Source organism: Canis lupus, chromosome 37 (genome assembly GCF_011100685.1).
Source record: "Canis lupus familiaris isolate Mischka breed German Shepherd chromosome 37, alternate assembly UU_Cfam_GSD_1.0, whole genome shotgun sequence".
NCBI classification, from domain to species: Eukaryota; Metazoa; Chordata; class Mammalia; order Carnivora; family Canidae; genus Canis; species Canis lupus.
Genome location: NC_049258.1, coordinates 22,298,779 through 22,440,418, shown reverse-complemented (window position 1 = coordinate 22,440,418; position 141,640 = coordinate 22,298,779). Strand labels below are relative to the sequence as shown.

Below are 141,640 nucleotides of genomic sequence, written 5' to 3'. Positions count from 1 at the left end.
TTTCTTTAATCTTCTTTCAGTAATGGGAGAATTCCTGAGTTGTCTTCCAATTCACTGGTTTTTATGTCCGCCATTTAAATCTGCCATTTACTGCTTCCTTCACCATCACATCTCACCTCCAGGACATGATTCCTGACCTCATGTCTTGCTATATAAATCAAACGTCCTCACAATTTCTAGTAAGAAAATTATTCACATATTTTCTAAAATTATCTTTTGTTTCTCGCAGTGTCTATTTTATAGGGGATTTTGTCAGAGGCTCTGGAAATCCCTGCATGAGTCTTTCAGAGTCAGGAGAAGGTACCAGGGTAAAACTTAGATTTTTACAGTTATTGTTGCTTTATTTAGTTGTTTTAGGGGACTAATCTGAGGGAAATAGAAAGTATGCACAACATTTGAAGGCATCACCCTTGAGCTGGAGTCTCTTCTCATTGGTAGCGGTGGCAGCTGACCATTGCCCCATTGTCTGATTGGCAACACAATCCCTATTTGGGATTAGCTAAGACAGAGTCCTCCTCCCCCTCCTTTGAATGTATGTGGTATAACACAAAATAAATATTTGGTCTTTGTCCCAGTGATAAAAGTATCTTTTATATGCTAATGAGATGACTGGTGGCTGGGGAACCATAGATGCCCTCATACTACCACAAAGGCCAAGGTGTGATTAAAGGGTTGGAACTTTCAGCCCCATCCTCTAACTTCCAGGAAGGGAAGTGGGTCTCTAGGTTGCATTAAATACCCAATGGCCAATGACTTAATCAATCATACCTATGTAATGAAACCTCCATGAGAACCCCTTAAACAATGGGTTTCTGGGAGCTTCCAGGTTGTCAAACACACTCACATACCTGTAAGGAGTTACATCCCACTGCAGTTCAGTGTTCAGGATTCTTCCAAATTTCATCCTGTGTACCTCTTCATCTAGCATTTATATCTCTTGTCTCTTTATATCCCTGTCCCTGTATAGCACCCCCCGCCACACACACACACCATTAAACTGGTAAACCTAAGTTAAACATTTCCCCATGTTTTATGAACTATTCTAGTAAATTATCAAACCTAAACAGGGCAGGAGGGGGACCTCCAATTTGTAACCACATCAGTCAGAAGTGGGAGCAGCTCTAGACCCAATACTTTTGACTGACATCTAAATTGAGGGCAATCTTGTGAGAGTGAGTCCTTAAGCCCATGGAATCTGATGCTAACTCAGGGTATTTAGTGTCAGAATTGAATCGAATTATAGGCCCCCCAGTGGGTGTCAGAGCTTGTTGATGCCAGAAGGAAAAAAAAAAAAAAAAACCTAACAACATATCATGCCAGAAAAGTGCACAATTGGGACAAAAGCCATTTTCTACTCTATGTGTCACAAGATCATTCTTCTTCAGGGTCTTAGCTTAAACTTCCGCATGCATTTCTTTAAGCACATCAACACTTACCTTGGCTTCCAACTCCTGCCACTGCAGACTTGGGAAGGCCAATTACCTCAGTGTGATTTAGAAACCGAATAGGAAAAAAAGAAAAAGAAAAAGAAAAAGAAACCGAGTAGGAAGAAAGTTACTTGTCTAAGAGGAGTAACAAACAAACAATCATAAAGACTTAAGTATTGAAAATGTGTAAGTGGAGTCAAGTTTCTCTATTCATTCAGGTCCAACCTACTATTCTATCCAATCTTATAGTTTCTTTCTATATATTCTACTTTCTTACCAGCCAACTGCCTAAACCTTACTCGTGTAAATTTTTCAGTTCATATCTTTTGGCTTTTATATATTATCTCTACAAATAATGATAATTTATCTTAACAGGAATGTCTTTGCTATTTCATTGTTTTAAGGAATGTTGGGTATTTATAAGATAGTCTCTATCATGTTTAATAACTGTCCTTCTAGTCCAAGCTAAGAGTTTAGTATTTTTGGTTTTGTTTTTATTTGTCTTTAACGAATTGGACATTAAATGTCATCAGATGCATTTCAAACTCCACTGATACCTCAATGTCAAATAACTTATTTGTTCATTCAAAAATTTTATTAACAAACTTGCTGATATTAAAACATGTTTGCATCTTTAGAATAAACCCCACTTGGCTATGGCATATTATTCTTCTAGCATACTACTGAAAACAAATTGCAATGATTATTTTAAATTTTTTAGCATTTTTGAAAGTTTGCTTCATATTCATAAGTTAAATTGGCCCACGGTTGATATTTTTCAGCAGTTTGTTCCATTTTGATATACAGGTATATGATAATTGCATAAAATGAATCATACACTTTTTATCTTTTCCTGCATTTGTATCTTTTCCTGTGTTGTAGAGTATTTTAAATAAAATGAATATTATTAATTTCTGTTAAGTGTTAAGAATTCATCTATAAAATTGTCCCAGTCCAACAATTTTTTTGGAAGTATGCTTTCCAAGGAACAGTATTTACTTTTTATAATTACACAGGAAAAATGTGACCATTTATGATTTTATCAAAAATTTAAAACTATCAATCATCAAAAAGAAGATTATAAAATCATCTTAATCACATTATAGCATATGTATTAATTTTTTGCCCATTAATTATTTTGGTTCATAATTTTCCAATATTTATCTGCTTATCATTGATAATGCCCACTCTTGCCTCCCAGCCTCGCACAAGGCTTTGACTGTACTGCCCTCATTAGGAGTCTGCTAAGGGAGCCCTGGCTTTTTGCCTAGAAATGGCCATCTACAGCAAGTGTGAATTCAAACTATTTAAAAATTGTGGAAGGTGGGTGCCTAGGTGGCTCGGTCTGTTAAGCATCTCCCTTTGGCTCAGGTCATGATTCTAGGATTCTGGGATCAAGCCCTACATCAGGCTCCCTGCTCAGTGGGGTGTCTGCTTCTCCCTCTCCCTGTGCTCCTCCCCCAGCACATGCTCTCTCTTTCTCTCTCTCAAATAAATATATAAAATCCTAAAAAAAAAAAAAAAAAAAAAAAAAAAAGCAGTCATGGTAGGTATCATGCTCTGTGTGGTCTATGATCACTGTCACAGATATTTGTACTTCAAAGACCCCTCAAAGCACACACACCCTCACCTTACTGCCTTTCCTTTAGATCCTATTCCTCTGAGGTGGGAGATACTTCCACCTACTTGTACATCTGCCTTCTTATGCAGTAAACCAACCATTGGTTGTTTGGCCCATCACTCAACCCAATTCAACTGCATAATATCTCTCATAAATTCCATTCAATTTGAACAAGCAATGGTGTCCTTTCCTGGCCTCAGCAACGCTCCAGATTTTCCTCTGCACTTTCATGGGAATTGGGGGGAAAGGAGGATCCAAACATACGTGCTGATTGCCATCTTGAAGCAGATGCATTGTATACTGTTCTGTGAAACAGACCTAAATAATATGCTCAAAAATTATTACCTGAAAAATAAAGATTCCCTAGTAAGCAGTTGTTCTCTTTAGTTTTCTCCTACATTTCTCTCCTTGCCTGTTGGAATTCATTACACACCAACAAGCTCTGACACTTTGGTTCCCTGAAAACAGAGTGGAAGATATTCACTAGACCGAGAATTCAAGATGATCAGAGACTATGGTTTTTGTACTGCTAGCATCTCCCCTAAGAAAGGTGCTTAATAAATATTTTTAAATTGATGGAAGAAATAGCCATGCAGATAACTGCTTCTTTAACACAGGGTGGGTGGCATGCAGAGTCACTGAAAACTCAAGAAACATTGGAGCAGAATGATCACACACAGTGCTACTTGTGTCCTTTCCAAAGGTAGAGGAAAAAGTAATTTTCTTCAATCGCAGAGGCAGGAAGTGCAATACCATTGACCCAACCTGAGACTCAGAGTCATAATGATAAAATACATGATGACAGATTTCATAAAAATCAGAACATAACACACTTTGTCATTTTCCTCTACCTGGAATGTATAAAAGCCTATGTAATAGTAAGGAGGGAGGGTGGGTGGGAAGTATTTCTTCTAAGATGACTTGCTTCCCCTAAATCCATGAGAAACATATTTTGGAATTCTCACTAGAAGACTGAGATCCTTAGATTTAAAGCTGTATGAGTTCAGGAAATTGATACTTGGCCAGGAATTTAAAGACTGCTTTCTTTATTAGGTAAGAACATAATTTCTGAATTTACTAATGCTTTTGGAACATGAGTTCCTTTTTAAAAGTCTAAGATGTAGGAAAAAAATTCTATTTCAAAACATTTAAAATGTAGGGGTAAACTTTATAAATGAAACTATTTTTTTTAAGATTTTTAAAAAATTTATTTATGAGAGAGAGCAAGAGAGAGAGAGAGAGAGAGAGAGCGCATAACCCAGGGGGAGGGGCAGAGGGAGTGGGAAAAGCAGACTCCCCACTGAGTGGGGGCCCGATATGGGGCTGGATCCCAGGATCCCAGTATCATGACCTGAGTTGAAGGCAGATGCTTAACCAACTGAGCCACCTAGGAGCCCTTGTAAATGAAACTAATAATATTCACCTAAAGTAACTGTAAAAATTAGTAGCAGAGTATTGCCAATTGTCTTACATTTGAAAGAGCTGAACATGTGAAAAGGAATTCTTTACTATAAGAAGAAAATACAATTCTTACAAAAAACTTAAAAAAGTCAGAAAGCTGTTTTGAAAAAAAAAATAACCTAAGAATGATAAGATGTGATAAGATTTTTGAAGACAACTAATCCTTCCCTTTGGCAAATCATTAATGAGGATCTAGTATATGTCAGGTACTGTTCTAGATGTTGGGAATTAATAACAAATTCCCTACCCTCATGGAATAATATTCCAGTGGATAGAGACAGAAAATAAATAAAATAAGTTAGTATTTCCTGTTATACGGTGATAAGTACAGGTGAGGGAAAGAGTACAGAGGTGGGGGATTGTATAAGCTTCCTGTTGCTGCCATAACAAATTCACAAAGGTGGCTGAAAATAACACAAATGTATTATCTTACAATTCTGGAGGTCAGAAGTCCAAAAAGAGTTTCACCAGGCTAAAGTCAAGTTGTTGGCTGGATTGTGCTCCTTCTGAAGGCTCAAGGGGAGAATCTGTTTCCTGGCTTTTTCCAGCATCTGGAGGCCGCCCACATTCCTTAGCTCCTGGCCGTCTTCCAGCAACTGCATCGCTCCCACCTCTGCTTCTATCACTTAACCTTCTCAGACTCTCACCCGCCTGCCTCCCTCTTAGGAGAACCTTCGTGCCTACTTTGGGCTCACCCAGATAATCTAGGATCATCTATCTCTTCAATATAAAATTCTTCTCAGGCTGTGGACTCCAGGTACCCAGTATTGACTGCCTTGCATTTGGCAGAGCTAAAATCAAGATTTTCATCTACTCGGTTTTCTTCAGACATCTCTAAGTCTCTGTAATGCTCTCTGGCAACACTAAATAGTTCTGGGTACATCATTTTGCTGGGGATGACTGCTTTAGGGGGTTGTGTATTATCTTGTTTCCTACAAGTGATAAATGTGAAGCCAGTGCTATGGAAATCTTGTGCATTCTATTAACTCTTCGGGTTCCTCAGAAAATTAGAGATTTGACCATAAACTAATACAACTTCTGAGGGACCTAAAGAATCATACCCCTGCCTGAAAAAATAGCCCAGGCCTGTACATACATGCACATGTTCAGGGAACCTCACCTCTCCCAGGATACCCAGAGCTCCCCCCTCCCCTCCAGAGTAATAAACTGAATAGTAATTTGGAGAGAATAGCTTTTGAGCTTTAATTTTAATGTTAAGAATTTTGAACTTCCTTTTAACTCACAAGGAAAAGGACATTTATTTATAGAATTTAATTTTGCTAGATCTTAGTATCTATGGATTTTAATTCATTTCTTTAAAGATTTATTTATTTATTTTCGAGAGAGAGAGAGAGAGAATCATGTAGCGAGAAAGGGGCAGAGGGAGAGGGAGAGAGAATCTCAAGCAGACTCCCCACTGAGCGGGAAGCATGTTGAGAAGCTCTATTTCAAGACCCTGAGATCAGGACCTGAGCCAAAATCAAGAGTCAGACACTTAACTGACTGAATCACACAGGCACCCTCTGCTGATTTTAATTTAAAAGGGAGATTGGGCAGCCCGGGTGGCTCAGCAGTTCAGCGTCTGCCTTTAGCTCAGGGCATGATCCTGGGCCCCTGGGATCGAGTCCCACATCAGGCTCCAGTGAGGGAGCCTGCTTCTCCCTCTGCCTGTGTCTCTGCCTCTCTCTGTATGTCTCTCATGAATAAATACATAAAATCTCAAAAAAAAAAAAAAAGAAGGGAAACTTTGTTTATGGATTTCATAATTTCTTCCTAGGACTGTGAACTTTGAAAGAATGTTATATTTGTGAAATCTCTAAATTGTTGAAACTGTATTAATGCAATTTCTATACATTTCATTATTGGAATGTCTTTATGATAGCATTTGATCTCTGAAGTGACCTGGGACATCATGTGGGCTGGAAAATAGAATAGGAAGTGAACACTAAGCCTTGGATACAAACCGGCTCTGGAGGTAGTTGAATTAATCTATTTCTCTGACCCACTACAAAGCTTTCTGGCATCAAAACTACCCTTGCCCACTGGAGGTCTCTGAGGAATCCTCAACAGAGGGGTGCTTAGTATTAGGAGTGGCCACATAAAGGAGGAAGCAGGACTGTCCCTGGAGGGGGACAGCCATCCTCTGGGCTGCCCGTGGGTTCGATGGTGAATTTACCTGTGCGTTGAGAGAACCAAGAACCAGGAAAGACCAGGAAGGAACATTCTCCATGTCCATGACATTTCCTTCCTGCTAGTGGAGCAGTGCTGGCCTTTCTTCCCCCCTCCCCAAGCCCTATCCAAGTTTTCAGAGAAAAGTTACTTACCTAATTGGTAAGCTTGAGAAGAATAAATTGTGTACCTTCATCAGATGAGCCTGTTTACCAAGGCCCCTTTGGGAGGCGCAGCCCAGTGCAGCACTGTTTGGACCCAGGACTGTGTAGGAACGTGTACCCAAATTTATGGTTCATTATTAAGAAGTCCATGGGGCTTTAATGCCACCCGATAGCCTTTGCCAGTAATAAAGGGATATTTGGGTCACTTAGTGTTTGTCTTATTTCTCCATTAAGTCAGAACCTAGGCATGAAAGAACGATGCTATTTACTGAGCCCTCAAAAGATCCCATCAATGGGAAAGAGGCGTTCTTTCTGCTGGAGTTACTAAATTAGCAGATGAGAAAATTGGAGCTGCTAAAAGACAGCTCATCACTGTATTTGGAGATGAGGGAAGTCCTTCCCAAAAATAAGCCTCTTAGAAGAAGGCAGAATCAGGAATATTGGAGAGGGATCCTGATGCCACATATTAACTATCTGTATCCAGCTGGGTCTGATGTCTGTGCACTTTCCCAATACAGGAGCCAACACATTGTCTCTTTTGCTCAGGCTCTTTGGATTTTGGACCATTGCATCGCAAGAGACATGACCAATACTGTTTAAGGATGAGCTGTTTTTCTTGAATCGCAGTCATGAAAACATCTGCTTTTCAATTTGTCTCTGAATTAGATAAAATGTAAATTAAAAAGTTGCAAACCATTAGCACGAGCCTAAGAGGTTAATGGGAACCGGAAGAAATGTGATAGAAAAATTAAATATGCTTCATTCAAGAAGGTGTCAGAAGAAAAGGCACATTAATTAGAAATTAACAGCGCTAAGAGTGTAAAACTGATTTCGTGTTTGTCTCATTAACGTTTTAGGAGCACCACTATGCCTCTCATCAGAGAAAAGGTTCCTAATGACTGCCTTATCAAGACTCCATTGTAAAACTGAGACAGAATTTTGCTCTGAGCAAAAGAAAACCACGTGGAACCGCAGAGGATGGGGATTCTACTAGAAACGTTCTCCGCCAGCATCAGAGCCACTGGGTCATATCTCTGAAATGGCACACCCACCGCGGTACAGAACTGGTGATCCCAAGGGAAGAAGACAATAGGGCTTAAGAGACCAAGAGGAAATCTAAACACAGACAACTCACTTAACTGTGAAATTGGTTACTTAATGGTTGGTGTGTCTAGACTGAATCCACACGTCACCATGCATAGGAACGTCAAGAATAAATAAAAGGTGGGGGTGAGAAATAGGCTACCCTGATGCCCGAAATTGTAAAAAGAAATCATGTGTAAATCAGATAACCCCTAGAGTTCATAAATTTTTATGTGCTTTTGTGGGTTCTCTTGCTTTCCTTTTAAATGCAATGGATTCTTAAGGCTATTTACACATTGTTGATCTTACGTCTGAAAGTCACTGTCAAAATTGAATGACTCCACTTCATTAATTTTAGTCAAATCTCTTCATGAATCTGTGTAGTAAGAGATTTTTCTTAAAGGGGCTGCCATTTCAGTCATGAAGTGGATAAAACAGAAAATTAATCTTCTGAAGTAACACAAGTTGATAAGAAATTGATTTTTTTTTATTCCTCATCACAGAAACTGGAAAAAATTTAGGTAAGACATAAAGAAGCACGATATTGTGCGCCTGAAACTAATATAACATTGTATGTCCACTCTACTCCAATAATAAAAAGGTTTTAGTTAAAAATTGTTAAAAATAAAATCGTGTGGGATGCCTGGGTGGCTCAATGGTTAAGCATCTGCCTTTGGCTCAGGGCTTGATCCTGGGGTCCTGGGATCGAGGCCCACATCGGGCTCCCTGCATGGAAACTGCTTTTCCCTCTGCCTGTGTCTCTGCCTCTCTCTCTCTCTCTCTCTCTGTGTGTGTGTCTCTCATGAATAAATAAATAAAATCTTTTATAAAAAAATAAAATAAAATCGTGTAAGCCATAAAAGAAAAGAAAAGAAGCACAATAAAATGACATTATTTACCCTGGGAGAAAAATCTAGCTAATTTGGGTTCTATCCATACTTGTCAAATGTTAACTGATGGAGAGCTTTCAGTATTAACTTTAAAAATTAGATTCCCAGATACTCAAGAAAAAAAAAAAAAAAACCTTAATGACTATAAAAATGAGATAGCTTTTTAACTGTATGTCCAATGTATGTGACTTGATATGTCATGATAAATACTTCTTTTTTTTTTTTTTTAGATTTTATTTATTTATTTGACAGAGGAAGAGAGAGAAGCAGACTCCCCTCAGAGCACGGAACCCAATGCAGGGCTCGATCCCAGGATCCCGGGATCATGACCTAAGCTGAAGGCAGACGTTGTAACCAACTGAGCCACCCAGGCTAGATAGTTCTTTAATCAAGTTCATGCACGGTGTTAACACTGTCATTTTTGTTTACATAATCTGTATTTTTTGCAGCTATTATTCTTAATAACAGTGAATATGAATATGATCCATTTTATTTTATTTTTTAAGATTTTATTTATTTATTCCTGAGAGACACAGAGAGAGAGGCAGAGACACAGGCAGAGGGAGAAGCAGGCTCCATGCAGGGAGCCCGATGTGGGACTCGATCCCAGGACTCCGGGATCACATCCTGAGCTGAGCCCTCTCAGGTGTCCCATGAATATGATGCACTTTAAAGAGAATCTTTTATACTTCATTTTCTCCTGAAGAATAGCACATATAATCTTTCAATTGGTCACAAAAGCCTCTCAGGCCCAGGCAGCTCAACACACTTTCAATTGTAAACTTTGACCATTTTGCTGCATTTCTTTATTCAGTAAATAAAGTTGAATAACTATCTTGTGTGACTTGATACCATCTTCATTGTTACTTGTATATGATCACATTAGCTCGGGTTTTTCAATTTCAAGTAACAGAAACCAACTTGGGCTATTGTAAGCAAAAAAGGAATGTATTCACAGAATATCAGGGTTTTCTGGAATCAGCATGAAACTGAAGAACTGGGTTTGGGGTCAGATTCTTCTTTGAGCTCCAAACCTGTACCTCCTACAAGTGGATTTCTTAAAAGACATCTCTGGATAACTTCCTCCCCTTTCCAGACAAATTTCTCTCCTGCTTACAACCCTTCCATGGTTCTCCATTGCCCCCAGTAGAGTTGGATATCCTCCACAAGGCAGGGCTCTCTGACCTTAGTTGACCTTGAATGTGTTGCCTGCACTAACTTCCCCTTCTCACCTCCCATTCGCCACCCAGCCCTCTCCTGCCCGGCCAGTCTCTACTTCATCAGCATCCTTTCATGCCAAGTCCTGTGTTGAATGCCCAGCTAAAACTTCCCATCTGATTTGCCAAAGCCCAAAGCACTTCTGCAAATGGATTGCAGATATGCCAAGATGTGAGCTTTTGGGCTGCCAGAGGCACGAACTTGGCCCATTTACACTTGCAATGGTGTAAAAAAATACCGGGGTAGCCCGGGTGGCTCAGCGGTTTAGCGCTGCCTTCAGCCCAGGGTGTGATCCTGGAGACCCAGGATCGAGTCCCACATCGGGCTCCCTGCATGGAGCCTGCTTCTCCCTCTGCCTGCCTCTCTCTCTCTCTCTCTCTCTCTCTCTCTCATGAATAAATAAATAAAATCTTAAAAAAAAAAAAAATACCGTCAACACGGCTGTACTCCAGCTATGCAGATCTCCTTTCAATTCCACAAATGCACCAGCCTCTCCTCCACCTCAGGGCTTTTCCTATTCCCCAACTCTTCACTCAGCTTTTGCATCAGTTCTTCTAGGAGGCCTCGCCTGACTGCCCACATTTGGTTAGCACACCCTATCATTCAGTCCCGCAGAGCCTTTCCTCTGCCTTTTGAAATATTTGTGGCACTGAAAACAAGAAATTTCTTTCCTCGGTGTCTGACTTCCCCCTCTCTACCCAGTACAGCAGAGAGGCAATCCAGTTCACTACTAAATCCCCAGCAGCAAGAACGATTTATTGAATGGACAGCCAATAAATTTTGTGGCTGAATGATTGTTGGCAATCTTGATTTCCCAGATTTAGGTAAATTAAAAGAACAGCAATTCCCATCTACTGTGTGTGTGTGTGTGTGTGTGTGTGTGTGTGTGTGTGCTCTTTTAAAATTGTTTTTAGGATCAAAGTCCTAGCTTATTTGAAAAAAAAAAAAAAAGACGAAGCATTGAAAACAAAAAAGGAGTGACTTGCCCAAGTGTAACCCACCAGGGGGTGATCAGGAGTGAGAATTTGGGTTTCCTGCCTTTCTTGGGCATTAATTAGAAGTTTGGGAACGTTTTGGGCACAGCTCTGACTTTTTAAGCCTGAAATCCTGAACAGCAACTAGAATTCCTTTTTCAGAAAACAAGCATGACTCCCACAGTCAAAGACAGACTTTTGGTAGCATGATATATTTATTGGCCTGCAAATTATACCAGTCACCACATGCTCATATCACTTCCTGCTGGTCTGTCTGAAATTTCAAGAGTTTAGGAGAGATTTGGTTATGAAAATTCTTGATTATCTGTCATCTATAAATCTTGGGTTTTGATTTAAAAATGCATCTAAAAAATGTGTTCCTTAACTAGATGGGGGAATCTTTTTGCCATGAATATGCATATCAAATTGCTATGATGTACACTTAAATATCTTATAATTTTATTTGTCACTTGTCCTTCAATAAAGCTGAAATTAAAAAATAAATGAATGTGATAGTCAAAATTCTTTTAAAATAATTAACTGATTGATTAAAAATGGGAAAAATATATTGAAAAAGATAAGAGTTTCAAAAATAAGCTGTGTGATAGTTAGAAAAAAAAAATTTTTTTTACACTTTTATGAAATTACTGGCTGTCCACCAGAGCCTTCCTCTAATGATTCCTCACAATTTATACAAGCAACCAGTACAGGAAAGCTTCCAGTAAGAAATATTGGGAGGTAAAGGTAGCAATCATGTGTAATTCTGATGTCTTTTCAATGGATCATGTGACATTTCTGATTATAAATATATGGCAGACGAGCACTGGTATGAAAAATGTGCTGTTATGTAATGCGTAACAATATGTCACATGGAAAATGTAAGCACTTTAACTGGAAAGTGAGTTATTTGGTCTTTCCATTTGTGTTTATCTTCAAAGGATAAATTAAAAGCAGAAGATGTACTGTATGGATTTAGGATCTAAGAGCCTCTACTGTACTCTGGAAATCATTCAGCAATTTGAAAGGACAGCTTACCCAGCTGGCCAGACAGATACTCTTATCTATTCTCTACTATTGTTGTTACATGTTGAGATGATGGGGTTAAAGAAAAATGTACCCTGAAATGAGAATTTCCAACTTCTAAATATTCAACACAAACCCTAGGGCCAGACAGTGTTTATTTTAGTTTCTGTTCACAATGACCTGTGAGGTGCTTCATGCTGAAAGTTTTCTCATTCAGAAAATATTTCAATCTTTCATGGTTTGGCAGTGTCTATATGAAAGAGGACTCAATACACAGAGAAATAATCTCTTATATGGCCATTTGAAATGTATTTATTTTATTTTCATATCACCTGAATAATTTATGTGATATATTTTGCTACTTATAGAGATGAGGAACTCAAAGGCAATTTTTTAGAGCTAAGAAAGCTTTTTTCTCCCATAAACATCAAGCCTGTACTCAGAATGTCCTTATGAGCAATATAATAAAATAAAAGATGAATATTTAATATATAAGTAGAAATAGAAAAATTCATCCTTACGTTATTGCTATACACCTCAATGAATAAAAGAATTACAAACCATGAAACTGAAATGTCAAGATGACAAAACCTCCAAAAGGGAAATAGCTCCATTGGCCAAGAATGTATAAATTATTTCTACTTTCAATACCAGCATAGAAAACCATACCGCATATTTTAAGTTTGGAAAATAGGAACTAATTTTAAAGTAGCATGTGAAGATAGCAACAGGGAATATGAAGTGCTTACCATGCCCTGCTCCTTCCTAGCCCGCCCAATACATAAATTGCCAGAAGAGCCTTTCTAAAAAGCACAGTTCTGAACATGTTGCTTCCCGGTTACAAATACTCAAGGGCTTCCTCCTACCTATAGAATAGCTAAAAACCTTTCTTTCGTTTGGAAATATATACTGAAATATTTATAGATAAATTGATGCTCTGGCTGAGATTTGCTTCAAAACAATCTGGGTTATTGGAAGAAGGGAGGAGGTGGAGACACAGATGGAGTAAAATTAGTTAAGAGTTGATCATTATGGAAGATGTGTCATAACTACACAGGGTCTATTATTGGATTTTATTCACTTTTGCATGTTTTATAAAGTTTTTTATAGGGTAGCCTGGGTGGTTCAGCAGTTTAGCACTGCCTTCAGCCCAGGGTGTGATCCTGGAGACCCGGAATCGAATCCCATGTTGGGCTCCCAGCATGGAGCTCGCTTCTCCCTCTGCCTGTATATCTGCCACACTCTCTCTCTCTCTCTGTGTCTCTCATGATTAAATAAAATCTTAAAAAAAAAAAAAAAGTTTTTTTTTTTTTTAAAAGAAAGAAAAGGGCATGCCTGGGTGGCTCCATCAGTTAAGTGTCTGCCTTTGGCTCAGATCATGATTCCAGGGTCCTGGGATTGAGCCCCACATTAGGCTCCCTGCACTGAAGGGAACCTGCTTCGCCCTCTTCCTCTGCTTGCTGCTCCCCCTGCTTGTACTCTCTTGGTCTCTCTCTCTCTCTCTGTCAAGTAAATAAAATCTTAAAAAGGAAAGAAGAGAACGAACAAATGAGAAAGAAGAAAGAAAGAAAGAAAGAAAGAAAGAAAGAAAGAAAGAAAGAAAGAAAGAAAGAAAGAAAGAAAGAAAGAAAGAAAGAAAGATTCTTTAGATTGACTTGCAAATTTCTCTGTGATTTGGACCTAATAATTTTACCTTTCCTCAGTTTACAGTCCACTTCTCACATCCAAATTCATTGTCAAAAGTGTTATCCCTGAGCATAAACTTTTCTCAGCGTGGTGCCTTTGTTCAAGTAGTTTTTCCTTCCTGGAATGCTCTTCTCTCTTAGCTTCACTTATTAGACTTCATTTTCTGAGCCTAGGTCCCCTCTTCTGTAAAATGATGGTGTTAGAACAGATTAACTTCAAACAGCTCTTCCACTCTGTGATGAATGAGCTCGGTTGACCATTCACTACTAAAGAAAAAGGATTGACTTAGAAGTAAAGGACTGAGGACACAACCAGCCACAGTCTGCATTGGGACTGATAAGCACTGATAAGGTGGTTGGGGATTTTTGATCAAATTATGTCCCCCCCCCTTCTTATATTTCATAATAAGTAACTTCTTAGAAACATAACCCAAATGAAAACTGTTTTAAATAGTCTCTAAAGTCTACTTAGCAGTAGGTCAGGTGATTTCATGGAATGAGTGTGCCTTAGAGAGATAAGTAGTTAGAGATAGAATGGATCCTAGGGACTGGCTATAGGAATTTGGCTCAAGAGCATGAGACTATATGAAGCACAGAAAGGAAGAATGCCTCACCTGACTTGAGCTCCCCACGTATCATCTCAGGACTATTCCCCTTGTTTCAAATGACCTAGAGGAAACATTTTTGCTGCATGAATTTCCATCATGCAGCAAAATGTTAACTACAATTATTTGGAGAATAAAAACTCTTACCAGGCACTGAATTTAGCAAAAGAACAAGATTTTTTTTCCCTTTTTTAAATAAATGTTCTTATTCCCTGATTATAAAAGTCACACACATTTTACTTGTTATAGTTTTACAATAATTAGGGGAAAATTCACTTTAATGATTGCTCTTTTTCAAAATGCTCTTAGAAAATGAACCAAAGGACTTTTGGTATATATCTCTGTCCCTCTTTGATGAAAAGTACCTTTCCTTACCCACCCACTGGGGTAAGTACTAACAAAAGGCATATTTGTGCTCTGTGAGCTCGTCTGATACTAAACGCAATTGATTGGACCAGGAGATAGAGATTCTGTCCACCAGGATTCTATAATTGGGACTGAAATTAATCAATCTGGATGGGTAATGTAGCAATATTAAATCTGAATTAGAACATGTTTGGATGATAGTAACAGAAATGAAAATTCAGATGTACTTAAACAACATATAAATAACTTATTGGTTCATAAACTTAGAAATCCAGGGAGATGGGATCCCTGGGTGGCTCAGTGGTTTAGCACCTGCCTTTGGCCCAGGGCGTGATCCTGGACTCCCCAGGATCAAGTCCCACATCGGGCTTTCCACATGGAGCCTGCTTCTCCCTCTGCTTGTATCTCTCTCTCTCTCTCATAAATAAATACATAAAATCTTAAAAAAAAAAAAAAAAAAAAAAAAGAAAGAAAGAAAGAAGTCCAGGGAGATGATGTATACTGCATGGCTGGATGTAGGTGTTCAAATGACATCTTCAGGACTGAGTCTCTCCAGTTCTGAGTTTGTTTTCTTTGGGTTCTCTTCATTCTCAGGCAACCTCTTCCCCTATAAAGAAGTTACCCATCGGTAGCTTTACACCTATACTCTACCATTTTAGCACCCTAAAATAAAGCACAATTGTTAATTCTACAAAGATCCTCAGGGAAGATTTTAATGGCCTAATTTGAATTGTGAATCCATGAACCAAGAGCAAAGGCTAAGGCATTTCAATAAACTGAGAGACAACTCAAAAGCCTACACTTGAGGTCAGCCTACACTTTTCCTTGAGAAAAGTCAAGGTGTTTTATCTCATCATAGGATTATATATTGGAAAAGAGGTGATTATTAATTGGTTGATTGGATATTGGTTAATTGGTCTGTGGACTGGCCATCTAGGGCCAGTCTTGGATTAGCCAGTTCTTGAATAGGAAATGTATAAACAAAAAGGTCTTAGCAGAAGGGACGGACTGGATGGCTGAGCTAAATGGCTGTGATGCTTTCTCAATCTTCTGACAGGAAGTTGAGCCTTACTCATTGGTCATTGTTAATCTTGGCTTGGATTTTGTTGGAAGAGAATGACTAAGGCATTTGGACCAATCAAATGATGAAAAATATACACAGCACTCCTTCCTAGTCTAGATAAATATCAAAACTTGGTTTTCCAATTTCCTGGGTTAAGTCTCACGTATTGGGAACAAGCTGGCTTATCCAATATGACATGGTGGCCTATTGATCCAGTGGGCCTTATTGGTTTGCGTGCTTGTTACTATGGTCTGAATGTTTGTGTCCTTCCAAAATTCATATCCTTACCCTAACACCCAATGTAATGGTAGTAGGAGATGGGACCTTTGGGAGGTGATTAGGCCCCACCCTCATGAATGAGACTAACTCCTTATAGGAGAACAGAGAGAGATCCTAGTCCTTTCCATCGTGTGAGGACACAGTAAGAAGTTGGCAGTCTGCAATGCAGCAGAGGATTTTCACCAAAATCCAACCACATTGGCACCCTGATCTTAGACTTCCAGCCTCCAAAACTGTGAGAAATAAATTCTTTTGTTTATGAGTCATCCAGTTGGTGGTATTTTATTATAGCCGCCTGAATGGAGTAGACACTTGTTTACTTATCTTTGAAGAAAATGAAGTTATACAGGCTTAGTATTTGCCAACAAGAAGAATGTGTGGGTTTCCTCTAGTATCATTCACTGTCCAAAGAAAAGGATATAATCAGTTTCTTATTTCTACAAAATAAAAACTCTTTTTGGTAAATTTTAAATTATTTAGAATTAATATAGACCCTTGAACAACATAGGAGTTAGGGGTAGCACCCACCACTAAGTTGAAAATCCACATACAATTTTGATTCCCCCAAAATTTTACTAATATCCTACTGTTGACCAGAAGGCTTACTGATAACATAGTCATTTACAAAATATGTTGTATGTCGGGCAGCCCCAGTGGCACAGCAGTTTGGCGCTGCCTGCAGCCCGGGGTATGATCCTGGAGCCCCAGGATCGAGTCCCACGTCGGGCTCCCTGCATGGAGCCTGTTTCTCCCTCTGCCTCTCTCTCTCTCTGTCTATGAATAAATAAATAAAATCTTTTAAAAAAATATGTTGTATGTTACATATATACTGTATTCTTACAATAAAGTAAGCTAGAGAAAAGAAAATCATAAGGAAGAGAAAAATATATATCTTATATCTTATATATTTTATAACATATTATATACTTATATATAATATTTTATATATATTTATATTACATATATTTATATATTAAGATAATCATAAGGCAGAGAAAATATATTTATAGTACTATATTGTACTATATATTTTGGAGAAACAAATCCAAAAAACCACATATAAGTGGACCCACACAGTTCAAACACATGTCGTTTGTGTTCAATGGTGAACTGTATAAAAATCCAGTTAAATTCCATTCAGGTCAAGCTTAATCTTGGTTATAAATCCTTTCCTGATCATTCTACCTGTATCAATTTCCTTCCACTTTTTTTCCCATCTTCTTTTCCTCCAATAATATTATTAAATATATGCTCATTGAGCTATTGTTATGTGCCAGGCACTGTGTTAAATATTTCTCATTGATAGATTATCTAATTAAATCCACTCAATGAGTAGGTTATTGGTTATTGAAGATGGTGTTTATGTCCCAGTAACATAGAGGCTAAAAAGCTTTGTCCACCATCATATAATTAGTGATCAAGCATAGCTTTGAACCAAGACAGCCTGATTCCTGAGGCCACACCTTCAGCCAGTTCCCCACACAACCTCTCAAAGCACTTTAGTCTGTGCCACTTAACTATATATTACAGTGCCTGGCACATAGTAAGCACTCAATAAATGTTTTCATTGTTTTTTTAAATTACATTACAACATTAGGCTCTCAAAAAAAATCCTGTATTTTCTTCTCCCCGTAACATAGCCTCCTACAACTTGTGAAGCATGCATAACAGTTAATGTCTTATTGAATTTAATCTATCAAATAGACCAGAAGTGGAAATCTGCTAAAAATATCATTATGTCTACTAGCAGGATTAATGCACACTTTTTTCAAATTTAAAAAGCAAAGATCTCTTGTAATTTCTTCCAGTTTCATAAATGTACTAATTACTTCAACTCTTGGCTATTTTTTTTTTACTGTAAGAATTGCTGTTATTAATTATTGCATACATATTACCTCCCATGCTCAACTCTTCCAGTTCTTTTTTTAAAGGTTTTACTTAAATTCCAGTTAGTTAACATAGTGTAATATTAGTTTCACGTGCACAACATAGTGATTCAGCACTTCCATACAATACCTGGTGCTCATCACAAGTGCACTCCTTCATTCCCATCACCTATTTAACCCACGTCCCCACCCACCACCCTTCTGGTAACCATCAGTTTGTTCTTTATAGTTAAGAGTCTGTTTTTCGGTTTGTCTCTCTCACCCTTTCTTTTTTTCCCCTTTGCTTATTTGTTTTGTTTCTTAAATTCCACATATGAATGAAATCATATGGTACTGGTCTTTCTCGGACTTATTTTGCTTAGCATAATACTTTCTAGCTCTGTCCATGTCATTGCAAGTGGTAAGATTTCATTCTTTATAGCTTGGTAATATTCTTGGCTATTGTTTTAAGGTGGTGCCAGTTAAAAAATACAGGATGGATTCTCTGGAACACATTCTCAGATTCCCATCAGATTTATTATTAATTTATTTTATTTTATTTCCAACTTTATTGAGGTATAATTGACATACAACAGTGTGTAAGTTTCAGGAGTACAATGTAATGACTTGATACATGTATATATTGCAAAATGAGATTTATTTTATTTTATTGAGCTTAATTTGATTTTTATCATAACATTTTCCAAATACATTTAATACTGATTCATGAAATAATGAGTATTATTTTATAATTTAGAATAGAGCTAAGATTAAAATTGAACTGTGTTAGGAAAATACTGATTACATTTAATGCACTAGAAAAATCCTTCAAAGTTTATCATTTTTGAAAATATACCCTATCCCCTTGTGGACATCTTATACATGGAGAAAGATCTCAGGTCACATATAACACAGTTATGGCAATTGAAGATTTTACCTCCAAGACATTTGGGGTCATGTTTAATATGCATGGTAGGCAAAATTCTAAAATGATCCCTGAAGATTTCCCATTCTATTATGATGAGCTATCAAGCCCCGATTAGTTATGTTACATGGCAAAAGGGATTTTGTGGGTATCGTCAAGATCACTAATCAATTGACTTTGGGTTAATCAAAATGATTATCTGGGTGGGTCTAATCAATCACATGAGTCCTTTAAAAAAGAGTGCTTTCTCAGGCTGGTGGCAGAAGTCAGAGATTCAAAGTACAAGGATTCAACACACCATTGCTGGCATGAAGATGGAGAGGTCCACATCTAGGACCAAACAGCAGCTTCTTGTTTCTGAGACCAGCACCTGGCAATAATCACAAGCACTGGATTCTACCAAAAATCTCACTGAGCTCGGGAGTAGAATCTTCTCTAGAGCCTCCAAAAAAGATCCCTGCCCCACCTTGATTTGGTGCTGGTAAAACCCTAATGGGAGAATCCAATCAAGTACACCCAAACTTCTGATCTACTCAGCTGTGAGATAATGAATGTAATTTTAAGTTGCTAAATTTGTGGCAGTTTGCATATAGCAATATAAAACTAAGGCAGGCTTTTTTATTATTATTATTATTGACTTAAAAATTGCCAATATTCACCTACATAAATAATTATATCATTTGGTTCTAACTAATATTATTTGGATGTGTTCAATCTGATATTATTTGGCTAATGGGTTCTTAGAGCCTTGACATCTTGGGAAGACAGCCCCCCACCCCATGCATATATATATCCATATATATGCACAGACTTTACCAACTCCCTATCCTCTACTCTCCAATATGCACACATCAAAACACATCTATGTTGATCATTTCATCATTCATACACCAGAGAAAATATCATCTACCTCTAATTATGTTGTTTGTAACTACTGCTATTACCAATTTTGAGCCATAGTATAGCTTTTGTCTGTTTTTAAATGTAATCTTCAAGTATTTGAGGTCAGAAACTGTGTTTATTTCCAATATATATATATTTTTTACATAATGCTCTCTTAATAAGTGAACATTGCAATATTTAGGCTTCCAATGATGACCCTTTGAAATTCAAAGGGTATATGACTCAGTTACGTAGAGTGATATGGGGGATTTTGTTTTGGCATAACCTTGAGGGGAGGAGACCTTTTACAGTTTATTTATTTTTAAAGATTTTATTTATTTATTCATGAGAGACACATAAAAAGAGAGAGAGAGAAGCAAAGACACAGGCAGCAGGGAGTTGATCTCAGGACTCCAGGATCACAATCTGGGCCCAAGGCAGGTGCTAAACTACTGAGCCACCTAGGGATCCCCTATTTTACAGTTTAGAACATAGATTGAAACTTAAAATTCTTTTCTACAAAGTAAAAGAGGAGTTGAGGAATGTAGTAATTTCCTATGCACAGAAACAGGACTCCAAGAACTGATAATTGAGCTGAGAATTCAACAAGCCATCCTTTCAAAATAGCTCATGAAAGCTTTTAAGAACAGAAAGGGACAGAAGAATCTTCATTGGCAGAAGGAATACCAGCAATTATGTTTTCTTCACAAAACATGTATTTTTCTTTACTCTTTACATATGCAAACCAAAAGACTCAAAAGGTGAACTCAGTGCAAGTAGATAGAATGTCTTGATGCCACAGTGAGGATTTTGAGAAGAGTAAAGACCAAACAGCTCCTCCTAGTTGTCATTGAGGGTGTGGCATTTATTATCAAATCAGGAAATGTGTTTCTGGTGAAGCTTAACTCTGAGATGCAAAAAAGAAATTAGTCATGTGTTCTGACCGTTGTTGCCTCCATGACTCTAAATCAATGTTAGCTCCATCCAACTAGATAAAAAGAAGCTGTGGCTAATTTTAAAACTTATGGCCAATACAGTAGAATCCATCTACTTAGCAAATCCTCAGGACCATACTTCCAAATTAATAGTGTCCATTCTTTGGGCAGCTTTTGTTCATGAGTTTCCTCTTATATATTTTAGAATTTGCCAGGTAATTTTAACAACAAAATTTTCATCATTTGCAATATTATTTAAGGATTATACATAGAAACTATTTTCAGAACAAAGGAAAACTAATAGAATAAGATACTTCATACTCGCAAGAATCTTTTTTAATATCCTTAGAAAATTGATACAGTTCTCAATACTTTAGTTTGTGAAAATTCATTTCCAGGGGTCCTCTTCTTCCCCTAGCTGATTTAAATGTTCCTGATTATTTTCTGTAAGCAGAGGCATGATGGGTAGTTTTTGTATATTCTATTAACTAATATAAAAGGGGGGGGAAAGCTTTGAGTTAACATCATTACATATTCAGTAGCTCTTACAGAATATTAGAAGAGAATTTGGAAGTCACCCAACACAATACAAGCATGAATGTTTCTCCTTCAAGTGCCATCAGTGACTGATTGTACAGCCTTTTTGTGACTACGACAGTCCATTTCAGTCCTGGATAGCTCTTACCATTGAGGGTCATCGTTATGTTGAAATAAAATTTCCACCTCCTTATAATTTCTATCCATTGTCACAGAAGTCAAACTGCACTTAAGATTGTAGCTATTTTGTTCTTAACTTGCTAATTATTATTTCATTATAGGTCTTTATCTAGTCACTGAAAATTCTGGCCAACGTACTCATTCTATCAAACCACATTCTACATTGTACCCTGACACATGTTTCCACAGAAGCAATTCCCACAAGTAGGATTTTAATTTCCAAGTGGCATAGTCTTAAACAGTATCTCCATAGCCATTTCATTCTTGAAATTCATGCAAAGCCATTTCTCACGTTCCTTCTGAGACACTCATGTGAACTGAGATTGTGAAAATGAGTTACAATGCCTTTAAAGTCAAGGGTGTTTTAATTCCTCCAAATAGAAATAGTAAAACTAAAATGTCAGAGTAAGCAATAGTAATGCTAACACAGTTAATATTGAAGATAAATGTTAAATATGTGCACACATTTCCTTGTAAAGAGCAATATTATTGGCAAATGTAGAACGAAGAGTAGTTTCATTATGGACAAATCTACCTGAAAAGTTCTATTAAATTGCTCTACATGCCATATCTTGAAATTCTCTAAGATTAAAAGAAAATCACAAAGGTTTATTTCTAGAGAAGGTAACTAGTAATGACTATGACTGTAGATTTAGAAAAGAAGCACCTTTACCCTATTCCTGATGATTTTCCATTAGCACAGTCCTGGTAGCTTTGGTTGACCTTTTTCTTGTTTTGTCTCTCCTCTGGAGAAGTGAAATGACTTACTGAAGTAAATTTGGAAAGAATAACCATGTGACACCTGGGTGGCTCAGCGGTTGAGCATCTGCCTTCAGCCCAGGGCCTGATCCTGGGCACCCAGGATCGAGTCCCGCATCAGGCTCCCTGTATGGGGCCTGCTTCTGCCTCTGCCTGTGTCTCTGTGTCTCTCTCTGTGTCTCTCATGAATAAATCAATAAAATCTTAAAAAAAAAAAAAAAAAAAGGAATAATTAGACAAGCCAGCTGAACTCTGCACTCCTTCTACCCCTAGGTATGGAGCCTGGTCATTGAGATCTTTATTGCTTCACTGTTCCTCCATGCATCTGGCCTTGCTGGGACAGTCACATACCCTCGGTGGGTCAGTCCAGTGGGGCCTTCAGTGGGCAGATGAGCCTTCCTAATTCCAGGCACAGTTAGCAGGCCCATGTCACTCCCATTATGAATCATTTCCTCCATCCTAGCCCTCACTGGCCATCTCTGTAGGATGCAGGCAGGGAAGAGATGGCTGTTTTATGAGCTACACTGCCCACCTCCAGGGACCCCAAGAAAAGGAAATCATGAAGTAGAGTGAGAAAGATTTTTCTGATGATTTAAACAGAGGGGAGAAACAAAGTTTTTACTCTAGTTAGAGAGAGAGCTTTATCTCTTCACCTTTTCTCTTAGAAACAAAGCAAGTTGGGAATATAAGCCCATATTCCTTGCTAAAATATAAATTTCAATTTTCTAGGTATATGTAAAGTGTTACCTGAATACTTAGTGACTATAAATGTGTCCTTATTTTATATTCAGCCATCATTGAAAGTGAAGTTAAAAAATTGTAATTGATAAGAGCTGTTTTATAATGATGTAATTGTTTAACCCAGGAGTAAGAAATAATCTAATTCAACAGACTCATTCTACATATAAGGAAACAGGCACAGAAAGATTTTTTTTTCTAAAGTGTAATCAAGGGGACACAGATATATGTACTGATAAATCAAGGACCAGAGTGCCAACTGTATAAAACTAACTGATAAATATGAAACCAAAAGCTACCTTAAATGCCACACCATAGACCACTCTTACAAATCTTTGCAATATACTAATGATGTAGACAGATATTATTTTATCCAGTTTTTACAAAAGAGGGTGATTAAGTAATAAAAATCAGCACTTCTGGGGCACGTGGGTGGCTCAGTGGTTGAGCATCTGCATTTGGCTCAGGTCGTGATCCCGGGGTCCTGGGATCGAGTCCCACATCAGGCTCCCCATGGGGAGCCTGCTTCTCCTTGTGCCAGTGTCTCTCTGCCTCTCTCTCTCTCTCTCTGCGTCTCTCATGAATAAATAAATAAAATCTTTTTTTAAATCTTAAAAAGATTTTTAAAATTTATTTATTCATGAGAGAGGCAGAGACACAGGCAGAGGGAGAAGCAGGCTCCATGCAGGGTGCCTGATGTAGGACTCGATCCCAGGGTCTCCGGGATCACAATCTGGGCCGAAGGCAGGCACTAAACCGCTGAGCCACCCGGACTGCCTGAATAAATAAAAAATCTTTTTTAAAAATCCGCACTTCTCCTGAACTCATAAGGCAAATGAAGAATAAAATGAATAACTTAATTTTTATCAGTGCTTCCGACGCGAGATTACACATACTTAACATTTGACAGTTAATTATACATTCAGTAATTATAGGTTGAGATATATACCTTGTATATATACAAAGTGTTGGGTTAATTTTCAATAGAAAAGCATTTTCCTCTTAGGGTAATGAGGAGTTTTAGATGAGGCCGCACAACTATAGATTCTTAATCATATTCCCAAGTAAATAAAAATGAAAATATTTAAGGCAAGAATTATGCAAATTTTATATGACAACGGGCCTTCAAGACAGTTTTTTGCTGTTGTTGTCAATATTAATGACATCTTGCAACTTGTGTCTTAGGTAGTGGGCAAGAAGCTTTCCCTTCTCACCAAAACTGAGCAAGCTTTCCATTGCATCCCCATCTTGGTCAGGAACAATAAGTAATGTGCCCATTTTCACTCACATTGTTTTATGCACTATGAAGTCATTTGAACCTTATGGTCTTCTTTCACATCAGCAGTTCTGACAGGAGACTTTTCTTTGAATTTTGCTGCTTAGGCAAGAGTCCAATATTGAAGCGGTAGACGAGAAAGCATAAAAATGAATCAGGAAAGCTGAAGTGTCATTTGGGAGAATGGCAAAAAAGAAATACAGCATCACAAATCAAAACAGATTGAGGGCTTAAAATCAGTGGTTGAGCAGACCTTTCCACGTGGCTGTGAGAACTGACTTACCCCAGGAATTGCCACCCTGCAGGAGCTTCACCTGTCACCTGCAGGCTTGCAGGAGCTTCATTAAATAACCTCCCATCAGGAGGCTCTGACTGTACCTTGGCCATGTGCTGTGTTCAGCTCTCCACGCTTGGGGAAAGGATACAAAGGAGTGTGAGAATAACCCTCTGCCCTTTGGGGGTTTATACTTTAAGTTGGGGTGAGGAAACTAAACAGCTGAAATAACCAGACCACAATTTCAATGTAAAATGTCTTAAACAACTCAAGCCATGCACCATGTTAACCTGCGCTCTGCTTTCTCTCCTTAGAACATAATGGCGATCCCAGGCATGCTCAAAGCCCATGGTCCTGTCCAACATGCCAATGCCCTTCTGCTCCAATCAGTTGGGTTGTATATTTACAGGGTCAGTTGTCAGGTACCAAACTGTTTATCCCATCTGTACTTGTCTTTACAATCATGCAATTTAATTATTTTTGAACCTTTGAAATAGAAGTGTGAAAAGCGCATTTTCCTTGAAAATTAATTTGAATTACTTTGGAAAGACGTGATCAAGTGGGGAATTTAAAATATTAGTTTTGACTTGGGTGTGGGCAAGACAATTGAGAAGATTAGAAGAAACAGGATAGTAATCTGGAAAGATACTTCACTCAGTTGGTCTACGTCAAGAGTCAGCAAACTTTTTTTCCTAAAGCGACAAATAGTAAATATTTTCAGTTTTGTGGTTCACATGGTCTCTCTTGCTGCATAACTCTGTCACTGTAGCTAGAAAGCAGCCATAGGCAATATGTCTAAAAAATGGGCATGGTGGTATTCCAGCAAAATTTTATTTATGAACACTGAAATTTGAATTTCATGTAATTGTCTTATACAATATTATTCTCTTGGTTTTCCCGACTGTTTGAAAATCTTTTTTTTTTTGACTGTTTGAAAATCTAAAACCTGTTCTTAGCTCACAGGCTGCACAGAAACAAAAGATGGGCTAGATTTGGCCCCTAGATCTGGTGATCTGTGCATTGTTAGGTATCCTAAAAAAAAAAAAGATATGAATTCGAGATTGCTACATTGAAAGGCATATGCATTTTTATTTTCAGTTATTTAATTTCACTTCATACAGTATAGCTATGGTATAATTTTGACTATTTTTAATAGCTATACATTAGATCATCAGTACACCCTAGAAATAATCACAAGTCCTCCCCTAGGATTTCTGATCTAGTGTCTACTATCCCCTTGTTCTTCAAATGTCCCCTTGGTCAGGACATGTTGAAGTATCTGAGCTCTGGAATAAGACTTTTGATTCATCCCCAAGGAGCTGAAATAAATAAATAAATCTTGTTTGCCAAAGATAGCTTGTGGCTTGGGTAGTGGAAATCTCTCATTTGTCCTGGCCTCTCACTGTCCTTCCAACTTGGAAAGCTATTGAATTAGAGAAAACTGCAATATCTATCTCCAGTGCTAGAACAACTAAGAACATTCAGTTTAAATCAAGTGTCTTGACAGTTCTTTTTCCCTATTATTTTGCTTTTTTTATATAATTTGATTCTATTTTTATCAAGTGATAATTAGTATAAAGTTTTGGGGTTCTTTTTTAAGATTTTATTTATTCAGGAGAGAAACAGAGAGAGAGGCAGAGACATAGGCAGAAGGAGAAGCAGGCTCCCCATGGGAAGCCAGATGTGGGACTCGATCCCAGGACCCCGGGATCACTACCTGAGCCGAAGGTAGACACTCAACCACTGAGCCACCCAGCTGTCCCTAGTACAAAGTTGATAATGAAAAACAGCTGTTTTACCCCATCCCTCCCCATCTTTCCTTCCTCTGCCACCTTACTCACTCCCTGTACACACGTCCCTTTCTTTTATCTTCCCGATTCCGTCATAATTCCTCGTAAAATCAATACTTAGAGTTTCTGCTACCCTAGTTTTTTAATTTGATGGTAATTTCTTCCCTCTGAATGCCCATACATCCATAACTACTTTTTTAAAATTCATACAATAAGTATTTTCTCTCTCTACAGTCATGGAGTTTTGGGTTTCATTTATTTTGTTTTTTGTTTTCTTCCATTTCTTGCATTGTCACTCATCCAAATCTTTTTGTTCTGTCCATTGTGATCTTTTTTTCACATAAGAGGTTTTCTTTAAATGTTTGGTGACCTTTGGCTGTCTATTTAGATTTAGAATTGAGGCACCAAAGATCTGTTTGGAAACTCTGGGCACATGATGGAGCTGGCATCACTGGAGGTGACTGGGTTGGCATCTGGCCATTTCATTGTATCTACCCATCACTCTTTCCAAAGAGACTCAGTCCAGAGAGAAATTCTCTCATCTGCCACATGAAGAGTAAACATGTAAACTCTTGGTCAACAATCCTCCCTCAGGACTGGGTTTTCAACTGGTGGGAAGAAATACAAGAATCTGAAGGAGGTAGGCTCATTGAATTAAGTCTCAGACTCCACAGTAGGGACACATCACTTCTCACATTCCACTGGTGAGAACTATTTCCATTGCAATTCCTAACTGCAGAGGAGGCTGTAAAATGGAGTCCAGTTGTGCACAAAGGGACTAACTGTGGAAGAAGAGAATATGGCCAGTCTCCATCATATTCCTTACAGAACCTCAACTAACAGAAATAAAAAGTCTTTTAGTAGGAGTGAATTCAATGCCTACCATCAAAGAGTTTACAGTGTTACTGGGGAGAAAAGAATCCATATAAAAAATTGTTCTAAGGAGCCATAACAATACACCAGTCTATGTGGAAAGGAATATAAGTATAATCAATGCAAGAAGAAAAATATCATATTGGGCCAGAATAACCAGAGAAGGCCTATACTTATTATTATTTTTGCCACTAATAATCATCATTTTCTTATTAGTTTTCTCACTTGCACACAGAGACAACAATCATCAGGAACAACTTCACACAGAGCATAATTTTTATCACCTTATTTATACACTAATTATATTAAATGATAATAGATGCCAGGATTATCTACCAATTAGCTTAATAACCATTTCATTCAGCATCTAGAGTAGCCATGGTTACAGCATTTGTTTCCTGTGTTGTCTTTTCCATGGATTTGAGCTTACACTTTCTTCCAATTTCAGTCTTTGACATCATGTTCCAAGAGAAATAAAATTTGTTTTCAAAAAGCAAACTGGAAGAAAAGGAAATAATGTGTTATAAGCTGAAAGGAAATATTAAGACAGCAGTTAAAGAATCTATGTAATAAAAAATTCCTAAAAGTAATACTTCTATTGGGCACAAAATAAAAGAGACACAAACATATCTAAAAATGTATAATAGAACTCCAAGTTATATTGGAAGGAAGGCATAGCATTTTTTTCAACTTATTAATATATTCAAGATCTCTGAAAACTCAAGAGGACTCCCACTTTCAGCTAAGATAGGATTATAGGAAACAAATTTACAATCTCATTTGAAACAACTTAAAAAATGTGGGTAGAGAGAGAGCTTGATCTCTCTCAAGAGAGAGGGAGAGAGAAAAAAAGTATATGAAACCATAGTCTTCAAGATGCAAGACATCAGGTAACAAGGGACAATAAACCATAAGAAACCCAAACAAATGAGGTAGGACAACAACTATGAACTGTACTTAATCAAATTAGGAAAATTTTGCAATTCAAAACATACCACTGTAGAAAAAAAGACAAGCTATATACCACGAGACAATATTTTCAAAGCATGTATCTGATAACTTGTATCTTAGAATACATAGAAAGTTCTCAAAACTCAACAACAAAAATACAGCTTAAAAATGAGAAAAAATTTGGAGCAGCCATTTTACAAGATATATAAATGGCAGATAAGCACATTGAAAGATGCTTAACATCACTAGTCATTAAGAAAATGCAAGTTAAAATCATAAAGTCACTATATATTTATTAGAATGGTTAAAATGTAAAAGATGACCATTGTTAAGTGTTGACAAGAATGTTAAGAAACTGCAGTCTGCATACATTGCTGGTGGGAATGCAAAATGGTACAACTAGTTTGGAAAACCATTTGGGATTTTCTTAAGATGTTAAAAAATATACCTATGATATGATCCAGCCATTCCACTCTTAAACATTTACCCAAAAGAAGAACATTCACATGCAAATGTTTTTTATGGTTTCTATTTCTAGTGATCAAAAACCACTCAAATGTCCATCAGCAGATGAATAGGCAAATACATCATAGTTTATTTAATTGAATACTATTTAGTAATAGAAAGAATGAATATATGTGTATATATTCATTTGTATGAATGTCCATACAGTGTGTGGATATATATCTCCACACAGTATGGCTCTGTTTATATAAGACTCTAGAATATGCAAACTCATCCATAGTGACAGAAAACAAATTAGTGGTCACCTGAGGATAGATGAGGCAGGAGGATGGGATTGCCCAAGGGAATAAGGGAACCTTTGAAGGTGATGGATATGTTCAATATCTTAATTGTGGTGATCATTTCTTGAGTGTACACACAGGCCAACATTTATCAAATTGTACTCTTAAGTATGTGCAGTTTATTATGTGTCAATTATACCATTAAACTGTTAAAAATCTTAAAGGAACATTTTAGAGAAAACAGTTTGTCCATGTTTTTTTAAATTTTTAAAAATTCTCTCATTATAGCTCTCTCTAAATAATGTTATTATTTGAGAATAACCAAAATCAGTTTGCTGGAATATTAGAATCAGTTGTCTAGGTCATAACTTCAGGTGATTTTAATTAGCCCACAATTAAAAAACAAATTTAATAACTAACAGAGAATGGGAGCGCCCGGGTGGCTCAGTCGGTTAAGCATCCAGACTCCTGGTTTTGCCCTGATCTCACGGGTTGTAGATGGAACACCACCGCCTGGGGCTCCATCCTCAGCGGCAGTCTGCTCAGATATTCTCTCTCCCTCTGCCCTGCCCCCCTCATTTGCACACTTGAGCTTCTTTCTCTCTCTTTCAAATAAATAAATCAGTCTTAAAAAAAAAAAAAAGAAACATATAATGAAAAAACAAAGATTTTCATAAGTCAAGGAGAATATCTTCTAATTTGATATATCATGTGCCTAAGTTGAAAAACTCACTTCCTCAGAGAGGAAGAGGTTAGAAAGTATCAGAACAAATGTGATGTTCTAACTAGAATTCATGGTTGGTATTGCTCCCTTCCAAACTGAAATGAATTTATAATTTGGGCCTGTATACATTTGGGTTATTCTGCTTCAGAATTGAATTGGACCAAGAAAATGGGAAAATCAATAGAATGTGTGAGTAAGCTATCAGGAATCCTTCAAGAATTTTGTACATATTGACAAAAATGTGACCACTGTGCTGTAAAAACTAGAGGATAAATGAGCAAGTATCTTTAAGATGAGCTGTAATGAATCACACAGAGCTGACAAAGATACTACAATTGCTTTTAGTTTCCAAATTAACCTAAACGTAAATGGGTTCTTCAGTTTTTAAAAGATGAGTAAACTGAAACATCAGAACACGATATGACGATATGGGATGTTTCAAAACGTTTTATGAAAAATTGTGTTCCTAAATGTTGTATTTTAAGATGAAAAGTATAACAGACTATTGCGTGTTTTTGATGGAGAGTCTCTGAAAGGCTATGATTACTGATCCATAAGATCTGTCCAAGAAAGTTTTGCTCCTGCGTAAGGAATTAATCTACACTGATTATTGATAAGGCCTTGGAGTTCACTGCTTTCAAAAGTAGAGCAATCGAATAAACTTTCCTTGACTTTACAAGCTCTCAGCTAAATTATTTCAGAATCTAAATGCATTCAAAAGCCAAACTCATCTTTACATATATGGAAAACGTGTAAAAACTCTTAGCTTTTACATATATGACATTTGTAGATTCATGAGGGACTTTTAAAGATCAGTTTCTGTTTCTGGGGTGGTAAAGCTCTTGATCCCAACTTCTTTGTATGAACAAATTACTTGGTAGATAAGTCAAATAATTTCCAAGGGAGTCAAGAAGTTAAAACATACATACCTAAAAATAAAATCTTGTTTTCTTTTCTTTGTAATTGTATAGCCATTAGATCATTTGTTCCAGTCATCAGAGCATTTTGCTCTGGGAAAGATATAGTATTTGAGGGGCACGTATTCACCAGAGAGAGAAACAGAGAAAAAAAAAAAAAAAAGCCAAGACATGGGAAATACAAGGAGAAAGCACTGAGTCATATTATTTGCTAAGTTTGAAAAAGAATTCATGTTCCCTACATCTGTTTGGCTATAATTTACAACTTATATTAAAAAAAAAAACCTTTTTTTAAAAAAAGATTTTATTAATTTATTCATGAAAGACACAGAGAGAGAGGCAGGGACACAGGCAGAGGAAGAAGCAGGCTCCCTGTGGGGAGCCCGATGCAGGACTCGATCCCAGGACCCCAGAATCACACCCTGAGCTGAAGGGAGACGCTCACCACTGAGCAACCCAGGTGCCCCTAAACCATAGCTTATGTGAACTATTCTTGTCATTGTTAGAAACTGTTGGCATCTGTATTGTCAGAGTTCATCAGGAAACAGAATTCAAATAATTTCCCGTGAAAGACGTTGGTGAAGGCTCTGGTAAAAAGGCAAGGGAATAGCCAAGGGATGAAGGGATGTTTGAGACCCCGAGGGACCAGCAAGGTGTGAAGTCTTGTCACTACGAGGGCTGCCATCATAGGAGGGAGCCAGTGAGGGCTGGAGCTTCAGAGATCAGTCTGGCAGACAATGTGGTTCCAGACCAGTGTTCTCCGCTATTTCTTTATAGTTCTTACATCTACCTCAACCTCCTCCCTCACTCCAAAAATTAAATCTAATCCAAATTCTACCTAATAAATTAGGTAGAAATTACCAATGAAGAAAAAAGATTTTATCAGGTAGGGTTGGGTTGTTTGGGTTTTTTGTTTTTTTTAACCCCTACCCACACCTCAAGAACCAGTTTTCACCCTCCGAGAATGCATGTTCTAGAGAGAGGCAGGGGCCATCAGAACCGTGGCCCTGGAGAGGGAGCACCGAAGGCCTCCAGGAAGCAGAGGAGTCTTTCGTCTAGTCCAAGGGTCAGCCCCCAGGGCAGAACAAGGTCGTGAAGGAGATGGAGGGGGACCAGCATGGAGATCTGGGGGGACCAGAAAAATAAGTAACCATCCAAGAACTTTTCCAGATTTCTTAAAACTTAAATGAGGTGAATGGTGAAGGGCATGGATTTTACATCAGGAAGCTCTTGACTGAAGTCCCGGCTTTGTCCCTCTCCTTACGGCACAAGCTCAAGGACCATCTTCAAAACTCTCTGAGCCTCAGAGAGAAAATTGGGGCTATTTATATCCATTTCTGGCAGTCACTTTGACAATAAATTAAAATAACACATGCAGAGCACTTAGTAATGGGATCAGCTGGATAAATAATCCCCAAATGTGAATAATTTGAGAGCGCTCATCATCTAGCCTGCCTTCCTTTCATTCATCATCCCAAGTGCTTACCCCATAGTGCCTTGTGCCCTGTGCTGGGCACACAGAGTAAACAGGACAGAGACTCTGCTCCAGCATGCTTGTAGGCTGGGGGGCCCGGGGTAATAGTCCTCCTTGTGCGATTCAGAACATCCATAGTTGGACGGTTTGAAGGAAACTGGTTCACAAAAAGAATGGCCCTGGATACCACAGGTGACAAACAGTAACGTATCAGGTTATAGAGTCCTGTGTGACATCTTCTGAATAAATTTGTCCCCTGCTGAAGCAATCAGCCTCTAAATTCTCCAGCCCATTGCTTTGCCCACACCTTCATTCCAGAGGAGGATCATTAGGTGGTATCATAATTCTAACAAGGCTGGTGATTCACAAAACATCATTCCAAGCTTCAGACCTTGTCGGTAAGAGCGACTGAGCAGAGGACAGTATTTATTTCAGATGGTTGTTGATGGTTGAATGAAAAAAAAAAAAAAAAAAAAAAAAGCACTTAGTATAGAGTCTGAGTCTGGCTCAGAGTAAGTACTTAATGAAATCTAAATGTATTTCTCTTCAGGTGCCCGGAATCTCCATGACCTGATGCTGGCACTTGAGCTTGCCTCGTTTTCCATGTTTGACCCAGGAATGATTTTTAAAATTTCTTTCCTTTTTTTTTTTTTTTTTTGAGATTTTATTTTTAAGGAATCTCTACACCCAGCATGAGTCTCGAACTCACAAGCCCGAGATCAAGAATCACCTACTCTTCTGACTGAGCCAGCCAGGCACCCCAATTTAGTAGTGATCTTAAGTATCTATCTGTTGCATCTCATGTTCAGAGTTAATAACAGAGTATTTTAAAATTATCTAGAAAATGGTCAGCATAGATTTAGAGATGTATTTACTTTCACTTTTATAATTCAGTTGAATCTCTTTATTATAACTAATTAATCAACTAAAAAGAGTCCATAGAATGATCACCTATTGACCATCTATTATCGCAATACTCTTGTTGGTTTGAAAGTTTATTTAAGAGATAATGGGTACAGTTATTTTTAAGCATCTGACACAACCTTCAGGATTAGCTGCATATGAGATACCAGAAGTACATGAATGTAAAAGGATGGAAAATAATTTAAGGAGTGGAAATCCTTGACGTGTTTTAAAAAATATTTTAAGTTTGTAAAAACAAAACAACAACAACAACAACAAAAATTCAGCCTTTCGAAACAAATCTTTAAAGCCACCAATATAAAATAAAAGTAAAACCGGAAAAAGGAGCAATGCACAAAAATAAAAATTCTCCCAGAAACTGTTACCTACCTTGGGAAGCTGAGCGTTCTCTGTCATAGTTTTGGTGAAGTGTTCCAGGATGAATTAGACTCCTTTGCAAAAAAAAAAAAAAAAAAAAGCCTTTTGGGAGTTACTTTAATGAGAAAAGAGTGCTCCTGGTAAAAAACAAAGGGCACAGATGAAGGCTTTTAAAAGTGCTGATTAAATAATAAAGTAACTTAAAATATAAACAAAATGCTTATTAAGTGGAAACTGGCTAGCTTTCAAGGTATAATTTAAAGCCCTTATCACATATTTTTCCCCCTGGTTGTAGGCGCCCTGACAAACTGCTCAGACAGGCTGCCCATGAGGGCTGCCCATGGGGCAGTTTATTTTTCCTTCTCACACCTGTGTTTAACCAGTAGCAGTTTTGCAAGCTTGGCTGCTTTCAAGGGAAGAAGATGGGAAGGATCTCCTGCGGACAAAAATACAATCAAGATAAAGAAACAAAACTGTTGCAATTTATCTCCATCCAGCCTTCCTTCCTGTAGAAAGCCATGAAATAGAAAAAGACACTATGGGCTCTGAAGGCAGAAAGTTCCAAAGGTCACTAGTCAATGGCCTCCCTTCTAACCAGACCCAGAAAGATGAAGAACAAGATAAAAGCCAAAGGTTTTCAGAAAAAAAACAGCCTACCTTCCTTTAAGGTAAACTTTGGGTCAGAAGTTATTTCTTATCAGGGATAGTTTTTTTTTTTTTTTTTAGTAGGCCAGGGTTTCAACTCGAAAGGGTATTGTCTGCAATGTGTGTATTACTCTTAAAGGAAACTCATTTTCACTTGGAAAAAAAAAAAACCTGCCTTTTAAAATGTAGCCCTTAAAAAAATTAAAAAAATAAATAAATAAAAATAAATAAAAAATAAATTTAGCCCTTAAATTGTTTTAATTTCAATCCTCTTGAAATGACTGGATCTGATAAATTCTTTTTGTGCATAACCATGATCTTCAACTAATGAAGTCAATTCAGTTCAGATTTCATAATTGCTCATAATCCCCAATCACCGCCTGCCTAAGGAAACATCCAAATAACAACTTCACCACCTCCCCACACACAGACATGTGCATCTTTTCGTTCTTGACATTTTGAGTTGTTCTAAATTCTGGGAGAGCCCCATCGCCACGGCATTTCCACGGAGAAACAGGGCACTGTTCTAAGTGAGGATTTGTTCTGTCTCGAAACATATATGCCATCCCACAAATCCTGGGTTTCCTAAGGGGTTTCTGGGGTAGAGGGAAGAACCCGCTCCTTATTAAAGGGAGGCTTCCTCTCAGAAAAAAAACGAAGAAAGGAGGCTGCCTTGTGTATGCTGCAGCCTCTTGGGAGTGTGTCCTTGAAACAAAATCAGAAGAGGTGCAAGTAAAAAGACTTTTTGATCAATTTTTTAAAACACAACTTTGTCAAGGTGTAATTTATGTACCATAAAACTTCACCCATGTGAAGTGTACAACTCTATGATTTTTAGTCACTTTACCAATTTGTGCAGTTACCATCACAATCTAGTTTTAGAACATTTCTTTTCATCCCCCCCCCACCCCCCAGTAAGGTTTCTGCCCATTTACAGTCAATTCCTGGGCCCCGCTCCAGCCCCCTATGAATTTACTTTCTATCTCTTGTCACACTTCCCTCTCCAAACCTAGAGGAGAAAAAGAAACCCAAGGATCTAACTACTAAACCCAAGCGTATGGTAGGATGCTACTTACTACTGTGGAACCCACCCTGTCAAGAGTCCCCAGGATTCTTAAGAAATGCAAGGGCGTCTGGGATCCCAGGCATTATCAGTTGAGTTAGAACAGAGTCAGTGAGGTCTTCAATATTTAATGATCTCTCCAGTTGGAGATAATAGACTTACAGAGTTACCAGGGATTTTGATAATAAAAGAATACCAAAGCAAGCCTTGTTATCTTAACTGAGGAAATGTCTCTGTGTGCAAAGTAAAGAAAAATAACCAAAAATTTCAAGTAAAAGGGTAAACTTCCAAACAGTCCCACAAAATTCAGTTAAATGTTTTCATATTTTTGCTTATAATTTATAAGAGATACACGATTTCCTCAAACAAATTATTTTTCAGTAAGATTGAAGTACAAAAGTTTCTTCTAAAATGTAGGGCGGTCCTTTTTCCCCCAAGCTCTCATATGCATGTTATTCTAATGTATTTTGAGTACAGTAAATATATCAAACTATCATGCTTTTTGTTGACAAAATATTTGTCTAACCACTTATTTCCTTCCCCCAGAATCTATGTATTTTAAGAAAGCTTTAGCTTTGGGTTTATCTTGCTTACAGCCTGATTTCCAGGTATCCTTACCTCTGGCTTCCCAGAACTTTACTAGGAATTTTACAAGGGGCCTTTTTATAGTTGAAAGAGAAAACTCCTTTGTCAAATGATGATGAGAAAAAAAAAAAAGAAACCTCTAGCCCAGACAGGACTCTAAATTTGGGGAAATCCATGGCACTCTCTCAACTTGAAATGTTGGTCACCAAGATTACTCATGAAGTTATTTTACACTGTTTGTAAGAACTGATATTTGCTGTGGTTTTTTTTTTTTTTTTTTTTTTTAATCTGTGCGTTAACAAAAACAAATGTTAGTTTTGTGTCTTTGATGTGTTGGGCATTTTATAGACCATAGAGTTCTTTACCCCGTGGCAGTTAGAGGAGGTGGAACTTTTGGAGAAAACAAGTACTTGCAGAAATAAACATTTTGCCAGTAGCTTTCATAGGTTCTCAAAGCAAACAAGAGGTCGGTACCACTAACACGACTGGAGGGCAGAGCTTTGAGTTGGGGTCTCTTGGGGCTTGGGGAAGAAAATTGTAGAGTCCTCTTTTTGAAGATCTTTTAAAGCAAGTGTGACTTGGTCTGAAAACAGTCTGACGTGATGAGTTGCTAAATGCTAGAGTCTTTCAGCTCTGCCTTTAGAGGGAAAGAGGGAGAAACCTTAAATGGGAACCTTCCACATTCTTGGAATACATAACAATTGAAATATAAGGTGGGGGGGGGGATTGGCAGCAGGGGCCAGGGGAAGGGCATTCATTCTGTGATGTAACTGATGTCTACCCCCCAAAATGCCAAATCAAAGCGAGGAAGGGACTCCGGGAAGGAAGGCTGTAAATGGCCTTAGCTTTGGGGGAGCCCAACGAGATCTGTCTCCAGGTGTGACGGGCCTGGTGAACCGGGGGCAGCGACTGGAAGCCCTTTCTCCCCCGCAGCCCGTCCAACTTGGCAGCGCTGAGCCCGTCCACGACTGACTGCACTTCGAGTGGAAACAGGCGCCCCAGCCGCAGCCAAGACGGGCTTCCCTGCACATTTTGAAAAGCAAAGTGCTCCTTTGTCTTTTTCCAAAAAAAAAAAAAAAAAAAAGAGCTTCTCCTGAATTTCTCCCAGACCGTCCCGGCCCCCCGGAGAACTTAGTAGAAACTCATGGAAGATGCTTAGTGGAAGCTCCTTGAACGCTGGCTTCTTCCCGCGCTCCCCAGCCGCGTGCAGGGGTGCAGGAGTCCAGGGGGTGCGGGGTGCAGGGGTGCAAGGGCGCAGGGGTGCAGGAGGTGCGGGGATGCAGGGGTGCAAGGGTGCAGGGGTGCAGGAGGTACGGGGATGCAGGGGTGCAGGGGTGCAGGAGGTGCGGGGATGCAGGGGTGCAGGGGTGCTGGGGGTCCTGGACCGGGCGCCGCGGCCGCGAGGAAAGGGAGTCCCAAGTCGCGCACTTTAGACCGAAGCGGGAACCGGAGGAGGGCCAGCCCCGTCCCTCCAGCTGCACGGCGGTGGCCCCTGGACGGCCTTGCGTCCCCGCGAAGTACGCTCCAGCGAGCACACCTTTTCCTTTCCAGAGGTGATGCGATTCCTCCTCATCCCCCCCCCACCCCGCTGCAGCCCCCAGGAAAAGAGGAGGGGAAAGCGGGGCCCCCGCGCGCCCCGGCCCCTCCCCTTCCTCGCCGTCTACCCGGTCCAGCCGCTTCCCATCCCTCCCCCTCCAGCCCCGAGAAAGTTTGACGACCGCAAAGGAAACCGAAAAAAAAAGTTGTCCGGCCCGGGTCCTGGCGGGCGATCAGCATCTCTTTTGTTCGCGGCGAACCCACAGCCCCCCTGACGTCACCCGGGGCCCGGGCCAATGGGCGCGCGGTCGGCGGCGGCGGCGGCGGCGGCCGGGGGCGGGGGGGGGGGGAGGGGGAAGGGGGGCGGGGGCCGGGCGTCCCTCCTCCGCGGCGCCCCGGGCCTCGCGGGGGGCGGGAGGGGACCGTCCCATATAAGCCCGGGCGCCCCGGGCTCGGCCGCCCGCGCCGACTGCGCTCCGCAGGGGAGGAGGGCAGCGCCGCCGCCTCCCGTCCCGCCCTCCGCTCGCCCTCGTCTCGCCCTCCGCCCGCCCGGCCCCCGCGCTCCCCGCGGCCCCGCAGGGAGCCCCCCGCCCCCGCCCCCGCCGCTTGCACGGGAGCCGGCCCGGCGGCCTGTCGCCCGCTGCTGAGCGCGTGTCCGCGCGGCGCTCGAGATGCTCGGGGCTCCGGGGGCCCGGCTGCGGCTGCTGCTGCTGCTCGCCGTGCCCGCCCTGGGGGCCGCGCTGCGCTCGGCGGGGGCCGCCCGGGGCCGGAGGCAGGCGCAGCAGATCGTGCAGCCCCAGGGCCCCGCGGCCGGCGGCCCGAGCAAGCGTGAGTACCGAGAGCTGCCCGCGCCGCCCGCCGACTCGCGCCGAAGTTTGCAGCGCGCGGGGCGAGCGAGCGCCTGGGGGCCAGGGGGCCGCGGGGAGGGCGCCCCTGCAGCCCCGCGCCCCCCGCCCCCCGCGGAGGGAGCCGAGGCCGGCCTAAGCGTGCTCGCTGGGGGACCCCTGGGGGACCCCTGTGGGACCCCTGTGGTCCTTGCGCTCCTGACTCCCTTGGCTACCAGATACCTGAGTATTTTTGAACTGGGAATTGCGGGGAGAGGGGGCTGCTAGATAGCTGCGGGGCTGCTAACCAACTTGAGAGCGCTTTGGGGGCCCTTGAGGCCCCTTCTCCAAGAACACAGATGGGAACTCCTTTCCCAGCTTTTCAGAGACACACCCTCCGCTAGCCCGGGCTAACGGAAACTGCTTAAAGTCCTTCTTGACGTGCTCTCCACCCCACCCCACCCCACCCCACCCCAAAAGCATTGAAGGTCCTTGCAGGTATCTGCTGTCCAAAATGTTTCCATTCCTTTGATGTAGACCCCTGGCCAGATGGAAATGACCTCACTGTAGAACATTTAGCTAAGTTAAAAGATGAGGGAGGGTGCGGTGGGGGGAAGGAATACCTAAATATCTACGTGTGCAGATTGTGTGGTTAACTCTTCCGGGAGCTAATTTCTTATATTTTTGTGGAATATTGTTATCAGAATACTAATTCTGATGTTCTGATGAGTGAGTTATTTTTCTATGTTTGTTGCTCAGTGTCATCCATTTAGCTGTGCAAGAAAATTCCATACTTTGGAAGAAAGGGGGCATGCAGATGGAATAACTTTTTTTCTTCAATCCTTTATAGCTGGCTGTTACGACAATGGGAAACACTATCAGATAAACCAACAATGGGAGCGCACCTACCTGGGAAATGCCTTGGTTTGTACCTGTTACGGAGGGAGCCGAGGCTTTAACTGCGAGAGTAAACCTGAACGTAAGTGGGGGGGCGGGGGGGAGAGCCTGGCAGTTGGAATCCTTTAGTGTATGGGGAACTGGTACCTGTTAATTAAACTTAGCATTGGTAATAAAAATACATACACCTTTTCCCCAGCACAATTTTCTGTCTTTTCCTCTTTATTTTTTTTTTTTAATTTTTATTTATTTATGATAGTCACAGAGAGAGAGAGAGAGAGGCAGAGACATAGGCAGAGGGAGAAGCAGGCTCCATGCACCGGGAGCCCGACATGGGATTCGATCCCGGGTCTCCAGGATCGCGCCCCGGGCCAAAGGCAGGCGCTAAACCGCTGTGCCACCCAGGGATCCCTGTCTTTTCCTCTTTAAAAAGTGTTAAGAACCGCTTCCATTTGCCTTTCACGTGTTACTTCTACCTTTAAAACAAAAGAACCGGTGTATCCCAAAGTAGTCCCTAGAGTCTTCTTTTTGTTTTATTCTCCCAAAGTTGTTGATGAGAAAATGGAAGGTTTTGTGTTCCCCGTCCAAGAAAAAAAAAAAATGCTTATAAATTTTTAATTTATTAGAAAGGAATTTCAGATTTTCAACTGTAAGGTTATGGGCCAGGAAACTCTCTGGGCACTATATTATAAAGTGATTTGCCAGCTACCAAAAACCACTAATCACTTGCTTCAAAGTTCTCGTTCTTTTATGACCATTGTCCTGTTTCTTGTTAATCATGGCAACTCCTACAGAGGAGCACTGGTGAGGCTGACATGGAAATAGTAGGATTAAGAAATGACAGTGCCTGGTGGGAGGTGGGGCTCTTCACATTGTTTGCTTTTCCGTGGACCTTGGGTTGGCTGGCTGAGTCAGAGATCGGAATCTGAAGCCTTCCTTCACAATCCAGCAGCTTTTTCCTAAGGGCCTGAGAAGCCTCTACAATAGAAGTTAATTTACGGAAAATTGGGAGAACTGGTCAAAATTCAAACGCTGAGGCTTCATTAAAGCCTGGGGCACAATCTAGATCTCCCATTTAAATGTTTTCACATTCTTCGGTTGTACCATGCTACTCAGAATGGAGGAGTGAGTGTTTCTCTGGATGGGATTAGTGGAATAGAAATGCTTTTACATACGTGAGGCCCACGTGGACTTTCCTTCTCTCCTCAGCTGAAGAGACTTGCTTTGACAAGTACACGGGGAACACCTACCGCGTGGGTGACACTTATGAGCGCCCTAAGGACTCCATGATCTGGGACTGTACGTGCATCGGAGCTGGGCGTGGAAGAATTAGCTGCACCATTGCAAGTAAGAAGGACATTCCGTGAAATGATGCTAAAATATCATTTATGTCAAGTAAGAAAGACATTCCATAAAGACGCTCAAATATCATATATGTGAATTTCTCCAGTACCATCATTGTCGCTTTCTGTTACGCATGACTGATTTACCACCCCCCCTCCCCGTGACCAGTTGCTCTGATGTGGTCACCCGGCTGGTTCCAGGGCTTCTGGAAGGTGGCTCTGTGCCCAGGTGGAAATGGTGTTGAGCCTGTGTGGAGTTACGAGTACCAACGGGATCTCTTGAGTTCCATTTCAGTTAAGACATACTTAGAGGAATTGTCCATTTTATATATTACCTGGGCATCTTCAAGCCAGCCTGATGAAGTGATCATCCTCAGTGATTGGGAGATGGTCACAAAGAGTGAATTAGCCACCGTGGGGTGTGCTCTTCTTGCTTGTGAGGCAGAGACCTCTTGCATCTCACAGATGCAGTCTGGCGTCTTTGTGACCTATAGTTTTTACCCAGGAAGCAAATATCTCTATTCCCAAAGGTAGGATGGAGTGATTAGCCTACTAGTGTTTCCAAAGACCTTTGGGGACTTTGTTGACTCTCATCAATTCTAGTTTAGCCAAGGCAGTCTTTCCACTATGATTCCCCGGGTTACCAACAGGCTCCATTAAAGTATTTTGTTTGTTTAATCCATCCTTTAAGTATAAGTTGCTTGAAAGGCTTCTCTCCAAAAGAACAAAGCAGTCCCTTGTGAACGGACCCAATCAGCTTTTCCCATATTTAACGTTAGGGTTTATTCAAGTTTCTTGGGAGTCTTAAGACTCAGTGGTCCACAGCATTTATAGTCGAGGGGACATTCAGCCTTTGGATGTGCCACTATGCCTAACAGCTTGGAAGAGTACCCAGATTGCCTTACTTGCGAGGTATATACGTCTATTTGATTTGTGCCAATATGACATATTTGTCTTCGGGTAAAATGGAGGTGATCCCACTCCTGAAAGCTGGAAAGCTATGCCCAATGTGATGTGGCTTTGTCATTCAGTCGGGCTCACCCTGCTGTGTGTGTGTGGAGGTCATGCCTGCCAGCCTTTCTTTTCTGCTCTAGGACCAATTTCCTGTGATCTCTCTGAGGAACCAGGATTTATGACCCCTTTTCTTGCCATTCAGTTTTCTGTGTGATTTCCCATCATGCTTAAATTAAGACATTTAATTGAATGACCCAAAGTGGCCAGATTTGTTAAGTTTTCCCCTACTTCTGATGGGCAAGGTGTTCTCTGTGTCCTTACTTTGGCCAACCTAAATACCTACCCAAATGGAACATGAGATCTCATCTCTTCTCTTCTCTTCTCTTCTCTTCTCTTCTCTTCTCTTCTCTTCTCTTCTCTTCTCTTCTCTTCTCTTCTCTTCTCTTCTCTTCTCTTCTCTCTTCCCCTCCCCTCCCCTCCCCTCCCCTCTCCTCTCCTCTCCTCTTTTTTCTCTCTTTCTTTTAATATTCTCTCTCTCTAACATCTGCCTTTTGTCTTGAACAGACCGGTGCCATGAAGGGGGTCAGTCCTACAAGATCGGTGACACCTGGAGGAGACCACATGAGACTGGTGGTTACATGTTAGAGTGTGTCTGTCTCGGTAATGGGAAAGGAGAATGGACCTGCAAGCCCATAGGTGTGTGACTCTGAGGGATGAATGAGAGGTGGGGAGGCAGAGTCAAAATGTTGGGTTAAATGAAAATCCACGGGGACCCGGGATCTGAATGTCAGTTCAAAAAAGAATGAAATGGAAATTTCATTTCAAATACTGAAATATTTTATAATCTGTAGTTCTGAAGGAGCCAGATCAGAAAGTGCAAATCATTGATAAAAGTCTTAATTTTGTTTCAAAAGCACAAGATAGAATTGAAAGATTTAGGAAAAAGTCATTTCTTTGGTTTAATATTTGGTCTCAGATTTCTCCTTAGCCAAGATGTAAATTAGTTAAAAGGAAAAGGATGGCACTTTTGACACATTCCTATGTTGGAACATGCTGGGCTGAAACAATATTGTGTGTGCTCTATCACACCTTGGTAGTTTGTTTGTTTGTTTGTTTTTCAAAATAAACATTTTTGAGCTTCTTTTGGCCTCAATCTTTAATTGAACTCTATAAATACAAATCTAAGTTTCTGCCTATAAATTTCACTGTTTACTTCTTATTTATTAATTCAATAGCTTTTATTTTGCTTTGTGTTATAGTTGTTTTTGCAGGAATCAAATTTTAAACAACTTTCTCATCTTTTTTTTTTTTAACCCATTCATAATTAAGATTGGAATTGTGCATAGTTTCCCACAGATGAACACATATCTAGATCGTTTTCACTGAAATACTGGTGTGAACAGTGGTGCTAGCTGAGTATATGCAGTCCATGTACTTATTAGGAGAACAGAATTTCTGTCTGCCAGCTGGGCTTGAGCTTTCTTTCGCTTTGGTTACTTACTATGTGCTTAGTTACAGGGCGTGCCCTTCTTTTTGAACAGAGTGCCACTTAAAAAAAATGTGGCTGGATTTTTGCTTACACAATATACTTTAAATTACAAGGAGACTGCACAATTCAAAATAACCCTTTTTTCCCCCTGTTTTTCATCCAAATTTCCCTACAGCGGAGAAATGTTTTGATCACGCTGCTGGGACTTCCTACGTTGTTGGAGAGACCTGGGAAAAGCCGTATCAAGGCTGGATGATGGTGGATTGTACTTGTCTGGGAGAAGGCAGTGGACGTATCACCTGTACTTCTAGAAGTATGTTTTAACTCTTTATGCTCAAGATGAGGCCAGGTATTGTTTTCTGGATTCCTAGAGAGAATTGTAATATGATGTCACTTGGAGCACACCCAGTTTACCAGGATGCTTTGGTAACATTTGGATGTCCCCAGTCAACTTATTCTGCTTCTTCAAAGAAAAGTAAAGAGTTTAATAAGGTCTTAGGCAATCAGCTACTAAGAAGGAAGGAACCCAAGTAGTCATTCAAATGCCAACTGTGCTATGGACTTGAAGATCAGTTGCAAGTGTTTAAATTATCACTGAGATATTTTCCAAGTATTAAGAGCAAAGAAATCGTTAAAATAACATGCAAACACCTCTTTGGGCATGTAGATACTATTGACCTAGACTGGAGGAAAATTCTAAAGTTTTAGGTTTCGTTCTATGTTTGAAGTTTATTTAAAGATTTTCTTTATTTATTCATGAGAGAAGAGAGGGAGAGAGGGAGGCAGAGACACGCCCTGGGCCAAAGGCAGGTGCTAAACCGCTGAGCCACCCAAGGATCCCCTCTTTCTATGTTTGAAGTTTAAATAGGGCATATTCATCAGCAAAATTGAGGAAAATAAAAAGTACTTATAGGTTAAAATTATGTGTCTACCTGGGGTTAAGGACAGTGTTTCTTTCCCAAAGCTCCTAAATGGGCATCTTAGTGCCATAAAAAAGCTGGCCTCTGGCACACACGACTCCTCCTTCCGAGATTGCCTTGGGGATTCAAGACTCCTTTTTTTTATACCTTTCAAACAAATAGCAACCATAGAATTGATTGAAGCAAAACTGCCATTAACAGTTGGTGTTATTAATAAATCTTAAATCTAAAATATATTGAACCTATTTTCTTTCTTTATCTAGCTTAAAGTATTTAACCGTCTTCACATGCTCATCACCCAAATTTGAATTCTTTGCTAATAAAAAATAAGTCTTTGACGGAAAGTGATAATAATTCTGACAGTCTTTCCCAGAAACTTGCTGGTTCATTAGATCTTTTGCATTTAAAATGGTATTATGATCATCAGACTTTCAAGACCTTGGTGGCGATGACTCAAACCCTCATCTATTATTTAAAGCTCTTCTAATAACAAGTTTGGGATAAGTTCCTCAAAGAAAAGCCATTTATTCCATGAAGTTTTATAAGTCCTCCACTTTGTACAGAATGGTATAGGAACACAAAACTGAATTGGACAGTAGCCCAGCCTCCGAAGAGCACTTAGTAAGTAGGTCAGGGAGATGAGAAAGGCTTATACATATTCATCTTCTACAGAGCACAAAATTAAGGACTTCAAGACAAATACTGAGAATAGTGCTATGGGGGTTTTAGGGAAGACAGTCCTTTTAGCTGGGATTTGGGGAAAGGCTGTATGTAACCAGCCCGTCTTCATCCAGACCTCCATTCTGGTGGTAGATCCACGTGTCTGGGTATTTGTATGGACTTATATCAACCGTCTGATTGTTTTCTCTCACCCAGTGAGATGACTTTCTGATTCTGATGCAAATCAGATCCTCTCTTCTCTCTGGATAGCATATGGGCAAAACTGGATTATTACTGAAACAATCCACTTACCAGATGATTGAACACACAGGCTGATGGCAATTCAGTCACAAATTACAAGATGCCATTTTTTCCATGGAGGGTTAATGCCAAGCAATTCAAAAGAAACCATTTGATTGGTGATTTTAAATCCATGTGTGCTGGGGGAGGAGGGAAAGAGAACATTTTAGTCAAAGTTGGTAGTCCCCTGAATTTTCTTACATAACAAATGAAGAGGCAGATGCTGCTGTCTTTTTAGCTTCTTTGGGGCAAGTGGGGGAGACCTTTTGAACCTTACTCTCCACTCTATTGTTTATTAATCTCTGAAGAAAGTCCCCTCTTGGAAGGCCGGTCGGTCATATACAGTAATTACAGGGAGAAAGCAGAGAGAGCCTGGGAAGGAAAGAGAGGGAAGAACAGAAAGCCAGAGAATGAACTTGATCAAAGGACCAATGTGAAAACAATTTTTTAAAAAAATTAATGAGTGAGAGATGACGAAAAAGTATTTTGGCAAACAGGGAAGCAGAACAAGACTAAATCATGCAAAATCACACATCTCTCTTTCTGCCGTAACAAACCAAATCCCATCTTTCAGGAGGTCGATGCCAGTGGTCGCCAGAGCTGGGTATGAACATTTCATCACCAAAGATTGGCTCACTGAACTTTCAGTGACTGCACTCTTTTTTGGGAGGTTGACTCTGGAGCTTTTTTTCAGGTTGACCTGATTTGCATATTTAAATACTTCCTTTCTGACACAGACAGATGCAATGATCAGGACACCAGGACATCCTACAGAATCGGAGATACCTGGAGCAAGAAGGATAACCGGGGGAACCTGCTTCAGTGCATTTGTACGGGCAATGGCAGAGGGGAGTGGAAGTGTGAAAGGCACGCGTCTCTGCAGACCACTTCCACCGGTGAGCATGGAACCAGCAGGGCCCGAATTGGGAAGGCATTCCAAAAAAATATTTCAGCAACTCTATCTTTCCTTTGACGTGCCATTTGAGGATGAGTTGCAGGGTTTCTGCTAATAATCTGAGTTCGTTTACAGATTGTTAGTCATTAAGACTTTGTCTAATGTCAGGTTTTATTTTTTTATTTTTTATTTTTTTTTATTTTTTTTCAGGTTTTAAATATAAATAAAAATGAAATAACAATCTTAGTGGGGGGAGAAAAGCAGTGTTAGCCCCAAGAGATTAAACTGACCTTTAAGGAAATGCTAATATTATAAAAGCTACACAACTGATGTATAGATATATATACACATATGCATCCCCACGCCTGTGCATTTTTAATACCTGAAGTGCATTTTAATGGAAACAGAAGAGTTATGATGAGTTACATGACTATTTGATTCTTCTGCTAGGACAAGGGGAAAAGAAGTACAGTTGTTCTTTTTCAAAATGGAATATATTTCCTTGTCCTGACATTCAGCTTTCTTTGTAACAGAAACAATCCTTTATGTGTGGTTTCCATGCTCCAGCAAAACTTTGTTGCATTCCATAAAATAATGCACAATCATTTTCTTCATGTATTGGCATTCACAATTCCAGAAATTCAAAAGAGGCCTAGAGATGAGAATAAATGACACAATGTCTAAGGATTTAAAAAGAGAGAGAAGTTTTCATTATTTCTAGTATGAGAATGAGATCTGTGCATTGTAGCTTGCTTTGGAAGAGTCTGAAAGACAGAAATATGACGATTGAGGGTGTGTGCTTGTTACATTCTTAATAATTTCTCAAGTTTTCACTGAATAACGTACTAGCCATTGTTGCTTAGCCTTTTATCAATGAGTCATTAGGCTAAAAATATTTATGCTTTGTTTAGATTTTCCTCCTTTTGATGAGTTTTCATCTTGTTCTGAGCACTTCTGAAGGTGAACAAGATTAGATTCGGTGGTATCTTTGAGTTTATTATCAGTGATTATTATCAGTGAAATTACTGTTAACCAAAAAAAGAAAAAAAAAAGAAAAACCAATTACAAAGATCAATCTCCTGAAATAGTTTAAATTAAGCCTGTAGTTGGGATTTAATGGGGGTAAAGATTCAATAAATGTCTATTTCTATTAATATTATGAATATTATAGAGAAAATGTTCTGTTCAAAAAAGTTTGAGAAACATTGGGTTGAACAAAATGGAACCTCTTTCTGTAGGATCTTTACGTCCTTTTGCATTGTGGCTCTTTAGTGGAGTATATAAATACAGATGACGTCTCCCTAGCGTGTGTGACCATGGGACCCACTGTCTGACATGTCTTTGGGTTCTAGTGTTGAGCAGCACTTAGGGAGACGCTGATTTCAGTCTGCAGTTATTCTGGCATCAGTTCTCCCTGACCTTTGGGAGAACAGATTTCTAAAAGTTTTTTTTTTAAAAAAGAACAACATATTCTGTTGTTGTCTTACTCTGAAAGGAAAGCTGTGTTAAGAGGATGGATTGGTTTTAGAAACACACACACACACACACACACAAATCCCCAAATGACCCGGAGGAGAAACAAAATGTGGAAGGAGGGGCAACTTCTAGAGAATCCCAAGGTGTTCTCTGATGAGCTCAGAGGCACACAGATGACCATGGGGGGGACTTCTCAAAAACAACATCAGGAAGAGGAATGCCCAATGGTATTGAACTTACGAAAGCTGCCAAGAGAGCAAGGGTGAGGCAGACCATCTCAGGAGAAGGGAGAGGCATGAAGACAGCACAGGGTACGTGAGGGAATGAGGAGATGAGGCCATGGCAAGGGAGGAAGGGGACCGTGAGCTTCCTGGTGTGAGTAGGAATTGTTGAGGGCATCTGCTCTGTTGAGTGGCGGGATAGTGCCTGCGATGTAGAAATGCAATCCCAGTAGCTGCAGATAAGCTGGAAGATGGAGACCATCTGGAGGACTCTTACAGAGTATTTCCTAGGCTGCATGTAGAAGCTTCTGCAGAAAGGAAGGGGCATTTCCTTCCAGGTTGCAGGTCAGTAACGCGGTGGATTTCAGAGCGATCTGTGTGGGACCCTGAAGATCCCTAGTCTGGAAGGTAGTTGTTGTCTCTTATCCAGCATTGTGACTGTCCCTTCTCATGCCCTCAGGATCAGGCCCCTTCACAGATGTCCGGACGGCCATTTACCAGCCCCAGCCTCACCCACAGCCGGCTCCCTACGGTCACTGCGTCACGGACAGTGGCGTGGTTTACTCTGTGGGGATGCAGTGGCTGAAGACACAAGGAAATAAGCAAATGCTTTGCACTTGCCTGGGCAATGGAGTCAGCTGCCAAGAGACAGGTCTGTATTATCTTTTCAAAAAACAGTGCTGATAACTTTTTATTATTTAATTTTTGGAAGGCAATACATCCATTTACAGGAAAAAAAAAAGTAAAACAATAAAACAAGCTTATAATCTATAGAAAAGCTTATAATCTTACCACCCTGTGATAACAACCAGGTTGGCATTTCATATATTTTCTTCCAATCTTTTTAATCTATGTATTTTCTTTCCCCTACTGGGGATTCAACTGCTGTGTATTATCTTTATTTGTCTAAAATGTTGTTACAAGAGAGTTGCTTTCTGAATAGCAAATCAGCCTTAGTTTAGACTCTAAATCTCACGTTTCTGGAGCTTCTCGATGGAAGCTTCTCTCAACAACCTGATGCGTTTTTCTCTGGGCTACCAAGTGGTAATAACGATAGCAGTAACAATCGATGCACTTAACTTTTCCCCTAGAATAACCTCGTGTATTAATGATGAAGGCACCCACAGAGTCGTATACACCCCTCCAGTATACTCTGAGCAGCATTCTTAGTCAACCTGTATTCATATACCTTTACAAATGGGGAAACTGAGGCATGGCAGCATAGATGGCGACAAAAGACATGGGCAGAACTCAAGCATCCCTCCATCTGCAAAAGACCGGTTTCCTGAGTAACACATATTTTTTAAAGATTTTATTTATTCATGAGAGACAGAGAGAGGCAGAGACATAGGCAGAGGGAGAAGCAGGCTCCATGCAGGGAGCCCAATGCGGGACTCGATCCCAGGACCGCGGGATCAACTCAACCACTGAGCCACTCAGGTGCCCCCCAAAGTGACACATTTTGACTGACATTAACTAGGTGATTATCTCTACTGGCAGCTTGAGGGCACAAGCTCAGTCTCAAGCTAGAAATAAGCAGCTACTGGTAGGAGATAAGTGCAGCCTTATTTACCGAGATCCTTTTGGTTTTGCTTGTAGCCGTCACCCAAACTTACGGTGGCAATTCAAACGGGGAACCCTGTGTCTTACCATTCACCTACAACGGCAGGACTTTCTACTCCTGCACCACAGAAGGGCGGCAGGATGGACATCTGTGGTGCAGCACAACTTCCAATTACGAGCAAGACCAGAAGTACTCCTTCTGTACAGACCATACTGGTGAGTCTCCCAAGGGCAACACACAGCAGAGAAAAAAAGTCATTTCTCATCCCTACTTTGATTTGCCAGCCTTCTAGCCATTAATCTTGAGGCTGCAGAAGAAGTAGCACTTTGGTTTGACCTGGACCCAAGAGGCACGAAGCCGACTTGGCCGCCCAAGATCCTTCCATGTTCCCCAGGACCCTTGGGAAGTGACACCAAGGGGGAAGCCCTCCAGTTCAATTATTTTAGACGTGTTGGGATCACGATGTGATTAAAGATACGGGTATATTAAAGTCCGTAGGCAATCCCGCAGGGCTAAAGAACACACAGGGTGGATGCCTGAGTGCTTTTGCTTCTCTTCTGGTTAAAACTATGTTTTATTCAAAGCAACCATTTGATCTTTTCTTTCCTGGCTGGGAAAATGAGAGTGAGATTGGATTTAAATCTCTTTTGAAGGTGAAGGTGAATACGCCAAGGAAGCTTGCAACTCTATTATCAGGTCTCCTTTATTCTGAGGTAGACTCCCTGTGAATTAGCTTCAGAAACCTGGCTCACTTGGAACCTTCCTGTAGATATGCCCCGCTGTACACTGAGAGGCTCAGTTGTGTAATATTTTCCTTCCTATTTGTGTACTACCCTGGGCAGTTTTGGTTCAGACTCGAGGTGGAAATTCCAATGGTGCCTTGTGCCACTTCCCCTTCCTGTACAACAACCACAACTACACGGACTGTACTTCTGAGGGCAGGAGAGACAACATGAAGTGGTGCGGAACCACGCCGAACTACGATGCTGACCAGAAGTTTGGATTTTGCCCCATGGCCGGTAAGATGAAACCCCGTGGGCCATCCAATTATGGAGTTAGACAAAAGAATAGTGTCTAATTTACTCCCATTTCACCCATTAAGTGTTTAATTTTCAGACAGCACAAAACTTCATAAGATATATGCATAGAATTATATGTTGCATACAATTAATATATACTATACAATTATTTATATGATTGTAAAATCCTTTTGGTATAATTTAACACCCAAAAATATGTAAATACATTAAGAATACTTTTTAAAACATCTGGAAAGGCACACTTTTTGCAGGTTTGTCATTTGTAAGGAGCACACAACTGAGTAGCTTAAAATATTCCATGTGCAACTGCTGCAGACACGGACCTGCAATATTCACACACAACTGTGGTTCACTCAGAATCAGCTCTATCACTTAAGGAAATACCAAAATGGCCAAAACTATGTTTTCTGACAAGTATGGGATCTTTTCTCATTTAGAGAGATCAAGTTGGTACAAATGGGGTAAGGGGAGTCCATACCTTTTGTTTTCAAGTTTCAAGAACCCCGTAGATTACATTTGATCTTCGACCTGTAGAACCAAGAACCACGAACTATGCATCATCAGGTGTACGTATAAGGCAGTGAAACCCAAGAATACTACTTACACTCACTTTCATTTCTTTCAACATTTCATTCTCAAGAGAGAAGGTTGGATTTAGAAGAAAACCATGCTTTAGCTATGTGTTCTGTACCCGAACACAGAATTTCCCTCTGGGGTAGAATAACCTGGAACTAGAAAAAGTTATGGGGCAGTAGTCAACATCGGTCTTCTAGAACAATGCAGACCCGTTGTGTGAACCTGTAGGTATTATCGTGCTTTGAACATCCCCCAACCTTTCCTGCAACAATTCCCTACCACGTACTTCCCCTTTGGATTGAGTTTGCTCTCTGGGACTCAAAGCTCTACACAGGCCCAGAATAGCACTGAGACTTCTTTGAGGCTCACCAGACTGCTTTCACAGTGAGAGTTCTTAGGATAATCCACGCTGGACCGATGATACCGCGTATGTTTTTAGACCCTGTATCATTTTCCCATCCATTTCTATCCAGCCCATGAGGAAATCTGCACAACCAATGAAGGGGTCATGTATCGCATTGGAGATCAGTGGGACAAACAGCACGATATGGGCCACATGATGAGGTGCACATGCGTTGGGAATGGTCGTGGAGAATGGACTTGTGTTGCCTACTCCCAGCTCCGAGGTATGCTTGCTTATTAATGAGAACATTTGATAGAAACAGGAGCACAGAGAGGACCAAGTTTGTATGTGGAAACTTGTAGTTTACCAAGAGCAGGAGAGGAACTATGCGGGGCCACACCATCGGCCTCCTGTGCAGGATAAGCCTCTCATGTTAGGCAGCCAGTGGAGAAAAGCTGGCAGAGCAATTCTAAAATTCTGAAGCATCCCAGTATGTGAGTACTTACACTGAGCTGAGAAGATGACTCCAAAGACACAAGGATCTGATCCTTTTAGCTTCTAGATATGCCATTGGAGTCACGTCGAGGAAAGATTGGATAGTTTCTGTAAAGAAAAGAGACTTTGCTGGGTTTTTAAAAATATTTTATTTGAGAAAGTGAGAGAAGACTAGTAGGGGGAAGGGCAGAGGGAGAGGAAGAAACAGGCTCCCCGCTGAGCTGGATCCCAGGACCCTGAGATCATGATCTGAGCTGAAGGCAGACACTTAACCCATTGAGCCACCCAGGTGCCCTGACACTTTGCTGTTCTAAAATCAGATCCTTGCAGATCCAAACTGAAGGTGACAGAGAGACCTATTTCTTTTGCTCAACTCAAATGTTTTCCTTTGGATCCTGGTATATGATAGAGGGATGGCGATTTATTAAAACCATTTTAGTACTTCTGTTTCTTTGATTTGAAAACTAAGATTTAGGCAGAACTCTGAGCCAATAAATATTTCGTGTAACTGGTATGTTGACATGGGCCTGAACTCGTTCTCCTTTTGTGGGTAACACACTCCAGGAGTAATCATAATTCCGCATGATCTTGCAGAAGTGAAAGGAACCCTAGAAAGACATACAGACCAACTCTTCACTTTCCAGATGAAGGAACTGAGACCCAAACGGGGAAAGTAATTTCTCAGGATCTCTCAGAGAGTTAGGAGCAGAGTTGGCCTATTTTTCTTTTTAATTTCACAAATGCCATAGATGTTAAATTATTTCCCAAATCCACCCCACCTGTTACAGAGATCAGACCATGACACCGTGCTGGGTGCTTCCTAAGTATATTTGATCTTTCTCCCTATTTCTCAGAGCAAGCAGAGATCTGAAGGACGTTATCATCTATGCAAGAACTTTTCCAAAAGTAAAATGCGCATTTATTAAAAAATTACCTTTCCACGGGAAGGTATATCTTACCACATTCTGGTAGTTGTATATACCTTGGCCTCTGATATTTAAGTTTGTAAGAAAGAGCTTTTGTGATAAAGAATTATTTTTTCCAAAAATTGTATTCCTGACCAAACTTTGAAAAAGTGTTCATTCTATGCTGGTAGAAAAGTTATTCTAGTGGGAAGTGTTGATAATTTGGTGAAAAAAACTGTACACTTTGAGAAACTTGGTATTTTGGGGGTGCCTGGGTGGCTCAGTTGGTTAAGTGTCCACTCGGGTCATAATCTCAGGGTCCTGAGATCGAGCCCAGTTCCGCACTCAGTGTGGAGTCCACTTGAGATTCTCTCTCTCCCTCTGTCCCTCCCCCAGCTTGCACAAGCTCTCGCCCTCTCTCTCTCTAATAAATAAATAAATCTTTATTTGAGAAAGAGAGTACACACACCAGGTGGAGGAAGGTACGGAGGGAGAGGGAAGAGCAGACTCCATGCTAGGCAGGGAGCCCAATGTGAGGCTCAATCCCAGGTCTCCAAGATCATAACCTGAGCCAAAGGCAGATGCTTAATGGACTGAGCCACTCAGGCACCCTAAATAAATCTTAAAAAAAAAAAAAAAAAAAAAAAAAAAAAAAGCATGGCATTTTTAAATTTCATTGCAAAACTTAAGAAAGTTCTCCACCATCCCACTGTTTCCTAAACAGATCAGTGCATTGTTGATGACATCACTTACAATGTGAACGACACATTCCACAAGCGTCATGAAGAGGGACACATGCTGAATTGTACCTGCTTTGGTCAGGGCCGGGGCAGATGGAAGTGCGATCCCATTGGTAATTAACTCTCGTGTCTAGATGGTTTTGGTTGCTGGGACTCGTTAACAAGTTTCAGATAAGGAGAGCGATTTCATATCACATCACTGAAGTTGGCTTTGATCAGTGGCTTGCAGAGAGCTTGGTAAAATCTTTTCCCTAATCATGACCCAGTATATCAACTTGATGTTGTCACTGAGTTTGGTAACCCACGCAGGTTTATTTTAATGGAATAGAATTAGTTCTTTGGTTCTGAATCATAAAGAGAATCCGTGTTATGAAAGAGAACTTTCCTTTGCTGACTGTGCAGATGCTCATGCCAGTAAATACCTCCTTCCAAATACTTTATTTTTCTTGGCTGCCCTTTATAATAGGTCTAAGCAAATAGCGAAGGTTGAGCCTTGACAGAGCTGCATGGCCAGCTTTAAGGTAACCCATTAATATTCCTTTACCAAAGGAGGCCTGTTGCTCACTAAGAAAACAAACCCATCAGATGAGTTTGTTTGACCTGAGATGATCAAAGCTGATACAGAAGCCAGAGAGCTCTTTTCAGAAACTGCTCAGCAAGTATTCATAGGTCAAAATCTAGTTCATCCATTTACATGTAAACTGGAGTCCTTCAAAATTTAAAGAGGTGTTTAAAGTGATATTTTGTTCTTACTATTCAAGCGGCGAGTTGCATTAATGTAGGCAAAATAATATCTAATTTAGTTTTCTCAAACTGCCATTCAGAATGTCAGTATGTACTGAAATCTAAATCATACAATTTTTATTTAGAAATAACTGTCTTTTTAGAAAACAGTATTTCTTCCACTGGGTGCTTTTTTTTTCTTTTGTATATTTTTTTATTGGAGTTCGATTTGCCAACGTATTTTTTTCTTCTTTACTAATTGTCTCGTAAGGTAAAAGATATGAACAAAATATTTAGTAACCACATATATTTGTAAGGACAAATAAGTCGTAAGTTTCCAATAAACTAAGAATATGCTAGCTCCGGCACACTGAAATTCAGTTTGTAGCTCTGAGTCTTCAATGCTGCTTCTTTTACTTTGTGTATATTTTAGACCAATGCCAGGATTCAGAAACTCGAACATTTTATCAAATTGGAGACTCATGGGAGAAGTATGTGCATGGTGTCCGGTACCAGTGCTACTGCTATGGCCGTGGCATTGGGGAGTGGCATTGCCAGCCTTTGCAGACCTATCCAGGTAAGTAGCTGTGTTGGTGCAAACTGAGAACTTCCAACTGAGTTGTGAAAACAGGGCAGCATCAGTGTTTTTAACACTCTGACACCTGTATCGGCTTCCTCTCTTTTTCCCATCTTTTGCTCTTATCACAATCTAAGAATCCGATATTTGACTAAAATGATTTTCCTTTCAAGTACAATATCTATAAGGCGGTGAAAATGTGCTGGTGTGTCAGTTTGTTTCTGAACACTGTAGAGCATTCCGTTAAGTTAAAACGCTCCAACTAATTTGATCTCCTGTCTGCACATGGAAATAGAAACCATGCTGGGAGCTACGCTGGGAGTGAAGGGTTGGGGTTTTATGTTATGACTCTCAATAGAAAGATTGCATAGGGGGATGATATGGAATACAGTATAGAGTATGTGGGTTCACTGTGTGTTCGCTCAACATTTCATCCAGGGCCTCTTTGTGTCAAAATTTTCATTTGTTTGATCAATTGGAGTCTAGAACAAAGTATTCTGGGTCAAGAGTTGAGTAATTTAGTCAATTTTCTGCCCACGCAGTTCAAATACGCCCAACTGTTTATTGCTGGGGATTTTTTAGGTCACAGGACATAATGAATGCCTAGCTGTAGGTGTGATTAACTCATTTTAGAAAAAGAAAACAAGTTTTTAAATTTAATTATAATAAGACATGGTGAATTGGGAAGCTCTCATCTTTAGTACCGGTTATTTGAGCAGCTACCGAGGTGCGGAGCCTCCTAGATTTCTGTTAACCTTAGGCTTGAAATAGGGCCCACATTCAGAAACCAAAAGAAGTTTTCAGAATATCAGAATCTGCCTATGACATAAATTAAGATTAAGTAAACTAAACCCCTCCATAGTGTAGTCAGAGATTCACTATCGTAGAGAATCAGATACGGAACAATTTAGCCAAAGGTAGAGTTTGCCAAGACGTGGGTCCGGGCTGTCCGTGTGCTGTGAAAGAGATCCACGTCAAGCTCCACTCATCGTGTTCCCATTTGTAAAATGAGGAGATGAAAGCCCATTGCCTTTAAAGGTCTTTCTAGCACTAACAATCTAACGATCTCTGATCCTAAATACTAACCACCCAGATATACCCTTTCAACAAACTTGGAAGAAACCTGGTTGTCCCCAACCCTCAGGTACTGTTAGGGCTGTCAGAGGTGACTTTGCCTTAACAGGCTCACAGCACAAATTCACCTGGCTCTTAAGTTGTATTTCATGGCAGATTTGGGTGGAGAAATCACTTAATATAATTTTTTTTGTTTAATAATTTTTTAAAAATCTGATTGCAGAAATACCTTCAGTTCAGAAATTACATCATTGTTATTTTTCTTTAGTGAGGCAACTACATGATAGAAACATCTAAAGAAATGCTCCCTAGTTTCTATGTTAATGATTGTTACTGGTGTGGCAACTTGTTGAAAATCATCCTCCATAACTTAGAGGGAAATTTTTTTTCTCACTCTTAACACGAGCCTGTTCACAAAGCGGCTCTCTGGAAGTGTTTAGGTGGACATGATGGGGTGAAATCTGGATGGGAAGGAAGCCTTCTGCTTTGGGGTTTTACAAGTCGACTTTGTTCCTACTATTTAAAAAGGGTAAGCGGAATGCCCAGTGAATCTAGAGGAGGAGATTTGGAGAGGGGGACGGTGTTTGCCCTCAGGACGCGGTTGGGTGCTTATCTCCATGCCTGGTTTGCTTAATGGTTCATGCCTAGCACATGGGGCTTTATGGGTGTGGAAAGAATGAAGGCGCCACAGATTACCGGTAGACTGCCTCTGAGCCTTGCCCTGTTTGCTCCTCCTGCAGAGGATTTGGTGGAGTTGTTCAAACTGAGAGTAGATAAGAGGCATTTGGTTTGTCAATAAACAGCTAGGAAAGCACAGATCTCAGCAAATAAAATAGAGAAAAAAAGGACTGAGTCGCAAACTCATAAATATTTAACTTCCCCAGGGTCATCGGTACTGGAAATGATTCATTTCAGCCTTATTTTAAACTGATTTTAAAAGTATACACATTGTGTCATGTTTCTACTTAGCTGTTTTATGGTTAGTCTGACCATACTGAATACGAGAGGGAGTCCGGTTTTTACAATGGTAATTGCTAGCGTAGACCAGTTGGGTTCATTTTTGTTTTATCACATCTAATTGATGTCAATGATGTCAGAATTTTCAGATTTCCTGTCTTCAGATCATATGTAGATGAAGGTAGAGTGGTAATCAGAATTTAGTTGACCTTACAAATGATGGACGCGGTCGCTTTACTTTCTGAACAAAAATATACTAAATGCATGAAATCCACACTACTGTTCTGTGCAGTTCCCTTAAGGAACTGGGCTATGGTTCAAGCGTGACTTTCAAAACCTACAATTTTGAACCAGTGCTTAACGTTTAAGAAAGAAAAGAAACTTCTGTAGTTTTGCTCCATCGTGGAGGTAAAAACCAATGAGTCGCCTTTTCCTGTTGCCACCCTCCTCTTCGTGGACCAAGGGAACATGATTATGGCTAAAGATGGGCAGTAGAGGACATTTGTATTGCCTTCCTGAAACTTGATAGATATTTTACCATCATAACCTTTTGCTTTTAATTACACGCTGGTTTTTTGTTTTGGGGGGGGGGGTTTAGAGCAGTTTTAGGTTCCCAGCAAAATTGAAAGGAAGGTACAGAGCTTTCCCATAGAGCTCCTGCTCCCACACATGCACAACCTCCCCGTTACCCACATTCCCCACCACACTGGTGCATGTGTCACCATTGATAAACCTGCATTGACACCGTCTTCACCCAATGTCTGTGGTTGACATTAAGGATCTCTCTCGTTGTTGTACATTCTATAGCATTGTAAACTTTTCCTTCCCTCAAAATTATGATTGCCAAACCAAGTAAAATACATATCAGGTGTCTCTTTCCTTAAGGAAAAAAAATGAATTGGATTTCAATTTGCCAACATATGTCATATCACCCAGTGCTCATCCAGTCAAGTGCCCCCCTCAGTGCCCATCCCCCAGTCACCCCAACCCCCAGTCCACCTCCCTTTCCACCACCCCTTGTTCATTTTCCCAGAGTTAGGAGTCTCTCGTGTTCTGTCTCCCTCACTGATATTTCCCACTCATCTTCTCTCCTTTCCCCTTTATTCCCTTTCACTATTTTTTGTATTCCCTGAATGAATGAAACCATATATTTGTCCTTCTCTGATTGACTTACTTCACTCAGCATAATACCCTCCAGTTCCATCCATGTTGAAGCAAATGGTGGATATTTGTCGTTTCTAATGGCTGAGGAATATTCCATTGTATACACAGACCACAGCTTCTTTATCCATTCATCTTTCGATGGACACCGAGACTCCTTCCTTAAGGAAATTATAGTAGGACTTCTTTGGAGGATCAATATTTAAACAACTTTATGCCAGTAATCATAAATAATTTATTGATGTTCACAGAAGTCACATCTCCAACATTTTACTCCATTATTTGTCTTATTTATTTAAATTTATTAAAAAACTTATTTATCTTTGTAAGGATCTTCATGAACAAGAAGACTAAGTTAAAAAGTCACATGCAATTAACTTATGCCAATTGATTAAAACAAACATCCGAACATGTCCTGTGAAATGTACACTGCTTTAGAATGGAAAACTGAGAATTTTATTTGTGGATTTTGGTATTCACGTGGCTTTGAAATATGTACATTAAATGGAATTAAGATCCAGAGAATATTTGTTAGTCTTCAACCACTTTGAATTATTCCCAGTGTGGAAGCGAGTTTATTATTTTAAAACTTCTGAGTCTACAGAGACATGCAAGTTATGTATTTGTTCTACTATAGAAAGCCTTGTTTTTAAAGAGAATTTAACAGCAAAGATAATAGTTTGAAAACCCCCCTTTTTTTTTCCTATGAGCTTTTAGAAAACTTAAATCTGTTAACAGTCTGGTGAAATGCCTTATGAAACTTGCAAAATGTGGCTTTTTTTGATAGAGTAGCAGTTAGAAATTCTTTGAAAGGTTATGACAGGGAACTTTATTTTATTTCTAATAAGTAGACCATTGATTGACATTGTAAAAAAGACAGTGTTTACGAAAAAGACGCTGTTCTATTCTGCAAGCTTAAATGCTATTTCATTATTATCTCTTTTTTCATTATTATCTTAAATGGCATCTACACTATTAAGAAATTAATTCTGCTTCCGTTATATGTTTTTTTTTAAAGAAGAACCGAAACCATATTTTAAATTTTGTTGGAAATAGTCATACGTATTGAGTTGTGGAAATACTGAATTTAGTATATACTTCAAAATGCCATTTCAGTTGGTAACTGCTTTTGAAAAGAAAAAAGTTGATCTCTTAATAATTTGAGCACTTGGTAGTAGGATTTTGGAATACAGTTATTTAGTAAAACTGGAACTAAAACTCTTCCTCTAATAGGATGCATAGGCTGATAAATAAAACTGAGTCTTGCGGCGTCTGGCTGGCTCAGTCAGAAGAGTGTGCAGCTCTTGATCTTGGCCAAGGTCATGAGTTCAAGCCCTATGTTGGGTGTAGAGAGCCCCACGTTGGTTAAATTTGAAAAAGGAAAGAAAGAAAAATGAGCCTATAATTATTCACCTAGGATTCCATCCCATTTAGAAATTGCGTTTTACATCATGTCGTATGGCCTTTGGAATGTTCCCTTTTTAGTGGGTAGATTTGTTCATGATGAAGACGTTCACAAATGAGAATTTGCTTTAAAGAAGCTTAGTATGCTAAATAAATAGAGTTTGGATTCTGTGTCCCTTTATTTGGGTTAGGGTAGTTTCACAATTTTCTCAAAATTCTTACTTTGAAAATGGAGAGTAAAAGCAAACTCAGAGGCATTTTTCAAATTTTATTTGCTATAAACAAGTTCTATTTGCATTTCTCATGTGAAGGACAACGATCTATTGACCAAGAAAGAATTTTGTTGCATTGATTTCCAAGGTCAGGATGTAGAAAAGTGATCCCAGAATTTTTTTTTTTTTTTTTTTTTTTTTACTCTACTCACATTTACTGATCAGCAAAACTGTCTTTTAATGATGGCCATCCATGTGCACTAACTTTTTAAGCCAAAGTAAGTGAATATCCAAGATCACCAAATCTCACATTTTCATTTTCAGGCACAACTGGCCCCGTCCAAGTAATCATCACTGAGACCCCCAGTCAACCCAATTCTCACCCCATCCAGTGGAATGCCCCAGAACCATCTCACATTTCCAAGTACATTCTCAGATGGAAGCCTGTGAGTATCCCACTCAGAAACTGGTCACACTGAGGCTGCCGAAATTAACACATTCTAAACATTTTTTTTTTTCCAGCTTTTGAGCCAGCAGGTCTGATTAACTGTCTGTGACTGGACATACAGATTTAGCTTTTTTGATATTTAGAAGGATTTAGAAAGATCTTCTTAACAAGGACTTAGAAATGATAATCCCTGAAACAATTCTTCCCCAATATGGGAAGAGAATCTAAAGGTGTTGTATGTCTTGCAACTCTATCAGAGGAAAACAATTACTGGCATCATTTCCATGATTTGAAAAATTAACATTTAGTGATTTGTGTTCACTTTTATAAGGGAGCACTTCTTAAAACATTACTTTTGATCCTCTGAAGTTATTTAGATTGAAGGGAAAAAGAGATGGTGCAAGGGAAGAACACATGAGGGATGATAGTTGGTTTAAAAAGTAAACCTTGTGATTTTTCTAATAAGGAGCATCTGGAAATTGAAAAAAAACATGCTGAGGAAGATACAGGTCCAGTAAGCTTTAGTTTTTCTTATCCTTTAAACTTGTCTGCTTTACCTCCGAAAGTTGTAATCACAACTTGAGAGACACTATTTTAAATACAGGCAGAAAATGCCCACTTTTAGTCACAGCTATTACATTCTAGCAATTAGCAACAAATCGAGGGGCACTTGGGTGGCTCAGTTGGTTGAGTGTCTGCCTTTGGTTGGGGTCCCGATCCCAGGTTCCTGTTCAGCGTCAGCTCCATGGTCATTGAGGAGCCTACTTTTCCCCTCTGTCCCTTCCTTTTTTTTTTTTTTTTTTTAAGATTTTATTTATTTATTCATGAGAGACATAGAGAGAGAGAGAGGCAGAGAGAGAAGTAGGCTCCATGCAGGGAGCCTGACATGGGACTTGATCCGGAGTCTCCAGGATCATGCCCTGGGCTGAAGGCAGTGCTAAACCGCTGAGCCACCCGGGCTGCCCTGTCCCTTCCTTTCTGCTCCTGCTCTCTCTCTCGCTCTCTCTCACTCTGTCTTAAATAAATAAATAAATAAATAAATAAATAAATAAATAAATAAATAAACAAATAAATAATTTGACTCATGCAGCTGTATTTAAACTCTCAAGGGAAAATTCAAGCTATGAAGTCATTTATTTTTTTGTAGTATACTCAGTGCTCTTGTCCACAGTGTGTGGAGCAGTCATTTCCAGAACTTTGTATCTAGTAGATGTTAGTCAATGGGATCACCATATTTTTCCCTCCAGCACTTCCTTGTCTTTCATCGTTTCATCTCATCACCAATTTTATTTACTTTAAATCTAACTCTGAAGTGTTATGTGAGATCTCTGTAATAAGGAACATTTACAGGTAGGTCTAAAATGTACATTGAATTGGAAAAATCTTCATTGAAACAGCAGTGATAAATTTCTTTGAGATTTTTAACAACTAAGAATTTTCAGGTTTTTCCTCAATGGATGTTACCTGAGAGTTTGTTCTTCAGTGTTTTCTTCTGATTAGCTAACTGCCTAGAAAAGTTCACATTGAATGAAAGATTAATCATTAAATCTGAGCTAATTGTAATGACTAATTTCAGATTTTTTTTTCAGGGTATTTGAGTTAAATTTTAGATTTAAAATATACTAGGATCCATCTCATTGATTTCAAAAATATAAATGGACACTGGAGTATTTGAATTATTGAGGAGCTGGTTGATTGGATAATTTAAAAAACTCATTGGGCATTAAAAATGTATTTTGACTTAGTTTAGAATATTTACACTTAAAAGGATCTCATCTTGTTTGAAGTAAGGCTGTTTCTTTTCCACACATTTTATTGCAATGAGTTTTGTGATCCATGACATGTTAATGAAGTTGGACAGGATGTGAAAATGTAAACTGGAAGCAAAGATTAAATAAACCGAAATCACATTCTTCTGCAGTCTTGCCCAAAGTTGGGAACTGCTTTTGATGGGGTAATTCATATCCAAGAATGAGTCATACAGCCAGACCAGTCGAACCTTATATGCGATCGTCCCAGGAACTGAGTCACAAAGCAATATTTTACTTTTGACTATTTCTGCAGGGCAAGAAATTTCCATCCTACAAAGTAAAAGATAGAATATGTGGCCTTTTCCCACTTCAGAGAAGAATGTCTCTTTGTTCATTGTAGAAATTTTAAAAAATGGGAGAGGCAAAACTTGGATTCATCATATTTTCTTGCTGATCTGAAATAAATTATTCTGACAAAAAAGGAAGGTGCCCAGCACCTGCAACTGTGTGACCTTGGGCGTGTCACATAACTATGTTTCTTTACCATAAAATGAGGGCAATTATACTATTAAGTAAAACAACACAGAGCATGGCACACAGTGAGCTACCGGTAAATATTAGCTAAAATAATAATAAGTATTAAACTGCTGCAGGTCCCTGTTCTGATTCCAGTTTTCCGTGATTTTCCTCCACAATGGAGCTGCAGAGGTCTCCGTTTCTTTGACGATTCCTCAGTATCATCTATGAATGTTCATCCTTGTGAATACTTGGGTGATTTTTTTTTTTTTTCCTTTGAAATCTTTAGAAAAACTCTCCAGGCCGTTGGAAGGAAGCCACCATTCCTGGCCACCTGAATTCGTACACCATCAAAGGCCTGACGCCGGGCGTGGTCTATGAGGGCCAGCTCATCAGCGTCCAGCACTACGGCCACAGAGAGGTGACACGCTTTGACTTCACCACCACCAGCACCAGCCCGCCGGTGACCAGTACGTACCCCACCCCCCCCTACCCCGTACCCCCCTACCCGCCCCTCACCCCCGGTCCTCACGTCTGTACCTGTGTTCCTCAGAGAAGCGCTTCGCTTCCACAGCGGGCACCCACTTTTAAACGCTGTTCCGACAGCGGCGAGTGTTCCCCACGGCTGAAGCTCCCTCTCCCCTTTCTGTGACTCTCTCTAGGTAACACCGTGACGGGAGAGACGACGCCCCTTTCTCCCGTCGTGGCCACTTCTGAATCTGTGACTGAAATCACGGCCAGCAGCTTCGTGGTCTCGTGGGTCTCGGCTTCGGACACCGTGTCAGGGTTCCGTGTGGAATACGAGCTGAGTGAGGAGGGAGATGAACCACAGTATCTCGGTAAGCTCCGTGCGCCGTCATGACAGCCTTGGGACTGCTTCACGCCTCAGACTGAACACGCTTCCGGTGTGAGGAAGGGAAAGGGCTGACCTCTCTAGAACTGAGCGCGCTCTTTCCCGAGCCATATGCTCACATTTTTCCTGGTCCCCAGTATGAGCTGCATTACCCATTTGCCTCAGCACAAGTCTGTACAACCATAGTATTTTCTTTCTTATATGACTTTTTAAAAGGTTTTATATATTTATTAGGGGGTGGGGTAAGGGAGGAGCAGAGGAGACTCTGCACTGAGCGTGGAGCCCTACGTGGGGCTTGATCTCAGGACCCTGAGGTTGTGACCTGAGCTGAAATCCAGTCAGATGCTCAACCAACTAAGCCACCTAGAAGCTCCTGGTGTTTTCTTTGGGGAAGGGGTTGCGGGTTTGAGGACCACGGCAGAAAATGTTAGCCTTTGTGGGTGCACGGTACCCTCATTCGTGCTTTTCGAATTCTCATGGTTAGGGCCCCTTAAAAAACTGCACTGTAGCATAATATATTCATGGGCACAGAGCTTGACGAATTTTTATAAATGAACACACCCATGTGACCAGCACCCAGATTAAGAAAAAGAACATCTGTCCTATCCCATCATCCCTTGCCCATGACCACTACCCTGACTTCTAACTACAGAGAGCTATTTTTACAACATGGGGGTGGATTATAAAAATTATGTATCTATAGAGAAGAAATTTAGAAAAATGGCAAACAAAAGAAAAATGAGACCATAATGGATTGATAATTATTGATTATCCATTAGTACATTTCCTTCTAGACTTGCCCCCTTCCCTTATGAACGTATAGTTTTAAAAATACCCCTCTTATGGGCTGTGGAGTGATTTGAGGGATTGATTTGCTCTGACTGGTAACCTTTCCTTTTTATCTTAAAGATCTTCCAAGCACGGCCACTTCTGTGAACATCCCTGACCTGCTTCCTGGCCGAAAGTACATTGTAAATGTCTATCAGATATCTGAAGAGGGAGAGCAGAGTCTGATCCTGTCTACTTCGCAGACAACAGGTACATGTGTACTACGCGCTGTGAAAAGAGTCTTTTTTCTGTAGAACAGGCCTCGAGCAATATTTCCTGACTGTTTTTCTCATTTGCTCCTTTTTTTTTTTTTTTGTAGCACCTGATGCTCCTCCTGACCCTGCTGTGGACAGAGTTGATGACACCTCTATTGTTGTTCGCTGGAGCAGACCCCAGGCGCCCATCACAGGTGAGGCTAGCCTCCTTCTCTTGGCTACCATGTTAATCCTGATGGCACTGGTGGTGAGGGAGCCAGTTCTGAGCTGTGGTCAGGGATCGTAATTCAGAATGTGATTTTTTTCAAGTCTGACAACTGGACTTTCTTACAGATCATTTCTAGTCATGTCCATTTTATTGACTGCCTACACACACACACCATGCACAACCTCTAAAGCCAGCCCACTGACTTTTTAAACCAGGCATTTCTGAGGTCGAAGAGGGGTAATTTTTCTGAAAACCTCACTCTAAGACTTCTTCTTAAAGAGGTGGCTCAGTTGCCTTCTTAGCTCATTAAGTTACTCAGTTGCCTCTGAAGTTTCTAAAAGACACAGACAGCGCTAGACAACCTACACTCAAGGTGATTCATTAATTGCTTTCATTGCCCAGAGCTCAAAGACAAGAAATCGTTTTAACGTGAATATTTTCACCTCCTGGTGTCTCTAATAGGCATTTATTAAGGATATCAGGTCTTCAAGGATGATATTTATTATTAAAAAGGTTTGCATGGCTGCTCTTACTCTATCTTTGTACCGAATAGCCCTTATAAGAAGTGGCAACATCTAAAGAGTCGGAAAGAATCACAAGTTCTTAACTAATCAAGCAAGACGCTAAGGGATTTTCTGAGAAGAGGGATTTATGACTCATCAAACCTCTGTTTCATGAAACAGCGTGGCTGACTTTTTCCCCTTGAATCTGCAGGATACAGAATAGTGTATTCGCCATCAGTAGAAGGGAGCAGCACAGAACTCAACCTTCCTGAAACTGCCAACTCCGTCACCCTCAGTGACTTGCAACCTGGCGTTCAGTATAACATCACTATCTATGCGGTGGAAGAAAACCAAGAAAGTACCCCTGTTTTCATCCAACAAGAAACCACTGGCGTCCCGCGTTCAGGTAACTTAAAGTCACTTCCTATGGTATCTATGTCTTAGAGCTTACCAGGGTAACACGTTTGACCTCACTTTTGTTGGAGGAATAAAACCGCCCTTGGACTGTGCTCATTTCACGGGCCTGCTGGGGAGAACCAGAAGTGTAAGATGAGAGAATAATTATTCCCATGGGAGGGTTGTTTGTGTCTGTCAACAGTTCCCATATGCAAGTAATCTTACAGATTAGTTTATCCCTAAACTTAAGAAAATTGGCTGAGATGTCCATACTATAAAGTAACTTATCAAAGCTGGCCGCTGCCCCTCCTGATTAAAAATTGTCACCATAAAGTCTTCATAGTCTTCCCCAGAAACTTGCGTGTCAGTTCATCTGTGACTCTCAAGTTCTACAAAATAGTTCAGTAAAATGCAAACCACATTTTTTCAGTGGTCGCAATTAGGGTTGTTTTTGTATTTTTTAAAAATTTTATTTTGTGTATGTTTATTTTAAATTCCTTGATGGGACACTTAACACATTGGAAACTCATCTGCTTTCCTACATATTTTAGGTAAAATAAAATAAAAAGCCTTATATGTCATATGTAAGCAGTACGACTGAACCATAGAAATATAAGCCAAAAATGCATATTTTCTGGTTAAGAGACAAAACTTAGCGTTGCTTTGGGATGAGAGGCACCATGAATTTCTCTACATGCCTCTGGGAAATTGGCTTTTAAAAAATCACCTTCAGCAGGAATTGTGAATGACCAGTTGGCTCTTGTCCATTAGATAAAGTTCCCCCTCCCCGGGACCTGCAGTTTGTAGAAGTGACAGACGTGAAGATCACCATCATGTGGACCCCCCCTGAGAGCACAGTGACTGGTTACCGCGTAGACGTGATCCCCGTCAACCTGCCCGGAGAACACGGGCAGAGGCTGCCCATCAACAGGAACACCTTCGCGGAAGTCACCGGACTGTCCCCCGGGGTCACCTATCACTTCAAAGTCTTCGCCGTGAACCAAGGGAGGGAGAGCAGGCCTCTGACGGCGGAACAAACGACCAGTACGTCCTGCTCCTGACCATCTTCACCCCCCAATTCTCCACCCTCACTTCCAGTCTATGGTGAATGTGCAGCAAACCAGGAACTCCTAGGTGTACAGTTAGAAATAGGAAAATGCCCAGTGGCTAAGGGGGAGGGGGAGGCAGAAATCACATTACACTTTGAAACCAAACGGAGACCAGCTCCATGGATGCTAAACAGTGACCATTTCCCAAATACACGTAGCCCTGTAATGGCACCAAGAGAGGAGGGCTGGAAAAAACCTAATTTTCTTTGCTAACAGAGATGTGGATTGTAAATTTGAGTCTATTTTTTTGTAACTAAAAATATATAGATGAAACTGCAGATGTACACTCTTAACCCTTTCATAGCAGAATTATTTACGAATAGTAGTTGCTAGAACAGTAATTGCATGTGAAGAACCAGGGCCTCTGCTCCATTCCTTACAAGTATTGTCCTGACATTTAATACTCTTTTGACCTAATGAGAGAGGTCTTCTTATCCGCATTGGATTCATGAAGAAGTTGAAGCTCACAAAAATCTGCAACTTGTGAAATCCCAAAGCTAGGAAGCAATTGAGTGGAATCCATATAGATTTCTGCCATTTTGACTCCCAAGTCCTATTCTTTCAGCTTCTGTACTCGATTACCTCTTCAGCATTTCCTTCATCGGATAAAGGTTTTAAATTACTGCAGAGAAAGTGCTAGTTATCACACTCAAGGAAACTCACAATTTGTGTCATTTTTCTGATAGTGTGCACTTACCAGTGTCCTACCATGATTCTGACAGATGTTATAATTATTATCTAATAATTCGTATTATCTAATACGGACCATGGGAAAATTACTTTTATTTCTCTAGCAAAGGACTATCCATTCAATAAATGCAGACAATATTCTTTATGTTCCTTCTAGTGGAACATAAGGGGCAAGGATGATGCCCTTTCATCTTGCCCTCCCTTTATTGGGCTTATCTCTCCTTTCTTAACCTGTTTGATTCAGAGCACATTGTGGCATTCATGAGTGGGGTCTTTTTGTTATTGTTTTTGTTTTTATAGCACTATCTCTATAATGTTAGTATAATTTTAGAGGGTGATGGGAAAGTCATGCTGGAACATTCCACTTTCTCAGGATCAAAGTCAAAGCAAAAAAAAAAAAAAAGTCTGCAGTTTCTCATGATTGACACAATTTTGCAAAGTTTCCAGTAGCACTCCATTTCATAATGGCTCAACATTTCCAAGGTTTTGAGTTTTACTTAGCTTCAACCTTAAGAAAACTTTAGAAAATGCAGTCAAGCTTTTTGAGTTTCAGTATGATCATTACTGAGGGTCAAATATTTCTTGATGTGTTTCCTCTTTTTTTCTAGAATTGGATGCTCCCACTAACCTCCGGTTTGCCAACGAAACTGACTCAACTGTCTTAGTGATCTGGACTCCACCTCGGGCCCGGATAGCTGGGTACCGACTGACCGTGGGCCCAACCCGGGGAGGCCACCCCAAGCAGTACAACGTGGGACCCTCTGCCTCGCAGTACCCCTTGAGGAATCTGCAGCCTGCAACTGAGTACACTGTCTCCCTTGTGGCTGTCAAAGGCAACCAGCAGAGCCCCAAAGCCACTGGAGTCTTCACCACTCGTAAGCCAAAGTTTGCATGTCTTTTCTTAGTGATGTCTAGATTCTTACCTATATTTTCACTCTCCCTGCTTCATCCGATTTTTAAAAAGTTAACTAAGGAAGGCACTTGATGGGATGATCACTGGGTGTTATACTATATGTTGGAAAATTGAATATAAATTTTTAAAAAGTTAACTTAAAAGACCTTAATACAAGATTAAAATAAAAAGGAAGATTTAAAACAGTGCTACTCAAAATGTGGTCACGGACCAGCCCCTTGATCCATTTATTATTGGACAGTAAGGAGCTTGTGGCTGCATATAAATCATGAAACACAGTATTCAGTTCAGTTGGTCGTTTTTTGAAGCAAGATTTTCTTGATGAAGGTAGCAGTGTGTTAAATTTCAAATGTTGCCAAGCTTCTTATCTCCTCCAGGACCACTTTGAGTAACACGGTTTAAAGCACCCAGTTATTTGAAAGTCGAATGCTATTGTATTAAATGAATATACCAAATACCAGTTGAGGTGAGGGAAAAAAAATCAGCACCTATGTCTACATCCTGCTACTATGGGTTTTGAGTGGTAGCAGTAAGTGTAGAATGAAAACATTGACCAACTGAATGGAAACCAATAGAACAAGAAGCTAAGGAAATGATTTCTTTATGAGACAGCAGCAGATTAAAGTATTTCTGCAGAACAGAATAGGTTTTTTTCTTTTCTTTTCATCTTTCTTAAATTACTCTTGAAGTTCCACAGAGGGAAGAATGCTGACAGTTTTTGGTCACGACACTTTATGGGAAGTGGCCTTAAATCTGCACATCTACATCACAATAAAGACCTATATTCATAAACTGATTTCTATTAAAAATATTCTCATTTACATTACAATGAATTATGAGACCCCTAATTTCTAGCTGAGCATCAGTTATTATTTTTAACTTGACATTTTGAATTGTAGAAGTGCCCAGTACTTTTCAACATATATTACAACTATGAACTAGTTTGCATTTTTCCAAAAGCCTTTAAAAATATGGAGGTTAAGAAGCCTTCAAAAAGTGAATATAAATTTTGCTGTAAATAACTATGGGATTTACCTCCCAAAGAAAATTCTTTACAAACCTGTCCTGGTAAGAATTCATAATTTACCAGAAATGTATTTCTACTTAAATTTGGTGTATGATTTTGGGCTAGGGAAGTCTTTTTCTTAAGTAGTTGCTAACTATCAGCAAGGAAAATCTGCTTTTCATTTGTAAGTTAACCTTTGAATTTTGCTATATTATGTTGTGTGTTACTCTAAAATCTATTAATATTAAATCAGTGTCTTTGTATTTCTTATAAATACCTATTTCTTAGAGATGCGCTTCATGAGTTAGATTTAAATCGGTAGATTTATCCTTCTACTGATAACATATAATTCTACGAATGAGCATTTTTACTTTTTCACTCATTAACATGAGACCTGTTTTATGTAGTTTCTGTTGTTGGATAAAAGCATTTTGGGGATCCCTGGGTAGCTCAGCGGTTTGGCGCCTGCCTTTGGCCCAGGGCGCGATCCTGGAGCCCCGGGATCGAGTCCCGCGTCAGGCTCCCGGCATGGAGCCTGCTTCTCCCTCCTCCTGTGTCTCTGCCTCTCTCTCTCTCTAGGTCTATCATAAATAAATAAATAAATCTTTTTTTTAAAAAAGCATTTTTAGTGATACTAACAATAATCTAATTTTTGAAAATTAAAAGCATTTTAATGATACTTAATAATTAAGTATTGTTAAGTAAATAATAAGTATGGTGGCTCAATTTCGACTATTTCAATTACTTTCGGAAACTGATATATTGGACATGTTATCTTTATGCTCTGCACAGTGTATTTATATAAAATATGATTAAATATGAGTTAAGGCACTGATTGTCAAAACTAATTTTATTGGCTAAAGGTTAACCTAGTGCCTTGCACACAGCATACCTTCCAAAAATATTCACTGACTAGGCGATTGAGGGAAGAATGAGAATGAAAGCAGTTCAACCAAGCTTCAATTTAAATAAACCTACTTAAGTAGGCAGTTCCACAACTTCATTTAAACTTGAAGTACTCTCCGAGGCTGTAAACATCAGTAGAGCTTGCATATTTTTGCAATTGCTGTTAAGTTTCTGTAGCTTTTTACTGTCTTAACCATGCTTAATTCTGGGAATAACTTTTCTGGATTTTATAACTTGTGCTAAATTCTTAAAAGCAAAAGTGAGGGTGGAATGGTGGTGGGGGCTGCTGTTTCTGGGGAAAATACAGCTTACTCTTTTATAAATAGGGCAAATTTTATTTCTTTAACAGCCAGGCTGTTCTTCACCTACCAAGACCTTCCAGAACTCATAACTCATACTTACAGTCACATCCTTTGTTTGACATCAGTTTGTGGGTTTGTGGTTTGGAGATTTTCCTGTAATGGTCTTCCCAGGCAGAGAGCATCATCAGAAACTTGGGAAGATTCTAGCTGGCTGGCTCGAGCAATAGAAAACACCCAGTCTTAAAGCCCAAGAGAGTTGGAGAGAATGTAATTGGTGAAAAGGTTGTGGCTTTTACAGACGTTCCACGCAAGAAGCTGCTCGTTCTCCGAATTGTTTCTTGTGCCCATTGACATGGTCCCATAGGGCAAAGCCATGGCATTTCGGCAAAGTCAGCAGCAGCCAAGTGGTGTGTGATTTCAGAAACTCTGGCAAGGCACCATGGGTCACCCATCCTGGTTCACCCTGAAGACACCATTGAAATAATAACGTAGTTAGGAAACAGCTCACTAAACCAGTAGAACTCTAGGTCAGTCGTTAGAGCAGTTATTACAGAGCAGCCCACACACATACTTGATTTTTCTCCACACAGTATTTTCAAATCAATTTTTTAAAAGCACACAGTAAAGTCTAGCCGGGAGACAAATAGGAGAATTGCAGTGGTGCCCAAATCCCCACATGGTCGAAGGGAAAACAAGTGACTGCAGCTGAGGCGTGAGCAGGGTCTCAAGACTTTTCATCTCCATGGGGTACCTCTGGAGGATAACTATCTCCCCAGTCATTCATAATTTAGCATGAGTGCATTTAATAGTTTCCACCCCCCAGCCCCAGTAGGCACAGAATTTGGTTGGGGCATAAAAAGGGAGGAATTTTGAAGGCACCAAACATGTGACCTGGGCTGGCAACACAACTCGAAACCCTTGAATTTGACTCACTCTGTTCAAATGTCTTGGCTTCTGAGACCTCATTTTTCCCATAGCAGCCAGTTATTGGAATGCTTATTCCCCTTTATTACAAGATAGAGTTGTTCAGCCGATTACATTTTAGAGACTCTAAGTCTGTAATAAGGTTTGTAGAACTGCTGCAAATGTCTGTCTTCACTTTGTGTACACATGCTCATTTTTCTTATTTTCTTGTTTTTTTTTTTTAAAGTGATACTTTCACTGAAATAACAGCGAGGTCAGGATGCTAGGAGATGCAAAATTACCTTGTTATAATTCTTAATTCCAGTGGCAGAGTACTAAATTTTTGCAATGTGGTCTAGGATAGTCACATGTTTAAGGAATCTTTAGAAATTAGAAGTATGTCCACGTGGCAGGTTTTGTTTAAAATTTGTATGGTATTTCTCATTGCAGCCAAAAATAATTGACTATTGTTATGGAATAATTCAGCATAGAGTTCTTTAAAGATCACATCTATAATTTAACAATTGTTTATAAATTAATGATTGAAAAAGCAGAATGATAGTCCATTTGTGGTGACCAGTTTTACATTTCAAATGGGATTTTATACTGACTGCATAGGGAAATTTATCATCATTAAACTTAAATCCCAAACTTGATGAAAAGACACAAATCAAAGAATCCAAGGACTTGAAAGTGTCCTCTGAGGTCCTACTGAGACCTTGTTACTCAAGTTATTCATGGACTTGCATCACTGGCATCAGCATCACAGAAATGCAAACTTCTAGCCCCACGTCGGTCCTGCAGAATCAGAACCTACGTGTTAGCCAGGTGTCAGATACTTTGTGTGGCGCATCAAAGACTGGGAACCACGGACCTACTCCAGATTCCTACCCAGTGAGGGCTATTACATTCAGGAGCCCCTAGCTGGGTAAAAAAGAGGCTCTCCATGAAAATACTTGCTCTGAATGTTCGGTAGCATCATCTGTGATTCCAAGGTTTGACCATGTGTATCGATTCTGGTTCACAGTGCAGCCTCTCAGCTCCATTCCACCTTACAATACGGAGGTCACCGAGACCACCATTGTGATCACATGGACCCCTGCTCCAAGGATTGGTTTTAAGGTAAGTTGCAGATGTTCCTCATCTCCTGTGATAACAGCCCCAAAGTACCCTCGTGTTTCTGGATGTGGTGGAAATAGGATGTTTGGGAGTCAGCAGACCTGGGTTTTGTTAGCTGCCTCCATCTGCGCCTCTCGGCCTGCACCGTCCAGGTATATAACGTGCCCGTTGCTTCAGTGAATGGCTGGAGGGCTGGACTGAGGCTGTGGAAGTGCTTTGCAAAGGATAGAACATTAGTATGGAACCGTTGCTGTGATGTGATTTTCTCCAGCCTTTCCCCCAGGGGACTGCATTTTAAAATACATAGGGAAATGCCATTTGTGGTGTTGTTCTAAATGGATGTCAACAAGTTCACGAAAACCAATTTAGGGAGACCAATTAAACTCAGAGTCACTTAAAAATCACATTTTAGTCCAATCGGTTTCATCTCCACTTGTTCAAAGCCCCTTGGGTGAATCTCTTAATAGAAGTTAAGATTAAGGTCTTCCCTGTAGATATCTGGATTCATGTTCTTTAAAGTCATGATATTAGGGAAGTGATGAATACAAATGAATATGCTTAAAAGAATTCCTTTCTTTGGCATTTAGAGTATGGGGAGAGAAATATTTATTATAATTGAAAATCAAGACTAAATCCCCATGATTGCATGTTTAAAAAAATACACCAAAGGTCACTTCTTTTTTGAAATATGCAAATAGCCATATTGATGATTATGCTACTTAAATATAGAGAGAGCCCTTTTGAAGATTGCCGTTTTAAATTTCCCTTAATCGTGTCATTCTGACTTTCAGAGAAGCCTTATAACCTACAAAGGACATCTCTACAGTTGAATACTGTTTGATGAGACAATATTACCTAGGTTTTGAAATAAAATACCAAAAAATTGAAAATTATGGGCACATTCATTTTAATTCTTCTTTTGTAATATATTGTCCTACAGTGTAAGCTGTGAACATACTTCTTCAAAAGGCATGTTTCTGAAGTACAAAATGTTAAAGGGGCTGCTACCTTTAAATTGAATGTTCATAACTCATTAAAGAGAGTGCTGGAGGATTTCTTCCAGCAGCAAAGAAAATAGAAGTGAACTGCCCTGTGGCCCAACGCCCCTATGTACTTCTGGTTTATATTGGGAGATTATTTATCAAGCAAAACAGCATGTAATGACATTTTTCTGGAACCTTCCATGACAAGCCAATGAAATGCGGTTTTGGAAGACACCTCTTCCACCTTGCCCCCCAGTCCGAGGAATTTCCAGCTAAAATCTCCAAAAGAGCTAAAGGCAGGCCCCAACTCATCCCCTACTAAAGTCGCAGTGTGCACAGGAGTTCACATTATACAAAGCATAACCACAACCTCTCAGCAGTAATCCAGCTATGGAAATACTTGTCCTTGGTGTTTATTTTGCTTTCCTTCTTCTAGCTGGGTGTACGACCAAGCCAGGGAGGGGAAGCACCACGAGAAGTGACTTCAGACTCGGGAAGCATTGTTGTGTCTGGCCTGACTCCCGGTGTGGAATACGTTTACACCATCTCAGTCCTGAGGGACGGACAAGAGAGAGATACTCCAATTGTAAAGAAAGTGGTGACACGTAAGAGGAGTTGTCTCTTTTAGTTTCTAAAACTGTTCTGATTTTTAACATAGCTAGATATTAATATCACTTTTTGCTTCTGATAATGGCACGAGGGAAAGATCCCATCCCTACTTATTGGCTATTTCTAAATTTGGAGTGGCAAGTTCAACTTATGTCGTATACTCATTGCCACCAGAACTGTTCTTTCCACGTCAGGAATATTTATGAACTGGCAAGGCGAAAGAATTTTGATAGTATTGCAAAATCATTAACTGTAGAAGGAAATGCTCTTGGAGAATTGCTGTTCACTATGGTTTCATAGTATAGCTTCTCTCTTTTTACTGATTCTTGAAAAGAAGAAAGGGAGGGAGGAGGGAAGGAAGAAGAGAAAGAAAGAAAAAGGAAGGGAGAGAAGATGGGAGGAAGAAAGAGAGAGAGAGAGAAAGGAAGGAAAAGAAGAAAGAAAAAAAAAAAAAAACCTTTCCATAGGTCAAGTGCTTGACTATGGAAGTTAGCTTTAACTTTTTTTTTTTTTTTTCTGCATAGCATTGTCTCCACCAACAAACTTGCACCTGGAGGCAAACCCTGACACTGGAGTGCTCACCGTCTCCTGGGAGAGGAGCACTACTCCAGGTAAGCCTGGGATGTATCAGAGGGCAAGCCCTGGGTAATCACTCCCCTGTCCCAAGATTTTCTTTAAACTGAGGATATTACTATTTGCCTCAAAGGGCTGTTGTAGGACACCTGGGTGGCTCAGTGGTTGAGCGTTTGCCTTTGGCTCAGGTTGTGATCCCGGAATCCTGGGATCCAGTCCCACATCAGGCTCCCTGCAGAGAGCCTGCTTCGCCCTCTGCCTATGTCTCTGCCTCTCTTTCTCTGTGTCTGTCATGAATAAACAAATAAATCTTTAAAAAAAAAAAAAAGGGCTGTCATAGCACTGAACAACAGGAGAACCCTCAATAAATGCCGAGTCTTCCTTCTTTCCCCCTTGTGGGTCCATCATTGGAGTCCAGCTTAATATGCCCTGAGTCACAAATGCTTGATGCAGTAACTTCCTCCTTTCTGTTTTCTCTAGACATTACTGGTTATAGAATTACCACCACCCCTACAAATGGCCAACAGGGATATTCTTTGGAAGAAGTGGTCCATGCAGATCAGAGCTCTTGCACTTTTGAAAACCTGAGTCCTGGCCTGGAGTACAATGTCAGTGTTTACACTGTTAAAGATGACAAGGAAAGTGTCCCTATCTCTGATACCATCATCCCAGGTAATGGAAAAATAAACTGTTATCCTACGAGTGGCAGTTTCGATGAGAGTGGGGATTAATGTCTTAATCCCCAGGTGGTTGAGTGTGTCAAGTACATTTGGGATTAGTTCTGACCTCCCAACCACACTCTCCAAAACCATGAAGTCAAAGCAACTGTTTGGACAAATGCTTGCTGTTAACACTGCTTTACTGTCTGTGCCTCACCAGGATGCTGTTTGTTGCGATGGGTATGTAATGGAGTGGCAACCATGGCATTAACTCTGTACTGTCCGCTCACGTGGAAATATTACTAAAATGATGTCATGTGTCGTCCTCGGTACTGACAGGCTAAAAGTAATATGGTAAATGCATCCCATCGGTACATTTGTCCCTGATTTTACAGTCTATATCAATCTTCAGCAGCTGTCTATAAAATCGTACCTGTCTCCATATGTGAGCATTGAAAAATAGCACTTGGTTGACACGTCCAGTTCTTCGTCTTGCAGTTTCAAATCCTTTCTCTTTATAAAACTGAAAAAGACCAAGAAAGGCTACGCCTTCAGCTGTTCTTTCTTGTGGACTGAAAGGCAACCCTGAAAAGACCTATAGGGATAGGTTTGTTATTTGTCCAAAATTGGATTGTGACAGAATGAAAGCATTGGACAGATTGTGTTCTCCTCTGCACTGTTTGCTAGAATGCTTTTATTAATGCTGATGAAATAACTTTGATTATGAGTGCAGCAAAATATTGGCAGTGGTCTTGGACTCAAGTCTATCTGTCTTGCTCCTGAATGTGCTTTTGAACAGCACATTTCACACGATGCATTCATAATGCGTATGGCCATAATGTTGTCATGATTTTTCTATGGGAAAACAAAGACAACTCACCGGCCGATTTTTTTTTTTTTTTTTTAGCCTTCTTCATGCAAGCTCTGTTTTCTTACTAAAAAAGTTTTGGCTTTTTAAAAAAAAAAATTGCAGATGCTTATTACAGATATCATGTCTAGGTTCTAAGAATGGTTTTGACATCGTAAACAGGCCTGTAATTTTTAAGAACCTGAGAGGTTCACACTCTACTGTTTAGAGACACTTTTCAAATGTAAGAAAATCCCTTAAGAATACTGTAACCTGTTTTATCCTCCCAGGGAAGCAAACTATATTCATGATGCTTAGAACGTCTTTTCAGAAAATTTGGCAAAGATCGCATATTACCATCATTGCTTTAACATTCTGTCAAGTTTGCCACTAGTAACCTGATGTACACTGCTTTATTTTTTCCTTTTTTGCCTCTATCTTCCTTTTGCCCCCCCCCCCTTTACTTTGTAACTCAATAGAGGTGCCCCAACTCACTGACCTAAGCTTTGTTGATATAACCGATTCAAGCATCGGCCTGAGGTGGACCCCGCTAAACTCTTCCACCATTATTGGGTACCGCATCACAGTAGTTGCGGCAGGAGAAGGTATCCCTATTTTTGAAGATTTTGTGGACTCCTCGGTAGGATACTACACAGTTACAGGGCTGGAACCGGGCATTGACTATGACATCAGCGTTATCACTCTCATTAATGGCGGAGAGAGTGCCCCTACTACACTGACACAGCAAACGGGTGAATTTTGAAAACTTCTGTGTTTGAGACATGGATGGGGTGTTGCATGCTGCCACCAGTCACTCTGGTTAAATATGGATGTTTCACTGGAAAAGCCAGCAATTTGCCAGCGATCAAGAGAGGAGAGTGGGTTGGGGTTGGGGGTAAGGAATTGGATGTATCTGCTCAACTCAGTGGTCAGAGGCATGTGCAAGATACACTTTCATTTAAACCACAAGTGTGCAGAAAGCTAGAGAGATCGAATCTGCTCAATCCAAAATGGCAAAGGTTAAATGAATTTGCAGACCTGGAGCTTTTTCTAAACATATCTTACACGAATACCAAATTGGGTCATGAGCACCAGTTCATAAGAAATGTAGTTCCAAATTGTACCATTATGCTCTTACTTCTCCTCTTTGGTAAACCCTCCCATGTTCCTGCTTCGTAGTTGACTAAAAACCCGATCAAATTTAGGGTGGATTGGAAGGGGGTTGGTTTGACATAGGAGAAACAGAAACTTTGGAGCACAGTGGACTGCCTTGCCACGGCCAGGTAAAGAAACTCCTGTTTAACCAGTCTGGGGCCGAGCATGCAACATCACCAAGGTTCTCTGCCCTGCATGGTAAGAAACATGCTGAGAACCAATTTGCATGAAACTTTTCACTTGTAGGTAGAATTCACGGAGTGGGATTGTAGCGATGCCAGTAGCTGTAGTCACCTCGTGTCAGGGGAAATTTAGGACCCTCTTGTCTTTTTGTCTGTGTGCATGTTTCTTTGGAAAGTACTGCTGTGTTTCTGCTGTGTGGCAACTTAAGCCTCTTCAGCCTGGGATAAAATAACTGTCGGTGGTATTAATAATGTACTTAAAATTCCACATATTTGAACGTAGATTAAAATTATTCTTTGATATGTACTGATGGCAGAAAGGTTAAAGGGGCCTAACAGTACTGTGAGTAGTGTTTTATTTTTAACAGTAGTTCACTGTGATTTAGATTAGACTTAGACTATTTGCATGATAATGACTCATTTCCTTTATGCATGAAATATTGTGTTTACCTTTCCAGCTATTTTTATTAGCTTTAGTTTTAAAATTACTTTAACCCGGTCTTCCTTCTTATTTGAAACCAGCTGTCCCGCCTCCTACTGACCTGCGATTCACCAATATTGGTCCAGACACTATGCGTGTCACCTGGGCCCCACCTCCATCCATTGAATTGACCAACTTCCTGGTGCGCTATTCACCTGTGAAAAACGAGGAAGATGTTGCGGAGTTGTCAATCTCTCCTTCAGACAACGTAGTGGTCTTAACAAGTAAGCAGTCACCTGTATCTGTTCAATAAATGCTAAGTGAGAGCCTGAGAAAAGAATTCCGAGTTCTCAGGTATGAGCAGCTAAAAAAATCAAGACAGCTACAAGATGGTGAGCTAAACTCCCAATCTGCTGTGCAGCTCTGTACGTTTTGAAAGATGTCATGTTTATTGCTATTTTCACGTATGTATTTTTGAGATCTATAACTTTTTAAAGATCATAGTAGAAAAACACCAGCAGTGAATTTCGAAGCCTTCAAACAAGTTTTGCTTCCAGATGAGCACATAAAAATAAACGAATGTCAAGAGAAAAATGTCTGACTAAATCTAAATGTTTGGAGAGAGAAACAATGAGGATTGAAAATAGTGTCACCATATCTGTTTAATTCTCTTTTTTTAAAAAAGCATCAAGCAGGTAATCTCTAGCGTTTGAAAGCCTGGAAACAGTGGCTTGTTACTCAGGATAGATCAGGACACTTTTTTGAAGAAGGAACCAGAAGTGTAACTGGTACTTCAGAAAGAATCTGTAGGCAGGATTTCTCTGAAGGCTGAGGACCTAGGAAAACAGCAACCATTTATGGAAGCTGTGTCTTTCTAGATTCCTACCTTTTTGAAATAGACATCGTTGATTAAAGAAAAGAGGAGGCTGAGACACGATGCTGTGTTGCCTGTCAATGTCCCTTCTCGTTCTTCTCACTGAAACAGTAAAATAAACACATGAGAGCAGCATAGGTTTCTCCATGAGGAAAGAAGGAGCTCACAGTTAGGTACATTAGCAAAGGATGGTCTGGAAACATCCTCTATGTTGCAGACATTTTAGAGCAGAAAAGGCAGCTCAATATGACCATAGTCTTATAGTCTTGGCTTCTCATTTCATGACTTAGGATGAGGACATCCTTATATCCGCATATCATCGGGGCTATTGTTTCTGTTCTGGAGCACTCTGGAGTCAGTAGTCAAAGCATCACTCAGTACACAGCCCCTGCTGCAGGACCACTGTCCGCCTCAGCTGACTGGTCACATGTTCGTCATGTGTTCTAAGATTTTATTCTAGATCCTGCTCTAGATTGCAAAGTAGCCATTTCCTGCCGCCCCCCTCCCCTCCCTGAGGAGCCATTATTACCCAGTTTTATAGATGAAGCAACTAAGGTCTCTAGTGGTTCCAGTAAATCACCCCTGGGCAAGCAGGAGAATAAGGAAAGTAGAGTCCAAGCATCCAAACCTTGAGGGGCGACCTCTACAGAAATGGTATGGAGGGGAATGGGGTCTATGGAGGAAGAATTCAAAGGTTAAAAACCTTACTCTGTACTTTTTGGGGAACTTGAAAACAAGAGAAAAGGATACTCAGGAAAGCATAGGTAATGTTTTAAAGTATCCTGTTCTTCAGTGTGGCAGAAGCAAACGTGGACTATGACTCTTTTTCAGTCAAGGTTAATTATTGAGACCGCTCGTCTTGGCCTGGGTCAAATCCTTTATGATCTCAGGCAAGTATGTCAAAGAAGATAACTTCTCTGTGCCTCTGTCCTCTCGTATGTAAAACGAGACTTTTGGAGGTGAGGACACATTCATTGTCGTGCATGTGGCGATAGTTTCACAATTCACACATATGCCAAAACCTGTCAAAACTGTACACTTTAAATATTTGCAGTTTCTTGTATGGCCACAAGTCTGCTTCAAATAGTAGCAAACTGCTTCCTATGGCTGTTGGTGCCGGGTCAATGATAATCCACAGAGCCTGGGTCACTATCATCACGTGCCCTCAACAGATGTACTATTAAGTGGATGACAGAGATAATACTGTGTGGCAGCAACCATCTTATTGCAGACCAGCTGAATCGTCCTCTCAGGGGTGCATCTGAGGGCAGGGCTCAGAGATGTCAGAGGGCAAGGTGACCTTTCCATATCACCTCATTGCAGCCCACCTCCAGGGAGCAACATTCACATCAGTATAAGTAGGTTACAGGACCAAACGGTGGTGTATTTTATTTTATCAGTTGAAATAGTCCTAAAGGTGCTTTGGTTTTTCATGCTTTTGAGCACGATTTAAAAATAAGTCCCCTTTGCCTCTTCAGATCTCCTGCCTGGCACGGAATATTTGGTCAGTGTCTCCAGTGTGTACGAACAGCACGAGAGCACACCCCTTAGAGGAAGACAGAAAACAGGTGGGTCATGTTAGCAGGATGCTGATCAAACAACTTCACCTACCAATTTTCAAGAGCAAAACGGAATGCTGCTTCTGAAAATACATCTCCATTTTTGGGGTGGCAGTGTGCTTATAGCCTTATCATTACTTTCTGATCACTGGTCTTAAAAATGAAATGACCCTTCTGCAAGTATTACCCTGACTTTTAGTCACTAAGATTATACTCTGTTTCCAAAGAGGACCCCAAATAGTCCAGAAACTTTGTTGTCTATCCTTGTAAAACATCTCCCAAGAACAATATAATCTTTATCATTTAGAGATGGTGAACATTCCTTCTTATTAGGCGGCTCTGTTCAAGCCTGACCCAACACTGTCATTGTCATGGAAGTCTTGTCCCTTCTTTGCTAAGCCAACAAGTTTATCTACTTTTTTCTGCTTGATGAAATATCCATTTGCTATATAAGGAAGTTGAATCGAATCCCGTAATATTACATTTCTTCTTTAACATGAGGGATTCTATTAATTTTTCCCTTTTAAAAAAATGCTATGTGGTATATCCATTAATTTATTTGTCATTGTTCACTTGGTTCCAAAAAGGAGTTGTGATATTTCAATTTATTAATACTACAATAAAAATTTTCTGGATGGCCCAGAGAAATTAAGTGATTTGAATTTGAGATAAACTCTCAATTCTTATTACTTTTTCTGCAGTACGCTACATTTTCGACTCATGAGGGCTTACCTGCATTGTGATTTGTCTAGGATGATGTCTTTTTTTAGTTTTTGAGAGTTTTATGTTTGGCATTATTACTACCCTGTTGACCTGTCAATTCCCTCTTGAATGCAAAAGGCTTCTTTGAGAACCAAACACTTAACTTGAGAGTGAGCATATCTTGCCTTATTTTGAGAGACACATTTACAGGATAGAAACAGAATACTTGAACACTGAAGCATTTGAAAGTAATTCCCAGAATATCTTAGACACCTGTCTTCAAAAGGGATGCAGAAACCTTGGGTAACAACACATATAAATCACTTGTATTACTTAGCAAAAGAAAAGAGAAAGCTTGAGTTGGCCATTTTAACTGGGTCAGTTTATGATTTTGAAATGTATGTGTGGTTTAGAATCAGTGCGTCATGACCTGAGGTTTACGGCAATCTGTCGTGCTAATGAGAAAGGACAGAAACTCTTCCTGTGTGTTACCTTCCCTACGTTCTTCCTCAGCTCCTAACCTGGTGATGTCTTTTTCTTCCCTCGGGTGGGAAAAACAGGTCTTGATTCCCCCTCTGGCATTGACTTTTCTGATATCACTGCCAACTCTTTCACTGTCCATTGGATTGCTCCTCGAGCCACGATCACTGGCTATCGTATTCGCCATCATCCAGAGCATACCAGTGGAAGACCTCGGGAGGATCGAGTGCCTCCCTCTCGGAATTCCATCACCCTCACCAACCTCAATCCGGGCACAGAATATGTGGTCAGCATCATTGCTCTTAATGGCAGAGAAGAGAGTCCTCCCTTGATTGGCCAACAGTCAACAGGTAACTTGTTTTCTGGTCTGCCAAGAAACTCAGAGGACTTTCTGTGCAGGTGGGATCTTCTGTGAAACGGCTTTGTGTTGTCTGAGTCATCATCTCTTAAAAAAATAAGATTGTAGTTAGGAGGCATGGAGAGAGAAGTGAGAGAATATGTGGAGAAAATCTTCTAATATCTAATATCTAATATCTAAGAAAATCTTCTTAGACTATATTGCAGATAATTTATCACCAAAAATGTCTCACCAGATTTAGGTAGTTATACAATTCTAATACCCAAAGTTTTATTATTCAAGATATTAAATAAGACAATCCCTATTTCAAAGTTCCCTTACAAACAAGCATTATTTTAATGAAATGGTGTCAGTATTTTTGGGAGACAGATGCTGAAGTCTTTAGGGGAGAAGGAGCATCATGATACCTATACCTCGGTCTCAAATTGATTAACAGAAAAACACAGGAAGAGAATCAAGCAAATGTGGCAAATGTTGCCAATTAGCCAGTGCCCAAAAGGGGATATATTCTTTTTGTAACTTCTGTGTTGTTTTAATTTTTTTTTACGTGTTCTCCATGCTCAGCATGGAGCTCAGACTCACAACCCTGAGATCAAAACCTGAGCTGAGATCAAGGGTTGGATGTTTAACCGACTGAGCCACCCCAGGTGCCCCTGTTTTAAAAAATTTCAAAATAAAAAGTAGAAGGAAAAAGGTGCTTCAATAAATTCGCAATAACCATTTTATCACAATTTGAATTGCCTCTTTAACCCTTTACCTTTAAATTCTTCATGATTTTTCATTCTGCTAATTTTGTATAATATTTACATTTTTATATGCAGGAATTATAAAGGCAGTTATTTGAAAAAAAGAGCAAAGAGTGAATCTGGGTGTCGTTTGAAAGTTACAGATGTGGAAACTTTTGCTTTTTTTTTCTAGTTTCTGATGTTCCAAGGGACCTAGAGGTCATCGCTGCAACCCCCACCAGCCTATTGATTAGCTGGGATGCTCCTGCTGTCACAGTGAGATATTATAGGATCACCTATGGAGAAACAGGTGTGTTAGTAAAATGCTCTGTCACTCTGATCAAGTCAGATTCTGCGTGGGTAACCTGATAGCTCAAGGGCGGATACATATTTAAAGAGACTTTGGCAAGCCCATTCAGTGGAGCCTTGTCTCTTTCAAGAATATGTGAAAAAAATGTGTATGCTGTAATTGGTGGCAAAATCAAGGTATAAAGTTGTTTGTATAATAATCAAGGAGGAACAATGGAGCTGAGAAAGAGTTACAAATTCACAAACAGTATCAGTGGTGCAATGATAAGCGATTTGTATTTTTTTTTAGTTTCCTGTATTTTCGAAATTTTATCTAAACTGAATATATTTCATTACTATTTTGAAAAAGGAATACAATATATGCCATCTTGGGTTGAGGCCTTACCTTCTTTCTCCCTCTAATATTAATGTCATGACTCAGTGACATTTGAAATCTGGAATGTTAAAATAGCATTAAACTGCAATTTTCTCCCAATTTTTACACACTTACTAAGGTTCACTACATGCATAAATCAGTATGTTTCCATGAAGGCCCTGTTAATAGTACTGTTTTAAAGGGAATAATCAAAGGTGTGGCTAAATGCTGTCTCAATATGTCAACGTCATCACTCCGCAATCCCCCACTATTCCTCAGCCCCTCACACTTGGAAATGACCCCTTTTCACACAGGAGGAAACAGCCCTGTCCAGGAGTTCACTGTGCCTGGGAGCAAGTCCACAGCTACCATCAGCGGCCTCAAACCTGGAGCAGACTACACTATCACCGTGTATGCTGTCACTGGCCGTGGAGACAGCCCGGCAAGCAGCAAGCCAGTTTCCATTGATTACCGAACAGGTACCGACTCCTCTGCTGGGTAGACAGACGAGTATTTACTCAGATAGTCTTGCAGTGTTCTCCCAATATATTTTCCTCATGGTGGATGGAGTCGCTTTCCTTTGTTAAAAAAGATGAAGCAGCACAGGCAGCTTGTAGAGTTTTGAGCCAGATATACAAAGAAGAAGCACCACAAAGGGCTGAGATGTCGTCTGTTTTGTAACTGGATATAGTCTGTGCCTACAATAGAGATAGGCATAGAGGCCTAAAGGGTGTTCAATAACATTTGCTAGTGAATGAATGAATGAGTTGATAAGGTAAGAAGACAAATGCCTATTTGGAATATAGTTTCTTTGTGAATGAAACAGGCACCTGGAAAGTAGGTAATGGTATCTAAATGCACGCCCCACCTCCCCAAGGCAATCTCCCTGCTTCTGCAAAAAACAAAACAAAAACACCGGGGAGTCATTCATGGTAATTAATGGTAATAGATCTCCCTGTGCCTACCAGGACTAGAAACAAGCTTTGTCCGCTCTTGCCTCCTGGACTGGGGCTTCACTGGTTTCTCCTTGTTTTTCTTTGTAGAAATTGACAAGCCATCCCAGATGCAAGTGACTGATGTTCAGGACAACAGTATTAGTGTCAGGTGGCTGCCTTCCAGTTCTCCCGTCACTGGTTATAGAGTGACCACTACTCCCAAAAATGGCCCCGGACCATCAAAAACTAAGACTGCAGGTCCAGGTAAGAATAGCCAGTGTCTCACATACATCAAGATAAACAGAAGAGGGCCACGCAGAATGCTTTTTAAAATGAATGGCCACCTAGGTCTGAGCGCTGTCCATTTTCATATCATATGCCCAAGTTTTCCCGATTGTAAATTCAGGGCTCGAGATTGTTACAGACTCCCGCCACAGTAGAATTTTTAGGGTAAGTGCTTTTCTGATTTTACACGCAGAGTTCTGTTGGATGGTATGGACATCTTGCATTATTAGCTCTCTCTTTGTGGTTTTGTTGAGTCGTGCACACAAAGGAGAGAGGTGGCCTTTTTAAGATCCTTTTAGCTCTTGTTTGTTTTTTTTTTAAATTTTTTTTTATTTATTTATGATAGTCACACAGAGAGAGAGAGAGAGAGGCAGAGACACAGGCAGAGGGAGAAGCAGGCTCCATGCACCAGGAGCCCGACGTGGGATTCGATCCCGAGTCTCCAGGATCGCGCCCTGGGCCAAAGGCAGGCGCCAAACCGCTGCGCCACCCAGGGATCCCTTGTTTTTGTTTTTATAGAAAATCCTGGTAAAGTTAGGATCCTAAGGCAGTATCTTTAAAGTCCAACTAATTTTCTTTTTTTTCCCCCAAGAGCGGCCTCATTCGTTGTTGGAAACATCATATTAAATTTTAGAGTGTATCCTTTGGGTGGACTTTACTCCAGTAAGGCAGTTTGTATTAGCAATGAACATATTTGTCCAAGAGAAATCCATATCTGACTCTTCCATGTTTTCATGATAATTCTACACATGAAAATTCCAGGCCACCAGGCATTTCTTACTGAACTCGGGAAGTCACTTAGCTGGCCTTCCAGTGGATGACACAGACGCTGCATTTACTTTTCACTCCCTTTGCAGATCAAACAGAAATGACCATTGAAGGTTTGCAGCCCACAGTGGAGTATGTGGTCAGTGTCTATGCTCAGAATCGAAACGGAGAGAGTCAGCCTCTGGTCCAAACTGCAGTAACCAGTACGTAACCAATGCTTATTTCTCATTTTCAAAGTCAGTTTTGTTCTTAGGCATCTGAATGCCCTCTGCATGTCTTTTGCAAGTACACCTAGAGAAAACCCAGCTTGGTTAGTTTATCATCTTGAGCTGAGCCCTTTACAAACATTTTTCCTTCTTGGTGCCAAGCAATGAACATACAGGGAAAGAAGCTGAGCTATCATGGTTGCTGTGCTTGGAATTTCTTTTGCTCATATGGCCTCAGCAGAATCTTATTTGCCTATAGCAAATCCACAAAATATTTTGCCTGGACCTTCTTTTCTACGACTGGATGGTAAAGTTGATTGCAGCATGCTTCATGAAGCTATTATGATTGGAGCATTTGGAAAACTGTCCGGAGCAGCGTTTAATGTAAATAATAGAGGGGGGAGAGAAGAGTTCAAGAAAGATTATGATGATCAGAATCTAACATTGAAAATCAACCTTACCACTTCCAAGGTATAGAAAATCCAGGTCTATGAGACTAACATCACACTGCCAAAACAAATCTTGGTAGAATATCGTAAAATTGATACAAATAAATTGTGGGGACATTTTGCAGGGTGTCTGTGTGGCTCACATACACCTACTTTTTAATAAGTGATGTAACATTAAATCTTCTCTAAACCAAAAGAAACTTAATCAGGTGTCAAGTAATTTTCCATTTGAGAGTGGGTTAATCGGAATTTAATTCATCAAAGAAAATGATATCTGCAGAACTGCTTTGCACGTTATAAAAATGCTTATTTCACAACTTGCTTTTCACATAACCTCTTACCATTAATTTGCCTAACAGACATTGATCGCCCTAAAGGACTGGCATTCACTGATGTGGATGTCGATTCCATCAAAATTGCTTGGGAAAGCCCACAGGGGCAAGTTTCCAGGTACAGGGTGACCTACTCAAGCCCTGAGGATGGAATCCATGAGCTATTCCCTGCACCTGATGGTGAAGAAGACACTGCAGAGCTGCAAGGCCTCAGGCCGGGTTCTGAGTACACAGTCAGTGTGGTTGCCTTGCACGATGATATGGAGAGCCAGCCCCTGATTGGAACCCAGTCCACAGGTATATCGTTCACTGCCACCGCTGGGTATTCACGGGCGCCGTGGCTTTATGCCCTGCTGAATGAGTTAATTATATCGGGCTATTGAGTCCCTGTAAGGGGGTTAAAAAAAAAAAAAAAAAAAAAGAAAGAAAGAACGGTCCCTCTGTTAGGAAAGACAAGACCCTCTTTAGAAAGGAATAGTCATGCACAATAAAGTTTAGGTGATACTCAGATACAGTCTAATAAAGGGAAGTTTTAGAGTGGTTTGATTTAAGGCCATAAAGCAAGATATTCAAAGATGATCCTAAAATTGTGGATTGTTTCCTGAACCCTGACTCCCTGTGGTTACACCCACTGTGCATAAAGGAAAGAAGTTTGGCATCCTAGAGCTTACTCTAAAAAAGGAATCCAAACTGGGCCATTTCTTAGCAGCATGATTCTGAGAACACGTAGGTAAGACCTTCCTTCTCTGGTTAGATATCATGTGCTGGTGTGTGGTTTGCTTAAAGGACTGAGAATCGGACGCATAGGAAAGAGTTTAGGGCAAATGCTTTCCACAATACTTTATCCGCTTGTGCTTTGTTTCTGAAGCAGAGTGGAATGCTAAATTTGTGTCCTTGTGACAGCATAAACCCTGGAGGTGACTATCCGTATTATTGCTCTTTGCTTCTCTTTTCTGCTTCTGTTGTGAGCCAATTTTCTTCTCATGCTGCACCACAGAGAATACTTCAGATTTAGCAGCACTCTCTGCTGTGGGGTTCAAATAAAGAGGATAAAAACATAATTCTATCTTTTGGGGGTTGGAATACTGTGAAATGGTTTTCCATACAAAGATCATTTTTCTAGGAAAAGGGCTATTGCTCATCTTTCCATACAAATGGAAGATCAGTCCTAATGCCAATAAGTCATTTTGATTTTTTTTTGTTTTTATTTTTTAAGGGAAGGCAAAAAAAAAAAAAAAAAAACCCCAAAATAAAACAAAAACAAAAAATTACTTTTAAACCCTAAAGTCTCTTACTTAGACTTCTGGCATTTACCCAAGTGCTTCCAGTGATTCTGAGAATTGGTGGATATAAAACCCAGTTTTTCAGCAAACATTTTCTTTATTTTGTATCCCCTCTTGTACTTTCTCATGCTGAATCTTCGCTTGACCAGGGAACCCACCTAACCAAACAAGCACAGTTTATTCTACTCCTTGGAATTCACTTTTATTTTCCCTTTCCTCAGTTCCTATAAGATAACCTCTAACCAATGACCATCCCGACAGCCATTCCTGCACCAGCTGACTTGAAGTTCACTCAGGTTACACCAACAAGCCTGACCGCCCAGTGGACAGCACCCAATGTTCAGCTCACTGGGTATCGAGTGCGGGTGACCCCCAAGGAGAAGACAGGACCGATGAAAGAAATCAACCTTGCTCCTGACAGCTCCTCTGTGGTTGTGTCAGGACTCATGGTAAGAAGTGCCCTTTTCCATGGGAATCAAGTACAGTTGACCCTTGAACAACGTGATTTTGAATGGGTGGATCCACGTATATACACTGATTTTTTTTTTTTATACTACAGGACTATAAATGTATTTTTTCTTTTTTAGATTTTATTAATAACATTTTCCTTCTCTAGCTTGCTTTATTGTTAGAATACAGTATATAATATAAATAATATACAAAGTATGTGGTAATCAACTATATTTATCAGTAAGGCTTGTGGTCAACAGTACTAGTTGACCACATCTAGTAAAAGTACAACTTTTACTAGTTGAGTTTGGGGGGAGTCAATAGTGATAAGCAGATTTTCAGCTGTGCAGGGGGTCAGCACTCCTTACTCCCACATTGTGCAAGGATCAACTGTAGTGCCTCTCTTTCACAGTGTGAAAGTCACAGAGACAAAATATAGTAAATCTAATTGTGTTCTTTGCCTCTGCCATCAAATAATCAAGTAGAATTCTCTGTATTGACCTAAGCTCTTCCAGATGACTGTCTGGGTGGGACTTTTATAAATCGCGTTGGATTTTACACAGCTCTTTAAGTATATATGCATGTTATATATTTTTAAATGGTTTTATGAGTGTATGTGGGGGTGGGAGGCAATTCATATGTCCATAGGCTGGATGCATAAATCCACTTTGGTTATGCATTTTCTGAGCTTTGTTACCTTGGCAAGGAGTATTCTCCAGTTTATACCAACCTACCTGACCCTCCCTCCAGTGAAACGTTTTTAATCCTTTTAGACACGCATGTGGAAAACTAGCCCGGAATCTAGGAAATTGATGTACTTCTTAACATAAGGCCAACCCCAGAAGAAATGACAGAAAGAGTATTCAGAGATAGGATATTCTCTCTGCCTCTCCATGGTCAGACAGATTCATGATTGGCACTTGTCAGATCATAAAGGAGAAAAACAGGCTAATACCTATTTTCCCCATTTTAAATCAGCTCGGTGTAACTATGTAAGTTATAGCTTACTTGGTATTAACCCCTAAGCACATTTTTTTTTTTTCCCTAAGCACATTTTTAAATTCCTAGAATTTACATGTGTTGTTGATCATCTGCAGTGTAGGAATGAAATTCATCTAGGAATTTATAATGCTGTGCCAGTTTATTTTTTTCTTTTATAACCATTGTGTTTTTCTGGTGCTATAGTGAAAACACCTGGGCTTCCGAAGATCATGTTGCTAAAGCTTACCGTGTCCTTCTTTCTAGGTGGCCACCAAATATGAAGTGAGCGTCTATGCCCTTAAGGACACGTTGACAAGCAGACCGGCTCAGGGAGTTGTCACTACTCTGGAGAGTGAGTAATCAACAAACATTCTCCATAAACAAAAATTAAAGAATGGTAGATGATTTTCTAGATCACCAAATTAATAGGATTCCCAGTGTGGAAACCGCTTTGCCTGCCCATCTTTTTACCACTGTCACCTTTTACGCCCCTCCAGAAGCTGGCATACTGGCACGTAAATGGAATCACTTCAAAACGTTACCATGTTAGTGTTAGGAACTAGGACTGACACCTAGTTTATGCTCTACATGTTGGAACTTGTTTTCATGATGTTTGGGAAAGACACACTGGCTTCTGCTGTACCTTAATAGTGCAGTAAGTATTGGATGAAACTGGGCCTGCAATCTAGTTTTGTGCCGTATACTATGCTCTTTCAGAAATCACATAAAATATCAAAGTTTCCTCATCTATAATATATGGATGCCATTGCATACATTGAGAGAGAAAAAATGAAGCCCTATAAAAAAGACCACTTTACCAACAAAACGTATACATACATATATTATTGCTGGCCGGACATATCATTGTAACTCCTGCTACACATATTTTATATCCTAACAAATTAATAACTTTAACACACTTATTGAGGTATTTGTAGATCCCATAAAGCCAGACTTGGGAACCACTGGTAGTATCTGTAAAGGTTTTTAGTTAAAAAAAAAAAAAAGTTTTAAAAAAAGGTACGTGAGGTGAATCTTTTCATATTTTCTAATTCCCATCAAGCTTTCTCTCTGAATGCAGCAGGAGAAAAATCTATACATGGTTAGTTATGTGTAGAAATGGATATATTTGGTCTATAGTAAAGAAATGCTTAGAATATCAAAACCTTATCAAAGTGAGTTAGCCAGGCACTCATCTCTAGTTTTGATCTGTGCAGATGTCAGCCCTCCAAGAAGGGCCCGGGTGACAGATGCTACCGAGACCACCATCACCATTAGCTGGAGAACCAAGACCGAGACAATCACCGGCTTCCAAGTTGATGCCATCCCAGCAAATGGCCAGAATCCAATTCAAAGAACCATCAGGCCAGATGTCAGAAGCTACACCATCACAGGTCAGGGAACTCAACTTACTCATCCTGTTCATTGATTGCTACTCACAACATACATTAGCTTATCAGTTACTCCACCACTTACACAGATTAAATTTATTGTCAGTGTTTTAAATAATCTAGCTATAATTTTTAAAAACTTATTTTCATGTTATGATTAGAAATAGCTGTTCTGTGAATGCTTGATTTTATCTAATGTTTGTCAGAGAAAAGGCATAAGTTCCATTTATGAAATTTAAGCTTTCATCAATGCACCCTTACTAGAAAAAAATGTAACACAATGCTTAAAACCAAGAGAAACTTAATAGTTGCCTATAGTTCTTAGATTATAAAACATAATTCAATTTTAAAAAGCAAAAATACTACTTCATAAAGATCCAAGTTGTAGTCAGAGAATGTTCAATATCTTGCTCAGTTTAGGTCTTTATGAAATTTAAAATTCTGATTCCAGTTACCAATCAGTGACTCATTCATTACAACAAAGAGAAAACACACTTAGTAGGTGCTTGCCCCTCATTCTCTAAGACAGCCACTAATTTTTTTTTCTTAAGATTTATTTATTTGAGGGATCCCTGGGTGGCTCAGCGGTTTGGCACCTGCCTGTGGCCCAGGGTGTGATCCTGGAGACCCGGGATCGAATCCCACATCAGGCTCCCAGCATGGAGCGTGCTTCTCCCTCTGCCTGTGTCTCCTCTGCCTCTCTTTCTCCCTCTCTCTCTCTCTCTCTCTCTCTCTCATAAATAAATTAATTTTTAAAAAAAAGATTCTTTAAAAAAAAAAAGATTTATTTATTTGAGAGAGAGAGAGCAAGAGATTGAGAGCATAAGTGGGACAGGCAGAGAGAGAGGGAGAGAGAATCTCAGGTAGACTCCATGCTGAGCACAGAGCCCCACATGGGGCTCAATCTCATGACCCTGAAATCACGACCTGAGCCAAAACCAAAAACCAGACGTTCAACTGACTGGCCTCCTATGCACCCCTCTCCAAGACGGCCACTTCTAACATAGCATTTTTTAATTTTAAAAATTTACTTTAGCCAGTATCTCTGTAGGCACCAGTGATTTTCTTTTGAGATAATGTTTTTCATTAACAGCACCCATGCCAGGCTCTAATTTATTGCTCAAATGTGGACCACTTCTGTGGTCCATATACATAGGGGATGATAGAGGAACCGTGAAAATTACAGATGAGTGTGAAAATTTTCCTAATGAATTAAGATCAGATAAAAGGCATCTATCTCTTCACAAATCGCAGGTTTACAACCCGGCACTGACTACAAGATCTACTTGTACACCCTGAATGACAATGCCCGGAGCTCCCCTGTGGTCATTGACGCCTCCACTGGTAACTACTTTTTTCTGAAGAAATGCCACCGACTTATGTGTGATCAGTCACGTGAACTTAAGAAACAAAAATGAGGCTGACAGTGAACCATTTTTATAGTTATGGAACTCTTAGATTCTCTAAAGTCTGTTTCTAAGGGTGGGGAAAGAGTGTGGAGATAAGTTCCCTGGTTATTCATTTTCTTAGAGACTTACTTTTGTTTTCTTTCAGCCATTGATGCACCATCCAACCTGCGTTTCCTGGCCACCACACCTAACTCCTTGCTGGTATCATGGCAGCCACCCCGTGCCAGGATTACTGGTTACATCATCAAGTATGAGAAGCCCGGGTCCCCTCCCAGAGAAGTGGTCCCTCGTCCCCGCCCTGGCGTCACAGAGGCTACTATCACTGGTATTGCTGCTTCCATGTTGCCTTTTTTCCTGCGGACTCCCTAGGACGCACGAAGTGCTTAGCAGATTCCAATTGTGTCTTTGATGCTGTATCATGAAAACAAGAAGCCCCATTTCTGTTAACTTCAAAAAGCACCCTCTATGGAGGAGCTGTAGGTCTCAATACATCTCAAAAGGCATGAATTCATGAAAACACAATAATGCTAATACTGTCATAATGGCATAGCTAGAATATTTTTATTGGCTGTACGTTTACCAAATATTTGTCAGTCCTGTCCTAGGAAAAGACATTTCTCAAAATAAACTAGCAAATTGTGATCCTGCCCTCCCACCAGCTCCCTAAAGGTCTGATGATCTTATAGGACTTGTCAGAGTACCACCTGCCACCACCCTCATTGCCCAGTTTCACAGAATGGGCTTTGAGGCAGTGATTCCCAACCACCCACACTGGACAGCACGCCTGGAATGGGGAATAACACTGTCTATTTCAATGAGAAAGATCACAAGCCTCTGGTATTATTTTTGGCCAGGAGATTAAAATTTTAAACTCTGTATAGGATAGCATCTGGACTTAAAAATCCAGTAGAACATGGAGATACCAGAAGGAGACACTGCTTTTTTAGAAACTTTGGGGAGAGGAAAATAGAATGAGATATGGAAGGAAGTAGCATTGGATACTTCCTACAGGGACCACACAAAGATTGGCCACTCTCTCCTACAGAGTACTTTGCCATAGTCTAAGTTTTCATTGATCCCGCCACTGAGGACCATCTGGTTATTAGGCCCTAAATAGATTCATGTATACAATCTGCAATGATCTCTCCCAAATGTATATCCTGCCAGTGGTGTATGATGCTGAGAGATTTCCTTGAATTCAAAAGGGCAAATAAGAACACACGTTAAAAGAATACCCATAAAAAGTTAGCATAGAAGCACTTAGCTGTTAGATTTGGGAGGAAAGTTATTAATTTACCAAGTAGCCATGATATGCAGAGTACTGGGGTTTTGTGGAAAAAAAAGTGAAATCGATTTTACCTGTCAAGAGGCCAAAGGCTAACTAGAGAGAGGATGCTTGCTTCCCAGTAGCATCTCCTGGTCAGATCAACTCCCACTTGACTAGCTGAGCCCATGGACATAACGTGATGATCTGTCCTTCCATCAGGTCTGGAACCAGGCACCGAATACACCATCCAAGTCATTGCCCTCAAGAACAACCAGAAGAGTGAGCCTCTGATTGGAAGGAAAAAGACAGGTAAAGGGCGCCTTCTGGGTAATAGGAAGGTAATCAAGATAAAACTAATTCGAAGTCAAAAAAAAAATAATAATAATTCGAAGTCCTCAATTTTGCGGTGAAAAGTTTCTTCAGATTTTGATACTTTTCTCGCGGAAATTTTTTCTTAGCTTAGCATGTATGCTGTGCTCTTTGATAGCACAAATAACCTGACATAATCTGCAGCATTTGGTTTTATTTTTTCTTAGCCAGTTAATATAAAGCTTTTTATTCACCTTTAAAAAAAAAAATCTAAGCCAGATAGTAAAATGTAGAAATCAGGCTGCTATTATTGCTATTCTTCTATACCTTCTGTTGAAGTTAATGTTAAAAAAAAAAAAAAATAGGGAAAAGAATCCTTCCTATTACCTTTATTTATTATTTGGTTTCTGAAACTTGAACTAAATAAATAATCTTACTTTTTCATCTAATTTCAGTTTAATTTGAAGAAAATTCTCTATTTATACCAATAGGAGAGTTTTAGAAATAAACATGTATGTGGTTTTATCTATTTTTACCATTTCAATTCATGAAAAACTGTTGAGTAAAACCTCTGGAATTCAAATAATTAGTGTGGATTCTAGTCCCTGTAATATGATTCTCGAGTGAAGAAAAGAAGAAAAAAGGTCTGCACATTTCAGCTCCATTAGGCTTAATTTGAGCAGAAGTAGCTTCTATGGGGCTTAGCGGTTCAAAGCTTTGTGGGTATGATAAATTCATACTAACGCTTTTTTCGTTCTAAACTATAAAGAAACCTTTGAGAAAAATCATAAAGATTTCTTTTTTGGAAAAAGTGTCTTGTGATCTAAGAACTGCTAATGTTCTCGGGGCTTTGATCAGATTGATAAACAGTCATTGTTGCCTGAATTGGTAATGACTACTGCTGCTACTTTTGGGAGCTTAACACGCTTTGCTTTTTTGGCTCTAACCTCTCTTGGCTAGATGAGCTTCCCCAACTGGTAACCCTTCCACACCCCAATCTTCACGGACCAGAGATCTTGGATGTTCCCTCCACAGTTCAAAAGACCCCTTTCATCACCAACCCTGGGTATGACACTGGAAACGGTATTCAGCTTCCTGGCACTTCTGGTCAGCAGCCCAGTGTTGGGCAACAAATGATCTTTGAGGAGCATGGTTTTAGGCGCACCACACCGCCCACAACGGCCACCCCTGTAAGGCATAGGCCAAGACCATATCCGCCGAATGTAAATGAGGAGATCCAAGTTGGTCATGTCCCCAGGGGAGACGTAGACCATCACCTCTACCCTCACGTTATGGGACTCAATCCAAATGCCTCTACAGGACAAGAAGCTCTCTCTCAGACAACCATCTCTTGGACTCCATTCCAAGAAAGCTCTGAGTATATCATTTCATGTCATCCAGTTGGCATTGATGAAGAACCTTTACAGGTAATTGATTTTCTCTCTACTTCTGGGCAGCCTAGAAATAAGTAAGCTAGGTAACTGAAGTGACCAGAGCTCTGACATAAGGTGGCTACATTTTTAGGGCCTCTTAGAAAGGTAGCATGCCTAAGCCCTGATATTTCTTTTTTTTTAATCTCGGTATGGCTGTACTTTGGGGGATGTACTGTACCAAAGAATAGCATCAGCTTTTGTTTAGTAGAGAAAATAAAACCATTTCTATTATTCTCGCACATTTGAGGCTCCTTAGTAATATGGACAAAGAAATGATCTGAGGAAAGGGAGATAAATATTCGGCCTGAAGTTACGTTTGCCCAGGAAGGGCTACAACACCATCCTCGGGGCGCCTGGCTGGCTCAGTTGGAAAAGCACGTGACTCTTGATCTCAGGGTCGTGAGTTCAGAGCTTCACGCTGGGTGTAGAGATTGCTTGAAAATGACATCTTTAAAAATAAATTAAAAAAATAAAATGCCATCCTTATGGTTCGTCCTTGAAGAATCCCATTATCTACAATACGTCCGAGGAAAAAGAACTTAAATGAAGCTGTGCACATCAGCTGTTAGAAGTGACTGATTCTCTAAAAGCACTTTTTAGTTTAGCCTGCTGGTATCAATTTTTAGTGCGTTCTTGTTTTTGGAAAGTGGCAGAACTTTAAAAACTGACTGCACTGTGAAAGATCTATGGGCTCAGAAACATGAGTTTGAGGATTTGCCCAAATGCTCTAAGGGCCCCCATGTGAGGGTCACATGCCACCGTGCAGATGATGAATGTATCTCCCCCACAGCACCATGTCCCCGTGTGATGTGCCAAGGGCATGGCCGGGGGACCCCAGTGGGCTGGCGCAGACCTACAGGCAGGGCAGGACGAACAGGCGGCCCTCTGTTGGATTACTGAGGGCTCCAGGTGCAGGTGATGGACGGGAGATTTTTGACAGATTGAGAAGATGGCCCCCCAGCCAAGTTCCGTTTCTGCCCATGGCTGGTTTGGGACCTTCACACCCTCCTTCTTTGTCTCCCTTCGTTTTATGAACACAGTACAGGCTATTGATAAGAGAATAGGGTGAGTCGTGTCAATTCCTCACGATAACACTTTCTCCCTCACTTTGGATGTGCCAATGATTGCAGTTCCGAGTTCCTGGCACTTCTGCTAGTGCCACCCTGACAGGCCTTACCAGAGGGGCCACCTACAACATCATAGTCGAGGCACTGAAAGACCAGAAGAGGCACAAGGTTCGGGAGGAGGTTGTTACCGTGGGCAACTCTGGTATGTGAATGCCTGGTTCCTCAGGCGCGGGCTCCCCTCTGGACTACCCCAGGGACACTTCTTCTCTCGACTGTTCCTTTGTGGCTCTTGTCATTTAACTTTGGCACGTGGTGCCGTGAAGTAAAGGAGCAACTTAAAATTCGGTGATTTTCTTTTCCCTCATAGGATGCTAGTTTCATTGTAAAATCTTTATTTATCTCAATAGATAGAACCTCACAGAGTGACATGAGGATAGACCTGGAAGGGACCTCAAACCTGGCTCAGGCCAACACTCTGACGCCCTGCTAGCGAGTGTCTTGAGTTGTTACAGGGCACAAGTCTCCCGATGGCTGTTCCCAGACCCTCTGCTCCTCACTGTGTTGCTGTCCTCTTGAGTGATTGCTGAGTACAGAAACCGATTACCTGTAAAGGAAATTCTCGATCTGCAGACACTAGTAACTGCTGGTTTTTATTCCTGCTATCAAATGCTACTAACATAGCCCCTTTCTGTTCAAAGGGCTACCCTTCTTCCAATGTTACTTCAATTTCTTTTTCTGATTATATAAGCCCAGAGCCGAAATAGAGGTTAAATGATCGCTGACTCCTCTTTGTAGCACCTGCAAAGTCCTTTTAAACCAGTCGTTGTAGCACCTGGCTTTTCAACCTGCATCAGCTGAAGAGTCACCAAGAAACATGAGATAGGGAATCATCAAAACCACGAGTCTTCATTTTTCCCACCAGAGGGTTCTCTATTCCTCAGCAGCAGGGAGTGCTAAATTCTGTCTCCGTCAAGTGATGGGCTCTAATCCTAGGGCCAGTTACTGAATCCAGGGTTGCAGATGATGGTGCTATTTCACCTGCATAAATACATGTGAATTTAAGCAGTTGACATTTTGGTGGGGGATCATTTTGTGCTTGTTGGGTTATGTATCCATGGTCATGCATGCCTTCTGCTTTGCGTGGTTTTGCTAGTAGAAAGCCACATGAAAGGAATTTTCAAAGACATTTGTGCTTTTTCCACATCATTTTCTTTTATAGGTTCCATCTCCATAACTTACGTCAGGTGGAATTTTAACTGGTGGCTATTTTTAGGAGGGTTCCTGAAACCCCTCGTAACACTTTAGGTTCCTTTCATTTTCCTTTCCAAACCCGTATCCCTGGCAGCCGTATTTTGCATTCTAGCCAGGTGCTCCTGGCTTTCAGACATGTCAGACGTTAGTTTTTCCCACTCTTATTTTCTTCCAGGGCGACGCCTTTTACACTATTACACATTTCAAATATCTATTGCTTTGGAGTTTTTGATTTTTGCACCGTAAAAAGGAACATACACAGTGGGATTCAAAGTCACAGAAGTTAGTTTATGTAATTTTTAGGGAATCATTGGAAGTATGCTTTGTTTACACAGATTACTTTAAGCTTTCTCAAAACATAAAAACCAGTATCTTAGGCAACATGAAGAAACTCCATTATTTATTCTTAGTCATTCGTATTCCTTGCTTTCTCATACTTGGAACAATTGATTTTATTGACAAAGTAAAGCTGTCCTACTACTATCATACTGATGTACAAAATCTAGGATCTTTGCACTATGGTGCAAAAAATACAGTAATAAAAGTGAATATTGCATTTTCATGGTGTATAAAAATGGCCAAGACTTTTGCATTTAAAAGCAAAGGATGCTTTTGTGTGTGTGTTGGCAATGGACCGGTGCTTTGAATTCATAATATCCTGTAATCTTTACAAGATCCTGAGCAGGTAGATATATTTTTATTATTAATCCCATGTTACAGATGAGGGAAGGAAGGCAGAGAAATGAGAAATAACTAGCTTAAGGTCGCTCAGGTACTTATGATGCAACATTCTAGTCTTTGCCTACTTGAGTTCTTAACTAGCTTAAAATGCCTTAAGATATGTTCCATGTGCTATAGACTAGTTTTACCAGAAATGATGACTTTTTCTTAATATTGGTGGCAAAAAATATAAGATGGGCTCCTTTTGAGGTGTTTGTGGCAGGTGTCCGTGGGCAGCATCTAAGCATTGTTTATTAAGCAACTAATGCATTGGTGAATCTTAATGCTGCTGGGATTTCTGTTTTAGACTAAATCATTAGAATAACAATTCCGTTTTCTTCCTCTGGTCCAAAACCACCAATAAGATGTCTTTTTTTTTTTTTTCTTTTTCTTCCTTTTCTTCATGTAGTGGACCAAGGCCTAAACCAGCCTACAGATGACTCGTGCTTCGACCCCTACACGGTTTCCCATTATGCCATTGGAGAGGAGTGGGAGCGGTTGTCTGAATCTGGCTTTAAGCTCTCGTGCCAGTGCTTAGGCTTTGGCAGTGGTCATTTCAGATGTGACTCATCTAGTGAGTAGCTTGCTTTGTCCATCCCCTCTAGTTCCATGCATTTGCACAAGGTGCCGAGGAAGCATGTTTGGCAGATACGGGCTCTTCCAAACATGAAGCAGACGAGGGGAGATTGCTTAACTCAAAGTAACATTTTGCATCATGAAAAATGATGGGAAATTTTACTTGTTGAATATTGCTTCACTTCAGGGGTTCTGTGTTAGTACAACTATTAATTAAAAATAAATTTGTGAAAAAAAAAAAATAAAAAAAAAAAAAAAATAAATTTGTGATGGTAATAGGATTTTTAAAAATTTTCTGTTAAGATGGTAAAGTCAAACTCTCTGGAGCCGAGTCTAATGAAGAGTATCAGAGACAAAGGAATTCCAAATCTCTTTTAATCTTTAATGTTGAATGAGCTCGGAGGTGAGAATTTATACTTACACTCTCTTTCAAAACAAACCAAACATACACATATCATTGTACACATACTTTCATATATACACACACTCATATCACACATACACATAGGCACATCAGATAGCTTGAATCTTGCCAGATAGAGAGTACTGATAATCATCTGTAGATAATTGAGAATCAAATCAATTTTTGATTTTCAAACTATAAAAAGATTTTAATATTTTAAATTATATTTTCAGTTAAAATGATCCAGGGTTAACTTACTCTGCTTTGAGATTTAACATTAGAATTTATAAAACTTTCATTTATGCTTTGTTTTTAGGGGGTGTGATTATTATTATTATTTTAAGATTTTATTTATTCATTTATTCGTGAGAGGCACAGAGAGAGATTGGCAGAGACACAGGCAGAGAGAGAAGCAGGCTCCATGCAGGGAGCCCGACGTGGGACTCGATCCCAGGTCTCCAGGATCATGCCCTGGGCTGAAGGCGGCACTGAACCACTGGGCCACCGAGGCTGCCCTGGGATGTGATTATTATTAACAGTTGCTTTATTTTTATAGGCATTAACCATTATAGCTTATAAAAAAGCCTCCACAGACATATCCAGAAATTATATTTGGAGAAATCCAACATAATAGATTTTTTAAAGATTTCACACTAAAGTATGAAATGGTTTAGTTCAGACTAAAATATGAAGATGAGTAATTTTTTCAATGCAGACTACTGTGCTCAACCATCTGAACATGGAAATATCGAGCAGGTGTGTCCTATGCCATTTAGGAGTTGGAAGTTTTAACATTTGTCATCAGTTGGGTGGTTTTTCATTTCTGAAACTGAACTATTTTAAGTTTGTGTATTTATTACCTAGGTAAGTACTTAGGCACAATTGTGGGAACAGAGAAAGTGATTTCTGTGATTCTTGGGCTCAACTTATATATTCTTTGCTTAGATTTCATAATTGTTGAATAATTTTTCAAGTTTAGGAATGAAAAAAGTTTAAGGGATGGCTGACTTCTACAAACTTCTCAAGTGCATTTTGTTTCAGTTAAAACCTTGGAGATTAAAAGTCATCCTTTATGGATAGATAGCAGTTAAAAATATGTAACTGTGAGTTTTAGAGATTCCTCAGAACCTATCTTACCTAATAACCAGTGATTTATAATTTTGTTTTTGTTTTGTTTTGGGTACACAGGTTAATTCTTTTACTCTTTCCATTTACAAGAAACAGATTGTGGCATGTAGAAACCAGCTGAGCTTTGTTTCTTGGTTAATGGAACTACTTTGTATCCAGGTTCTCTGCAAATCTGAAAAGTGACTTTTCATTTATGATCCATTCCCAAAAGACTATTTAAATCCTACTTTGGTTTTCAATAGTCTTAATCCTTAAGAGTGAGAATGCAAATGAAGGTCACTGACAATTGACGATTCTTGTGACATGATTGTGGTGGAATGAATTGCATCTTAAAATATCCTAGAGAATGTTAAATGGTAAAGATAATATTTTTAAAGCGAACCAAAAAGTGGTCTGTCATGGAGATCATGACCCTCAACTTTTCTTGCCACTCCTTCCAGGTACCTGCCTTTTAAAAATCCCGTGACATGTTCCAGCATGTGGTCTTGTTGAGTCAGAACACACCAATCACTCTTTGCCTCTGCTTTTCCCCACCCCACAGAATGGTGCCATGATAATGGTGTGAACTACAAGATTGGCGAGAAGTGGGATCGTCAGGGGGAGAATGGCCAGATGATGAGCTGCACATGTCTTGGAAATGGAAAAGGAGAATTCAAGTGTGATCCTCGTACGTGCATTGCCACAGATCATTTTTAGTGCCTTATTAAGCACTCCCCCTTTTATTACGGAGCTGTAACTCTCATTCACAGAAATGATTGGAGACTTTAGGTCTCCTTGAGGAGTGAACACTGGGTTTGTTAATCTTTTGATTTGGGAAAGTGGAGACAAGCTTCAAAAATGAGCCATGATTTAATGTTATTACAGGACACAGTAGCATTTTCCCGACCTGAGTGTTTTGACCATAATCTGCAGTGAAATATTGCAAGAAAGCTTTATGGGTCTTTAGATTCAACTTTTAAAATATGAACCTTTTCCACTTGATCAGATTTAGTTTTTGGAAGTGCTGCCCTGAGATCTGTCCAGCAGTACCTCTGTTACCAATGTATCCCATAAACATGTGGGATTTTGGCTGTGGTGATACGCATTTTGAAGAGAGACAGAACCCACCCCTATATAAAGGTGAAGTCTGTATTATTCTCAGCCTTACATGAGCTTCTGATTTGTGTCTCCGTGTAGATGAGGCAACGTGTTACGACGATGGGAAGACATACCATGTGGGAGAACAGTGGCAGAAGGAATATCTCGGTGCTATTTGCTCCTGCACATGCTTTGGAGGCCAGCGGGTAAGGCCAGCCTCCCTGCACAATTTAGATACTATAAAAGGGAGGCTTCTGCACTGGTGATTAAGGGGTCAGCTTCCTGTCTGTATGCTGTACACAAAGGTGTGGTGGTGTCCCTTAGGAAAGTTGAAATGCTTCATTTCCTGTGGGCACGTAGCTGCTAACATGAGGCTACTGTATACCCCTTCCCAGTTCTTCCATCTCCTTGGACGTCTCAGCTGCTCTCACATCTACTATTCTGAGGCTGTCTCTATTTTTCAGCAACTGAAGTGTTAAATGCTGGGTGGCGTTGGGCCTCTAGATCCATGATGGTGGATAAGGTGTCCCTGTGGCGTTGTTGTTAAATATTTTGAATAGCATCCTGGATCTAAGAAAATACCACTTCCTTATACCTTCTGTCAATCCAGTAATAGGTTCCTGCTACAGGTCTAGCACTGTGCTTGAGGAATATGGGACAGACAGAGGGATTGAGAAATGGTCCTGGCTGTTAATGATACAACTGAAGACATTAAATTAGCATACATTGGAAGTCAAGCTTAATTAAGTGAGTTTCTTAGTGGGTCTGACAAAGAGTTTTCAGGTAGGCTGGAATCAGCAAGAAACATTTCATGGAACAGCATACACTGGCTGGGGTTTCGGATGTTTAAAATAGGCTAAGACCAGAGTTAACGCATACCACCTGGGATGGGAAGGAGCGGGCATATGTGGGTTCTAGTGAGCCAGCCCTCTGCTCAGTGCTTGTGGTAACAAATCAGATGGGAAGAAGTGTGGGCCACTTATGAAAAGGCCTGGAAGCCTACTGTTTAAGCCAGAAGTTCTCAACCATTTCTAATCTGTGCCCTCCTTCACTATAATAAAAAAAATGCTGTGCTTTCCTCTAATGTTATTTGAAATTTCAAAATTAAATGACTCTTGTAACTCAAAAGAATGGAACATAACATGCTTTTTGTTTTCAGTGAAAACGTCCCCTCCGATAGCTCCTCACATTCTGATACATGAAGACCATGCTCCTTACCCCAGGGTAGGATTCACTGGTTGATGCCTTGGGCATTAGCCAATTGTAAGTGTCCAAGAAGAAAGGGAGGGAGTATGATGGAAAATGATTTTTAGGAAAAGTAATCTTGCAGCAGGGAAGGGTCTTCAAGGGTCTGGGTCTGCCCCCACCTGAGGACTGGGACAGCCCGAGGAAACTACTCTGATCTCGTTCCACCTCTAGTGGTTAGGTGGGGAGGGAGAGGCCCCCTATTCTGATAGAGAGAAGCTATGGAGGTGCTCTCTGTCTCTCATTAACACTTATAAAAGAGTGTGATGGTGGAACACTTCTGGTAAGCGACTGGTATAGAAATGTGTGATGAGAAGTGAGTTTGTAGGCTATGGTCTCGCTTTAGCGCCTCCTCATTATTTATGCACATGAAACCTTTCATTTGTGACACCTGTTCTAAGAAAGTACCAAATGAGACACTTAAGACAGCAGTGGAAACTGTTACATTTTTATATGAAAGCAAGATTCAGTGATTCTATAAGTAGGTTTTTACCTGTATCATATTAGGTATCGTGAGGAATATGCTTTTATTTTATTTTTATTTTTTTATTTTTATTTTTTTAATTTTTTTTTTTATGATAGTCACAGAGAGAGAGAGAGAGAGGCGCAGAGACACAGGCAGAGGGAGAAGCAGGCTCCATGCACCGGGAGCCCAATGTGGGATTTGATTCCGGGTCTCTAGGATCATGCCCTGGGCCAAAGGCAGGCGCCAAACCGCTGCGCCACCCAGGGATCCCGGAATATGCTTTTAAATGACAAAGATGTCTGAAATATTTAAGTGACAGTATAAGACAGAAAGTGATTGTATTATTTAAGGTTCTTTTGGTTGTAAGAGGAAAGCTGGATTCAGGTTGGTTTAGGCTTTTAAAAGAAGACTCACATGACTGAAGAGTCCAGGATCTGCCCGCTGCAGGGCTGCCCCAGCAGTGGCCTTCAGAGTCTCTCACTCTCTCATGTGCTTTCTTCCTTTGTATTGGCTTTGTTTTCCAAAGGCTCCTGCTGATAGAAATATGAATCTGTCAGCCCCATGTTTATCCCCTATAGGCCTCGGAGCAACAGTGAAAGAGAACATGTTTCCTCGCACTTTGAACAAAAATCTCAGAGAGAAGTCTTAGGGGTCCAACTGGGTCCTGGTCCCCTCTTTCATCCCATGTCTAGCGATGGGAGTTTAAGAAGGAAGTGACGACAGAAGGAGCATGGCCAGGAGTTGCTCAGCTGTGGGACAGTCCCAAATCCACCAGCAGTTCAGTGTGGCTCTCCCACTCTCTCTGAGCAAGTCACTCTTTGGGTCTGAGTTTCCTCCTATAAAATGAGGGTGTTTGGCCCTCTGCTCTCAACTCCCATTTAAAAAGCTCTAGGATTCTCAGAAAACTTCTCTGTGACTTCTAGTACAGAAAGCTTCTTAGGACATTGGGACTGGAACGAGACTTAGCCGGTGGGTGGGGTTTGAATAGGAAGAGAAAGGAGGACATTGCAGGAAAAGCATAAGTGGATAGGGGCAATTATAAGATATGAATAATACGCCAAAATGTATTCTATAAGTTATAAATGCATAAAATCATCCTCAGAGCTTCCTTAGTGGTCAACTGCTCATACTTTGGCAGTTGGGTAAGACCTGAAACTCTTGGTTAACTCAAGCCCTAACTGTGATGTTCTCAGGTTACTGTAAACCCCATCTGACTTCATGCCTGTGTTCCCTCAGGGCTGGCGCTGTGACAACTGCCGCAGACCGGGGGCCGAACCCGGTCACGAAGGCTCCACCGGCCACTACAATCAGTACTCGCAAAGATACCATCAGAGAACAAACACTGTATGTGCACCTGCACCTTGAGTGTTTCTACCCTAAACGCGGTTAGATACCTAGTAGGGAGTCTCTTTCTGTAGGCAGCTCTCTTCTGAATGAACCCAATATTCTTTTTTTCTAAAAAAAAGTCTTAAATGCCTTGAGGAGGAGACTGTACCCTGTGACATAATGAAAGTTCAAATGTATGAAACTCTTGATTGAATATCTCCTCTTGCCTAGTTCATTGCTAAGTTCTTGAAGCTAGAGATACTCTCCTCTCTGTAAATAGTTGTCATAAAAACCTCCCCGCTTTTGTTCTGTACACTTTACGGGATTTTTTTTGGTAAATTTTGCTTCTATTTTAACAGTGCTGTTTTTTTTTTTTTCCTTTTTCTGTTTTAACAGAATGTCAACTGCCCAATTGAGTGCTTCATGCCTTTAGATGTACAGGCTGACAGAGAAGATTCCCGGGAGTAATATTTTCAACCCAGAGAAACAAGCATGGATCTCCGCCAAGGTCCATCCAAACTGGAGTGATGTTAGCAGACCCCATCTTAGAGTGTTTCTTTCTTAAGCCCTTTGCTCTGGAGTAACTTCTCCAGCTTCAGCTCAACTCACAGCTTCTCCAAGCATCACCCTGGGAGTGTTTTGAGACTTTTCTCATAAATGAGGGCAGTACATTCCTGTTTTGCTCCGAAGTATTCAGTACCGCTCAGTATTTTAAATGAAATGATTCTCACTTGTGATTTGGTTTGGGATCAATAGGGAAGCACAGGCACCAACCAACATATACAATGTATTGAAATGATTTTCTCAGAATTTGAAGTAGGAAAGTTACCCAAACACTTCTGCTTCCACTTAACTGGCCTGCAATATTGTAAGAATGGCATATCCTTGTTACTGTGATATTTAAAATATCCACAGTGTCCACCTTTTCCAAAAGATTCTAGTAATGATCTAGAAATATCTTTCTCTTATCTGTTATTTATCAATTTTTCCCAGTATTTTTATATGGAAAAAATTGTATTGAAGACATTTAGTATGCAGTTGATAAGAGGAATTTGGTATAATTATGGTTGGTGATTATTTTTTATACTGTATGTGCCAAAGCTTTACTACTGTGGAAAGACAACTGTTTAATAAAAGATTTACATTCCACAACTTGAACGTCGTGGCTTCTTTTTTTGCATAAAGAAATTTGGGGGAAAAGAAGAATCCCCATGAAGGTTTCTTTTCAGTTCAGCAAGCATTTGAAAACCTAAGATCTTGTACAGCTCTCTCCTTCTTGGAGATTTAAGTACAAAATTCTCCAAGTATCTCATACAAAAATGGATTCATTCTTGTCACTTCATCTTTTCAGTAATGGAACTGGTTTCCTATTCCTGCTTTCCTAGATTTTAGTGGACTCAAATATTTGTTGAACTTGCTAGCCAGGTCTTCAGAAGTGGGATTGAAAGAAACTTTCTTTCCCTATTCTTTTCCAAACATCATTCTTCTCTCCCTCCCTCTCCTTTTTTCCCTTCACTGAATAAACACCTATTCAAAGAGGCTACCTACAAGGAAGATAAAAAGAGGACAGAGATGTTAAGCTACTTGAATAGTACATCCTAGAGGATTTTCCTTGTAGGGAAATGGTGTGGTACAAGAACCCCAACCCCACTCATCTTGATTCCTGCCAGCTGACACTTTCTGGGTGCCCCAGCAGAATAGAGTTTGCAAACTCCTGATCGACAAAGGATATCTCCTTTTCGATTTAACTTTGGGGAAACAACAAAACTTTGAGATTAACTGTGGAATCTAGAATAGTAAATATTGTCACTGGAAATAGTTAATTTTTAGTTAGCAAATATTCGTAATTCATACTATACAAGATGTGGAAAATATTTCTTATTCACTGTTGTGTAATCAAAGAAAATATTTCCATAAGTATCTGTCAATGAGGGATGCCTGGCTGGCTCAGTGGTTGACCATTTGCCTTCAGCTCAGGGCGTGATCCCAGGGTCCTGGGATCAAGTCCCTCGTTGAGCTCCCCATGGGGACCCTGCTTCTCCCTCTGCCTATGTCCCTGTGTCTCTCATGAATAAATAAACAAAATCTTTAAAAAAAAATGTCAGTGAATATTAAGACTAAATATAGAAAGAGATTTCCTCAGGGTTCATTTGTTATAAAAAAAAAATCTCACATTTGAATTGATTTAGTTTATAAAATGCCCTGACATTTAATATCTCACTGGGAGGAGGTTTTGCAGTCTAATTTTATAAAGAATGCAACTCAGATTAGTTTCCCTTAGCAAGACACAGACCCAAACCCTAGATTTCTGTTTAATATTCTTAATCATTGTTTTATTAGGGCAGTAATGACCAAGGTAGCAGCAGCTCTATGTTAAAAAAAAAAAAAAAAAAAGAAAGATACAGGAAGAGATTGTGGCACTGTTACATGACTGTCTCACATAAAGTGTCATCATTGGTCACTCAATATAAATCTACACACCATTTAAGATGCAGGCCTGAGGGAAAACAGGCTGGTCCTTCTGTCTTCATATATGAAGAGGGGGCCCCGGGTACCATGCGGGTGAAGGTCTATACCTCGACTCCATCTTGCTTAAAAGCTTAAAAGTTTTGTATCTTAAAACATAAAAAGCAGCTATCAGTTGAGAATGTGTTTTGCACCACTTGCCTATCTGCAAACCTAGAACTATCTTTCCCAAATGTGAGTTTAAGTAAATCCGCTTGGACTATATTAATCAAATGAATAGCAATCCCTTTTGACAATTTATACTCTGAAATGGAAAAGACACGAGCTCTACATTTAAGATTTAAAAATACCACTTTTTCCAGAATGTCTGCTAGAGTCTCAAAAGAAATATATTCATCTTAAAATAAACTTTCAGTAGTGAATCAGTAACTGTATTTCAATAATAAGAACAAATTAAGCACATTTTATGTTTTGGCATCATAATGCAAGAATGGTAAAATTTTCTTTTTTACTATTTCTCAGCAAAATTGTTCAAACATGGGAACTAAGAGGATTTCCAAAGTTCTTTCACAGTTTTTACTGACTCGTGATACTTCTCCTGAGAATTCTTAAACAGGCCAGATTGAAAAGGCATAATTAAATGACCAATCTGTTTTCAGGCAAGAAATTGCCAAGTCAAGAAAAAAATCAGGTAAAATCAGATTTTAAAAAGAAAATTTGTAGATTTGAAGCTTTACTTTGCCTTGCTGCATTTGATTTGTAACAAAATTTGTGTATTTATATTGTTTTCAGCTGTAATGACCTAAGTGAATGATGCAAATTAATATGTATAATAATATCACTGTAAGTCTGTGGGGCACACTTTCCAAGGTAGTGAATAAAGAAATGATCACGTGGAAATTACAAGTATAGGAAATGACTTTTCTACTTAATTATATTTCCATTGAAAATTCTATTCCATTTCTAGTTGCATGAAACTCATTAAAGTGATTAAGGAACATCAAATGAGCACATTTAAATACTGAAATTGCTTCCTATTCAGTAAATTCCCATTACTGTGGTAGGGAAACTGGTAGGCTACAATTAAAAAATCCCATTTTCAGGAGATACATTTCAACCACTAAAAAAAAAAAAAAATAAGACCACTCCTGGGATTTCTCATATTTGGGAACATTTAAAGATAACCATAAAGGCTGATAAAGCAGAAGCCGTGCAAAGATGACCTTGCACTGCCGTGGATTTTTCTAAGAAAACTCTTTTTAAAGAGTATATGGTGCTCATATTTGAAATAAGAGCTGTTGTCATTGCTACATTGTCTCACTCCATATCTTCATTAAAATAAAAGAGATTAATTTGAATTCCAAACAAAAATCTATATATTAAAAAGGAAGGAAAGAAAATAGTACAATAAAGGAGCAGAGAAATGGTGCTTCCGCTGAAAGCCAAAAACAGAAATTCCTTTTTTAACATTTCTTAGTAGTAGGTATGATATTAAAGCATATTAATGATATTCTACATTTCCTTGAATTCCTTTTCACTTACTCTTTAGAGACATGTGGGTTTCAACAATATTAGCCAAATTTATCTCTGAAATAGCTCCTGTGTGGAGCCCCCAGCGGCCCACAATTAGCACAGCTTGGAGGCTGTGGGAGGCAGCCAGCAGGTGATTGTTGGCAACCTGTACTCACGGGGGCCGGAATCCCATGTCCTGCACACTGCCCACCACGACAGACTCCTCTTAGATAAAATACAACGAAGGCTAAAGATTCTCCCTTGGTCTTTTCTTTTCTATCTTTGCATTAAGATACTTTGGAAACTACCATTTTGTTCCAGAAACAAACATTGCCTCTGCCAGCAAACCACTGGACAGGACTTTACAATGAAATCTACTGATCTGTGTAATTTAGCATTAGTTGTAAGATGCTGAGCCAAGTGCTGAAAAGCTATATTTGACTCAAAGACATGCTGCCTTGGTGGAGAAATGGAAACCCTCATACATTGCTAGTGGAGCAGTAAAATGGCCCAGCTGCTGTGGAAAACAGTTTGGTGGTTCTCCAAAAAGTTAACCCCAGAATTGCCATAGGATCGAGCAACTCCACTCCAAGGTATATACCCTGGAGAACTGAAAACATATGTTCACATAAAAACTTGGGATGCGGGATCCCTGGGTGGCGCAGCGGTTTAGCGCCTGCCTTTGGCCCAGGGCGTGATCCTGGAGACCCAGGATCGAATCCCACGTCAGGCTCCCGGTGCATGGAGCCTGTTTCTCCCTCTGCCTGTGTCTCTGCCTCTCTCTCTCTCTCTGTGACTATCATAAATAAATAAAAATTTAAAAAAAAGAAAAAAAAAAAAAAAACTTGGGATGCCTGTGTGGCTCAGCGGTTAAGCCTCTGTTTTTACCTTAGGGTGTAATCCCGGAGTTTCTGGATCTAGTCCCATATTGGGCTCCCTGCATGGAGCCTGCTTCTCCCTCTGCCCCTGTCTCTGCCTGCCTCTCTTTGTGTCTCTCATGAATAAACAAAATATATATTAAAAAAAAAACTTGTACACGTGTTCATCACACCACTATTCATAATAGCTAAAAGGTGGAAACAATCCAAATGTGTATTAACTTAGGATGAGATAAACAAAATGGGATATATCCATACAATGGAATACTATTTGTTAAAAGGAATGAAGTTCTGAAACATGCTACAACATGAACCTTGAAAATACTATGTTAAATGAGAGAAGTCGGGCACACAAGGCCACATAAGAGTCCATTTATATGAAGTGTCCAGAATAGGCAAACCAATACAGAGAGTAGATTAATGGGACAGGGGGAAGGAATAGAAAATAACTTCTAGTGGGGATGGGCTTCATTTTGGGGTGATGAAAATGTTATAGAACTAAGCAATGGTGATGGTGATACAGCTTTGTGAATATACAGCACTTAAAATCACTGACTTGTACATTAGGAAATAGTTAAAATGGTCAATTTTATGTTATGTGAATCTTATTTCAATAAAAAAAGAAGAAAATGCCACTTTATTTATAGAAAGTTTCTGTAATATCCTTTTATTTATTGATAAGATGTGAGGTGTGGGGAAACAGAGTAGATGGAAGGTTTAAAGAACTCAGAAATCTTTTGGCTACCTATTCAGAAACTGAAAAACATCTTCTACAAATATACACTATTTTTAAAGCAATTTCCATGCACTAATATCATCCTCCACTACCTTCCATATGCTTCCATATACACAAAAGCATTATGAATAATAACTATCATTTTTAAAAGATTATTTATTTATTTATTTATTTGTTTATTTATTTAATTTGATAGAGAGAGTACAAGCAGAAGGGGCAGGGAGAGGGAGAGAATCTCAAGCTGACTCTGTGCTGAGTGTAGAGACTGATACAGGAGTCCATCTTACAACCAACCATGAGATCACAGCCCGAGCTGAAATCAAGAGACACCTACCTAATCGTCTGTCCCACCCAGGGGACCCTAGCATTTTTCACAAATGGTATTTTTTATGTTCCAGGTGGTGTTCTAATAAGTGTTCTTACATACTTTGTCTCATCTACTTCTCATAATAACCCTACAGGGTGGGTACTGTTATCATTTTACAAACAGAAAAGTGAGGGAAAGGCTGAGTAGAACTGCCTAACATCACACAGCTCCTAAGTAGCAGAGTTGGGTCTTGAATCTGACAAACTAGTTTTGTGTGGTTTTAACCAGAAGTGCTTTCAACTGAGAGCTACTCACCCTCTTCAAGAGCAAATCCATTCCTATTTTATAGGTGAGGAAACAAACTGCAAGAGGTCAAACAACATGCCCAAGATCACACAACTGGTGAGAGGCAAAACATGTGATTATCATAAAAAGCACAAGGTAGTATTCTGGAGGGAAAAAATAGGAAAAAAATCCAGAACATACATACCAGTGGGTATGGGAAAATTATTTTCTTGACCTGGTTAGTGGTGACCTAGGTGTTTGTTTATAAATTAATCTTTAAACTGTAGGTGTTTTTTTCTTTTTCTTAAGATTTTATTTATTTCTTTGAGAGAGAGGGAATGAGGGAGAAAGCACAAGAGGGGTAGGGTCAGAGGGAAGTAGACTCCTCACTGAGCAGGGAGCCTGATGTGGGGCTCAATCCCAGGACTCTGGGATCATGACCTGAGCCAAAGGCAGCTGTCTAACCAACTGAGCCATGCAAGTGCCCCGAACGGTAGGGGTTTTATGCACTTTTCATAGCTATGATTCATTAGAATTTATTTTTTAAAATGGATTTGTGCCTAGTAGACCACATTATATACAGTTTCTACATGAGGAGAGATAAACTCAGGAGAGATGGCAAGAGATATGTGAGGTAAAGGTTAACAGAAACTTTGGAAAGCTTGTCTTAAGAAACAACAACAACAACAACAACAACAACAAAAAAAAAAACCTAAGAGAAAATGTCTCTCTCATTCAACCCAGAACTGAAAGTCTAGGAACAATCTTATGGGAGTTTTGTGGGGTGGGAACGGGGAAATGTTCATTAAGCAGGTGGAAGTTCTTATTATGGGAGAAATACAGTTATAAATTTAAAGCAATAGTACAGCGGAAATAAAAAGTGGTTCAAGCTTTATAGGATGATATAAGCAGGGTCCAAAAATATCAATCACTGAAATGAATATAAATGAGCTGAATGCAAAGGTAAAGGCTGGCAAACTGCATTTAAAACAAAAACAGATTTCAGATATATCTGCACTTAAGGCATAAGAGCACCAAAGAATGAAAGAAGTAATAGACATATATAAACCAAAAAAGAGCTAGTCTCGCTATGTTTATATTATATAAAATAACTTTTTATATATTTTATCTAAGAAAAAATTTTTAGTAGGATTGGAGTTAGTACATAATAAAATCACTATGAAAAATAGTAACTTAATGCATGCAAGCACTTTTTTAGCTTCAAATATACATGTAGCACATTTATAAATCTGCAGGGAGAAACCAGTAAACTCATTTTCACAGGGGGAGGTTTCAATCCATCTTTCTCTACTGTTGATAGATTAAACTTAAAAATCATTAAACTACAACTATCAGTTTAAAAGAAATAAAGGAACAGAGGCACAAATGTAATAAAATGACATCACAGGAATGCAACAACGAAATTCAGATATTGGGAACTCTATGGAACCAAAACCCTGGTATCTTCAATAATTCACTGCAAAAAATAAATAAAAATTTAAAAAGAGGAATCAGTCAACTAAGAGACTTGAGATGCACCAGTCAAATGCAGTATGTGTCTCAGGCTTGGATCTTACTACTAACAAACTTGGGGGGGGCGGGGGGGAGCTAATGTGGAAAGTGACTGAGTATTTGATATTAAGAATTGTTATGCCTTTTTAAAAAAAGATTTATTTATTTATTTGAGAGAAGTGCAGGGAGAGGGGGAGATAAAGAGAATCTCAAGCAGACTCCCCACTGAGCCTGATGCAGGGCTTGATCCTAGGACCCTGAGATCATGATCTGAGTTGAAATCAAAAGCCAGAGAGTTACTTAACCGACTGAGTCACAAAGGTGCTGCAGAACTGGGATGACTTTTAATGTGATACTTGAAGTATGGTTATATATATTTTTTAAATACTTTATTTTCTAATACTTGTATTTATAGAAAAAATTGTGAAGATGGTAGAGTTCCCATATGCCCTATACTGTTTCTCCTTGTTAGAGTTAAGAAATCAACTGTGACTCACAATAGCTAAAACATACGTCATTCGTACTTTTGTTTTCCTGGTGACCTTCCTCTGTTCAAGCAGTCCATCCTGGAGCCATTATATTTAGTTGACATGTCTCAGTGTCTTCTAGACTGAGTTCCTCAGACTTCCCTTGCTTTTGAAGATCTTGAGTTTTCAGTACTGGTATTTTGTAAACTGTCCTTCAACTGGGTGTTGCCGGATGTTTCTCTTATGACTGAACTGGAGTTGTAGATTTTTGGGAAGACCACAGAGGTAAAGAGACAATTCCATTTGGAGGTACACATTACATACGTGACATGCTTATTTAACCCTCATCACCTGGCTGAGGTCCTGTTGGTCAGATCTCTCTGCTCTAGTTACTCCTTTATCCTAACCCTTTCCATGCTACATGCCTTGGAAAAAAGTCACTATGCAGTCTGCACTTAAGGGGTAGGGAGTTATGCTCATCTTCTTCAAAGTGGAGTATCTATATAAATTACTTAAAATTCTGCACAGATTTATTCTCCATTCATATATTCAATGATTCATTAGGACAGCCGTAAAATCATTGATTGGGTTATAATCCAACACTACATTACTTCACTGCTTAAGTGATTCCAGTTTTGGCTATTGGGAATTCTTTTGGTTTGCTCCTATGTCCTTTGACATACTCGCATCATTGTGTGTCTATTTTTAAAGTACTTCCTTAATTTCTGGCACTGTAAAGCGATCCAGTAGTCTTATCTCGTATTATTTCCTGTCCTAGTTAGTCCTAGAGTTAGCTATTTCTCTAAGGACTCCTGAATCCTTTTATTGGTGTGACATTAGAAACCATGAATTTGGCACTAGGTGTGCTCATTGCTACTGAGGTATCATTATTTCTTGGCCCTCTCAGCAGATAAGCATTATTATATATTTTAAAGAGTAAAATGCTACTTAAAATTTTTTTAGAGGTAACTTAAATATCTGCAGAAGAAATACCTATATTGTGCTTCACAATAATCAGTGTTGAGCAGTAAGTGGGGAAATAGTAGATAAACTAGTGATCATGAGATGTATTTGGATGACAAGCAGTTTAACTAATTTGATTGTGTCCACCTCAAAACTTCCATAAAACGGCACTTTAAAAATTCAGAATACTATGTACCAACAATATTGAAAACTTAAGACAAAATGGTCAAATTCCTAGGAACAAAAAAACTACACTTTGCTAGAATTGACTGAAAAACAAAACAAAACAAAACAAAACAAAAACTAAGAAGTGGAAACAGTGACTAGAAATTTTCCTATGATATTTATACGTGTTCCTGATTCCCTTATGGATAGAGTAGATTACATATATTTGACTAACCCTCCTACAGATAATTATGAACACAGGACAAAAATATTACAAAATCTCTTTGAAACCATTGGAGAGCAACCAAAAGGTGGTGGAAACCAGACAGGATCAACCTTGAAAGGTAGAGAAGGGTTATGTCAAGTCTCCACAAATTGATCTATGGATTTAATGCAATTCCAAATCAACATCCCAACAAATTCTTTCGTAGAAATAGACTAGTTTGTTCCTAAAGATTATATGGAAGTACCAAAGCCCTGGAATAGCCAAAACAAGTTTTAAAAAGGATAAATATGAAGGACTCCCATTACCTTATTTCAAAATTTACTACAAAGATGCAATTTTCAAGTGTGGCACTGGTGTCAGGACAAATATAACTATGGAACGGAACAGAGTCCAGAAATAGACCCATTGCAAATAACGGTTAACTGACGAAATAAGCAATCCAATAGAGTTTTTTCAAATGATAATGAAACACCTACATAAGTGTATGGAAAGAAACTGAAATGAAATTTAACCCATATATCATACTAAGATTGAAACATTTCAAACAAACTGTAATAGTAAAAACCATAAATTGTCTACAGCAAAACCAAGAGTAAATCTTTATAATCTTTGGGTAGGTAGACAAAGACTTCAATGTTTAGGGATAAAGATTCAAAGATCATCATGGGAATCATGATGCTTTTGGGTAATTCTGGCTCAGGACTCTCAAGAGGTTGCAGCCAGATGTTGTCCAGGACTGGAGCTGGAGGAGCACTTCCAACACAGCTGGCTCACAGAGGTGGCAGGTAGTGTTGGCAAGATGGTTCCTGTCTTTGTGGACTGTTGCTTAAATGTCTTTACAACATGGTGTTCGCCAACCCCAGGGAAAATTACCCAAAAAATTCAGGCTGAAGTTCAATGACTTTTATGATCTTGCCTCAGAAATCAACAGTATTTTTATATTTTATTGGTTACACAATATTATGATGGAATGATAACCTTAAAAAAAAAAGACAACTTCAGAAACTTTGATTTTGGGAGGAGGTAGATTAAAGACAATAGAAAGAGAGGATCTCTATATTAAGATAAAAAGGACAAAAGGTTTTAGTTGGCCACCGGGATCATCTCTATCAACAGTCAAGGCCACATGTGCAGGGTACATGAGGGTACCATTCTGTCCTCATGCGGGTAGACACTGGCCTCCCTCTGGGTCCTACTTTGGGTAATAAGCCTGTAGATGGAATGCTGGGTCCACTTTTGAACAGCAAACATTGATTACATTTTTATGCACCTCCAGAGGAGACGAGAAGAGATTGTGGATGTTATGTGAAACATTTTATCTAACATGAAAGGAAGAGTATGTACTAGTATTTATTACTCATATATGGGATCAACAGAAAACTTACTCATCCCCTCTATGATTCTAGGTCCCACACTGCAATTTGCTGTTTGCTTAGAAAGTAGACAAGCTTTTTAGAACTCTGACTAAAAGAAAGGCTGCAGGAATGGAATCCCCATGAGAAAACCAGTGAGACTGCAGGATGCTTATGCTAGTTAACTCTAGGATCTGCTCAGTTTCTCTGGCTTACTTGATAGTTTTTAGATGTTTCACACAATGTTTTGGGGATGAGCTGAGCTCTAGGAGGCAGAATGTTCCCTGTATTTCGTAGACTCAAATATTTGTGGGTAATGTTTGTCATGCTAGAGAGCTTATAACTAAGAAATTCAATACAACCAAAAGCAAAGAATCCAGGATAACTAAGGCTTAATGTTTTATTTTTTAAAAAAGATATTGTCAAATATCACATGTGATTTTTCACCTACACATAAGCAAACCATAAAATACTATGCAATGAAATCAGTGATGAAAGAGCCGAAGGTTTGTATGAGCAAGGATTATTCCCAGTTCATCGCAAGCCTCAATCACAACTTTGTCAGCAGCAGAACCAGAAGGAGCAGCAATGTAGGCCACACCACTCTGAGGGAAGAAGAGACACTGACTTTCAAAACACAATTTTATGTCAAGACATACAAAAATGAAAATCCCCCTCTAGAAAGCATAAGCTAACAATGATTCACAATGCAGACCGATTCACTCAGTTAAAACAGCAAAATAATAGGATCTGAGTTACTCGTACATCAAATGGAGAAGTAAAATAAATATTACTGATATATCACACTGCCCTAACTTGAATATAAAACTCAAAACTTAAACCAAAGCAGGATTCTAAAATAGTTTTTACATGATAATCAATTCTATGTAAATGCACATCAATACCACACTTACCCTTTTAGCTCTGTCTACATTATCCCTGAAAGGAAAGAAGGCGTCAGAGCTGATAGAAACTTCACTAAGTTTGTCCACCCATTCCTTCTTCTCTGTTTCAGTTAATAATTCAGGGACTTCCTCAAACAATGCCTTCCACTTTATCAAATCTTCATCCTATGAGTAGGGAGGATGGAAAGAGGAGAGAAAGATTTTGGACATGACCTTTAGTACTTTTTGATGCAAATCAGAATGCCAGAAAGCAGTTGGGCATTTCTCCCAGGATTTAATTACAATGGCTCATTCCAGTTTACATCTCTAGAATCTTTTTTTTTTATGTTTTAACATTTCATTAAAGAAGAGTAATTCTAAGTGTACTAAACAAAGATTATACCACTTACTTTGTGAATCAGTTTATTTTAAATATATTTTGGTTTTTAATCTCTGCCTAAGTTAGATCTATTACTTTATATTCTTGTGTCAAAGCAAGCAAACAGATGATGATGGATGTTCTAGAACTATATTTACACAGCCTCAAGTCTATAGTCAGTCTTAACAGATGAATCAAGGTATGATTCATGGTATTCATATTTTTTAAAACGTGCTTCTATTTTGGATGGTATTTTGGCAAAACAATGTACTTTTAACTCCTGTTCTTAAAGCTTCTTCCAGAACTATGAACAGGATTTTGCTAGGTAATATTAAATAGGCAAATACAAATACTAAAGTAGAAAAGAGAATGGCTTATGTGTTAAGTACCTTATGGTTATAAGGCACACTCTTCAGGGACACTTATTAGGTCATGGATTCCTGTCCTTGAACTTGTAAGACAAGGTAGTGTGGTCCACTCACCCCCTCAGAAGACCCATCTAGAGTCTGATTACCAGACTTCTTTCATTTTCCATACAGGATTAAGCATTTGCTATGTCCAAAAATGGGGCTAATTTCTCTATTTTTGGGCTACTTGATAGCTGTAATTTTATGGCTCTTATAATGCCTTTTTCAAAATAGAAAATATTAGAGAACATGAAATGTAACAAAAATTATCAAAGGCAATGGTACAAAATGTGGGGAGAAGACACTGGTTACCTGCTATCAGACAACTGTATTTCATGCTGCATACACACCTATCATGTAGCAAGCATCATCAATGCTTGGCGCTTGGCACTAACCTCAGGATAGGTGAAAACATAGTCCCTGTCACCAAACGCTTAAAAATCAACAGGGGAAATACAACATATAAAACTAAACCAATGGTTATAATTTAAAAAGACAAGGAAGGTCTGTGGTGTCAGAAGGGATTAAGAAATGTAAAGAAGGTTAAAGATAGAAGACAATAAAGAATTGTTAAGAATGTAAAATTATAGACAATTAAAATTTTAAGAAAAATACCATTTTCTCTCAGTGATGAAGGTAAAGTCTGTTACAGAAACAGGTAAGCACACCAATATACTCCACCCACAAACCCAATGATAAGACTTTTACCTCGCCAATCGTTCCAGTAACATACTGATCAATGGCATTGGAGATTTCTGCTCTCTTCACTCCAGTTTTAAACTTCATTGAAAGCACTTGTGGATGATGTCTAAGCCACCAACAGTTTGCCTTATCCCCTGCAAGGCGTGTGCAGTGAATTCGAGATTGCTGTCCTGCTCCAATGCCAATAACCTGAAGTAGATGAACATTAGATGAATATCTCTTCCAACAACGTATTTTTCTTAACAGATCTTTGGTGTATATATTCCCCCAAATTTAGCAGTTTTGTGGAAAAAAATATGAGGCCAAAATACAAATTAATTTTAAGTCATTATATTTTATAGAAATTTATAACTGCTATTTTTACATTTTACCTCTTCTGTGACATCTGAACTATGGCTACTAATACTGTGGAAGTTTATAGAACTCTGGGATATCAGTAATGAGGCAGGTTTAGTGGACTTTCTTAGAACCAGAGTCAAAGGAGACCAGTAACCACAATCTCCCAAGTTTCCATTATTAGAGACAAGCTGTCTTTCAACAATCGACAATCAACTAAAATACTGAATTTCAAAGTATCTTCCAAGGCATATGCTAATTAATATCCACACTTTTCCTCCCCCACTTATGGGCCAAATAATTTAACAGATGCCAAGAGAAGTGCTCAAGACACTGTGAGAAGGGTTCCCACTGCTGCTGAAGCTATGGCAAAACCAGAACCAGGTTAGTTCAGAGTTAGGAGAGGCCCCAGTGATAAGCTAGCTCAGACCTGCATTCTATGGCTTAATGCACTAGGAAACAAGTTAAATATCTTGCTTAATGTAAGCAAGAAATGTTCAGCATCTTCATTGTGGCCGTGTTCATGTAGCTACATAATTTGGGAAAACTGCTCACAACTTGATACTTTAAAGAGTGAATTTTATAAATATATATAAATTACATCTTAGTAAACCGGATTTTAAAAGATCACATTAACTTGCATTCTGCCAATTCTTAGTAACCTTAAAAATACACATAAAAATACCCAACAAGCTGCAAATCATGGAATAATGGGTGGCAGTACTATCTCTTACTCTCTTTTCACTGGAAATACCACACTACTCAGGAGGAGGGGAGCGAATAAACTAGTTTTATAGCAGCTATTAGAGTCCCACCAATCCAAATATGTCAACTCAGTCTGAGCAAGAAGCAATACGACCAATTTTAATATGTCATTCCAAAGATAGTTTGTTGTCACTGCTGGCTTTAACAGTGCCCCATGATACTGAGTAAATACTGATAAACCCAGAAGAGAAAGACTGAGCAGATTTTCCTTTTCAAGCAGCCTAGGACCTGAGGGATGAACAACATTTTGTAAAATGACAGTCTGTCCAAAGTGTGTCCGAGCGCTTGGTTACCTGGCCATTCTTGGCATAGCACACGGAGTTAGACTGCGTGTACTTCACAGCAATGGTGGCTACAATGAGGTCTCTGAGTGCAGACTCTGGCAACTGAAAAAACAGAGGATGGTCAATTGCAACAGACTTTTGTAACTCTAAGTATCTTACGTGTTGTTTATTTAAACAGACCCATAATGTAGTTGTATCCTTCAAATGACAAGATGAAATGAATTCATAAAAAATTCTACTGTGTTTTACTGAAAAAACCCAATCAATAATCAACATACTTGTCATGGAACTCAGCAGTGCCTAATGCATCACAGACTCAGACTAATGCCATCTGTAGCTTAAGCCTGTTTACGCGGCATACTAGTGATGACATACCATATCTACTACCCCAAACTGACAAATACCTTCTTAACCACAGAACAAAAAAACATACATGAAAACATGATAAAATTTATGATCAGAAAAAACATCGAGAATAGTTTTCGGACATCACAAACAACTGTGATGTCCATACACAGCCAAGGCCATTCAGGAAAAAAAAAAATTAAAATCATTTTCTGCATTGTCTACAAAGTTTTAGGTAGAAACTATTCAAACATAGTTGTAAACTACCAGTCCAAACAGAAATCAATTAGCTACGTAAGTGAAAACCTGATAAATCAGACTTCATCAAAATGAAAACTTCTATTCTTGCAAAAGACCCTGTATTAAGAGGATAAAAAGACAAGCTACAAACTGGGAGAAAATATCTGTAAACCACGTATCCAAAAAATAACTAGTATCTAAAATATGTAAACACCTCTCAAAACTTAGTGACAAAAGCAATCTAATTAGAAAATGGGCAAAAGACACGAAGAAACGTTTCACTTAAAAGGATATACAGATGGCAAATAAATTATGAAAAAACACGCATCATTAGCCATTAGAAAATTCTAACTAAAATCATACCTAACTAATGAAAGGAGACAACATTAAAAGGTAGTAAGGATGCAGAGACCTGGATCACTCATATGTTGCTGGTGCAGAATGTAAAATGGCACAGGCTCTCTGGAAAATAGTCTGGCAGTTTAAAAAACTAAATATGCAATTGTGATACTACCCAGCAGCCACCAATTACACTCCTGGGTCTTTGTAACAGAGAAATGAAAACTTAAGTTCACATAAAAACCCATTCATGAATGTACCCTGAATAAAAATTATGAAAGGGGGAAAAGATTAGAGGTCACTCAAGGTTAAGGAGGGGGTGGAAGCAGGGCAGAAGTCAGTGTGATTCATGAGGAAACCTCATGGTCATGGAAATTTCTTTCTGTCCCTCGACTGTATCGGTATCATTAGCATGTACTAGAAAAAGCAGGAAACTACTACCAGGGGAAATGGGGCAAAGAGTACATGGGAATTCCTAACAGTGCAGGTGAATCTGCAATTTTTATCTCAAAATTAAAAACAATTAAAAAACAAGGTTAGAATTTAAGAGTTTATTATTCCAAGACAGTATTAATGTAGTTTATACTTTCCTATTTGTATCTGTTGAGTCACAAAATATACATTTTATTCTTTTGGTTCTAAGAAAGATTAACATAACCCAGCTTCCCTACAGGTCTGCCTTGAAATGTAACCCTGGTATTCTGAGTAAGGATTGAGGAGTACAAGACATTTCATGAGGTGGGGATGGGAGTGAGGGAATCCAGTCATATAAACATAACACAAATAGTTAAAACAAATTAAAGCATGATTTAAGAAAAATGGAAGAGGAAATAATTCAAGCATGATCACCAATGCTTATTAAAATACACTCCTGCTTCTCTCCCACTGTTCTAAACCTAAAAGGATTTTGAGGCTGACATGTTAACAAAACGCTGTTTTAAAAGAAGAGGGGGAACATAAATATAAAACTATCACTCTTATGCTTGAGTTTCTAAATTTCTAAATAAAAATACACATGAAACAAGTAGAGAGGAATTTAGATAAAACATGAATTAAAACCATATCTCCTTTCTTGGAAAAAAACATCCAAGTTAGCACAGCCAGGGCACAAAACCTTTCAGGGGCTAAATTATTGATCAGTCCAATACCTATTAACCTACAAGGAAAACTTACAAAAGTAAAAGCCTCAAGAGTTAGGCAGACCTGTCAACACAGGGTACCATGGAATCTAGGTCAATACTAACTAGCCAGATTAATAAAGAAATACAACAACAAAAAAACCCCACCTCATGTTACTGTTAGCTGCTTACGTAAGTAATGTTGGAAATAATGTTTCCATCTGAAAATCCCAGTACTTTATAGCCTTGACCAAAGGAGCAGACTGCATAGAATTTAAAGGTATTTCTACACATGACACCTACCTACTGTGTTCCTTTATTTCAGGGCACCATTAATTTTCAAAAATAAAAATGGAGGAGTATCTACTAAATCAACAAAGATCACATTCCTCATTACCATATACTTATTAACAGACTGAACTCTTCCAATAAAGGTTTTAAAGCTTATTTTTAGCAATTCTACTTAAATCCTCAGGTGTCACATCTGGGAACAGCCGCATCTCCTCATGTTCTATTTCTGTTACAAGGAAGGACTTAAGCGACTAAACCTTTTCCAGGAACAAACAGAAAAACTCAACACTAAGGTAGTAAAATAGCAAATACTGAGAGACAAAGATCCCAGAGATAAAGGAAGTAGAAGAATTGAGTGTGACCATCTATGGTTTTTGCCTCAAGGTATTTTCCAAGTTACAAGGCAATAAGCTAAATGGTAAAAGGGACACTAAACACCCGGTGCTTTCAGCAGGACAGGAGTGGACAATGAACAGACAGACCAGTCCTCACAAAGACTCAAGCCCAAATTCAAATCCTGCCAGAATAAAGACCATCTGACTTCCACCTGATTTGCCTGCCAAAAGTAGAAGTCAGTTCTTTTTAGAGGGAAAAAAAAAATACCATCCAGACACTAAAAATACGTGTACAGTTTTTTCACATTAAATGCCCAGCATTTAATAAAAAATACCAGATGTATCAGCAGATAAGACCACAAAACACTGTAGTCACACATCTTAACTACTAGGGGGGAAAAAAAGAGCCAAAAAGAGCCAATGTTAGAACCAGCAAAAAAAAAAAACTTCAAAACTAAAGTTCCAAATAAGAGATTTCAGAAAATAAATACTAGCTCATCTGTTTCCATGTTATGAAACCTTGGGCAAATTTTTTTTTTTTTTAAAGATTTTATTTATTTATTCATAGAGACACAGAGACAGAATGAGAGGCAGAAACACAGGTAGAGGGAGAAGCAGGCTTCATCCAGAGAGCCCGATGTGGGATTCGATCCAGGGTCTCCAAGATCACTAAACCGCTGCGCCACCGGGCTGCCCTTGGGCAAATTTCTTAACTGTAACTTAGGTCACAGTTTTGTGATCTTTACAATAGAGATGAGTGCTCGCTTCGGCAGCACATAGACAACAGAGATGATAGTAGTCACTCACTCCCAGTATCCAGAGTGCTATGCATATTAAATGACAGAATACACTTATGTAAATGAAAAAGAATCATGCTATCACTCCAGGGATATGTCCTTCCTAAAGGATGACAGACAGCACCAGAGCAAAAATATGACCACAAAAAATGGTGATCATAGCACTGAAAATGGAAACAAAATATCGTAATACATCTATACACAGATTGCCACGTGGACTTTCAGATGAAGGTGTGGTTCCATATTTATTTAACTAGAAGCCTATTTGTAGCTTAGCACAGGGAATAAAGGCAAGTCAGAGAACAGAATTATGAAAGACATGATTCCACTTATATAGAATTGAAGATAAATGCCTCTATGTATGTACATACGCACAGAAGCTTCTGGTATGGTCATTTCTTCTTTTTTTAAGCTCTCAAACTTATCTGATAACTCAAAGATGAGCTAGACATTTGCAGATCAACCAGTTTTGAATATGAGTCTTAGTAAATACATAATCTTATACATATTAAAAACAAAGTTACTGAATTACTAGCATTCAGAGATTTTCAAACTTACATCTTTATTCTTGGTCACAATGTTGCTAAATAATGACCTGTCAATGACACCATTATTTCTCTTCTGACTTAAACGAAGACCAAAGAGAGTTCGAACTTCGTTTTCATCTGGATTGTAAGACTGATCCATCTAAAATGCAAATTTAGAGTCAAAAGTAAAACATCTACAATCTTCAACATTTTTCACCTAACTCATGTCCAAAAAAAAAATAAATAAATAATCATTAGAGCACGGTCATATGCATTTTTTCTAATTTAGGCATGTGTAAGATCACTTTAGTATAGGTATAATAGATGGCCACACACCAGTACTTTTTTCCTTTTTAAAGATTGTATTTATTTATTCGAGAGAAAGGGCGGGGGGGGGGGGGGGGAGGCAACAACATAGGCAGAGGGAGAAGCAGGCTCCATGCCAGGAACCTGACTTTGGCTTCATCCCTGGTCTCCAGGATCACACCCTGGGCTGAAGGCGGTGCTAAACCGCTGAGCCACCCAGGCTGCCCGCACCAGTATTTTGTTCTAAAAAATTTTATAGGTTTTGCAACTCTGTGTTGTTTTGTAACAGCAAACATATTAAAACCAATGATTCTAGTGATAGCATTTCTGGCTATACTAACTGAAAGCACTATGGAAAAAAGTTAGATTTCCTTAAAAAAAAAAAAAAAAAAAAAACAGGTAGTGGCATAAAAAATAAATTCTAATTCTGCCTTCTTTCTAATAACGTATTATAAAAAATACAGAGGTAACACTTGATCTAAAAGGTTAAAAGGGGGAAAGCAGCATTTGGAGTCGAAGTCTTTGTTATTTGAAAGGAATATATGTCTTTTTTGGGTTTGTTTTTATTTTAAGTAATCTTTACACCCAACATGCAGATTGAATTCACAACTCTGATCCTGATATCAAGAGTCACCGACTCTACTAACTGAACCAGTCAGGCACTCCAGGAATATATGTGATTTGTTGCTATCTTCCTCTCACAAAATTTGAACTGGAAAGATATTAAGATGTAAAAATCATCTGTAAAGGCCACTCTCTCTGTAGATATTTTCCTAAACTCGACAGTATCTCTTCATTTATCCTTTGAATGACCTTTGCCTTAGAAAGCACTGAATTAGAATTTCCATTATATGGAGTTAGGATTCCACAAATTTTTTGACATCAACACTTTCTGTAAAATGGTATTATGAATTTCTATTTAACTCAAAGAACTCTTTGCTTTATTCATGTACAATTTTAGACTATGAGCTAGTTCCTAATAGATAAAAGCTAGTATAAATCACTAAGGAAAAATTTCAACAATTAGAAAAACAGGCAAAGAATATGGTCAAATACTTCATAAAAGGGAACTGAAAATAATCTTAAATATGAAAAGATGTTCTTTACCCCACATATAAAGCTGCAATGAGAAGTCATTTTTATCTATCATATTGATCAGATGAAAAAATTAAAGAACACAATGCTGGCAAAGGTATTAGAAACTGGCACCCTTCACATGCCCATTAAAACACAAAATCTGTTGGAACAACCTCAAAGAGGAACAGGACCTATCAAAACTACTAATACACACCAACCATGACCTGCTCCTAAGCTCACTGCGGTTTTGTGTACTAGCTAAGGATTGGTGACTGGCTACAGAAGCCACACAGACGTGGAGTAAACTTCCAGGACGGTTAAACTATGTGCATTTGTGTCAGTGGGAAAAAACAACAACAAAAAAGAGATAAAATTTTGCTGGAAAGTATCAACTATTTCAGGAAGGACGACCAAGAAATTTAAAATATTACTTTTTAAAGTAATAGAAGGGAAGGTTGGGAGACTTCACAAATAACAGTTAATACCTTTTGAACAGGAGAAACCATACATATGTATTAACTACTTCCTTAAAAATTTTAAATTTAAAACTAAGAGAGTCAAGAAGCTCTCTCCCCTCATCCAAAACCCAAAAATCAACAGAAAGGAAAAAATAAATTTGGGATTAAGAATTAAAGAAACCTCAGCAAAGAAAGATAAATTAAAAGTTTCTAACCATAAACACTAATTATGGGGGAAAAGAAACACAAACTAAAAAAGCAAATTACTATTTAAACATGAATTAAACTAACCTGAAGAACACAGTAGTTCCCATTTTTCTTTTTAGAAAGTATTTTCAAAGCTTCATCTTCATAGCCTGGGGCAACAATACCATCAGATACCTGTAATTACATAAAACAATTTGTACTTTCAAAAATTAAGGAACGCTTGTTAAGCAATCTAAACACAATTATCTATCTTAATGCAGCAGCATTTTCTAGTTTCTACTTCCAACAGACAATGCTAACATCTAAACTCGGAAAAGCCTACATTCGAATACAGCTTTGCACAGCTAACCTTATCTCATTTGTTATCCTTTCAGTTTTACTAAAAATATACAAATGATTCACTCTAATACATGTACCTTAGGAAGAAAAATGATTTTTCACTATTCTGTTAAGGGAGTGGTGTTTTGCACTAGAAAGAACATGTTCTAGTTCCTACCAGGTAAAATTTTTTACCCTACCAGGCAAAATGACCTTAGGCAAAGCAAGTTCCACTAGAGCAAGACACGGGGCTCAGATTACATCTCTGCTAATAACCTTAGGCAAGGCGAGTAAGTCAACAGCAAGTCAAAGGGATCAGGTTTAACATCTGACAAGAAGAGTCATAGTTCATCCTACAAAGCCTTGTGCTATAACATAAAATGCAGCAGGTCAGCTCTACTGCGAGTGGGGATGGTAGTGGTCATGGGAAGAATCCCTAAAGCAACTAAATATTCTCAAGGCCACGTAGCCTTCATCTCTACCTATCTGTTTTCCTTCCAAGCTAATCTGAGCTACCTTCTTTTTTCTTTCTGTCTCCTCACTTAAAATCTCACCTTTCTGGAATGCCTGCTTGGTATTCAACTGATGGGGGTTAGCTTTTCAGAGTAGTTTATAATCTTCCCTTACACATCTCTTTTGTTACAGACCTACAGAGGTTTATAGGAAGGTTCATTATTACATCAATCAAGAGCGTATCCTATGATCTTTAGAAACAATAACTGGCATTAAGATAATGACTACTAGATAACATAAAAGGACTAAGTATGGGGATCCCTGGGTGGCGCAGCGGTTTGGTGCCTGCCTTTGGCCCGGGGCGCGATCCTGGAGACCCGGGATCGAATCCCACATCAGGCTCCCGGTGCATGGAGCCTGCTTCTCCCTCCTCCTGTATCGCTGCCTCTCTCTCTCTTTCTCTCTATCATGAATAAATAAATAAATCTTTAAAAAAAAAAAAAAAAAGGACTAAGTATGTAAGTTAAAACCTAATAGCAAAATATCCATTTGAAATATTCATTAATCTCAAAATTACAATTCAGTCAAGGATTCATGTTATACATAAAATATGAACATTCTAAACGATAAAAACTTAACCAACTTACAGATGGCGTTAATAAATATAAATTACGGTTTCAACAAACACTATGAATAAATAGAGCTTTACTCAGTTATGAATGGATCAATATATGTGAATGTCCACTAACCTCTCTGGAGATAATTTTGGCAGTAGGGACATCACAGATATCAGATAATGCGATAAAGTCACCAAATGAGGACATCCTATCAGCCCCTGCAAAAAAAAAATTAAAATGAGGTATGTATCACAAATACCCTTAACTCAGAAAGATGTTTAAAAAAACCCCTAAGGCGATCATAAAAAATCCATTTCTCTAAATCTAACTTTATTATGTAAGATCTAAATAATAGATTAATAAGTCATTTAACTGAAATAATCGTAACAAAGTATTCTTTAGTTTTACCCTCTAACAAAGTGTTTGGCAAACTTTTTCTGGAAGGGCCTGATAGCAAATATTTTTTAAGTTTTATAGGTACCTAGTCTGTTATACCTATTCAGCTCTGCAGTTGTAGAAATCAGTCACATCAACAAAGGAACATGGCCCTGTTTCAAACACACTGTATTTACAAAAACAGGTGGCAGGCTGGATTTATTTAGCGCATGCACCATAGTATGCTAGATGCTAGAAGGTCAATTGTGCTATCAAGTTTCTCTATGATCTTCCAAAAATGTTACAATATTCACAGGTTATTAACCTCATGAATTAGATATTTCTAAAACATATAGAATACAACTCTAACCAAATTCAGTGTAGTTAAAATAACCATATGATTTTACTCATATATTAATAAACAATACAAATGCATTCAATAGCCTAATGTGAAATTAGATGCACCAAATTCCACCTGTGTTTCCATTTATTACATGAAAATACGAACACATACTTTTGTAAACAAACTTATTCCAAGGCACCCAGAGTCATTCCTAAGTATTAATAAAAAAACAAGATAATTTGAAATCTGAAACAAAGATTATTACTACTTTATCTATTTAGGATAAAATACTTTTTTCTCCTTCAAAAACAAAGAAACAAGAACTTCATTACTGTTCTGACCTCTTGCTCTTGCATATGCAGTTGATATGGGTGTAAGGGTTTTATACAGATCATAGACCATGCAGACTTTGGCCTCATCTTCACTGAGTGGAATTCCAACAGCAGCACCTGATATAGAAAACCATAAAATAAATCCCCAAGTCTCAAGTTACTACTTGTCCTCTCCTAAATCAAGACAACATTTTTCTTAACATCTAGTCTATGCGGCATAATTTCTGGTGCCTGTGCCAAATTAAACAAAACATCTGGCTAGATAATTAGACACCAAAAATATAGTTGCAGGGGAGAGGGCAAATGGAATCTTTTCTCTCTGGCTTCTGAAAAGAACCACTGTATGAGTCAGCCAGCACCATGCATGTGTATGAAGCTAGTTTACTTCATTAAGGACTCTCGATCTCCACCCTGCTTGATACCACATACCATTTATTTCCTCCCTGTTTACATTAATATCAAAAGTAAATATCAAAGAATTATGTGTTAAGAGTTGACATAGAAGCAAAAAAGTATCTCATACAACGGGTATAAAAAGTTACAGATAAGGTGTCAATTCCATTTTCAACCATGTAGAAAAATATTCAGGCATACTGCATTAAGCCATTTTACTTTATTTTTTACACGTTTCTAACGCAAAAAAAAGTGATTTTCTCACAGTAATGTCATACAATTACATATATAAAAAACATGTACATGTTATTACCAGATTTTGTCCTATTACACTAAAACTGTTAACAGACTTCACAAAAGCAGTTTGAAACTTTAGAAAATGTCTATATTCACATTAGAACATGCCAATTTTTTCCAAAATAAAAAAACTGCATCTTGAACAGATTCAGAGCATTCTAGAGAGTAATGCTTTTTTACCTGCTGGGCTGACATGTTTGAAAGAGGCAGCGGCTGGAATGTCTAAAGCTTCTTTGAGTTCCTTCACCAGCTGCCAGGCATTCAAAGCATCGCACAAGTTTATAAATCCAGGGGCTCCATTTAGAACTACATATAGAAACATATATATAACACATTACCAAGCAGGATCAATAAAATCAGATATATGTAACATTTCTGAAAAAAAAAAAAAATACGTAAAGGCTGCACAAATGTTTTCAGAGGAGTATAATTAAAAGGCAAACACATATACACAAACATAAAAAAGAACCTGATGAAAAAAGAACAAAATACTAGAGCCTAAGCCTGCCTCACAAACAAGCAAGCAAACAAAAACTCAAACCACATACACACACTCACATACATAATGCTACTGGAGAAACCAAATCCAGCCAATCTAGAAATAAACCAATAGAGAATTCAGGAATGACAAGACCAGTGATCACCAGGGATCTACTTCAGTACAGAAGTAAGATAATATAGTCACGGCAATTACAGAGATAGTATAAAATCTAAGTTATAAACCTTGTCAACATAAGAACATTATTACAAACTAATTCAAGAGCTGTGGGTGGGAGAAAACAAGGGAAAAAATGCATTGGATTTTTCCTCTTTCATACCAGACTCACTAGGCTCTGCTTAAAGTTGAAATGTAGTTAGAAGGATTACAACTCCTAAAGTTTCTCATTGCCTATTTTCTTAACAATGGCAGGATTTTTTTTTTTTTTTTTAGGGGCTATTATCTCTTGTGAATAAATTATAATCTGCACTTACAAAAAAAAAATGGTGACCATTTTTTTAATACAATTGCATTTTCTTGTGTTATCTTGGATGGCACATACTTTTAAAAATAAACTTCAACAAGTATTTACTGAGTGCCTACCACAGTGTTAGGACTGTGCTAGGTACTGGGGATATTATCAATGAATAAACTAGCCCCTCCCACAAAGAGCTTACAGGAAAGACAGAAAAACAAAACAGGCAATTAATTGTAAACAATAAAAGAAAATATTAGGTATTTATACAAATGAGTTGAAAACATGTCCACAGAAAAACCTGTACTTGAATGTTTTTAGCAGCTTTATTCATAGTTAAAAACAGTCTATTTCTGTTGTCTTTCAAGAGGTAAATGGATAAACCAACTAGAATATATCTATATACAATGCACTATTATTAAATAACAAAAAGAAATGTGCTTTCAAGCCACCAAAACCATGGAGGAACCTCAAATGCATATTGTTAAGTGAAACAAGCCAGCATGAAAGGCTATATACTATAGGATTACAACCTTATGATGCTATGGAAACAGTAAAAGTATGTGGCTGCAGGAGTCAGGAAGCTAGAATGCAGGGAATTTTTAGGTGATAAAGCTATTCTGCATGATACTGTCAAGGTGGATACATGACACTATACATGTCAAAACCCAAAGAATATACAACACGAAGAGTGAGTCCTAATGTAAACGATGGATTTTAGTTAATAATAATGAATCACTACTGGTTCATCAATTTCAACAAATGTACATTTTTAAGTAATGGAAGATATTAAAAGGGGAAACTAGAGAGAGGAGACTTCAGAGGGAGGGGATGTCTAGGAACTCTACTTTCTGAGAGATTTCTCTGTAAATGTAAAACTACTTTATAAAATAAAGTCTAAAAAAATAAAAAATAAAATAAAATAAAGTCTATTAAAAAAACAAAATAAGGATGCACCTTGGTGCCTCAGTTAAGCGTCAAACTTTTAAAAAATTTTTATTTAAATTCAATTTAACATATACTGTATTACTAGTTTCAGAGATAGAATTTAGTGACTTATCAGTGCATAGAAGACCCAGTGCTCACTGTATCACATGCCCACCTTAACGCCCATCACGTGGTTACCCTGTGCCCTACCCACCTCCCCTCCAGCAATCCTGTTTTCCAGAGTTAAGTCTCTTATGGTTTGCCTCCCTCTGTTTTCTTTTCTCATTTTTCTATCCCTTCATCTATGTTCATCCACTTTGTTTCTTAAATTCCACAAGTAAAATCATATGGTATTTGTCTTTTTCTGATTTCACTTAGCATAATACCCTTTAGTTCCATCCACGTTGTTGCAAATAGCATTTCATTCTATAGCTATAAAAAATAGCTAAGTAATATTCCACTGTACGTATACAGTGTTTAACTCATGATTTTGGCATAGGTCATGATCTCAGGATCATGGGATCAAACCCTGCATCAGGTTCCACACTCAGTGGGGAGTCTGCTTCTTTCTCCCTCTCTCCCCTTCTGCCCCTCCCTCTGCTCATACTCTCTTCTCCAAAATAAATAAGTCTTAAAAAGAAAAGCACCTAAAAAACAGGTATCTTGACCAATATGAATGAAAGAGTTTTGAAAAAGAAAAACATGAAATTACATATAAGTATTTCTTGCCTCAGAATCTAAATGGGAAACATTATAAGAAAACGTAAAATAGTAATTTCTTATTTTAAGAAATTCTAAAAGTAAAAATCATACAAAATGTCAAGTTTCTAACTATTCATTCAATAGAGACTTAGAGAACATGTCAAGCAATATTCTAAGTACTGAGGATGCAGCAATGAACAAAGACAAGGTCTCTGCTCTCAAAGATGATTAATTGGGAGAAGATGATTAAAACATAAGTAAATGCAGCAAATAGTGCTGTGATAAAAGTGACAAGCAGCTACTTCATTCTGGGTGATCAGAGAAAGCTTCCCTGAGGAGGTGACTTTAAGGTGCGATGTAAATGACAAGCAAGTAAGACCTTGAAGACCAGAGCAAAGGCCACAGACACCAGGCCTGTGGACCAAACAGAAAACAGGCCCTGGGAAGCAGAGGACAGGGGAGTGTTGTCAAGGATGAAGACCAGTCAGATAATAGGGTCTGCAGGGCACACAGAGGCATCTAAGTCGGAAGGAGAGCCAACGAATGCTCTCAAATAGGGCATATCATCATCTGATTTTATGTTTATGATTACTCCACTGTGAATAGAAAAGACAGACAAAGCAGAGAGCAATTAGATTACTGCAGTCTGGGAGACTTCTGGAGTCACTGTGGAGGCTTCCACAGTGCTAGAAAGATTCAAAGTATAACTGAAGTAGCCTAATAATAGAACTTGATTCAATGGGGAAGGGGAAAGAAAAGTTTTTTTCACCATCTCCTCAAATCTCTGACACTGCTCTCTCTTCCTCCTCTCTCAGCAGCTAACAAGGAGAAAAGAAGAGACAGGAGTACCTGCATCTTCCCACCGTCAAATGTACCAACCAGTACATGAAGAAACCTGTCCTTGCCGTCACTCAAGGCCAGCCCTCCTACTGATGCTTGGGCCTTCAAGGCCTGCATACCCACAACTCTCTCCCCGGCCCCCTGCATCTACTTCCCCCTCTACCCAACATACAACATGCTCCAATTCCCACCTCGAGTAAAACAGAATAAAAAAGTGAAAAGCCTCTTTTAATTTTACAGACCCATGAAAGTCCTAATTAACCTTTCTGTTCAAAGAATTATCTTTATTATTGTTATTTCCTACTGTCATATTCGGCCCACTTCACTTGGGCTGCCACATCCATTATTCCAAGGAAATTGTTCTTGAAATTTTTCCTAGATCAAACAGTTGCTTTTCTGTCCTCAGCAGCATTCCAAACCAGTTGAAACCCAGCAGTCTTCCAGCCTTGTTTTTCCTCTGCTAGTTCCTCCACTGCTTGACCTCTTCTATGAAATCCATCCTGCCTGTCCTACATCTTCAAAATCATCTATATGCCAAAGACATTCCAAACTGTATCTCCCATCTGACCTCTCTGAGGAACCTGTAGTTATCTCAACAGTTTTTGCTCACATGTTCACCCAGCAGCTTAAACTTCAGGTGGCTATAAAAGACATTATGTAATTTATCTTCTCAATGTGAACCACATCGGATACAATAGGATACAATACAGAGAACGACCCACACACCCCCAGACACAGCAAACTAGGCCACATAACACACAGCCTTTACCTGTGATGGGAAGCTTGGGCTTCAGTGTGTATAACTGGGCAGGAGTTTGATGAGGGTTCATTCCATACCTCAAGGGCATTTGAGATATTCCTTTGCTATACTGTCTCCTGAAGTAATCTGAAATTGCTTCATCATATTGTGCCGTATGAGTGAAAGCCTACAGAAAATGTAAGATTTGTGAAACACCAGCAGCACTTAAAAAGGCAGAACAAGAGAGTTGTAGGTAGCACGTAGCAAACTATACTCCTTGTCACATACTTGACTGTGCAGGAAAGACACCCAATAACACGGAAAATCACAACAAATCATTCTCTTTCCAAGTCTCTTCCAATCTTTTCAACATTATACGTCTATAATAATAGGGTCTCTTCATTTATAGGAAAAGGATAGCCGCTCCAGGCAGATCCAGTGAAAACTGAATACCATGTGGTTTGGCAAACACTGCACTGGATAAAAGTGCATCCCTACCTTCAAGGCTAACTGGCGTCTGGTCTCCAAGGAGGTGTCTTTACTGTCAGAGCTCTGCATCTCTGTGGACACGGCCACATAGTCCTCGGGTTCACATACTACTGTCACTCGAGCATGGTTTTTGGCCGCTGCTCTCAATAGGGTTACTCCACCTTGGGAGAACAAAATACAATTTTTATATTTCCATATCAGTTTAATCTCTTTCAAATAAAGTCACTGTACACACACTTCTACTTTAATTCTTGACTTAAAAAACAAGGAAAACATACCCCAGGTGAATCTCTATACAATTAAACAGCTTAGAAAATACAGATGAATTAGTCATCCCAGAAGAAACTGGGAGCAATAATGATTTTCCACTCCCCCAATTTTCTGATTCTCAGTGAACCTATTTTAAAACATAAATAGTGCTTGGGGTATGGGGGTGGCTCAGTTGGTTAAACATCTGACTCGTGATTCCAGCAGAGGTCATGAGCTCAGGGTTGTAAGATCAAGCTCCACATCGGGATCTGGGCTCAGAGTGGAGTCTTGCTTGTCCTCCCCCTGCGCGCACAGGCTCTCTCTCAAATAAATAGTATCTTTAAAAAATATATAGATAGTAACAAAAATAAGTAAATAAAATGTAAGTAATCTTCCCGTCAGTCTTCAAATATGGTTTTGCTGACTTACCAATATCAATCTGCTCAACAGCCTGTTCAACAGTTACATCTGGAGAAGCCACAGTCTTCACAAAGGGATACAGATTACAAACGACAACTCTAAACCAAAAAGGAATTTAGCTGTTGTTAGAAATGCAAACTTATGGGGTTTACATATAAATCACTCGCTAGCTTTAATGTGATCAGAGTCTAAAGATCTAAAATATAAACTATAATCCTAACATTTTAGAATTCTAAAAAAAAAATATATTGAAATGTCAGGAGCTCCCACTGTTGTACAACACAGGTAACTAAAAGTGGCTTTGATCAGCAGGTGCTCTCACAACATTATCTCCTCCAAATCATATTGCAATGTTACTGCCTGGATAAACTTAGCTACCCATTATATAATCCAGCTATCAATTTTTTTTTTTTAATTTTAACAAATGTAAAATACAAGGCTACAAACAACATCCTCAGTTTGGAATATAATCTCTTTTATCTACAACATTCAATTTTAGAATCTATTTCTAATGGGTCACATACAATGATGAACAATGACAGACCATTCTAAGTGAAATACGTTTCTTTGCTTGTTTTGTCTTCAGAGAGATCATATACAATGACATTAACAGGCATGCCAAAAGAATAATTTAAAATACAGAACTAATCTAAAATCAACAACCAGTAATAAAGTAGAGTTCCATGCCAAGGCCTGCAACGTGAGAAGCTCTGTGGGCAAGTTCACTCCCAGTGAAATAAGCACAACTGGTAAAAACCAATAAAAAAAGGAACAAAAGATAAGGGGAAAACACTTCCCAAGGCCTATAATCCTGATAACAAAACCAAACAAAATGTCACAAGAAAAATAGACACCAGTATCTTATGAATAATGACACAAAAATCCTCAACAAAATACTACCCAAACTGAAAACAACAAAATATAAAGAGGCATACACTGCATCCAAATCTGGTTTACCCCAGGAATGTAAGGTTGATTTAACGTCTAAACACCAATTAATATAAGAGCTTATGTTCATAAAACAAAGGACTGAAACTACCTGAGCATCTCAACAGAAGCACAAAAAGGATTTGAGAAGACTGAACATTCACTCATAATAAAAACACTCAATAAATAGAAGAGAACTTGTTCAAAATGATAAAAAGCATTTAAGAAAACCCCCCAAACCTACAGCTAACATTATATTTAAAGGTGAACTATTAAATGTTTTCCCCTTAGATCAGTTGCAAGACAAGGATGTCTACCCTCACCACTTCTATTCAACACCATACTGGAGGTTCTAGGAAAGTCAATTAACAAAGAAAATTAAGTAAAAAGCATGAAGATTGGAAAGAAAAAAGTAAAGCTATTTCTATTAAGGAGATGACTAGATCATGTATATAGAAACTCTTAAGGAATTCAACCAAAAAAACTATTAGTACTTAGTTCAGCAAGGTTGTAGACATATGATTAACTGAATATACATACATGAGCAATGAAAAACCCAAGGTGAAATAAGAAAACAATTTTACTAACAGTAGCATCAAAACAACAAAAACATAAGACGTATGCTAAAAAACATAAACCATTGTTGAAAGAAATTTTTTAAAAATCTAAACAAATGAAAAGATATCCCAGTTTATAGACTGAATATTTAATATTAGAATGGCAACCTCCCCTAACCTGATACAGATTCAATCCAATCTTTAGGAAATTCCAACTTTTTGCAGAAATGGGCTAGATGACCCTCAAATTCATGTTGAAATGCAAAGGACCCCAGATACCCAAAACAATCCTGAAAAAGAACAAAATTGGAGGACTCACACATCTCAATTTCAAAATTTGTCACAAAGATACAATAATGATGTGGTGCCAGCATGATGACAGAGATATAGTTCAAGTGTGCCAAGACCACTCACTGGGGGAAGAAGTTTCTTCAACAGACGATGCTGGGACAACTGGCCAGCCACATTCAGAAGAATGAAGTTGGACACCCTAATTCACACTCATATATAAAAAGTAAAAGAAATCAAAGACCTAAGCATTAGAGCTATAACTAAAAAACTTGTACAACTTCACTATCTTGATTATGCCACTGCTTCTTAGGTATAATACCAAACGCATAGGCAACAAAAGAATAGATAAAATGGACATTACCAAAATTTAAAGGTTTTATGATGGTCAAAAGACACCATAAAGAAAGGACAATCCACAGAATGGGATAAAATGAACTCTTATAATTCAATAAGAAAATGATAAATAACACGAAGTTGGGCAAAGGATTAGAAAGCACGTTTCTCCAAAGGTATACAAATGGACAATGAGCACACAAGATGCTCAACATTACTACAAAATGCCAATAATAATCACAATGACATGCCACATCATGGGTAACCTATGTTGGCGAGGATGTGGAGAAACTTCCTACACTACTGCAATATAAAATGATGCAGTACTTTTGAAAATAGTCTGGCAGCTTCTGGAAAGGTTAAACATACTTATCAGATGACCAGGAATTTCACTCCTAGGTATGTAACCAAGAAAAATGAAAATATATATCCACACAAAAACTTGTACATGACTGCTCATGTTTGCACTGTTTCTAATATTCAAAATGTGGAAATAATCCAAATGCCCATCAGCTGATAAACCGATAAATAAAATGAAATATACAATGGGCTATTTTTCAGTAATAAAAAGAATAATAAAGTACTAAGACATACAAACATGGATGAACCTTCAGAATATGTTTAAGAAGTCAGTCACAAAGGCCCACATGTTATATGATTCCATTGGTATAAAATGCTATGTATCAATAAATCTTTATACACAGAAAAGACTATGGTTTCACAAGGCTAGAGTTTTTGGGGGAAATGACGAATGAATGCTAATGGGCATGGGACTTTTTTGGGGAGGGTTGATGAATATGTTCTAATATTAACTGTGGTGATGGATGCCCAACTCTGAATATACGGAATACCACTGAATTATACATTTTGATTTGGGAAATTATATGGTATATGGGTCATATCTCAAAAAGTTGTTATATGTATTGAAAAGAAAGAGTGTATTTTTATGCAAATAACTATGTTGTTACAACTATAATTGTTACCAAAATTTAGGTCATAACTTCCTACAAAAATAAAGGCTTGTTTTGTTTTGGTTTAGCTTAAGTATGAACTTTGGTAACATAAACTCGGCAAAATTAAAAATGTTTATGTAGGTACAATGTCACACAGAAGGTACTCAATGGTTTATAAGTGAATAAATAGGAAACTAAACCTAATGTTAATTTTGGTCTTAAAAGGGGAGGGGGCACCAGGTTTGGCATACACATTGTCTTTGATCCTTAATGCATTAAAAATTTACCTTCCAATTTTTACCTTATAAGACTAAAATCAAGTCTGGCCATGTCAGCATTATCTTCTGGGATATTACGAGCCAAGATTCCTAATTTGACAAAGTTAAGTATTAGGTTCAAAAAACACATCAGAATAAGGTCCAAAATGGACCCATCAATCAAGTTAAAGCATCTAATGACTGCCTAATCAAGAAGACAGCAGAGTTAAAAATTTAGATTAGCAAGTATATTTAAAAAGCTTTTCTATCTTTTAAAGATTTTTATCTTCAAGTAATCCCTATACCTTAGACTTACAACCCTGAGATCAAGAGCCATACACTCTACCAAGTCAGCCAGGCTCCCCCCAGGCTTACTCACCCTTTTTAAGCAACATAATGTAAAAGAATTTTCACGTAACTGTTGCCAGTTCCATTAACCTACATGCTCCCGTTGGTAAACGGCTTGTCTGATGATCCTCAGCCTAACAGCCTTTAGTTCTGCTGAATTTTACTATAACTTGTGAAGTAGCAATATACTGGTTTCTCACCATTTCTGGTCGCTACATAATTTGGTGTCTCAAATGAGCAAATTAAAACACTCTGAAAAAGAATTCTTTTGAAAGTCAGTTACAAGGGTGCCTGGGTAGCTCAGTCAGTTGAGTGTCTGACTTGTGATTTCAGTTCAGGTCATGATGTCAGGATTCTGGGATGGAGTCCCTTGTCTGTCTTGCATTCCTCACACAGTCCACTTGGGATTCTCTCCCTCCCTCTACCCCTTCCTCCACTCATGCACATGTGCATGTTCCCTCTCAAATAAATCTTTTTTTAAAAAGTCAGTTACACTGTGAGACTTCATTTTAAGTTGAATTGTAATAAAAGTCTTCTCACACAGGAAACTGAAACACTTTCATTAGCTCCAGCAGAAAGTATCACTCTAAATTAGTTATCAAGTCAGGACTAATAGCAAGCAGAGAAAAACCATGTGAATCCATCACGTAATAAAGCAAACTAGATTTTAAACAGGTTCTAACATATTATGAACGTTAGCAGCAAATGTGACAAAACCAATATAGACTCTCAGATAATTTTCTGAGTTTATGACCTGCCTTCTTCCTCATTTATTCTACAAAGTAATCAACCAAAATATTCCTGAAGACCACAGACTGTTTTAAATGAAGGCAGCACCAATCACTTACCAGCATGGACTGCAGGATGCAAGGTTTTCACACGTCCCCCTAACATTTCAGGAAATCCTGTGAGCTCAGAGACATCTCTGAAAACAGATGAACAGAATATTGCTGTTCCTGCTGAACTAACATTTTATTACACTATTAAAGCATCTTCCAACATTACATCTTTTGTTCTCATTTGGGGGATTTTTCAGAGCCTCAATGTTCAGAATTCAGAAACTGAATCATAAGCCAACCATTCAGCTGAGAAGTAATTTTACAATATATACAAAAGACACTAAAAATACATCTCAGAAAGAGACTGAAGTAAAAACAAAAATTTAGCTTTATGATTAAACAAACATAAAGACAGCAAATCAAATGAGTGGAAAAATAAAAGACTGTTTTAGTAAGGTGGTGCTAGTATTGGAATAATACTGGTTTAGCCCACATAAAAATAAAGTCCCAATGAATCAAAGGTTTGAGTATTAAAAAAAAAAATCAAAGAACTACCAAAATTCAATATATAATATGCTCAAATCATTAAACAAAATACTAGATGTCGGGATCCCTGGGTGGTTCAGCGGCTTAGTGCCTGCCTTTGGCCCAAAGCTTGATCCTGAAGTTCCAGGGATCGATTCCCACATCAGGCTCCCTCCATGGAGTCTGCTTCTCCCTCTGCCTGTGTCTCTGCCCCTCTCTCTCTCTCTCTGTGTCTCTCATGAATAAAGAAATAAAATCTAAAAACAAACAAAAAACCCAAAAAAACAAAATACTAGATGTCTATACAAAAATGTTAAAAGTTTTATACAGAACAAAATAAGTTGGGGAAAAAATTGTAAAATATGACAACGGGTCGAATGCAAAACAAAACTTAAATATTGATTCAGATCACCAAACTGGCATGAACTCCCCAACCGTAGCCTGATTTACAAGCAAATTTTAATGACACGAAAAAATGTCAACAATATGTTAGGCGAACAAAATCAGGAAGCAAAACTATCTTCTATATGTGCTATAAATTAAATATTAAAAGACTAGAAGGAAGCATATCAACATGTTAAACAGAATTATAAGCTATTTACTACCTTCTTTATAATTTTCTACATTTTTCAAATTTTCTACAACTACCATTGTAGTAAAAAAAAAAATTTAAAGCAGCAAATTCCAACAGGATATAGAATTTCCTGGGTAGAGTCTCCTATTAAGAAGCATTTGCAGATGACTGGTATCTGACCAAGGGCTCACAGTATTTTCAACATCAACTAAAAACTGGCAATATTATGGCATCCAATTAAAAATTCCCTTTCCTGGCATCCAGGAAATAAAATCCAGTTTCTCGAGGATTACTGCTAAAAATAGAGAAGACATCTATTTTTAGAATGCGAAACCACGTGGGGTAATCAAAAAGTTTGTTGCTCCTTTAGATTTCAGAATTTGCACGCAACCGCAATTTGCGGTCTACCAACAATTCTCTGCAAGCTCACTGCTGAATAGTCACCAATTAAAATCCCATCAGTTCACCTCATACCTCCAGGTTAACTTCCTTGGATAAAATCTTGGTTCTGTAATTTTACTAGCTGCGTTGGCTGTATGAACTTGGGAAAGTTATCTACTACCCTCTTTGTGCCTCAGTTTCCTTTTTTTTTTTTTTTAAAGATTTATTTATTTATTCATGATAAGTCACACAGAGAGAGACAGAGAGGCAGAGACATAGGCAGAGGGAGAAGCAGGCTCCATGCTGGGAGCCCGACATGGGATCGATCCCGGGTCTCCAGGATCGCGCCCCGGGGCCAAAGGCAGGCGCCAAACCGCTGCGCCACCCAGGGATCCCTCAGTTTCCTTACCCATTAAATTTATTTCCTTATTTATAACACTACCTACACTGAAAAGTTGTAGTAAGGGTAACAGGAGTGTGCACGTAATGACGTGGGAACAGTCTCACACTTTAACGGGAGAGGAGTACATTTACATTCCCAGTTTTTAAGAAACACGTTAACTATAACGCGTAAGCGAGGAATGGGTAGAAGTACACATCAGACTAGACTCAAGAGCTGTTAAGCTTTTAAACTGGGGAATGGATATGCAACAGGAGGGCTCATTACATTCTTCTACTTTGGATTAGGTCTGAAATGTTTCTCTTATAGTTCAGTTCGGTGGAGGAAAAAAAAGGGCTGTAGAAGAGCGGCTTGCTTAATCTGGAGGGTCCAACTACAACAGCATCCAGCACGCTCCAAAAGAAAGAACAGTCTAGAGTTTTTTCGGATCCTCGCCCTGCTGCTCTTCAGAAAAGGCTGACCTGTCTTTCAGGATTCTTGCACGGCTCTTGGGAGAACATCAGGGAGCAGACACAAAAAAACTTTGCAAGCTCTACAGCATTTATTTAATAAACACAGTTAGGCATCCTCGCCACGTGAACTCGACAAATCCAGGAAGAGCTGCGGACTGCCCACGGAAGGCAGGACAGGATTCTAGGCTAAAGAGGCAATCAGACCTAGAGGGCGAGCGGCAAAAATGTTTCACGTGGCAGCAGAAGCACACGGATCTCTCACTCCTACTCTACAACGTGTTTCAGGAGTGGGCCTGTATGTCCTCCTGCTGGTGTCCCTGCCGTTCCTTAGAGCGGTCGGCCCCTGGGCCCTTTCGGTCTGGCACCCCGAGTAGGTGGGCACCCCTCTCCCGGCCGGGATGCCAGCTCCGGGGGTGCGGGATGGCGGCCCGATCGACCTTTCGCTCCTTCCTTCCTTCTTCCCGTCGCCTGGCCAGGTAACGAACAGCTTGCGGAGGAGGGAACCCCAGGCAGGCCGGTGCCCCTCAGGTCACGGAGAGCCGGGAGGGGTGTTCCTGGGCCCGTGGGCCCGTCGACGGCTTGGCGGCAGGGCCCGGCGGAACAGGCCGCGAGCGCCTCGGGAGGGGCGGCGCTTGGGGCTTTCCCTCCGCCCAGGGAAGGGGCGCCGAGGGCCGGGCCCCTGTGGGCGCCGCAACCCCAGACCCCGCCCGGGAGCTGCAGCGCGGGCCGACGGCTGGGGCGGGGCGGGCCGGGCCGGGGTCCTGCGGGCGGGGCGGGGCGGGCGGGGGCGGCACGTCCCCACGCACCTGGCGCGAAGCCCGAGCGGCGCCTTACCTGACCGCCAGCCCGGCATCCCGGAGAGCTGTCGCGGTCCCTCCGGAGGCGAGGAGGCTCAGACCCACAGACGTGAGGCTTCTGGCAAATTCCACCAGGCCCGTTTTGTCAGAGACGCTGAACAGGGCTGCAAAGGAAGACGTTTCCCCGTCAGCCGCGGGAAGTCCGCAAGGGCCCGGGCTGGCGGGGTGCGGAGCGGGTCGGCCCGGAGGGGGGTCGGCCCGGAGGGCAGCCGCCAGGGACCCGGCCTCCCCGCCCCCGCCCCCGCCTCCCTCCCGGGTCCCGGGCCTCCCCCGCGTCAGGCACCTGCCGGGCCGCCATGGCGGGCTCGGGGCGCCGCGGGCGGGGCTCGGCGCGGGCGCGCAGGGCTGCGGGGCGCTCACCGAGCTGGCCGGGCGCCATGGCTGCGGGCGGCGGGGTCGGGCCGAGCGGGGTCGGGCCGAGCTGGGCGGCGGCGGCGGCGGCGGCGGCGGAGCCACGTGCGGGGGACGGCGGGCGGCGGGCGGGCGCGGCGGGAGCAGGGGGAGGGCGCGCGGCGCGGTCACCTGACCCGCCACGTGACCCGGAGCCCCGCCCCGCCCCGCCCCGGCCGCCGGGGGCCCAGGCCTGGAGCCGAGGGAAGGGGGGGCCGCGGGGGGAGGGGCAGGGCCCTGCGCCGGGGGCAGCCGGTCCCCAGAGGCGGCGCCGCACCCCCAGGGTCTAGACGTAACCGAGCAACCCCCGGAGGGGTTCCCGCCCCGGACAACGGAGGGAGCGGCTGGGCCCCCATCTCCTCCCTTTTTAGTAGCTTAAAAATAAATAAAAATATAGTCAGATAAATACATAACGAAGACCTGATGGTTAAAGATTAGGCGATTGACCCCACAATTCACGCGATAAGAGGCAAAAACGAAGTGAGATGCACCTTTAATTTTTTTTTAAGATTTTTTTTTTTATTATTTTTTCATTTATTCATGATAGTCCCGGAGAGAGAGAGAGGCAGAGACACAGGAGGAGGGAGGAGCAGGCTCCGTGCAGGGAGCCCGACGTGGGACTCGATCCCGGGACCCCAGGATCGCGCCCCGGGCCAAAGGCAGGCGCCAAACCGCTGCGCCACCCACGGATCCCCCATTCAAGTGTTCGATTCCACGTCGTGGACTAGGCCGAAATCTGCCTCGAAAATGGTGTCTCGCATCAGCAGATGATCTTTGCCTCGAGCCTGGAAGAGAAGAATGATCATGGCCAAAGGGGAGGAGAGAACATCTTAATTCACTAAAAACCAGGAAAGCCCAAGTGCACACTCCTTTGTTTTTGAAAGTGACACCTTTGCCACAAAATAAGTACATTTTGCTGTTTACAGATTTTTTTTTAAAGATTTTATTTATTTATTCATGAGAGACACACACACACAGAGGCAGAGACACAGACAGAGGGAGAAGCAGGCCTCATGCAGGGAGCCCGACGTGGGACTCGATCCTGGGTCTCCGGGGTCGCACCCTGGGCTGAAGGCAGATGCTCAACCACTGGGCCACCCAGACATCCCATTTACAGATTTTTTAAAACGTTCCTTGTTAGAATTATATTGCAAAATACTGCTATCTTTTATTCTTAGTCTACGGTTCACAGCTGCAGAAAGGAGTCTTATTTTCTTATTACCCATATGCTATTTATTTGTGTTTTTCCTATTAGCCTAACTCTTCCACATCTTTTTTACTCCCCCAAAATGAATGCTTATTGGCTGGAATTTATAACCTCTGATTATGTGTATTTCTTGCTCTGAATATTTCTCACATTTGCAAAAGAAATATTAAGATTAATACAGTGTCATCAGATTGTTTGCCGACCTGGCGTTTAAGAAAGATAAGATTCGTAGCTAACGATAAAGGAAATCTCCCTGCCTGGTCATCATTAGGTTTTTATAGGAAATAGCAGACAAAAAAAAGAAAATAATGCTAAGGTTAGTGACAGGAGGAAAATCAACAGTATTTA

General features: G+C 39.6%; 2 protein-coding genes and 1 long non-coding RNA gene across 4 annotated transcripts; 1 reads left to right on the top strand and 2 right to left on the bottom strand.

Annotated features, from left to right (window-relative positions):
- Positions 1-25,412: 25,412 nt before the first annotated feature.
- Positions 25,413-33,244, bottom strand: LOC106558322. 2 transcript variants are annotated; one of them, XR_005384973.1, is made up of 5 exons: positions 33,168-33,243; positions 32,182-32,282; positions 31,887-32,053; positions 29,180-29,385; positions 25,413-27,560 (listed from the first exon to the last, which is right to left on the bottom strand). It is a non-coding gene; the product is annotated as an uncharacterized LOC106558322 (long non-coding RNA). The 2 variants fall into 2 exon arrangements; XR_005384974.1 differs by lacking the exon at positions 32,182-32,282 and having other exon boundaries at positions 33,168-33,244.
- Positions 33,245-37,655: 4,411 nt separating this feature from the next.
- FN1 (fibronectin 1) lies at positions 37,656-104,106 on the top strand. Its single transcript, XM_038585906.1, has 46 exons — positions 37,656-37,812; positions 38,659-38,787; positions 39,915-40,052; positions 41,567-41,698; positions 42,667-42,804; positions 45,109-45,267; positions 47,424-47,615; positions 48,563-48,742; positions 49,370-49,546; positions 50,617-50,769; positions 52,611-52,739; positions 53,783-53,926; positions 59,059-59,180; positions 61,739-61,919; positions 62,112-62,288; positions 63,212-63,340; positions 63,450-63,539; positions 64,268-64,462; positions 65,224-65,496; positions 66,860-67,126; positions 71,309-71,403; positions 72,820-72,988; positions 73,517-73,603; positions 74,046-74,237; positions 75,551-75,823; positions 76,931-77,113; positions 79,182-79,271; positions 80,525-80,794; positions 81,721-81,837; positions 82,506-82,670; positions 83,235-83,390; positions 84,269-84,382; positions 85,194-85,463; positions 86,711-86,898; positions 88,145-88,232; positions 89,098-89,274; positions 90,526-90,615; positions 90,826-91,005; positions 92,167-92,256; positions 93,217-93,683; positions 94,820-94,958; positions 97,137-97,301; positions 99,376-99,501; positions 100,011-100,117; positions 102,859-102,966; positions 103,345-104,106. The coding sequence occupies exons 1-46, from the start codon at positions 37,656-37,658 to the stop codon at positions 103,414-103,416; spliced, it is 7,440 nt and encodes a 2,479-aa protein (XP_038441834.1). The 3' UTR covers positions 103,417-104,106.
- A 10,086-nt stretch (positions 104,107-114,192) lies between these two features.
- Positions 114,193-140,126, bottom strand: ATIC (5-aminoimidazole-4-carboxamide ribonucleotide formyltransferase/IMP cyclohydrolase). The gene is made up of 16 exons (XM_038585678.1): positions 140,056-140,126; positions 139,673-139,799; positions 136,576-136,652; positions 135,424-135,490; positions 132,071-132,159; positions 131,402-131,553; positions 130,934-131,090; positions 126,923-127,048; positions 126,062-126,169; positions 125,135-125,220; positions 123,699-123,788; positions 121,598-121,726; positions 117,584-117,676; positions 116,196-116,378; positions 114,732-114,887; positions 114,193-114,422 (listed from the first exon to the last, which is right to left on the bottom strand). The coding sequence occupies exons 1-16, from the start codon at positions 140,072-140,074 to the stop codon at positions 114,303-114,305; spliced, it is 1,779 nt and encodes a 592-aa protein (XP_038441606.1). The 5' UTR covers positions 140,075-140,126; the 3' UTR covers positions 114,193-114,302.
- Positions 140,127-141,640: the final 1,514 nt, after the last annotated feature.

Bases quoted from the DNA above. Each gene is read 5' to 3' on its own strand.
- FN1 (XM_038585906.1), top strand. From the start codon at position 37,656: ATGCTCGGGGCTCCGGGGGCCCGGCTGCGGCTGCTGCTGCTGCTCGCC. The intron at 81,838-82,505 runs GTGTGTTAGTAA...CTTTTCACACAG, and splicing joins GATCACCTATGGAGAAACAG to GAGGAAACAGCCCTGTCCAG. The intron at 102,967-103,344 runs GTATGTGCACCT...CTGTTTTAACAG, and splicing joins ACCATCAGAGAACAAACACT to AATGTCAACTGCCCAATTGA.
- ATIC (XM_038585678.1), bottom strand. The intron at 136,653-139,672 runs GTAAGGCGCCGC...ATCTGTTTTCAG, and splicing joins GATGCCGGGCTGGCGGTCAG to AGATGTCTCTGAGCTCACAG. The intron at 131,554-132,070 runs GTAAGTCAGCAA...TGTTCTCCCAAG, and splicing joins TGTTGAGCAGATTGATATTG to GTGGAGTAACCCTATTGAGA.